Source organism: Anomaloglossus baeobatrachus, chromosome 2 (assembly GCF_048569485.1).
Source record: "Anomaloglossus baeobatrachus isolate aAnoBae1 chromosome 2, aAnoBae1.hap1, whole genome shotgun sequence".
Taxonomy (NCBI): Eukaryota; Metazoa; Chordata; class Amphibia; order Anura; family Aromobatidae; genus Anomaloglossus; species Anomaloglossus baeobatrachus.
In genome coordinates, this window is record NC_134354.1 from 676,314,647 (window position 1) to 676,457,977 (window position 143,331).

General features: G+C 42.7%; 1 protein-coding gene and 1 long non-coding RNA gene across 5 annotated transcripts; one reads left to right on the forward strand and one right to left on the reverse strand.

The window, feature by feature from the left end:
* Positions 1 to 8,571: 8,571 nt before the first annotated feature.
* Positions 8,572 to 97,236, forward strand: COL2A1 (collagen type II alpha 1 chain). Of its 2 annotated transcripts, XM_075337152.1 has the most exons (54): positions 8,572 to 8,904; positions 11,810 to 12,019; positions 13,080 to 13,096; positions 13,425 to 13,457; positions 14,853 to 14,885; positions 14,984 to 15,037; positions 15,582 to 15,683; positions 23,240 to 23,317; positions 27,870 to 27,914; positions 27,996 to 28,049; positions 30,361 to 30,414; positions 30,701 to 30,754; positions 31,710 to 31,763; positions 31,956 to 32,009; positions 32,694 to 32,738; positions 33,213 to 33,266; positions 42,204 to 42,248; positions 42,625 to 42,678; positions 52,968 to 53,066; positions 55,073 to 55,117; positions 55,323 to 55,421; positions 56,278 to 56,331; positions 56,891 to 56,998; positions 58,078 to 58,131; positions 58,436 to 58,534; positions 60,924 to 60,977; positions 61,183 to 61,281; positions 61,700 to 61,753; positions 66,650 to 66,703; positions 67,726 to 67,779; positions 67,881 to 67,934; positions 68,873 to 68,917; positions 69,014 to 69,112; positions 69,218 to 69,325; positions 69,616 to 69,669; positions 70,208 to 70,261; positions 72,988 to 73,041; positions 73,327 to 73,380; positions 73,982 to 74,089; positions 74,450 to 74,503; positions 78,726 to 78,779; positions 78,927 to 79,088; positions 80,033 to 80,140; positions 83,547 to 83,654; positions 85,965 to 86,018; positions 86,387 to 86,494; positions 91,294 to 91,347; positions 92,549 to 92,656; positions 93,289 to 93,342; positions 93,434 to 93,541; positions 93,638 to 93,926; positions 94,739 to 94,926; positions 95,117 to 95,359; positions 95,676 to 97,236. In XM_075337152.1, the coding sequence occupies exons 1-54, from the start codon at positions 8,814 to 8,816 to the stop codon at positions 95,820 to 95,822; spliced, it is 4,473 nt and encodes a 1,490-aa protein (XP_075193267.1). In that variant the 5' UTR covers positions 8,572 to 8,813; the 3' UTR covers positions 95,823 to 97,236. The 2 variants fall into 2 exon arrangements, with proteins under 2 accessions (XP_075193267.1, XP_075193268.1); XM_075337153.1 differs by lacking the exon at positions 11,810 to 12,019.
* On the reverse strand, positions 66,648 to 80,528 carry LOC142292067 (uncharacterized). Of its 3 annotated transcripts, XR_012750573.1 has the most exons (5): positions 80,009 to 80,528; positions 78,918 to 79,050; positions 73,894 to 74,117; positions 73,293 to 73,378; positions 66,648 to 69,311 (listed from the first exon to the last, which is right to left on the reverse strand). It is a non-coding gene; the product is annotated as an uncharacterized LOC142292067 (long non-coding RNA). The 3 variants fall into 3 exon arrangements; XR_012750571.1 differs by lacking the exon at positions 80,009 to 80,528 and having other exon boundaries at positions 78,918 to 79,517; XR_012750572.1 differs by lacking the exons at positions 73,894 to 74,117; positions 80,009 to 80,528 and having other exon boundaries at positions 78,918 to 79,517.
* Positions 97,237 to 143,331: the final 46,095 nt, after the last annotated feature.

A 143,331-nucleotide genomic window follows, 5' to 3' on the forward strand; every position in this document is an offset into this window, starting at 1 on the left:
AACAGTATGTAAAAGCTATTGCTGCTTACCTATACAACTGTACAACCCTTTTCTCATTTTCTCATTTAAAACAGTAATTATATGTGAAATTATGGACCCTATAATTGACAAGGCAGATAAAGTGTAGAATGTGCACACTACAATAGTGAACTCATAGCATGTCCTCATAGTCTCAAGCCGTTAGGGCATGCTGGTAGTTGTAGTTTAACAATAGCTGGAAGATGATATGATCAGAAAACATGGAATTATACTATGTGAGTCATATATTATAAGCCTTTTGCGGCTGTAATAAATATTTTATACATATTACTCTAAATTGTAATAAATAATAATTTTATTTATTTAGCATCAACATATTCCGCAGCACTTTACAATTGAGCGGGGACAAGAAAGACAATACAAAGTCAGGCCCCCTTCACACGTCCGTGAAAAACATGTGCGTGTCTTACGTGCCGTTTTTCGGGTCCGTGTTCCATTGTTTTGTCCGTTTTTCTGGTACGTGTGATATCCGTGTGATTGTGTATGCTAGCCGTGTGTGCATGTGGAATATCCGCGTGTGTGCGTGAGATGCGTAAGTGTAATGTCCGTGTGTTGTCCGTGTGAAATGTTCCGTGTGTTATGCACAATCACGTTGCTATATGCCCGCTGACAGCACACAGACAGCTGTCACACTTGGAGGATCCAGCAGTGGCAGCGAGTAACCTGAGTGACATCATCGCTGATCGCGCTACTCACCTCAGTTGCTGCGTGGAGCTGACAGGAGCGGCGGTGTTCTACTGCAGCTCCTGTCACCTTCATGTAGCAGAGCTGAGAGCGTCGTGGGACCTCCGTGGATTACGCCGGAGCTGGAGGGGTTTTCGAGGCTTAATAAAGTGGTGAACGAGGGTGTTTTTTTTGTTTATTATTTCAAACAAAGGATTTTTCGTTGTGTGTGCTTGTTTTCTTTAACTTACAGGTTAATCATGGAAGGTATCTCGGGGAGACGCCTGTCATGATTAATCTTGGACTTAGTGGCAGCTATGGGCGGCTGCCATTAACTCCTTATTACCCCAATTGCAAACGCACCAGGGCAAATCGGGATGAGCCGGGTACAGTCCCCGGACTGTCGCATCTAATGGATGCGGCAATTCCGGGCGGCTGCTGGCTGATATTGTTAGGCTGGGGGGCTCCCCATAACGTGGAGCTCCCCATCCTGAGAATACCAGCCTTTAGCTGTTTGGCTTTACCCTGGCTGGTATCAAAATTGGGGGGAACCGCATGTCGTTTTTTTTAATTATTTATTTTTTTATTTTTTACTGCTCAATATTGACACGCCCACCGGCAGCTGTGATTGGTTGCAGTGAGACAGCTGTCACTCAGCGTGGGGGCGTGTCTCACTGCAACCAATCATAGGCGCCGATGGGCAGGGAAAGCAGGGAATAAGAGATTGAATAATGAGCGGCCGGCTTTTTCAAAATAGTAAAAGCCGCCGGAGTTTTTTTAACAGCTGTGCAGCGCCGCGGCAGTGATTGGGGAACGGTGAGTATGAGAGAAGGGGAGAGACTGACCGATGAACTGAGAGAGGGACAGACAAGAGAGAGAGACCGACCGACAGACAGGGAGAGACCGACCGACGGACTGAGGGAGATTGACTGACATACACAGAAAGATAAGATTGACCGACATTGCTTCAAAAAAGCACAAAATGTACACGGACCATACAGAGATGCTTCCGTATCACGTACGTGTGCTCACGGACCCATAGAGTTTCATTGGGTGCGTGTGTGCGTGTTCCGTGCAGAAAATGGACATGCATCCGTGTTTTATGGACAAACAAACATATCACGCACACGGACACACGCACCTTATGAAAAAACGCACGTGTAACTCCATACATTGAATAACATTGGAGTACATGTGTCCGTGTCTCCGGTACATATGGAAACGGACCTAACACGTACCGGAGACAAGGACGTGTGAAGGGGGCCTAACACATACTTCAACAGTTATATGAGGAGTGAGGGCCCTGCAGGCAAGCTTACAATGTACAGTACGTGGAAATGGGGAGGCACAAAAAGTAGAACGTGCTTGTCATATATGGTCCAGCCATCATTATAATAAATAGGGATTTTCATATAAAGTATAAAGTGTGAGCTGTTATCAGCCAGAATTTGCCTAACTACAGTTACCAAGTGCTATTAGGTGCAATGGAGTGTGTGGAGACAGATGAGTTAAAAGGACCAGATTCTGAGGAAAAAGTAGTAGGGGGAACAGGGAAGAGTTAGATTAGTCAAATGAAGTGATAAGCTTGTCTAAAGAAATGTGTTTTTAACCCCTTAACGACCAAGGACGTACTGGTACGTCCTAAATCATGAAGGGGTGATCACGGCTGGCAGCTGCAAAGAGCCGGCGGTGATTCCTGCACATGTCTGCTGATTTGAACAGCTGAAATGTGTGCCTCGCAGGCGCAGGTGGAAATTTTGAGCAAAATGCAATACCAGGCAATCAAAATGTAGCATCTGTGCAAGAATGGTACCATTAAAAGTTTCAGCTCAAGACGCAAAAAATAAGCTGTCACTGAGTTATAGATCCCGAAAAATGAGAACGCTATGGGTCTCGGAAAATAGCATAAAAAGTGTGCCACTGTTTTTGGACGAGCTTCTGAATTTTTTGTAACCCCTTAGATAAAAGTAAACCTGTATATGTTTGGTGTCTGCAAACTCGTATCGACCTGAGGCATGACACTGGCACATCAGTTTCACCATTTAGTGAACACAGTGAATGTCCTAAAAATATTCATGCAATCGCACCTTTTTTGCAATTTTTTTGCACTTGGAAATTTTTTTACATTTTCCAGTACACTAAATGGTAAAACTTATGGTTTCATTTAATAGTAAAACTCATCTCACAAAAAACAAGCCCTCATATGGTAAGATTGACAGAAAAATAAAAAAGTTACGACTCTCAGAGGAAGTGGAGCAAAAAAAAACAAACGGAAAATCACCCGGGGTGAATGGGTTAAAGCACATGTGGGGCCTAGGTATTAATTTGATCATCCAGGATACTTCATTCCAGAAAACTGGTGCAGCACAAGAGAAATCTTAGAGATGGAAGTGGAATGTTTGAATTATGGAGGACGTTAGTGTTACATCAGTTGCAGAAAGTTGGTTGGTAGACAGAAATGAGGGGGGATGTATGGTGGTACAGAACTGTGGAGAGCTTTGTGGGTGAGAGAGATAAGTTTATTTTATACTCTGTAGTGGATGGACACCAGTGCAATGACTGGCACAAAGTGGAGGCCTCGGTGAAGCACCTGGACAAAAATACCATCTTGTCGGCCACATTCAGGATGGATTGGAGAGGAGAAGGTTTGGTGAGAAGACCAATATGTAGACATGCATTAGACCAGACGAGAATGAATAAGGGTAAGTTCAAACTTCCATTGTTTTAAATCCATCGCAATCTGTCGCCTTGTAGAATTACGGTATCCTGCAAAATCCCCATAGACTTATATTAGCGACGGATTGAGATGGATGGCCTTGCGTTGCATCCGCCGTATGACGGATCAGTCATTTATTGACTCACCGCCAGGTGGGAGCAACGCTGCATGTAACGGTTTTTGGAGCGGCAAAAAATGGACTCCGCAGGTGTCTGTCGCAATCCGTCAAAAGCTATACAGTAGTGGATGTCTATGGTGCTGAATTCCACCGTAATCCGTCATATGACGGAATCCAGTGCTGGATTCTGTCATGCTCTACTGAGAATGCCCAGCATGTTTGGCACACCCATTGGGCTATCCCAAACACAAACGAATCAGATCCGTCAAACAACAGACGCACAGCGGATGTAACAGACGTGATGGATCAGTTTTTTCACAGGATTCCTGTGAATGGAATTCTGTGAAATAACACATCCGTTGACATCTAAAAAACGATTAAGGCTAGTTTCACACTTGCGTTGAACAGTATCCGTTGCATTGCGTTGTGTAACGGATGCAACGGATGTGTTGCATATAGTGGCACAACGGATGCAACGGATGCTGCAAAACAACGCAATTCGTTTTTATTTTTTTTATTTTTTTTACAGTTTTACCAGCGGCAGACTATTGTGAACGATCGGCTGATCGCTCCCTGCAGCCGGCCGCCGGATCAGCTGATCGCTCCCAGTAGCCGGCCGCCGGGTGATCAGCTGATCGCTCCCTGCAGCCGGCCGCCGGGTGATCAGCTGATCGCTCCCAGTAGCCGGCCGCCGGGTGATCAGCTAATCGCTCTCAGCAGCCGGGTGATCAGCTGATCGCTCCCCGCAGCCGGCCGCCGGGTGATCAGCTGATCGCTCCCCGCAGCCGGCCGCCGGGTGATCAGCTGATCGCTCCCTGCAGCCGGCGGGCGGGCGCTCAGCTGAGCGCTGTCACTTGCCGGCGCCCGGGCATGCCGGCGGGTGATCAGCTGAGCGCTGTCACTTGCCGGCGCCCGGGCATGCCGGCAGGTGATCAGCTGAGCGCTGTCACTTGCCGGCGCCCGGGCATGTCGGCGGCCGAGTCGTTCAGCTGAGCGCTGTCGCTTGCCGATGGCCGGGCGCTCAGCTGAACGTTCGGCCACCGCAAGCCAAAATAAAGTTTGTGATTTAAAAAAAAAAAAAAGAGCATGCGCAGTGAAATCCAGAGGATTCCGCTGCTGAAAACAACGTTACAAGCTGCGTTCCTCCCGCTGGGCGGAAGCAACGGAGCGTCGCCCAGCGGAAGCAACGCAGGTCCTTTTGGTACAATCCGTCACCCATACAAGTCTATGGGAAACAGCGGAATCCGTTAACGGATTCCGCTGTTTTCCAAAAGGGCGGATTGTAACGGAAGGACAAAAACGCAAGTGTGAAAGTACCCTAATCCGTCGTTATGGATTTAAATCAACGGAAGTGTGAACTTACCCTTAGAGCATCAGTAAGAGTTTTTGCAGTTTCAAAAGTGATAAAAGGTCAGATTGTGAAGATGTTTTAAAGATGCAGAAGACATGAGCAAGTGAATGACCGGATTTATGGAATAAAGGAAAGTTATGTACCAAATATGACCCCAAGAAAGCGAGTGTGCAGCTTGGGAGTTATATTTGAACAACCCAAGGAAATTGCAATATCTTGAGTAGGTTAGTAGAGGGAGAAACATGAGAAGTTCAGTTTTGGAGAGGTTCAGTTTCAGATAGTCAATCCCTGCTATTTTGTATAAAGGTGGAAGTGATATCTTTAGAAGACCATTTCCATTTCATAAAAAATTGAGATTAAAGCTGCCCCAGTGTGTCATTTTTAGAATATGGATCAGATGAGAACAGGTTTTCATACTTTTAGTAAAAACACTTAGTACATTGATGTCAATGCTGAATGCTGCTGCTAGTAAGAAGCCTGCAGGAGGTTGGCTCCTGGGATCAGATGTGCACAGTGCCGCATTGTTGGGGCACATTCCTGGAAGAGTGTGCCAGACTGCAACTCGTAGGAAGTGGTATGTGACATCATGCCATCATATTGCATGAATAGCCAAATGGATACTCCCTATTTATACAGACATGACCAGATTGAAATGATGATTATACATTCTTAGGAGAAGCCACCACCCTACTTATATACCAATGCAGAAAACCTTTGGTGTAGAGGTCTTTTGTAAACTGAGGAGCATATAATTCATTCATTCATTCATTCATTCATTCATTCATTCATTCATCAAACTCTATGTCTATGTCAATAACAGCTCTATAATCTTCCCATGCTCTGAATGGTGAATTGTCGTATCATTGGCTTCCCCGTCTTGATGCTAGGCAGATCTGCTATTCCGGAGTGAGGGAAATTTGGATTAGTCAATGGCTTCTCTTTCAAAGTTAAAGGGAACCTGTGACCCTGAAAATGCAGTACAATCTGCAGGCACCATGTTATAGTGTAGGTGGCGCTGAGTAGGTTGATATATAGTTTTGTGAGTAAAGATTCAGTATATGTGCATAGAGAGATCTTAGTCACTGATTGGACCAAAAATCCTACTAAAAATAAAGGTTTAAATGATTAAAACACAGGTCATACTGAATCCTAGATTCTCATAAAATTATCATTCTATGCTATACCCTACTCTATAACATGATATTGCATTTTCGTTGTCCAGCACCGTTCTCCTCCTTATGATGATGATGTCACAACAATTGTGACTATCCGGGTTATTGTATGTTCTATGTGTGTACTGGAGGTCTCTTTCACAGTACAAGTCTATGGAGCCTCGTTCTGAGGCTCCATAGACTTACATAGTAAAAGCTACTTCCACGTCACACAAAGTGCAGTGTGACCCAGAGAATCTGAAGAGGGGTGATGTCACTGAGAAAAGGATCAGAGCAGCACTGGATCCCAGAGAGAGCAGCAATAGATGAGTATATTAATATACTCACACTACAATAGAAGCAATTAATGAATACAAATCTAATGGAAGTACTTCTTTAAAAGTTGCATGACTTAAAAGTACCACTATCTACATAATGAGAGATGTGAAAGATTGGCTGGACAGCTCTTATTGTAATTGGCTCCTCTTGGGCACACCCTTGAGACCTGCTTCATCCAATGAAATGTGTCAAGGAAATAAATTGCTATTGGTTACAATACCACCCAGATGGTATCCGATATGCTAATGTTCATCTTAACTAAAACTCCTCCTAGACATTTAAATTCTGACGCTTTTTTGGGGGAAAAAGATATCTAATCTAGACTTTGTTGGGGATTAGCCAATGCTTATATTTGAAATCATACATATCTTTATTAATAATGTTGAATGATTAAATTACATATTTCTTTAATGACTTGTAATGTAATTTTTAGGAATAAAGCCGTCATCAATTAAAAAGCACAATAAATACAGTAAATGATTTATGTGCACATAGGAACTTAATGAGAAGTGAAGTCTTGTTTGCCCAGGCAAAGAACACTTACTATGGACAGACCACAGAGCTCACAGTCGAGATGTGTAGGATCTCTTAGTTAACTAAATAATATATTGATTAATTATCTAATTGAGGACAGTAAATGCCAAATATATGAACTACAGTATTGTCTCCTGAAACATCCGACTGTAAACTGGAACATAAAGTTCAATTACTGACCCTCCCTTATAACACTTAGAGCCCAAAAGGGAAAATCCAGCAAACATAGATCCCATTCAGCAGGACCACCTGGCCAGCACTAGCATCACACTGAAAACCAGATCCCTGCTTTAGAATGTGTAGGATGTAATAGAAAGATCATTCACGATTCAGTTACACTCCTGTGATCCCATTAAAGGCATTCTGTGGAGCAGTGATACAATGTCATACCCATAGGGATAAGACCAGACGATACAATGCACCATCTATGTGAAGAGGTGAGTGTCAAATGAGGATGACAAGAGTTTTGCAATGCTATATTCATGTCAAGAGTCAAATGAGGGTGAGACAATCCAGGCATACAAAGTATCAATGGGGAGAAAGGGAGAAATGCATCCGATGTAACATAAATCCAAACAGTCAAGTGATCTCTGCAACACTGATACAATGTACTAGTTATGTAAACACAGAATAGTCAAATAAAGATGAAATACATTGATCAGTATTGAACCTCCTGAATTGTAAAGCGCTGCAGAATATGTTGGCGCTAAAGAAATAAACATTAGTACATTGAACAGTATTGAACCTCCTGAATTGTAAAGCGCTGCGGAATATGTTGGCGCTAAAGAAATAAAGATTTATTATTATTATTATTATTATTATTATTATTATTATTATTATTATTATTATTATCAGTAGTGATGGAATGTAACAGCCATGCAAAGAAGTGAAAGAAGAGAATCAAACTCCAACAATGTAACATCCATATAGACAATAAAGGAAACTTTCCATCAGTCCATTCATTCTCCTATAATGTTAGACCTGTAGATAGAACTACAGAAATATTAATAGATAAGCCTCTAGTTAGATCATTAAAAAGTTTGTTTAAAAACAATACTGGTTAATCAGAATGATTAGTTTTAGAGATATATACAACAGACAATACCTGTGGCTATAAATTGTTACATCTCAAAGATTCTAGCAAGCAATCTCAGAAAAAAGAAATGCAATAAAGAAATAGACTCCTAAACCTGTCATCCATTGCCCTAAGCCTGTGAAAAGTGCTGTACCCCAGTGCCACCTGACAAAGCTGGAACCATCCTCATCCTCACAATCTCAAGAACCGTAAGAACCTGGCAGACCTCCCCAGATCACCTCTCACACAACTAAAAGTGTCTCCTGCACCCGGACTCCCCAGCAAACTTTTCAGCAGACTCAGGACAGGAGACCTGTTTTAGCAAACTGGGATTTTTTTTTCTTCACTTCTTTCTAAATAGTGGTACTTTTTTTTTTTTCCTTGACAGAGGAATGAAAGAGTGTAGGTGATGGGGGAGGCAGGACACAGGGAAGGGGAGGCTGAGACACTCAGAGGGGAGGGAGATAGGGGGACAGAGTGTGGCAAGTCTAGAGAAGGGACCCTGCATGAGAAGGAGGGGTCTGGTGGGATTGGGAGAGGGCAGAGAGGAGTGGAGGGGCTCGGATTTCAGCACTGCTGGGGGCAGGGGAGGACTAAGATGTGGGCATATACGTTGTCTTCAAGGCAGTCAGGACTATAATTTCAGTACCTTGGCCCAGAGCAGATAGTACTAAGTTTCTGCTGGGGCCTGGTACTGGATTCTCCTTCTTTTCCCAAGAAATCGGCTGCATGAAGACAAGATAACTTTTGGGGACAGTCAGCCTCCTCTCCTCCCCTTCTCTTCTTCATTTCTTCCCACAAAGCTTTTGCATGTCTAACATTTAGACATGTTTAACTTTGTGGATTCAAGGACACTAGTGCTGTTCGCAGCCATACAAGTGATATTATTAGCAGTTGTAAGATGCCAAGAAGACATCCGTAAGTGACCAACTTTTAATTTTATTATTTTTTTATATTTTTAAATTATTATTTTATTTCCTGTAGACTTGTATTTCCCTTATATTGCACTTGCAAGGCAAGTTCAGTGCAGCTTTGCCATGTATTGACACATTTCATCCAGTAGGTTGAGGGTTAATCTAATCTCACCTGTAAATCTGTGAGTTTGTACATTATAGCTCAAGGCTTCATCAAGTGTAAATGGTTACAGTGTGTAAATGCAATCTCAAGGTTATTGCATCTTTACTAGACAACATCCAGACTTCTTTACTTGGCACATGCAGCGCAGATCATTAATGGTGCTGTATAAATATGCAATCATTTCCCAATACATGGGTCTAAGTAGCAGTTTTGGATTATTGTGGTGCTTTTGATATAAATCACTTAGTTCTTGGAAAAAAACCCCTAAATCCTCAAATATTAAGAGAAGCAGCTGAAATAGCAATAGTTGAGACTTAATGATACCTTGCTGGACAGTGAAATTCTTGTGCTTCCAATGAAGGCTGCTAATATTAACCTTGATTGATAGTAGAAGCCTAAAAAATGAAATGATACCACTTTAAAGACTATGTGGGGGAATTGCTTAACTAGTAATTCCCAAAATAATATTTTAAACCATAGGCGATATCCTATCAACCTGACATAGTTGGTATGCAAGGTGTTAGTACTAAGCACAGAAGACAAAAAAGCTGCCAGCTTTTCAGTAACTGATCTCTCATAGTATTTAAGGATCACAAAAAATGGGAACTTTCCCTTAAGAGGCCGTGTGACCCTTGAAAGGCATTCCTGAGAGACACATTTCATTCCAAAAGATCCTTAAAATAGTTTTACTAAGCCATTGTTTCATGCCAGAGAAACTTCCCACAAAATAGAATTCACACCTTGATACATTGCTTAGTATGTGACATTCTATTGTGTAAACAGAATATTCTAAAGATTTATTATTATTATTATTATTATTATTATTATTATTATTATTATTCTATTATTATTCTATTGTATCAAGACAATGCTGAATTATAATTTGTAGCAAAAATATAAGCGATATTGTTAAAACTGGCAAAAAAATATACGGAATATATGAGAAAACACCTGGCTAATACGCAGACTGGGCAATTCTTCTAGAAAAAAAAGCTTGAAGCTTTATTTCTTAGCAGAAATTTCTTAACTTGCTTGGGCAGGTCCCCAATGGTACAAAAAAAAATCCTTTACGAGCCTTTTAAGTCTTTGCATACTACAGATTGTAAATCCATTGCACTGCTAGTATGGAAAAGGCATGTTCCTTTGACTTTTTGCCATTTTTTCTGTTGGAATCATTCTTCCATTCCTTAAAGAAAGTGTCTTTTTCTGTAACTGACATCTGCAAAAAAAAGGGGAAATATGTGCATGAAATTTTGAAGTAGCCAGATAGAAATATTCAATATTTTCCAGTAAACTGTACATAGATAAAATGTTGTTAGAAGAAATGACTTACTTTGTAGAATTGCATAGAATTGGTATATTGGCCTTCTAGATGGTTGGAGCATTTTTAACCCTTTGGGTTCAAACTTCGCTAAATCAAATAGTTAAATGAAAGAGGTCATGCTAACACTGATTAGGGAAATCTAACTTAGAAAAAAAAATTCTCCATGCTATATTTTATGTGTATGTGGATGAGCCTTTAAGATATGTCAATACAGTGTGGTCTGATTTGAAGACCCCAATAGACTATTGTAATCGTTTATTTGCACTATGAGGATTGGCAGCAATGGTTTCCAGATGGAGTTGAAATGCTGCCCATATTTATTTAAACTGGCCCCTGACAGTGAAATGTGAATTGAAGCCTCTGTGTATTTTACAGAAAGGCCCATTCATACAGGGTCCTGTGGGCTACCCAAGCCTAGGCATGGCACCCAAAGGGAGTGAGCCTGAGCATAATGGTGCACAGATCATAAGCAGCAGTGGGCTCATGATGTGCCCCCATGTCATATTATCCTGTTTATACTTATTTTATTTGCTTTTAATATCAGTTATACAAATACACATCACATTTCCGCAGGATTACAGATTTCCTCACATTTTATTGACCTGATCATCCATCCACACATATGTATATGTGCTATACTGACCTCATGTATACAGAATGTGTTAATTGCAGCTTAAACAAAAAGAAATATATATATATATATATATATATATATATATATATATATATATATATATATATATATATATATTTGAAGGAGAAACAGTTTCTCCTTCAACTATTGCTCCCGAGTTGTGCAATGTGGGGTATATGGCTACCAACCTACACCCACATTTTTTATTGTGTGGTGGTGTGGAGTATCCTTTTTAAATAAATATATATATATTTATATATTTATCTATATATATAATTGACAAAAGATTTCTATGGACACCAATTTGAATCGACTCTAGAGAAACCTGCAGATAATAACAAGCCGCCATAGTTCAGTAACATTATATTACAACTTCCTATATCTCAAGCCAGACACCTTTGCACTAGGGCAATCTCCTCCCTCTTACCCCAAGCAGCCCCTTTATTTTCTGAACTTAGATCACCTTCATCTGTCTGACTCAACACTGCCCCCGTCTGGTAATATTTAATATTGCATCTGCCATTACAATGACTTCTCTACTACTAATATACCAAGAGAAATAGAAAATATTTATACTAAAATAAAGCTATTTTGTCAACAAAAATATAAAAATCTGGCTCCCCATATGTCATATACGTATATATACATAATCAGCCATGTATATATATTTGTGTACCCGACCTCGTTGCAATATATGACATTTGTATATGAATATTGTTTGACGTTTTTGCATTTTTTTTATTTTTGCTTCCTCTTCCTTCGCTTATACTTACTACCTTCCGGCACAGTGGATGCAGGGAGCTGCGTACAGGATGGGCAGAGATATAGTGACAAAGATGTGTGGAAACCAGAACCCTGCCAAATCTGTGTCTGTGACACTGGGACTATTCTGTGCGACGAGATAATCTGCGAGGAAAATAAAGACTGCCCCAATGCTGAAATCCCCTTTGGAGAGTGTTGCCCCATTTGCCCAACCGAGCAGTCCTCCACCACCAGTGGTCGTAATTTATTTATTTGTGTTTCATAAATAAATTACTTGTGCAAACCTATGGCTAACATCCCATTCCCTAACACATTGGGCAACCATAGGTCCCTGCTGGAGTTAGAAAGGGCGCCTCCTGTTCATATTTCTGCCTTTACCATATATGCGCAATATATATATATATATATATATATATATATATATCCCAAGTGAAGAAAGTATATAACATATCCTACTATGTCTTACTATAGACATGAGATCAAAGCCTTGATATAGCTGAATTACAGACATCACAAGAAGGAGCGGCTCTGTGGCCTTTTTCTGCCTTGAGTTGAAGCCACAGGTCTAAGCTCCTGTGGTTTTGTTTGGCAGTCAATTTGGAAGCTCCTGCTGATCAGACCACGTGCGTCTCTAAATATAAGACCCATATTAACCTGTTCATGCTCCAATCATTTTACACTCAAAGAGGCAGAAGTTATAACAGGTTCCCTTTTTAACGACCGGTCCTGCATTATTAGCAATGCAATTGTAAACAGTGTTCCTGCTTGATTGCAAGCTCTTGTGGCCAATGAGGTTCATCCTCAGTGGTATCAGGCGGGCTGCGAGATTTGCAGTGCTATGTGCAGCCATCATTAATGTCTTCTAATCCTTGTCCATAATTACGTTTTCCTGTAACTAATTGTTTATTTTAGCTCCATCTATTTTTACTACTTAAGTAGAACATTCTTTAACATTTGCTAACCATCTTCCCAACCAAGAGCCGATCTCCCAGATATGTAAGATCTTACACCCAGGATGCTGGCGGTAGGATTGTGCCGTCTTGTAATGGATCCGCCTGAGACAAATGAGCCAATCAGATCTAGGGGACGTTCTATATCATGACTTAACACATAACTTCTTCATGGGAAGAAGGCCTTAAAGTGTCTTGTGTTTGCCTGTTCTATGGTCTACGTACATTTATAGTCCGTTTTGTGTATTTTATGTTTTGGTTTTTTTTTATGTCACTAAATCATCCATTGAATTTCTTCCAGCTGACATCTAACCCTTTTTTTCTTTAACTTTCATCCAATAAATAGGGCACAGTGGACGAAAGGTAATACAATTTTTTATGAGAATAACTATATACATCATTGAGTAGGACTACAAAGAATATTAATGTACAAAACCTAACATTTATGACACCTGCTACCAGCAACATAGAAAGTCTATTACTGATTTTCCTCATATCCACTCTAAGTATTATATATGGCTAGTATAATAGTGACATCATAGTAAGTATTCATATATATAGAAGGTCATCAACACATGTATGAATAGTCAGATAGGAACTCAACATATCAATATAAAGCTCACATTACATTGCCACTGCATAACATATAAAGATGGCATCAAGGAACTTTAAAGTATTTTTTTTTCTTTAGGGTCAGAAAGGCGAACCTGGTGATATTTTAGATGTAAGTATATTATTTTATTTTTATCTATTTTTCATTTTTCTATCTATCTATCACATATCTATCTATCACATATCTATCTCTTCCATATCTATCTATCTATCCCTCAATCTATCCATCTATCTATTTATCTATTTATCTACCGTATATATCTAACTATCATCTATCTATTTATCTATCTAACTATCTATCATCTATCTGTGTCTATCTATCCAACTATCTATCTATCCCTTCCCATATCTATCTATCTATCTATCTATTCCATATCTATCTATCTATCTATCTATCTATTCCATATCTATCTATCTATCTATCCAACTATCTATCTATCTATCTATCTATCTATCTATCCCTTCCCATATATATCTATCTATCTACCTACCTACCTTTCTATCTATCTATCTATCCCTCCCTTCCCATATCTATCTATCTAGCCATCCATCTCATATCTATCTATCTATCTATCTATCTATCTATATATCTATCCATCCAACTAATGTCTGTCTATCTTTTTATCCATCTATCGCTCTATCTATCCCATATCTATCTATCTATCTATCTATCTATCTATCTATCTATCCATCTATCCATAAATCTCATATCTATTTATCTATCCATTATCTATCCATTATCTATCCATTATCTATCTATCTATCTATCTATCTATCTATCTATCTATCTATCTATCTATCTATCTATCATCAGTTTAGGTTTTATGCTCATTCTACCAAGGAATACAAGTTAAGGGGTTATTCCCATCTCCATGATCTTATCCCAATATACAGTAGGTGGAATAATAATAATATTAGCAAATACATCCAATTAGAAATGTAGTATAGTTATTACCTCATGTGCAGGGCATTACAAGACCTTACGTATCTATGGTTACAACCACGCAAATAGTGACACTTAGTTGCTAGTGGTCATAACCATGAATGCCTAAAGTCCTGCAATGCCCTGCACAAGAGGCAAGCGACATGGTTATATCAGAAAACCTATACTACATTTCTAACTTATAGCCATGTCTCTTACCTCATGTACCTCATTACTGCTTAGTTATCCATGGTTACGTCCACTCATATAGTGAAAGTTAGTCAGTTAGTTGCTCGTGGTTGTAACCATGGATACCTAAGCTGCAATGCCCTGCACATGAGGTAAGAGACATGATTATATTAGAAAACCTATACTATATTTCTAACTGAAGATATTTGCTAATTTTTTTATTACACGTAATACATAATGAAATTGGAACATGGAAATTGGAAGACCCCTTTAAGCCACTGAGTATTTTATCTCAGAGCTTATGGCAAGATTAGATTTACTATATATGTAGATTTAGAATATTTGCTCAATTTACAAAGCATAATATTGTGTTCTCTACAAATTTGTATTCAATAGCTACTAGGACCAAGAGGACCACCCGGACCACAGGTATAGAATATCTATTACAAATAATCAATTTATTCTTTAAGTGTAATACCAAATACTTGAATCAGAGTGATATTAATCTAGTGACTGGTCTTTATCAGGGACCTTCTGGTGAACAAGGATTAAGAGGTGATCGTGGAGATAATGGCGAGAAAGTAAGTGTGAAATATGGTAAAAAAATGTTTTGCATTGAACTATAGTCATAAAGTTTGTATATTGGGAACCTCACCTGTACACCTTCACCTGAGAAAAATAATATAGTGCGCACGCCTCTTCTCTTCGATTTATTGCATTGAACTATAGTTAGAGTATATATAAATCATAAATGGTGAAAATAAGCAATGAAGTGAGTAAAAAGTAACGCAGGAAACTGCAAGTAGATCCCGGTATATATATGTAGAAGACCAAAAGTGCTGAAACCATCCAACACGTAAAAATGGTCGATCCAATGATAATTTAGTCAATAAAAGTAAATGCCTAATATTTTGTTACTACCCCATCCCAATGAATGCCTCCTACTGTATTCACTATATGACTGGGAAATGTTCCACTTTATATACCTTGAAAGTTTCCATTGTTTGAATCTGGCAGATAATGTGTCCACCTTGTCTATTTAGAGACTATCTTGTATCATTCGAAATCAATGTGTCCATTTTGGAATACTAAGTAAGTAATGTACCCATCATGTCTTCATTTTAGGGTGCACAGGGACCCCGTGGAAGAGATGGCGAACCCGGTACTCCTGGAAACCCAGGACCCCCTGGCCCACCTGGACCTCCCGGACTCCATGGCCTTGGCGGAGTAAGTAGGCTCAGCACTGACGCCCAACCTTTGTCACCGGTCTGTAAAGTTCACATCCCAGGCTCACATCCACTCAGCACATTTGCTCTACATCTCTAAATGAAGCTGACAGCATTGAAAGGCTCCACTGTTACCACGTACCCCGTACACAGTCACTCTTTGTAATCCTTCAGTTTGTTTGCATTCCTCTGACACAAAATATCTTCTCTGCCCAGAAAGTTTTTTTTTCCCCTATTTTTCTGGACACTGTACAAGTAGATGATTGTCCAACATCAGAGACATGCAAACGAGGTGCCCTCACACTATCCCTGGGGTACAACCTGAGCACATCCAGCTATGCTGCAAAGTAAAAACAAGCATCCATATTTAAAGAAACAGATAAGGACTTCTTATTTTTTAGTTTTTGCGCAATATTTGTAACGTGACATTTTTTTCATCATGATGATATTGAAGATATAATAGAAATCTGTCTACAATCTGCAATAAAGAGACAATTACACAGATTCTTAAATAAAATGCCACGCTGTAATCCTACACAAAAACACTTATATCCCCCCCTGTCACAAATGACCTCAAAGACTGATCCTACTTAACCCTTTACCTTAAAATCCCTAACAAACACAATTCCTTTACATATAGAATATACTGTAGATCAATAGTATATAAACATTATAATAAATCCAGTCTATAATAATACGACAAAAGAGTGAAATTCAGCCAACAACCGTCTTTGGATATACTTTACTGGACTAGACCCCCTCACATGTATCTTCTCTATTATACCGCCATTGTGGCCGTCACAACTGATCTCTGTGCTGGGCCGACACAATAATATTAAATGCCATATATCAGCACTTTAGGTTATAAAATCATTTTTTTCTGGATGTTGTATATAAAAAAAGACCAATTAGAATAATTTTTTAAAGCTGATCAAGATCGGTTTAATAACCCTTAATCACAGTTTATATTACACACACAATGATTTATGCTTCTTTATTGTACCGAACACAAGAAAATACCCAAAATCTATGTGGTTTTTATATCCCAATGTTCTTTCCACGATCAGCAGTGACATTACCTCCTCAATATATTACATATTGAACACAGTGTCATTGCATAGGGATAGTTTTATTGGTTTTCAGTATTACATGTACATTGATGATTTTGGATCCTGAAGAAGGAGTAGTATTTACTCCAAAACGCGTAGAATAATGAAATCTCCTGATCTTCAATGATCGCTCTTCTGACTTTTGTTCAGCAGCGCGTTTTTTTAAACTCTTTTCTCCTGACATTTATCAACGTTTAAGTATTACAGATTGAGCCATATATTTTCTACCTTATCATATATGAACAAGGCTGTATATATTCTGGATACCACCAAAACCGTCAAAAAACCTAACTAATATGGAATACTTTATAAATACAGAAACATTACATAGTTACATAGGTTGAAAAAAGACCTAGGTCCATCTAGTTCAACCTTCCTCCACCAATTCTATATTTTGTCATTACCGTATTTTTCGGACTATAAGACGCACCGGACTATAAGACGCACCCTGGTTTTAGAGGAGGAAAATGGGAAAATAAAACTTTAAGCAAAAAATGTGGTCATGACACACTGTTATAGGGCGAGGATCTGCTGCTGACACTGTTATGGGGGTAATGTCCCCAAATTCTCTCCTAAGGTACCCCATCCTGGTAATGATCCTCCTGCCTTGTATATGATCCTGCTATAAACCCCCCCATCCATCCTGTTCACATACCCCCCCCCATCCAGCCTGTTCACATGCCCCCCCCCATCCAGCCTGTTCACATGCCCCCCCCATCCAGCCTGTTCACATGCCCCCCCCCATCCAGCCTGTTCACATGCCCCCCCCATCCAGCCTGTTCACATGCCCCCCCATCCAGCCTGTTCACATGCCCCCCCCATCCAGCCTGTTCACATGCCCCCCCCATCCAGCCTGTTCACATGCCCCCCCATCCAGCCTGTTCACATGCCCCCCCATCCAGCCTGTTCACATGCCCCCCCATCCAGCCTGTTCACATGCCCCCCCATCCAGCCTGTTCACATGCCCCCCCCATCCAGCCTGTTCACATGCCCCCCCATCCAGCCTGTTCACATGCCCCCCCATCCAGCCTGTTCACATGCCCCCCCATCCAGCCTGTTCACATGCCCCCCCATCCAGCCTGTTCACATGCCCCCCCATCCAGCCTGTTCACATGCCCCCCCATCCAGCCTGTTCACATGCCCCCCCATCCAGCCTGTTCACATGCCCCCCCATCCAGCCTGTTCACATGCCCCCCCCATCCAGCCTGTTCACATGCCCCCCCATCCAGCCTGTTCACATGCCCCCCCCATCCAGCCTGTTCACATGCCCCCCCATCCAGCCTGTTCACATGCCCCCCCATCCAGCCTGTTCACATGCCCCCCCATCCAGCCTGTTCACATGCCCCCCCATCCAGCCTGTTCACATGCCCCCCCATCCAGCCTGTTCACATGCCCCCCCATCCAGCCTGTTTACATGCCCCCCCATCCTGCCTGCTCATATACTCCCATCGTGCTCATATACCATCCTGGTATATGGCCTGTATCCTATAGCACAGAGAAAAAAATAAACGTTTATACTCACCTTTTCCTCACTCCCTGCAGCACCGATCACATCTTCCTCTCTGGCACGCTGATCTGTGTGTGTGGAGCCGTTCCCCTGCAACATCGCGATGTCTTCCTGTCTGTGCCGATCAGCTGACCTGACCGGCACAGATCAGCTGACCGGCACAGATCAGCTGACCGGCACAGACAGGAAGTCATCGCGTGCAGCAGGGGGGCGGCTCCACACACGGGGACGGGTGAGTGTACTGATTCACTGCACCCCGCGCTGGTAATGACGCGCGGGGGGCAGTGAATACAGCCGCACATGATCACTCCAGGCTGTAATTGCCAGGGGTGATCATGCGGCCGGCTCTTTACTATGCGCGCGTCCCTGCTCGTCCTCCCGCCCACCTGTCAGTGCCGGCTTCAGCGCTGAGAGATGGGCGGGAGGATGGGCGTGCATATGTAATGAGCGGGCCCACGTGGTCACGAGCAGGCGCTGCTGCTGCCTGCTCGTGCCCCCGATGACCCGCAGCACCCTCATTCCCAGCCGCAGCCCTATAGTCAGACCATAAGACGCACCCCCAACTTTCCCCCAACATTTGGGGGAAAAAAAGTGCGTCTTATGGTCCGAAAAATACGGTAAGTCATTTATTCCCGACAATGTTGTGTATACTGAGGAAACCATTCAGCCCATTTTTAAAAGCTGTTATAGTATCTGCCATTACTACCTCTTGTGGTAGGGCATTCCACAGTCTGACTGCTCTAACTGTAAAGAACCCTTTCCTATTTAGCTGCCGGAATCATTTTTCTTCCACTCGCAGTGAGTGCTCCCTGGTTCTTAGTATTGTCTTTGGAAGGAATAAGTCCGGTGCCAGTCCTTTATATTGACCACACATGTATTTATACATATAAATGAGATCTCCTCTGAAACATCTTTTTCTAAACTAAACAAATCTAACTTTTTCAGCCTCTCATCATATGGAAGGCCTTCCAGTCCTTGTAGTAGTCCAGTTACCCGCCTTTGACTCAAACTTTTGAATGTGCTTTTTAAAATAATATTATATGGGGGTTTACCTGGTTCTTCATCAGTTTTGATTGTACTAGATGCTCATTATAGAAATTTAATGGGAATCTGTCACCAGGTTTTCGCTCCCCCATCTGAGAGCAGCATAATGTAGGGACAGAGACCCTGATTCCAGCAATGTGTCACTTACTGAGCTGTTTGCTATCATTTTGATAAAATCAATGTTTTCTCTGCTCCAGATCTAGCAGTTATACAGAGCTCATGAATATGTTGGACTACCTGCAGCACACCAAGTAGCCCCCTAATGATAATCTACTACTTATAATCAGTGATTTTATCAAAACTACACTAAGCATCCCAGTAAGGCTAGTTTCACACATCCGGCTTTTTGCCGGTTTGACGGATTCGGTGCACTCCAGTACAGTGTATACAGTACAATGGTAGCACGACAAGCGCCGGTCACATGCTGTCATGTGACCGGAGCATGTGACCCGGAAGTTGCGACGCTGCCATTGTACTGTATACACTGTACTGGCGTGCGCCGAATCCAGCAAACCGGTGAAAAGCCAGATGTGTGAAACCGGCCTAAGTGATACATCGCTGGAATCAGCATCTCTGCCCCTACGTTATGCTGCTTTCAGATTAGGTGGCAAAAACCTGGTGACAGATTGCCTTTAATGAGAAATGTGTTCATTAGGCTGAGATTTTAGTGGCCAATTCTATATGGCCAGATTCACATCTGAAAATGGCCGTATATACAGCTTCCTGTATGGACAAGATAGGATATGTGCACATGACCTATTAACATGCTGGTACATGCACCAATGTTTTCCTGGGTGAACCCACTTTAAGGCCTGCGACACACATCCGTGCTGCCGGCACGTGTTTGTCATTTTTTACACGTACCGGCGGCACGGAGACACGTTAACAAATGCTACCCTATTGTAGCAGGCACACACACGTAAAACCACACGGAACGTGTGTCCGTGTGCGTTTGTACGTGTGTGCGTTTTTCAAAGCGCTGACATGTCAGTGATTTCTCCCGCAGCACGGGTGTCACACGGCCCGCACCCATACCACACGGGTGTAGTGTGGATGCGGTCCCGTGTGACACGCGCCGGAGAAAACACACGTCAGTGAAAAAAAAAAAAAACATTAACTCACCTTCTCCAGCCCTCCTGTCTCTGCCGCTGCTGCCTCTTGCTGCCGACCGCTGCTCATTATTCTCATTGAATATTCACTTCACTGCCTGGCAGCAGCAGCAGCGGGGAGACGGGAGGGCTGGAGACCGAGGATCAGCACCACGGACAGCAGCGCAGACAGCAGGAAGGACCAGGTGAGTATAATAATTACCGATTCTACGTGTGCTATCGCGGATAGCACACGTAGGACACACGTGTCACGCACGTACCAGAGACACGTACTTACCTGCACGCAACACGCAGGGAAAATACGTGTCTCTCGGCACGTGCGTGAATTTCACGTGAGTGTGGCAGAGGCCTAAGAAAAAGCTTGCAGTCCCTTTCTTGAGATGGACTTGCTGACGACTTTGCCGTTGTCTTCGAGGCGGCTCTGCCACTGGCGTTGTTTTTCCATAATTTATATTAGAATTAATGACTGGCTTCCTAATAGAAGCCACCGGATGGATGACCTTTTTTGCTACTTTTAAAAGAAAACCCTAAAGTAGTAAAAGACTGAACAAGTGCACAGTAATGTCATTTTAACATTGCTGTGCATTATGCTCCCTTTTTGTTATTGTTTTGTGGCGCTTTTTCAGGCGATCTCTAGGTGGAATCCATCTTAAAAAGATGTCATGTGGACATACCCCTAGGCCGCAATCGCATGTTGAGTATTTGGTGAGTTTTTTACCTCAGGATTTGTAAGCCAAAACCCGGACTATGTAATCAATACAGAAGTGGTGCCTGTGTTTCTATTTTCCACTAATTGCTCCACTCCTGGTTTTGTCTTACAAATACTGAGGTAAAAACCGACCAAATACTGAATATGTGCATGCGGCCTAACGTTCATTGCCCTCTGAGCATGCAGCTAGTACTGTATGTAGTGTGCACAGTTTTCAGCTTCTCTAGACAGTAAGTTATGTGGGAAAGCATGTATATGACAAAACAGGGGGGGAGTCAAGATCTCAACTTGAAGAGCAGATTTTTTTTTACTAAATTGCAATGTGATTTAACATTTACATTGCAGAGCAAACATTGTTATTATAGATAACTAGAGATGGGCGAATAGTGAAATATTCGGGTTCAGATTACGCTATCTGAATACCAAGTACTTTTCCAGTATTCGTCACAAATAACCAACCTAGTGCAAGTCATTGGGGAACCCCAGAATTTTTCTGGGAAATCTTCAAGAAAAATGCACGGATTCCCCAGTGACTTGCATTAGATTTGTTATTCGTGGCGAATACTGGAAAAGTACTCAGTATTCAGATAGCGTAATCCATAGGGCTCTTTTCCACTTGCGATTTTCATGTGCGAGTGCGATCCGATAAAACTTTGGATCGCATTTGCACCAGTGTTAATCAATGAGGCAGTGTCCTCTTTCCTTTTTGTTTCTCGACACGAATCGTGCTCTTGGTGCACGATTGTATATGTAGACGCAAAAATCACACAAAATACACAGAGTGCCATAAAAACACACAATAGAAAAACAGGACAGTGGGATCACAATGAAGTCACAAGATCATGAAAGGAGAAAAAATACATCAAAAACAGTGAGATTTTCACCCAAATTTGCATAATATAATATACTCAGAGAAATTCATACATACTAAATATTGCACAGATGTCCCATATAAGTAAATAAATATATGGCCCAATATGCAAGGATGCAAATCATATATAATATATTAAGAAAACATCTATGGACCATTATCAATAAAGAAACAGTTAGTATTAGAGCAAAACAACTACATGGGAGCCTCAAATAGAGAACTCACTATAAGGATGATGTAGGTAAATATATGAAGTCATTGGTGGACAATGAAAATATGAGGAACAATGTCTTTATAACCCACCAGTAGCAGCCATAAAACCCCCCGAGACTGCACTGCCCTACACCTCGACGCACGTTTCGCCTCAGCTTCGTTGGTAGCTCATCCAAGCCAGCATTGTGGCTCAGTGGTTAGCACTATTGCTTTGCAACTTTTGGGGTCCTGGAATTCATTTTCAGCAAGGACAACATCTGCAAGGATTTTGTATGTCCTCCTTGTGTTTGCTGGGTTTCCTCCAGTTTCCTCCCACACTCTAATGACATACTAAATTTAGTATTGTGTGCTCAAAAAGGGGATAGTGATGACGTCCGTAAAACGCTGTGGAATTAATGGTGTTGTGTAAGTGAGTAAAAGAAATAAAGCTCCCAAATATTGCCTATCAATGGTCCATTTTCTCACTTTAGTAATGGTCGTGAGAGAATTTGTGATCAGTTGGTTCTGCCTAATATTACAGCCATCAATCCAATATACATAACAATAACCAATAAGCAAGTATTCTAATAATGATCCCATGTTGTATATAATTAATAAATGTTATATAGTATTACATTATGCAATAATATATAAAGAGTCGCATGTGAAGCACAGATTTTAGTTTTGTAAGAAACATTTTCCATCCAATTTCTAGTTAGTTTTCAGTATCTCAATTTAGAAAGTTTTGCTAAACAACAAGAAAAATATGGAAACAAGTTTACAATCTTTTGGATAATAAAACTAGAATAATAAAAAATATATGTCAGCTTTCCATAGTAAAGTGAATTGTGAAATATGTGCGTAATTAACTGGAAGACATTAATTTATGGACAAAACTTGACCTTAAGATTATCTTATTGAAAATATAGGTTAAATACTTTAGATTTTATAATGATACATTGCTTTTCGTATCTCAATATGTAATGATATTCTACTAACATTCTCTGTTTCCACAGAGCTTTTCTGCTCAGATGACAGGAGGATTTGATGAGAAAGCCGGAGGTGCACAGATGGGTGTTATGCAAGGACCAATGGTAAGAAAGACTCCTCTTCTCTAGTACTTGTAGTAACTTGCATTGCCACCTAGAGGGCAGTATATGCAAGATGCACAACTCACAACGGAAGCAGGACCGGATCAGGACCATGGACATTTGAACATGAGTGTCACCAATCTCATTTGTCTACAGTCATCTGCCACACAGTATGATAATGAATCATTACACCTCACATACTATATATGATACGATACGATACAATACACTTTATTGATCCCATTATGGTATCACAGCAGCATATATATACACTACAGTTCAAAAGTTTGGGGTCACCCAGACAATTTTGTCTTTTCCATGAAAAATCGTACTTTTATTTATCAAGTGAGTTGCATGATGAATAGAAAATATAGGCCAGACATTGACTAGGTTGCGAATGACGATTTTTACTTGAAATAAAAATTTTCTCCTTCAAACTTTGCTTTCGTCAAAGAATGCTCCCTTTGCAGCAATTCCAGCTTTGCAGACCTTTGGCATTCTAGCTGTTAATTTGATGAGGTAACCTGGAGATATTTCACCCCATGCTTACAGAAGCGCCTCACACAAGTTGGATTGGCTTGATGGGCACTTTTTGCATACCATACGGTCAAGCTGCTCCCACAACAGCTCAATAGGGTTGAGATCTGGTGACTGGGCTGGCCACTCCATTACAGATAGAATACCAGCTGCCTTCTTCTTCCCTAAATAGTTCATGCATAATTTGGAGGTGTGCTTTGGGTCATTGTCCTGTTGTAGGATGAAATAGGCTCCAATCAAGCGCTGTCCACAGTGTATGGCATAGCATTGCAAAATGGAGTGAAAGCCTTCCTTATTCAAAATCCCTTTTACCTTATATAAATCTCCCACTTTACCAGAACCAAAGCAACCCCAGACCATCACATTACCTCCACCATGCTTGACAGATGGCATCAGGCACTCTTCCAGAATCTTTTCAGTTGTTCTGCATCTCACAAATGTTCTTCTGTGTGATCCAAACAACTCAAACTTCGATTCGTCTATCCATAACACTTTTTTCCAATCTTTCTCTGCCCAATGTCTGTGTTCTTTTGCTCATATTAATCTTTTCCTTTTATTAGTCAGTCTCAGATATGGCTTTTTCTTTGCCACTTTTCCCTGAAGGCCAGCATCCCGCAGTCGCCTCTTCACTGTAGAAGTTGACACTGGCATTTTGTTGGTACTATTTAATGAAGCTGCCAGATGAGGACCTGTGAGGCGTCGATTTCTCAAACTAGAGACTAATGTACTTGTCTTGTTGCTCAATTGTGCAGTGGGGACTCTCACTTCTCTTTTTACTCTGGTTAGAGCCTGTTTGTGCTCTCCTCTGAAGGGAGTAGTACACACCGTTGTAGGAAATCTTCAGTTTCTTGTCAATCTCTCACATGGAATATCCTTTATTTCTAAGAACAAGAATAGACTGTAGAGTTTCACATGAAAGTTTTCTCTTTTTCTGGCCATTTTGAGAGTTTAATGAAACCAACAAATGTAATGTCCCATATCCTCAACTAGCTCAAAGGAACGTCAGTTTTATAGCTTCTCTAATCAGCAAAAGTGTTTTCAGCTGTGCTAACACACTTGCACAAATGTTTTCAAGGGATTTCTAAACATCTATTAGCATTCTAACACAGTTAGTAAACACAATGTACCATTAAAACAAAGGAGTAGTGGTTGTTGGAAATGAGCCTCTATACACCTATGTAGATTTTGCATTCAAAACCAGTCATTTGAAGCTAGAATAGTCATTTACCACATTAACAATGTATAGAGTGTATTTCTGTTTAATTTAATTAAATGTTAGCTTCATTGAAAAAAAATGTGCTTTCCTTTAAAAAATAAGGAAATATCTAAGTGATCCTAAACTTTTGAACTGTAGTGTGTATGTATATATATATATATATATATATATATATACATAGTATCACATCAAATATCTAATTTCATACATAATGCATAATAATATAAAGTGAAACTGTGTATAAATAATCCATAACGATACACATGTACAGCAGAAATTGGTCTGATGGCTCACCAGATAGGAAATTATAAAGATCCATTATAGACATAGGAGTGTCTGACAAATGGTGTTCTCAATTAAATCATGCGCCTATCAGTAAATTTCCCGATCATTGAATTATAGTTACTGATTGGCGCATGAACATGACAGCTGTAAATGCGCACTCGCCATCTTACATCAGGGAAAGATTCCCTGTATAGCATGACTTCGCACACATATCATTAAGACCAAACGCGCCATATTCCTTGTGGGCTTTTCAAAGAGAATGCCCTTCTTGCAATACTTATATATACTGTATACCATGGGCTCAAATATAGAAAGTAAAAGATCAAACATCCACATTGTCAGTGCGATTAGATTAACCATTGGCTTTGAAATTTTAATTGGGTTATCAACCCACAATTGTGTAGAGCTAAAAAGAACCATATACTTTAAATACCCCCCAATCATCCTAACTCATTGCCTTGACATAAAATAACCCATTTCTCAGCAAAAAAAAACCCATCAGTGAATGGAATCGATGGGAGCCATGAACTTGTTCAGATCAAGTCTCCCCCTTGAATCCTAATGGGCTTCTTTAGTAGTAGATTATACATTAAAGGAAAGGGACCCGCCTCAGTAGTTTTCAAAAGCTGTCAATAGTATAAATAAATTAGAACAAATTTTTATAGGATATCAACTTGCAGGAGAAAAACTTTCAATATAATGTACCATTCAAGAATTTTTTATAGATATATAGACATATACATATATATATATATATATATATATATATATTATATTGTATGTTACATATTAAATATATAACATATCAGATAATATATTAAATACGTTACATTATATATTGAACATATTACATTTTTAATATGCATGCATATATGTGTACATATATATATACTGTATAAAAATGTATGTATACAGTGTATATATATATATATATATATATATATATATATATATATATATATATATATATGTAGGGAGTAGTTTCAAAGTTATGCTGCATAAATTGTAGGTGCCTACAGACTGTAACCAAAAATGATTGCCTGCAAGTATGGAGCCACCTAGTGGACAAATTTAAGGGAAATTCTTACAGTCTGAATCGTTATGCACCTCAGAATGATTATTATTATTATTTATTATTATAGCGCCATTTATTCCATGGCGCTTTACAAGTGAGAGAGGGTATACGTACAACAATCATTAACAGTACAAGACAGACTGGTATAGGAGGAGAGAGGACCCTGCCCGCGAGGGCTCACAGTCTACAGGGAATGGGTGATGGTACAATAGGTGAGGACAGAGCTGGTTGCGCAGTGATCTACTGGACTGAGGGCTAGTGTAGGTTGTAGGCTTGTTGGAAGAGGTGGGTCTTGAGGTTCCTCTTGAAGCTTTCCACGGTAGGGGAGAGTCTGATGTGATGAGGTAGAGCGTTCCAGAGTATGGGGGATGCACGGGAGAAATCTTGTACGCGATTGTGGGAAGAGGAGATAAGAGAGGAGCAGAGAAGGAAATCTTGTGAGGATCTGAGGTTGCGTGCAGGTAGGTACCGGGAGACTAGGTCACAGATGTAGGGAGGAGACAGGTTGTGCATGGCTTTGTATGTCATGGTTAATGTTTTGAACTGGAGTCGTTGGGCGATGGGAAGCCAGTGAAGGGATTGGCAGAGTGGCGAGGCTGGGGAGTAGCGAGGGGAGAGGTGGATTAAGCGGGCCGCAGAGTTTAGGATAGATTGGAGGGGTGCAAGAGTGTTGGAAGGGAGGCCAGAGAGCAGGAGGTTGCAGTAGTCGAGGCGGGAGATGATGAGGGCATGCACTAATGTTTTTGCAGATTCTTGGTTAAGGAAAGCACGGATCCGGGAGATATTTTTGAGTTGTAATCGGCATGAGTTGAAGTGGGCTTGGATGTGTGGCTTGAAGGATAAAGCAGAGTCGAGGGTTACTCCAAGGCAACGAGCTTGTGAGACTGGGGTGAGTGAGCAACCATCAAGTTTGATGGAAAGGCTTGTTGGAGGAGATGAGTGAGGAGGAAAGACAATGAACTCTGTTTTGTCCATGTTAGCATTAGAATGCTCTGTATAAATTAATACAGCTGTCACAGGAGATGTTGCATAGAATTGCTGGGACTTCCTAACTGCAGTTTGCAAAAAATATATATATAATGAATCCCATACACATAGCAGCATGATTGTTTAGACTTTACTTAGTCGTGGACTGGAAGTCTTAACCATGCAGACAACAGCTACTGCTTTATAAAATCCCCAATGAATTCCTGCAGGAAACGTCTGCTCTCCAGCCCCTCTTGGCAGGCAATAAATGAAATCTAGAGCTGGTAAACATGGCTGCCTTCCAGCTCAAAGCCTCTGAGAAGCCGCTTTAAATAAATATCGATGTGTTACTTAGTACACACAAGAAGCGCACAGTTCCATACTCTCCTGCTCTACAGAAGGCCATTGATTGCCTCTACAGGGGTATTTCACTATCTAATTTAGATCTTACTGATGTTTATTCTTTCATATTATAGGGCCCTATGGGACCTAGAGGACCTCCTGGACCAACTGGCTCTCCTGTAAGTATCTGTTATTATGTGTCTCATTGGTTAAAATCTCATTAACTTCTTTTCATTAACTGTAATTGATTTTAATTTTAGGGACCTCAAGGTTTCCAAGGAAATCCTGGTGAACCTGGTGAACCCGGTGCTGCTGTAAGTAGAGTGCCTATATCTCGGCAGGAGATCCTCATTCATTTTATGTGGATGTAATGATGTTATGTCTATGGCCATAGAAGTGAAATGGTGCATACACCGACACTGGGGGAGTTATGTCTTCTAGGTTTGTGATTATAGTAGGCGTCCCCTTTACTTCATGGCACATTTCAATTGCCAACAGAGGATGATTCTGTCCATAATCAGACATCTTAGTTACTTACAAGAATGTCAGTGTCTATTAATTAAGGCTGTGGGTGTACAGACTTAACCAACAATAAAGCTATATACAGTATCATTGTCTACTCTAGTCTTTATGTGTATCCCTGAGAGAAAGAGGGTCAGCTCAAGCTTAGTTAGTCCTTTAAGGTCTTTCCACTATATTTAGCAAAATTGTCCAAAAGATAAAAGTTAAATAATTTGACAGAAGTCAGTACTGGAATGAGTCAACTTCCTTATTTTTTAAATAGGGGGTCAAAATTAACTACTGTATGCAAAAACTTTGGGTTTAAGAGGACATTTTGTGATTTACATGTAGGTTGGACTTGATGGATCAAAGCCTTTTTCCCACCATATCAACACTATACTTGGCGGTACGGTGGCTCAGTGATTAGCATTGTAGCACTGGGGTCCTGGATTCAAATCCCCCCAAAGACATCATCTATAAGTAGCATGTATGTCCTCCCCGTGTTTGCGTGGGTTTCCTCCAGTCTAAAACTACTGTGAACATAATAACTAGAAATCTCGACCCCTCAAAAATTTGGAAACCCCCCCAAATTTAGGCTCTATAGAAATTTAGGAGAGAATGGGTGTCAGTGTATTCCATGCACAACCACGTTTTTGCCCAAAGAGTCCTAAAAAATCTTAAAGGGATGGCACCCAAGAGTTGCTCTTAAAGGGGCAGCAACCGTACAGTTGCTAAGGTGGGGCAACCTGATAACTCGCTTTAGTATTTAACTATAGCAATGGCTGTCAACAACCAGTGCACAAGTAACTGGGGCCTCATTTATGAGAATTACCTCACAGTAAGATCGTTCTGGTTGATTATAGCCACTGCAGAAGTAACTGGGGCCTCATTTATGAAGATTACTTCACAGTATGATCATTCTAGTTTCCTATAGCAACTAGGGTGCAGCCTCCAGCATTGAAGCTGTAGACACAGTTTTTGCCCAATGGGTCTTAAAGAATTAAAGCCATGGCGCCCAAAGAGTCGCTCATAAAGGGTTAGTAACTGTATAGTCGCTAAAGTGGGGCAACCTGATAACACACTCTAAAGTCTTTAACTATAGCAATGGCTATCAACAATCAGTGTACAAGTAGCTGGGGTCTCATTTATGAGAATTGCCTACAGCAAGATTGTTCTGGTTGCTTATAGTCACTGCAGAAGTAACTGAGGCCTCATTTATGAAAATGACCACACAGTAAGATTGCTCTGGTTGCTTATAGCCACTGCAGAAGTGACTGAGGCCTCATTATGAGAATAGCCTCACAGATTAGATCACTGGTTGCCTATAGTCACCGCAGAAGTAACTGGTGCCTCATTTATTAGAATTGCCTCACAGTAAGATCACTATGGTTGCCTATAGCAACCAGAGTGCAGCTTTCAGTATTGAAGCTGCTGAGGTAAAGTGAAAGCTGAGCTCTGATTGGTTGTTATAGAGAATTAGAACAGTCTGACTGTGAGGCAGTTTTTATAACTGAGATTTGGGGTGCTTCAGGACACACAGTTTTTGCTTTAAATATAGATTCACCTATTAGATCTCTGATCAGTGGGGGGTGATTACTAAGGATCATAATACTGAAGACTGTTTTTTAAAATACCGCCGAAAACGACCAACTATTGGGCAGGTTAATCCAAAAGTTAATAAAGCAAAACTGTCTCAAATAGCTGAGACAAGTGAACAATGTGAATCCGGGCTTCAAAGGAAACAGTAAATTTTAATATTTAATACAAATTAGTTCAAAAAGTACTTGTTATTCGGGTAAGTGTTACAACAAATAAAAATAAACAACTGTTAATGCCAAACGAACAAAAAGAGTTGAAAAAAACAATTTGTAAACGCTGAAGATGTAAACTTCAGGGTGAAACTAACCTCAGCAAGTGTAACCAACAATCTAACATATCATTTTCCATGAGCGAAGCAATGGGTATTTTGCTAGTGGTGCTATATAAATTACAATAATAATACATTCATTAGAATATGAAGCATTACTCAACCACTGAGGGGCATATTAGCTTTAAAAAAGTTTTGTTTTTGTGTTCAAATTTGTTTAAGAGCATCATTAATTGCAATTCTGTTTTCTTTTCTAGGGCCCTATGGGTCCCCGTGGCCCTCCTGGCCCCTCTGGAAAGCCTGGTGATGATGTAAGCAACAGATATATATATATATATATATATATATATATATATCAGTAGGAAATAAATATTATATTCTTAAATGTTAGAAATAGAATTGTCAATTTGAGATTATGCCATATAACTAATGTAACAATATATACTTATATAAAGTATAGTACTAATACAAATATATAAGCATATATAATATATTTTTAACAAGTATGGTATAACATACAGTACTACCACTTATTGATAGGGTGAAAATTGAGTAGATTGTTCTTTACAGTCTTTAACTAAGGTTTTCTCTCATTAGGGTGAAGCTGGAAAACCTGGTAAATCTGGTGAACGTGGACCCCCAGGACCACAGGTAAGAGCTTTTTGACAATTATCACCTTAAATTACAAAATACCACATACAGATAATGGGCTGGTAATGACAAAGACCATGTAGTCATCAGAAAACATGAAACCTATGGTGTCATTATAACTCAAGAAATAAATGGTATACACACAATCTATACAGTCAGATCACTCTTACAGTCTATAACCTAATGTGCTCCATTTCTCCTGACACTGAGGTCATTGGTGGTGCAGTTGGAACATTGGCTTCATAATACATTACACTATTAGCAGAAGATTCCTAATCCCACACCGAATTCTAGTTATGGAATACATCATGATGCACTGCTTGGACCGTGGATATTACTCTTATAAACCTTCACACTATAATAATGGAAGTTCTGGAATACTGATACGGTTAATGGAAACCCTACAATCCTACTGGATGAACAATAACATGTTTCATTAAAAGCAACACCTACAACTAGTGGAATATTCCTACAAATATTGGAAACCATCATATACCATGTTGGGAACACTGACACCATTATTGGAGAACATCAGGTATGAAATTACTATTTGGAGTCGAGACATTTTAATGGAAGATCCATACAATGATTATTGGATACCACGTCACATCCTGCTGGTGGCACAATGGCTGTATTTATGGGACTCATCATGACCTACTTGTGAGATACTGAATGAAGGACACCATGTTTTGCGGTTGGAATGAAAAGTGTTCATGTGATGTGCAACTTCTGGAACACAGATGTTACTGTTGGAGGATATCATGCTCTATTGGGATGGAGATATTATTATCGTGCCCCAAGACCTTTATTACAAACATCATACCCATGAGGGACAATAAATACCTTAGTCCTAAATACACTTATCACATCCAATTATATCAAATTGTTTACACTTATCTTATTGTTGCTCTCTTGACTTTGAAAATTGTTGTAATCACAATCTTATTTTTTTTAGGGTGCTCGTGGATTCCCCGGAACCCCAGGACTTCCAGGAGTAAAAGGACACAGAGTACGTACTACTATAGTATAGTTTACAGTAAAGGATAAACCATAGCCATTGTTTAATATGTAAAATACTAAAGTATATATAAAATACTAAATAACCCATAATACATGGACGCACTACTTGTAAGACTACAGTAGTTACTCAATGTATTTGTGTTTATCAAACATTAATAATATCCTTTATTTCTTCTTAAAGGGTTACCCTGGTCTGGATGGCACAAAGGGAGAGTCTGGTGCTGCTGGTGCCAAGGTAATTATTATTATTATTATTTATTATTATAGCGCCATTTATTCCATGGCGCTTTACAAGTGAAAGAGGGTATACGTACAACAATCATTAACAGTACAAAACAGACTGGTATAGGAGGAGAGGACCCTGCCCGCGAGGGCTCAGTCTACAGGGAATGGGTGATGGTACAATAGGTGAGGACAGAGCTGGTTGCGCAGTGGTCTACTGGACTGAGGGCTATTGTAGGTTGTAGGCTTGTTGGAAGAGGTGGGTCTTGAGGTTCCTCTTGAAGCTTTCCACGGTAGGTGAGAGTCTGATGTGCTGAGGTAGAGCGTAATGTCCTCCTGAGTATAATAGGATGCGACTGGCCACCTTATATAGATGGGATAGACTTTAGTTTCTATTGCACAGTATATGACTACAACCCATATAATATGTTGACAGTTGCTTTCTATAGAACATAGGGAATTTGTAGAAGGTGTATTCCCATTACAGGCGTCTTTGGCATAACCAGAGTATATGCCAAAAATGCAGGTCTCACTTCTGGGACTGCCACCTGTCTCAAGAACAGGTGCTATGGAGAGCTGACGGTGTGGGTAACGCACTGCTCATTTTTATAGAAAGTATACTGAAACTATTATAAGAAGCTTAAAAAGTCACTGATATTTAATGATTCACCTTAACATTTGCTTTGTACTCCTATAGGGTGAAGGTGGTGCTCCTGGTGAGGCTGGTGCTCCTGGCCCTATGGTAAGTAGCCTCTTTCGGAAGAGAATGTTGTAGATTGTTCCTTCGCCATCAGAAAGATTCACTACAGGACAATATTTAAAGTCAGTGTATCTTTTCATTATTAAGACAGGACATATATTTCATCTTAAATAGACCCTCCATTAAATAGTAATCCAGTGATCTTATCCTCCATGAGAGCAGTAGGATTAGTCCAAACTATACTTCCCCTGACGGTGCGAGAATTGTTAGACAATTCTAGAAGAATGTAAATGGCTTTTATATGATAACTGCCATTATATTGTTTCTAACCCCTTAGTATATATGATTATAATGGAAGGGTATAATAATATATACTTCTCCTGCCATATTAGATCATAGGAGCTTTGGTACAACAGTTTTTTTTACTTAAAAAGAAGGACATAGGTCTCCATGATTCCCTATAGGCAAAGTTATTCATATTGGCACATGCTTAACTCCTATCTTCATTTATTTTAGGGTCCACGTGGTCTCCCTGGTGAGAGAGGACGTCCTGGAGCTTCTGGTGCTGCTGTGAGTATTAAAACAACTAAATCTAGAAAATTATTTTATTTTTAAAGATATTCCTATATATTGTTGCTTTCTAAGAGTGAAAAACAATTGTTAAAGTCACTTATTGTAGCCATCACCATAGACTACACACACATCAGTGACAGAAGTTATAGAGATCCACATAATGGATTAAAGTGGTTGTTTCTGATTTTTAAAAACTTAGGTAATAGTAAGAAATAAAAAGTAAAAAATAAGTAATATTCACCAATAGCCTCTAGTTCCAACCCCCGACATTTGGGTGATTTCCCCGTTCTTCTTACATTATTATTACCACCGCAGACCATGGCTGACCTCAGTATGATGCGGGAATGTGTTGCAAGTGACTGAGGCAAGTGATTGGCTGCAGTGGTCATATGAATTTCCGTGACATCATCACTACAGGGAAGTAAATAAAGCCTGTGGGGACAACTGAAGCGCCAGCACTGGAGCGTCAGGGGATTAAACTGGTGATTATTGGTTCTTTTTAGGTTTTAGCAATAGGGATGATCGAATACCTCAAATATTCAGTTTCGCAAATATTCGACGAATAACTCGCCACTATGCTAATATTCAATGCGCAATGTAAGTCTATGGGAAGCCCAAATAGTTCCAAATAGTTGTTATTCAGATTTCCCATAGACTTACATTGCGCATCGAATATTCGCGAATAGTTGAATAACAGCAACCTATTCGAAAATATTCGCGAAGCCGAATATTTGAGGTATTTGAACATCCCTATTTAGCAACTTTTCTTCTATTCGTCAATTTTCTTTTTTAAATTTCATACAACCGCATTAAGGATCGTCTGTAGCTTACACAAAATTGACTTCCTATATGCCCCCTTACCAAGATTATCTTTAGACCATGTATCCCGGCAGCTGTAATTGTGTATTCGATATCTTTCTGGCATCTCGCCTTAGATTACAAGTGCTTGTATGTTTGAAGTCATGTCTGTCAGAGGAACCTGACATGACTTGCATAGTGAAAACAATTAGGAGTGTGAATAAGGATTATGTTTTCATCGAGTCGACAGCTTACATGTACGGACTGGCAGCTGATCATTCACAGGAGAACATGAATTAAAAAAAAAATCTATGTAAACTTCCGATCTGAATGCGGGATTGATACAACTCATTGTAGAAGCTTAACGATATTCCCAATAAAACCGCATTTGTGTGATGAGGTTTCATCATACACATGGATGAAAGCAGTTATAGGAAACAGAAGTGATCAGTGTCTATCCCTAATCCCCTGCAGTAACAGCAGACCATGCCTGCATATCTATGGATGGTCTGTGTTTGGGCTTGTTTCCAACATTCCTCCTCCATCGCTTACCGTGGCTCACATCTACCCTGTTATAGTCAAAGAGCTTTATCGAAACGTTCCCTTTCTCTACCTAAATACACTCCGATCACACAATTTAGAATGAATCCATGAGGATCAATCAGGTCTGATTAGACCCAATCATCATAATGTAGACCTGATCATCATAATCTGATCAAACAAAGAAAGAAATGCAGGGCTTTAAAGCTTTGTCCGATTAGGCTGTGTTCACATGCAGTGGATATGCTCACTGCCGCATACTCAGACTCACTAGATACATGTATTCCAACAATATATTTAATCCACAATGCATAGGTCCCTTAATTGGGACACTGCATTGTGGAACTGAGCTACTCAGAAAGTAAATCAAAAACAGGAGGAGATGAGTAAAGATGCTTCAAACAATATGTATTTTCCATGCGTATTTATTAATAAATTTCCTATATCAGAAACATGATGAAAAAATACATATACAAATATATACAAAATGTAGGCAAGGTAAGGCTAAGAGGAGAGATCTTAAAAGGTACATGCATAACCTGCAAGAACTCATGCAGAGAGTCCTAAAAATCTACTGGGGAGTGATATCTAAATATCATGTCACATAGTTCCAAATATGCACAAAAATATACACCGTGTGTCAACTGCTAACATGGATGCCCGACAGTTGCACAATGAATGATTATACCCAGGGTCTACTTACGCCTGCTGTATGGAACCACAGGGCTTATCTTAATCCAGAGAGCCATAGTTTGTTTGGTTAGTATAGAAATACCAGACAACCACAATTGTGTACAAATGCCCAAAAATTACACAATGAATGATTAAGCCCGAGGTCTGCTTAAACCTGCTATAGAAAGCCAAAACCGTATATTAAATGACTATTAATTTTTGTATCCAATTAGCCTCAGCAGGATCCCAGACACCAGGGCACAATAATTTGTTTAGTTAGTCTCAAGACAACCACAATTGTGTGCATCTAGACGAGATCCATGACCACAGAGCTTACATTAATCATTATGCATCCCTAGCAGGCACATTAAGTATCTTATGGCGATTATAAAGGGGCCCTGTCCCTGCACAGCCAGATATTGCCAGGCACTATAAATTGTACTCAAAAATCCACCTTACAAAAGGAATTATATCAAGGCAATAAAGGCATATGCACAGCAGGAGCCCCGTACACACTACACTCAACAGGAGAGTCGCGCTAGCAGATAAGAGGAAAAATAGGCCAGAGATATGTATATCTGGGCACTATCTGCGCGCAAAGAGCCCATGTGAATGATTGTGTGTACCTCACAAACACTGATCACATAAAGAGGAACTATATGAGTCCCAGTATTTATGATGGCTGCAAGGAGGTCCTGTCCCCACACTGCACAATACCGCTGAACACCTATGTATTACACTTTACATCAATTACATGAAAGTTAAATGACAGCAGTAAGGGCATATGCGCACAGGAACCCCGTACATACCATCCTCTGCAGGAAAAATACTGGCAGGTTAGTCAGATGAGAAGGGGTTAATCCCCAAGAGAACCTCCAACGTACGTTTCACAAAACCACTTGTGTATTGTTGCTTCGTCAGGGAGTGCAACGTACGTTTCACAAAACCACTTGTGTATTGTTGCTTCGTCAGGGAGTGGTGCACTCCCTGACGAAGCAACAATACACAAGTGGTTTTGTGAAACGTACGTTGGAGGTTCTCTTGGGGATTAACCCCTTCTCATCTGACTAACCTGCCAGTATTTTTCCTGCAGAGGATGGTATGTACGGGGTTCCTGTGCGCATATGCCCTTACTGCTGTGATTTAACTTTCATGTAATTGATGTAAAGTGTAATACATAGGTGTTCAGCGGTATTGTGCAGTGTGGGGACAGGACCTCCTTGCAGCCATCATAAATACTGGGACTCATATAGTTCCTCTTTATGTGATCAGTGTTTGTGAGGTACACACAATCATTCACATGGGCTCTTTGCGCGCAGATAGTGCCCAGATATACATATCTCTGGCCTATTTTTCCTCTTATCTGCTAGCGCGACTCTCCTGTTGAGTGTAGTGTGTACGGGGCTCCTGCTGTGCATATGCCTTTATTGCCTTGATATAATTCCTTTTGTAAGGTGGATTTTTGAGTACAATTTATAGTGCCTGGCAATATCTGGCTGTGCAGGGACAGGGCCCCTTTATAATCGCCATAAGATACTTAATGTGCCTGCTAGGGATGCATAATGATTAATGTAAGCTCTGTGGTCATGGATCTCGTCTAGATGCACACAATTGTGGTTGTCTTGAGACTAACTAAACAAATTATTGTGCCCTGGTGTCTGGGATCCTGCTGAGGCTAATTGGATACAAAAATTAATAGTCATTTAATATACGGTTTTGGCTTTCTATAGCAGGTTTAAGCAGACCTCGGGCTTAATCATTCATTGTGTAATTTTTGGGCATTTGTACACAATTGTGGTTGTCTGGTATTTCTATACTAACCAAACAAACTATGGCTCTCTGGATTAAGATAAGCCCTGTGGTTCCATACAGCAGGCGTAAGTAGACCCTGGGTATAATCATTCATTGTGCAACTGTCGGGCATCCATGTTAGCAGTTGACACACGGTGTATATTTTTGTGCATATTTGGAACTATGTGACATGATATTTAGATATCACTCCCCAGTAGATTTTTAGGACTCTCTGCATGAGTTCTTGCAGGTTATGCATGTACCTTTTAAGATCTCTCCTCTTAGCCTTACCTTGCCTACATTTTGTATATATTTGTATATGTATTTTTTCATCATGTTTCTGATATAGGAAATTTATTAATAAATACGCATGGAAAATACATATTGTTTGAAGCATCTTTACTCATATACTCAGACTCACTGTTGTAGTGGAAATCTTCCTTCAAAAATCAATTAAAGAGGTTGGCCACTACTTTTACATTGATGACCTATCCTTAAGGCCGCTCTACACGCAACGACATCGCTAACGAGATGTCGTTGGGGTCACGGAATTCATGATGCACATCCGACCTCGTTAGCGACGTTGTTGCGTGTGAAACGCACGAACGACCGTTAACGATCAAAATTACTTACCTAATTATTGATCGTTGACGCGTTGTTCCTTTCCCAATTATCGTTGCTGTTGCAGGATGCAGGTTGTTCGTCGTTCCTGCAGCAGCACACATCGCTATGTGTGACACCCCGGGAACGAGGAACATCACCTTACCTGCTGCCGCCCACAATGAGGAAGGAAGAAGGTGGGCGGGATGTTCGGCCCGCTCATCTCCGCCCCTCCGCTGCTATTGGGCGGCCTCTAGTGACGCTGCTGTGACGCCGAATGAACCGCCCCCTTAGAAAGGCAGGTAAGTATGTGTGACGGGGACTAACGATATTGTGCGCCACGGGCAGCGATTTGCCCGTGATGCACAAACGACGGGGGCGGGTGCGATCGGCAGCGACATCACTAGCGATGTCGCTGTGTGTAAAGTGGCCTTTAGGATAGGTCATCAATGTCTGATCGGCCCGGTCCAACACCCTGCACTCCTGTTGATCAGCTGTTCTCAGTGCCGGTGGCAGCAGCAGGTAGCCGGAGCTGTACCGTCTGCTGATATCAGCTGCGGTTGGGTACTGCATATCTACCTCCTATTGATTTGAATAGTGAGTGCAGTCTTAGAGAAACTTGGCTATTTTTTTCCCCCAGAAACAACAGCACACCTGTACATGGGATGTAATTGTTAAATAAGCCCCCCACTAAAAGTTTTTTATTGATTAAATAAGTGTATATATGCATGGATTGTAGTATGAATGTATTAATATACTCATATATTACCACTCTTCTTTCTGGGATCCAGCACCATTCTGCTCCTTTTCTCAGGGACATCACCACTCTTCAGATTCTCTGAGTCACGCTGCGCTCTGTATAACCCGAAAGTGGCTTTTATAGTGTAAGTCTATGGAGCGTTAGAGCAAGGCTTCATAAGATTTCATTGTAAAAGAGACTTCTGGTGCATACATAGAGCATAAAGTGACCCGGATAGTCACAATTGCGGTGACGTCACGGAGAAGCAGAGAAGACCAGCGCTGGATCCTGGAGAGAGCAGCAGTAGTATATATTAATACACTCATACTACATTACATGCATATATACAGTTATTTATTAAATAAAAAATTTAGTGAAGGGAATCTCTGAGCAGGTTTTTGTTAGGTAATCTGAAGACAGCATGCTGTATGGGTTAACACAGACATTTCAGCCATGCGATTCTTATGCACTGTGATGTTGTTTACCTGCTATGTTTGTTTTAACACCAGTAGCCTATCATTGCTTTGACACAGCAGCAAGTTCAAGATGCCCCTCTCTGTGATTACCAGCTCACTGTCCATAGACAGAGTACATAGAAAGCCTGGTGTGGGTGGGGGCAGCTCTTTGAGCTATGCTGCATGGCTAAATCTAAAAACTTTGATTGTGTGATAATGGCTCCACCCAGTAGTCTAATTAATACATCATTGGATTCAGGATCTCTTTGCCTACATCATGCTCTCAGATGCGAAAGCAAAAACCTGCTGACGATTCCCTTTAGCGGCAATGAGCTGTAATACCTCACACAACCTGTGGGTGGGATGACACTGTAGCTACCATGTTTACTAACCCTAGACACCCAGACAAGCCCTTTAAAGCTTCTACATTCATTACAATAATGTTAGTCCAACTTAGTGGTTTCAAGGCTAGTCAACTATCAAATCTATACGAGGGGTTACAATAGATGATGTCAGGGATCAGAACAATCAATATGTGTGTTGAATTTGTCCTGAAGATTCTCCTTATTGAAAATACATGCACACTCAACCAAGCCAAGCACGTATATATGGGGTTCAGGAGGAATACCTGATAGCCAGTTGATTTTTTGGCCAACTGATATTGAGGCACCTTTTATTTAGGTGTGAGATTTCCATTCTTACAATTACTTGGAGATACTTAATTTTGCAAGCAGATGAGTAATTATGTTTGTAATGGTAAAGTCTCTATGGCTGCGTTGACACATTGCAATCACAATGTATTTTTTTGTTCCAATAATTGCCACGATTTGCCTTGATTTTCCAAATTCCTTGAATGTTATAATTGGATGTGAAATTGGATTTGCCATCCCTATGGCAGTTATTTCCAATGCAAATCTCTATGATCTATATGACCTTCACATTCTTTCCGCTCCTTAAATGCCCATGTAAATGCAGGTGTTCAGAAACATGTGCAATGTCACATTTTATCCACCTGGTGGCGATATAGAGGCTTTAGTTCTACTGTATTGAGACAAGGCAAATGGATGAAGTTCAAGACTTAAACCACTAAGTGGCAGCATTGAGTCAGTTTAGACGTAGCTATTGATAATACTATTGATTTCATTATTGATTAATTATCCATCTTAATATATCCCAACCTTTTATTACAAAAAAACTGTCTTGTTTTGTTAGTCCTTTTTATGTTCAATGGAAGTCATCAATCAATGTATGTTGCAGCATGTTTTAAAGGATTGTATTGCCCAAGCTATGGAAAAAAAATACTTTCTCCACTGCAAAATTGCCCATGTCAGCAAAAATTGCAAAATGTGCAGTATAGCATATTATCCCCTAGGTGTCACTGTAGTTGATTTATGAATAGGTACAATCTATTAGTCCAAAACGTAGTCTAGTATTATGTCATTTGATTATACATGATTTATTATGGTGGAGGTATGAGTTTCTTTAAGACTCTTTAGACCACAGGAATGAAGTTGTCCATATTAAATTTTGGAATAAAAGTATAGAGTATGTTGCATTGTGGAAACTGCATATTACTGCCTTTATAATGCGTTTCCCAAGTGATTTGTTTCGTCAACATCATATAGGTTTGGAATATAGATGTTGTTCTGTTTTCCATAATATGTCCTTTTTCATGTAGTTCTTACATTAAAGCAAGTGGTTTCAACTGTTGCCCATTTGATTCTACGCAGAACAGATTTCAGTTCTTTGACTTCCTAAGAAATTGGCCCTAGTGAGTGACCTCCATCAGAAACAGGGGCTGCTAAAAGCTACATCATCAACATTTCTACAGAATATGTTAGAGCTATACCCATTAAAGAGTTGGTGTGATGCTCTATCTTCAGGAGCGCCGCACTCCCCCCATCACGGCTTCCTGCTTTGCCATGGTCTATGGTATTCTAAAGATTGACAGCTCTGACCAGCGGCAAGGTCACCTTGCTGCACTGTGCTATTCCCTAGGATTCCTGCAGAGATAGCATTGTCTCTGTAACATGGGTGAAGTAGTCAGATCCAATGATCCGACCAGCTTCAAAGCATAGAGTCTGCAGGCAGCGCACCCTTCATAAAGGGCATTTTTCGCCCTATGAGCCCATAAACTAAGAGATAAGTATTTGATAGCTTCCTGTTCTACCTGGTGCTGGCTGAGAGCAGACCGCTCCTGCCGGTGACTTAGCTGCATGACATTAAGGCTAAGGCCACACGAGCGTATGGCTTCCGATGCGACTCTCAACTCCCGCTGTACTGCGAATGTAAGCCGAGTGTCATGCCACTGAGATCCGATCCTGCACTTGGATCACATCTGCAGAGGAGAGGGCGGGCGCTGCGGAGGAGAGGGAGGGGATTAATCTCCCTGTCTCTTCCATTGCCAGCTGATGCGATTATCGCATGCACTCCAGTGTCATCCGAGTGCAATGCAATGTTTCTCTTGCACCCATAGACTTTTATGGGTGCGAGTGAAAACAGATCGGATTCCACCCGCAGCATGCTGCGACTCTTTTCTCGGTAGAATTAGGGCTGAGAAAATAATCACAGATGGGAACAATCCCATAGAGTAACATGGGTCCGAGTGGAATGCGATTTTTTATTTGCCGTGTGTCCTAGCCCTAACAGGGCAGCTCTTTCACTTCTGGGCTGCTGTGTTGATGGGCCATGACCTCCAACATCATACAGTTAGGCATTGGGGAGCCGGTTGTCAATAAGCATGACGTTGGCAGTTATGCCCCATCAACAGGACATAGCGGGAGAGAAGACACAGCTCTGTCAAAGTCACGTCAGCGGAAGACACTGAATCGCCGCCAGGAGCGGTCTGTGAACACTCTATGCCAGCAGAGATCTGTGCCGGGCAGAACAGGCAGGTAGTTAGCAGCTACCAACCTGTTCGTTCATAGTCACATTGTAAAATATATTGTATAGTCTCAGATAACCCCTTTAAGTAGGTAACCAGACTCCGCAGGGTGGCCGGTAACCTAGGCAATGATTTGTAAACAGTCAATTACTAATTTTCTTGTTTTTACTACAGTTAAAATATATTTTTGTACTGTGTTAGGCAGTAGATGGAAAAATATTAGAATTTGAGAATCCTCATCGAAAAGACGGTAACAAATAACAGGTCTCTCCATCAGGCGGAGTGTAACACAGAATCTGAAGAGTCACATATTTATACACATGAAGGCACAATATTTTACTAGCGCTTTACAGATTCAACTATTTAAGAATTTAAGACTACTTCTTTAAGACTTATGAAAAACAACAGCGCAATCTATTATTGTTACTTACTATGTCATTCTATCTCTCTTTCAGGGTGCTCGTGGTAATGACGGTCTGCCCGGTCCCGCCGGCCCACCTGTAAGTTATCTCATCAGCTTTCTTATTGTATATACGTTACATTTGATTTTCACCTGCTTTGACTAAATGATACAATGTAAACTCCTGAGATATACGGTAATTCAGAAATAGTTGGAGTCAGGAGTATTTTCCATTTCATGAGTAAATCCCTTCATTGTGAAGAGTAAGCTGATATTATACTTTATAATATTCATCGGTTACAATAGGTGGATTGTGTTTATTCTTAGAGTAAAGTCGCCCCTTGTAATTGTCTGTTTAGATACAGTGTATACCGTGCTCGCCGGCTCTCATTTCCTCCGCAGCTGTCAAAATACTTAGGGCTAAACTGAGATATTTCACTGCCTTTAAATCACTCACAGTCTCATTTTGTTTGCAGGGTCCTGTTGGCCCAGCTGGAGCTCCTGGTTTCCCCGGTGCCCCTGGCTCTAAGGTATGTGTCAACTTACAGCAATTTGTCAAAAGGTCGAGTCAATCAGGCTTGTTATAAAGCAGGTCTGACAGGCAACTGAGCTGCCGACAGGATCAGGGAAGTCTTTAGAAATGTGGAAATCCTCAGCTACATTTTGGTTATTTTGTAGATTATCAAATATGGAATACAATAATGAAAGAACAGACATAGCACTGAAGACCCAGTGTATCAGACTCAGTCAGGAAATAAACCGGAAGATAGTGTTTGTAGTGTTGGTGAGAACCAAACTATCAGCGGTTCCACCTAGCGCTCCACAACAGTGGTGGTGCTCAGCACAAAGATCCATAAGCCTAGAGAGGAAGGTAGCAGCACTTGCTGTATGAAACATCCACTGCTTTATTAATATACAGTGTGTCCACCCATATCCTGTCCAATGACATTAACATGAGAACGGCGTCAGCTATAGGCATAGAAGTGGTGTCTAGGTATAGTAAAGTAGCCATGCGCTACGCAATGAAACCATCTATAGCGCCACCTGATGGAAAACAACGGAGTTAGCATTTTTATCTCGAAAACGGAACGAGAGAGAAAAAAAGGGAATTACAAAGTTGTAGGGCTTCATCAATTTAATACAAATCAACACCTTGAATACAGAAATGCTATGATTAGAACGTGTAAAACTCAAGGCTGCGGACGTGAAGCGATACCTCATGGAGACCTTCTTACAAGTCATTGGGTATGGTGGCTGTGTGGAGTGGCCTCCACGCTCACCTGACCTAACCCCATTGGACTTCTTTCTGTGAGGTCACATCAAACAGCAGGTATATGCGACCCCTCCACCAACATTACAGGACCTACGACGACGTATTACAGATGTTTGTGCAAACGTGTCACCTACCATATTGCACAATGTGCAGCAAGACACAGTATGCTGTCCAGATGTGCATTGCAGCTGACGGGGGCCACTTTGAGAATCAAAGTTAAATGAGCGCCATATGCGTGACCAGCATTCAATGTTTTGGGGGGTCATGGGTTTCATATCATAGCATTTCTGTATGCAAGGTGTCGATTCGTATTGAATTGCTAATGCCCTACAATTTTTTAATTCACTTTTTTTCTCTATCTCATTTAATTTTCAAGATAAAAGTGCTAACTCCGTTGTTTTCCACTAGGTGGCACAATAGGTGGTTTCATTGCGTAGCGCATGGATACTTTACTATACCTAGACACCACTTCTATGCCTATAGCTGCTGCCTTTCTCAAGTTAATGGCGGTGGACAGGATGTATAAACAGCACCCCTATCAGCCAATGCTGTTTCGCATGAATACATGCTTCCTCAAGGGGTAGCAATAAAAAAGTGCATGTTTCAAGGAAAGAGAGAATCCCAATATCTTCTTCTCTAGGTTTATGGATATTGATTTATCCTTATCAGAAAATGCCACCAAAATGTCAGAAAATTTGTCAGACGTCCGTTTTTATTTTTTGCGTATGTGAAAATGCCCAAATTTCCATTAGTGTGCTTAGATATACGGCTCATTCAGGTATCATTGATTTTTCTCGTACACATAAAGTGAACTCATTTCCTTCAGTGTTTAATCACTGTGTCAGTTTTTACCAGTAATGTTTAATCAGATTTTATTTTTTTTGTGTATGAGAAGATTTTTCCAGCTTCTATCAAACAAACGTGAAAATCGGTCAGCACATGAATGACAAATAATTGGCATCGAAATGCTGTTCTTTTTTTTTAAGGACCCATAGGATTGCATTGGCAAGTTTGATCTGTGACTCAAATCAAAATCAGACACATCTCTGTGTTTTGGTGCTGACCACTAAATCCACAAAATAACACTGCCATGTGAACCGCCAATATGAACCATCCCATAGACTATACACACGTTCTATCTGTGAAAAATGAATGACTATCGGCGGTTTTTGCTATGCTACTAATCTTACTCCAGCAGTGATTGGAGTAGGATTTGTGGCCAGGCGCACGGAGGTGTACGACACTCATCTCGGTCTCCTGATTCATTAAGAAGCATTCATCATTTGATGAATCAGGAGCGTCTAACTTCATCCAGATTAGCATGAATAACATCATTCTTGGTGGATTAGGGCCACAGTCCACAAAACAACAGCTACATGGGAACAGCACTATAATAGGTGATCGAAAAACACAGATAGAACATGTGTGTGAAACATAATGCCTGAATGTTACCTTATAATAATTTTTGCTTTTTTCTACTCCTTAAAAAAATGGAGGAGCATAGATTATGCTGTATATTTGTGGAAAATAATGGCATACACATACAACAAGACAGGCCAGATACATGTGCCGCAATAGTGTTGTCCTATAAGTGATTGCTACTCTATTCACATTTTACACATTTAGGCTATGTGCACACGCTGCAGATTTGGTGCAGAAATATTCTGCACCAAATCTGCACGTTGTGGCAAAAAAGGCATCAAAAACCGGATGCGGTTTTGGTGTGGTGTTTGATGTCTTTGAAGTCAATGTGTGAAAAAGTGGAAAAACACCACCAATAATTGATATGCTGCAGATTTTTTTCTGCATAAAAATAGTCACCAAAACCGGATGGAAAAAAAAACGCACTGTGTGCACAGCAAACACAAAATCCCATAGATGTTGCTGGCTTTAGGAGAGTCATGCAGATATTGATGCAAATTTTAAAAAAAAAAATGCGTAAAAAACCACATCGTATGCACAGGGCCTTACTATAATGAAATATTTACTTTTATTCTATTGGTTATTGATATAATAAAGACCAATCAAGATACAGAAAAAATATAAAAAAGTGCACCTTAGACACGGAACACATTAGCATGTAATGCACGTTTTCACCACCAGGGGTCCCAATGATTTCCATTCCAATATCAGCAGGTTTTGGACTGTAGCCTTTTAGCTTTACCTCTTTGTAGTTTATAGTATCATTTGAGTAACCTAAAATAATAAATGATTAGGAAGTTTGATTCACGGGATTCTAAGGTGGGTGGTGGTGCCCAAATACATTGCGGACGCTACTCACTTTACACTAGAAGAGCACAAAATGATAACAGCTGATAATACAACAGGTATCTGACTCTTAAAAGGGTAAGATGTTGTCACAGCAATAATAATTGTTGATTCAACATGACTTTGTCATGCAATTTATAATGCCCCTTCATCTAAGGAATCTTTTTGCCCTTGGATATATAATGCTCATAATGCAAAGATAGAACACTTTCACTAATAAATGTGCCCTGACCCTACATCTAGGTGGTTTTATGGCATATTTCTAACCACTTAAATAAATTAGAGCAGAGAAGTTCAACCTAAGAACAAGAAAAGAAAAGAAAAGTATGAGGAGGCTGAGTGCACTTTTATACAACCCCCCCACAAAAAGGTTTAGAGGAAAACTCAATAAGAAGCTGTGTCATTCTATTCCCAGGAGTTCTAATTGCTACAGTTGCCTTGGTAACTGGAACGCACAGGGGTCCGGCCCGGAATTTGGAGATACAAGGCCCTTTTGTGAAAAAGAGACAGAAAAGAATGCATCCGAGCATGAATAACAGAATGACCTTACATGCTGGATAGTGAAATAGGCAGATAGACACAATACTGCAGCTACGATGCTCTCTGCTTCATTCTGACTGCCTGCATTTAGTTCAGGTTTTATTCCCATAAGCTAATCGCCTTCATCTAATATACTGCTTTGTATCTCACTGGCCTTGGAAAAAGTATATAGATTTGTTCTGAAAGTTTTTGTTTTAACTTTTAAATAAAATTGGACCTAAGAACCCCTTCCCATTAGAAAAAAAACTGCTATATTGCCAAACTAAGTGGATGTGTTTGCTATTATTATTATTATTATTATTATTATTTTACCTACTACACATTGGGATAGGATCTTGTAGATGGGAAGACCCCTTAACTTGTATCCTTTGGTAGAATGAGCATAAAACCTAAACTGATGGTAGATAGATAGATATAGATAGATAGATAGATAAATAGATAGATAGATAATAGATGATAGATAGATGATAGATAATAAATAGATAGATAGATAATAAATGATAGATAGATGATAGATAATAGATGATAGATAGATAGATAATAAATAGATAGATGATAGATAATAGATGGATAGATAGATAGATAATAAATAGATAGATAGATAGATAGCTATGGCAACAAATGGGATTAGGCTATCTGAATAAAGAACCTAATTTGAAGGATTATTCCCATCTTCAAGATCCTATCCCATTCCCAATATGTAGTAGGTGTAATAATAATAATATTAGCAAATACCTCCAATTAGAAATGTATAGTTCTCATGATATAGCCATGTCTCTTACCTCATGTGCAGGGCATTGCAGCTTAGGTATCCATGGTTACGACCACAAATAACTTACTATATAAGAGTGATCGTAACCATGGATATTTGGTAATATTATTATTATTACACCCACTACATATTAGTATAGGAAATTGGAGATGGGAATAATCCTTTAAATTAGGCTCTTTATGCAGATAGCATAAGGCCATTTGTTGCCATATCTATCTATTTATCCCTCTATCTATCATCTATTATCTATCTATCTATCTATCTATCTATCTATCTATCTATCTATCTATCTATCATCAGTTTAGGTTTTATGCTCATTCTACCAAAGGATACAAGTTAAAGGGTTATTCCCATCTCCAAGATTCTATCCCAATATGTAGTAGGAATAATAATGATAATAATAATAATAATAATAATAATAATAATAATAATAATAATAATATTAGCAAATACCTCCAATTAGAAATGTAGTATAGTTCTCCTGATTCACTATGTCACTTATCTCATGTGCAGGGCATTGCAGCTTAGGTATCTATGGTTACGTCCACTCATATAGTGACAGTTAATCAGTTGGTTGCTCGTGGTTATAACCATGGATACCTAAACTGCAATGCCCTGAATAAGAAATTAGAAACATAGCTATCAGGAGAACTATACTACATTTCTAATTGGAGGTATTTACTACTACTAATATTATTATGTCTACTACATATTGGAATGGGATTTTGGAGATGGGAATAACCCTTTAAATTAGGCTCTCTACACCTACGTATAGCGTAAGACAATGTGTTGCGCTAGGTTAGTAGGATGGCGCCAGCTGTATGATAGCGGCTGCAACATCTCTATGTCATACTAGACATGACAAAAAAAGGTGCGAAGCAATACAATCACAATATCATGCAAACACCCCACAACACCACTATAATAAGAGGATCAGCCATATGGAACATGATATCTGATCCGAGGGACGGATGTTATAGAGCAGGAGGAGCGGAGCACATTGATATCAAGCTTTGTGAGAAAAGATTTAATGTAGGAGTCCAGTAGGAGGTCCCAATAACAGACAGTCTTCCCTGTATGACTGTATTACTGGACTCCTAAAACTGGACTACTGCTTATAGAAAGTGGAGGGATATAAATGATAAAATACAGATTATACTGAATCTGTTCCCTCAACACTATATATCAATGTACACAGCTCTTCCTGGACTACAAAGCCTCGTGCACACATTGAGTATTTGGTGAATTTTTTACCTCAGTATTTGTGGCCAAAACCAGGAGTGGAACAGTCAGAGGAAAAGTATAATAGACACACGGGCACCACTTCTGGATTTTTCACCCACTCCTGGTTTTAGCTACAAACACTCAGGTAAAAAAACACACCAAATACTCACTGTGCACGTGGCCCTAACATGCTGCCCACAGATAGGACTGTATATGACGTGACCTGTTCACTTTAACAATACATTTTTTAAGTGCAAAACAACACTCCTGCCACTAGGTGGCATACGTGGTATAATACACAGACGTTCCAAACAGCTCATTTGTTTCCTAGATACCATACAGATAATGTTGTGACTTGGCCATATCCCATAGGACCACCTATGTTATAATGGAAGAGAACAAAATACCAAAATTAATATTAACATTATATTTTATAATATTATATAACATCATTAATAATTATCTTTAACACTACTAAAGATAATAATAATGTAGTGTTATAGATAATATTATTATTATTATCAGTAAACCTACATGTAAAACCTCATTCACATATCAGTATTTTGCATCAGTGTTTGTATGCGAAAGCCAGGTTTGGAGCTTACAGAGAAAAACTATAATTGTAAGGCCGGAGCCACACTTGCAAGTGACTCGGTGAGTCTCGCATCGCATCACCCGGCACGGCCACACACTCTCCTGACAGGAATGTCTCAGCTGCCTAGAGATACAGAAATGCAGCTTACCCGCTCCTTTCATGAGAGCATGTGGCCGTGCCGGGTGATGCGATCCGAGACTCACATGAGTCACTCGCAAGTGTGACTCCAGCCTAAGATTGACTCCCTGTCCTGTGTTTTGGAGACACTCCTGGTTTTGGCAAATACTGATGAAATACTGATCAAAAATACTGATGAAAAGAGACCTAAAAAGCATTGCACATATTTTTTTTCACTTTCATAATCTATGTAAATGTATTTCCAAGATATCAAAAGCATAAAAGAAAGAATAAATACAGTAGTATATATTAGATATTATATAATCCTAATAAAGAACAATTATACCATTAATAAAATGTATTTCCAAGATATCAAAAGCATAAAAGAAAGAATAAATACAGTAGTATATATTAGATATTGTCAGGACCGGGAGGACGGATGGGCCCAGGAGGTGGATCCACTGGACCGAGTATCCCACCGGGGGGCAGGGTACACGGCAGCCGGAGCACTAGCGTGGCAGGGACAGGTATAACCAGGTCAGCAGAGTCACAGAGTTCTTCAGGACGGTAAGGAAACAGGCACAGGTACCAGGGAGCAAAGACAAGAAGTCTACAGGACACGGCACCAGGGGGCCTGAGCACCTAGCTCAAAAGACAAAGCTTCCAGACACGTTGATCAGGCAACGCCCCTATGGAAGGGCCAGTCTTATATATCCAGCACAGCCGTATGTCACATCCTGCTTCAGGTGTGCTGGGTCCATAAAACCAGGAGAGTGGGCGCGGCCTGGTCCTATACAGAGGCCTGAGGCTAATACTCAGAGTCAGACTCATGAGACCAGGAGCAGGACACAGGAGAGCACGAGCGGGAGCGGCAGCCATGACCGGTGGACACGTGGAGTGGATCAGTGGGTAAGGAGCAGTGCAATGACGGTGAGGCCGGATCAGTGGGTATGGAGCGGTGGTGTGATGCAGGAACCGGCTCAGTGGGTAAGGAGGGCTGCTGGGACACCGGGAGCGTGACAGTACCCCCCCCTTGAAGCCCCCCTCCCCGCGGCCGGGACATGTAGGCGCGCCGAAGAGGGGCAGCAACGTACTTCCGGGACAACCAGGACCGAGCCTCGGGACCGCAATCCACCCAATCAACCAGGAAGGACTGCCTACCCCGGACAGTTTTCATGGCCACTATGTCCCGTATCGGAGAACCCAAGTCAGCGGCAACGGAGGCAACGGATAGGGGAAGACAGTCAGAAGCAGGACTGGAGTCGTGGGCGACCGGTTCGGGCGTCTCGGACCGGGTACAGGATAGTGTGTCATCCTCAGTAGCAGGGGGCACCAAAGTCTCAAGTGCCAGGGATGGTGGAACGACGCTGGACTGCGTCGACTCTGCTTCTGGGTCCGGTGGCACCACAGGCACAAGTGCCAGGAGCTGTGGTACACCGCTGGACTGAGTCGTCGCCTCTTCTTCTTCCTGCGGCATAGCAGGCTCAGGTGACAGGGGCCGAGGAACGGGCTGTAGGCAGTGGTCATGACACAAGGACCCCCAGCGAGTAATAGCGCCAGAGTGCCAACTAATGGCAGGGTCATGGAGTTGAAGCCAGGGTAGGCCCAACAGGAGCTCAGGAGCCATCCTCGGGATCACATAGAAGGTGATGGTCTCAGTATGCAAAGGGCCAACCTGGAGTCTCACTGGTTCAGTGGTATATCGGACAGGTTCGTATAGCAGTTTGCCGTCCACGGAGGCGAACCAGAGGGGCTTGGCAAGCGGGATCACAGGTATCTTGTATCGGTCCACTGCAGACTGGTGTATGAAATTAGCCGCTGCCCCAGAATCGATGTGGGCCTCTGCTGTGAACCTGGTCTTCTTCGTCGTCACCTGGACAGTCTGTGTAAGTGGAACGGAGGGGATTCCGGTGCCAAGGGTAGCGGTTCCCACCATCCCTTGGGCCTGGGGTCTACCAGGTTTCTCAGGGCATGTCCGAAGCATGTGTGACCCGTCTCCACAATAGAAGCACAGGCCCAGGGCGAGCCGTTCTGCACGGCGTTGCTTGGCTTGGTTCAGTCGGTCAATTTGCATGGGTTCCGGAAACATGTCACAGGAAGGCAGGGGCAAAGGAGCGGTAGGCCTCTGCGGGGACAAGGCGTGACGGGGTGGTCGCTTCTCCCGGAATACCTCTTTGGTTCGCTCCTGGAAACGGAGGTCAATCCGGGTGGCTAAGGATATTAAAGCGTCCAAGGTGCGTGGAACGTCACGGCCAGCAAGCTCGTCTTTGACGCGGCCAGAGAGTCCTTCCCAAAAGGCCGCCGTCAAGGCCTCATTGTTCCAGCCCAGCTCAGAGGCGAGCGTGCGGAACTGGATGGCGTATTGGCCGACGGTCAGGGTCCCTTGGCGTAGCCGGAGGAGCGAAGAGGTCACTGTGGTGGTACGTCCGGGTTCATCGAATGTACTTCGGAAAGCGTGCAAGAATTCCCGGATGTTAGTGGTCATTGGATCCTCATTCTCCCACAGGGGGTTAATCCAGGCTAGAGCTTCGCCTTCCAAGTGTGACATCAGGAATGCCACTTTAGCCTGGTCTGAGACAAACAAATGAGGAAGCAACTTGAAATGCAGGGAGCACTGGTTCAAGAAGCCGCGGCAGGACTTGGGATCCCCTGCATAGCGAGGCGGAGCAGCGAGGCGAAGTTGCGAGGCCGTGGCGGAAACTGGTTCGGAGCCGGAGACTGGTTGCTGCGTGGACTCAGACGAGGCAGCGGTCTGCAGTGTATATAACCGGTGGTCCATGGACGCCAGGAATTTCAGCATCCGGTGTAAGGTGTCACGCTGTTGCACCAGTTCCTGGCGTAGTTCGGCCAGCTCAGATGTTTGTGCTCCAGCGGGATCCATGGCCTGATCAAACTGTCAGGACCGGGAGGACGGATGGGCCCAGGAGGTGGATCCACTGGACCGAGTATCCCACCGGGGGGCAGGGTACACGGCAGCCGGAGCACTAGCGTGGCAGGGACAGGTATAACCAGGTCAGCAGAGTCACAGAGTTCTTCAGGACGGTAAGGAAACAGGCACAGGTACCAGGGAGCAAAGACAAGAAGTCTACAGGACACGGCACCAGGGGGCCTGAGCACCTAGCTCAAAAGACAAAGCTTCCAGACACGTTGATCAGGCAACGCCCCTATGGAAGGGCCAGTCTTATATATCCAGCACAGCCGTATGTCACATCCTGCTTCAGGTGTGCTGGGTCCATAAAACCAGGAGAGTGGGCGCGGCCTGGTCCTATACAGAGGCCTGAGGCTAATACTCAGAGTCAGACTCATGAGACCAGGAGCAGGACACAGGAGAGCACGAGCGGGAGCGGCAGCCATGACCGGTGGACACGTGGAGTGGATCAGTGGGTAAGGAGCAGTGCAATGACGGTGAGGCCGGATCAGTGGGTATGGAGCGGTGGTGTGATGCAGGAACCGGCTCAGTGGGTAAGGAGGGCTGCTGGGACACCGGGAGCGTGACAGATATTATATAATCCTAATAAAGAACAATTATACCATTAATAAAAATATTATTAAAATAAATACTATCAAAACAAAAAAAGCAAATACTATCTAGAGTAAAGGAAATTTGTGATTCCAGTTGGCACAATCAATGTATAAAAAAATGAAATTCTTTATTTCTTCATGAATAAAAAAGCAAAAAAAAGCAAATAAAACAATTAATTTGTTACTGGGGAAAAAGGGGGGGAGGGGATTGGCATTACTTAATAATATATAAATACAATATCCAAAAAAAGGTTCCGTTCTATTCATGCATGTCTTTTGTTTTGCATCCTCACTGACGCGTTTCTGGCACCATGTCATACTATCCACTCTTATTGGTTTAGGGACACTTTTCATTTAGATAAAAGTGGTCTTCCTATTGGGTTTTTCCACATTTTATTATAATAGGGGTATGATGATTATCATCATCATCTTCATTATCATCACCTCCATCATTGTCATCGCATAATGTATATATGTATGATTTTAACCACTTATCTCTTTTTATCAGGGTGAAGCTGGTCCCACTGGTGCCCGTGGTCCTGAGGGTGCCCAAGGTCCCCGGGGAGAGTCTGGAACACCTGGATCACCTGGACCCTCTGGCTCTCCTGTAAGTTTCTTTAAGGACCCTTGTTAATTGAGAAATTGCTAAATCAATATAGATCAGTAGATTTAAGGGTACTTTACACTCTGCGATATCAGTATCGATATCGCTAGCGAGCGTACCCACCCCTGTCGGTTGTGCGTCATGGGCAAATCGCTGCCCGTGGCGCACAACATTGCTAACACCCGTCACACGGACTTACCTTCCCTGCGACGTCTCTGTTGCCGGCGAACCGCCTCCTTTCTAAGGGGGCGGTTTGTGCAGCGTCACAGCGACGTCACACAGCAGCCATCCAATAGCAGTGGAGTGGCGGACATGAGCGGCCGGAACATGCCGCCCACCTCCTTCCTTCCGCATTGCCGGTGGACAGAGGTAAGGAGATGTTCCTCGCTCTTGCAGTGTCACACATAGCGATATAGATATAGGAACGAGGAACAACATCGCTACTGACCAGACAACGATATTTGGTGTTTGGACAACCTCTCCAAAACCAACGATATTTACCACTTTTGCAATCGTTGAAGGTCGCTCGTACGTGTCCCACGCTGCGATGTCACTAGCGACGCCGGATGTGCGTCACAAACACCGTGACCCCGACGATAAATCGTTAGCGATGTCGCAGCGTGTAAAGTACCCTTTAGAATGATTCTGATTGTTGCTGTCTAAGTTACCAACAATTATGGTGGAAACACTGCAAAGGAGCGTATGTGGGATATTATCTTACCAATCTTAAGACATGGAAAAGTCAGTGGGAACATGTAGACAACTGCAGTTTAAAATCCTCTAATCTTAGGCCAGGATCACATTTATACTGTGCATTTCACAATATAGGCCTGAATTGCAAAAAAGTCTACTCAGACCTATATGAAAGAATGCTTATGAATAAAAATGGACAAAACAGTAAAAAAAAAGTTCAGATTTACATTGTATTTTTTTTTTTGAGGGGGGGGGCATACAGAAAAATCATGATGACCACATTTTTTTGTCCCCCCCAAAAAAACAATTAATTCCATAGCGCTTTACATACATCAACATATAAAAGAGATATGGCTTTTTTTTCTTCATCATGCTCCACTTTTCTATATGTCAAAAATGAACCATTTTAATTATTTTGGTAAGAAAAAGAGACTTAAGGCCGCTTTACACGTTGCGACATCGCTAGCACCCGCCCCCGTTGTGCGTGCGTCCCAGGCAAATCGCTGCCTGTGGCGAACAATATCGCTAGTACGCGTCACATGAACTTACTTTCCTAACGATGTCGCTGTGTCGGCGAACAAACTCTTTTTTAAGGGGGAGGTTCGTGCAGCGTCACAGCGACATCACACAGCAGGCCACCAATAGAAGCGGAGGGGCGGAGAGCAGCCGCGTTCACGTCACTCCCACCTCGTTGCCGGAGGACGCAGGAACGCTGTTGTTCGTCGTTCCCGGAGTGTCACACGTAGTGATGTGTGCTGCCTCAGGAACAACAAACAACCTGCGTCCAAAATGAGCAACGATATTTTGGAAAGGAACGACGTGTCAACAATCAACGATTTTTGACGTTTTTCGGATCGTTAGCGGTCGCTCGGAGGTGTCACACGCAACGACGTCGCTAACGACGCCTGATGTGCGTCACGAATTCTGTGACCTCAGAGATATCTCGTTAGCGATGTCGTTGCATGTAACGGGGCCTTTACTCTTTTAGATACATCCTGTGCACCACAAATTGGATGCCGAAATCCAGGGAGGTGGGCGTTTGTATATCGGTAAAAACTAGTAGACAAAATGGATATATACTTTGTTTTCCCCAAAAAACGTATTCAGACATAGATGTACTACATGCATTAAGTTTATACGTCTGAATCTAGGCAGTTGTAGATTGATCACCCCAAGTCATCAATATGATGGCAGCATATAAACTGAATAACAAATAACGCTGTGTCCATAAAGGTGAAGACCTCTAGAAGTGCAGATTATATCCATACCTACTACTATATAACGTATTAACTCATTGTTTTCCTCTTATATTATAGGGTAACCCCGGTACTGATGGTATTCCTGGAGCCAAAGGTTCAACTGTAAGTAACTCAGTCATGATAATAATAATATATAATATTCTTATAATAACATGTCAGATCCTTCACTACTGATACAGTAAATACTTCTTCTTAGAAATACACACTAATATAGTAATTAAAAAAACATTTCTGTAAGTTAAGTGTTAGCAATTATGTATCAATTACATTCAGATAACACAATTGTTTTGCTTGCGTTATCCTGCAGGGTGGCCCTGGTATTGCTGGTGCTCCTGGTTTCCCTGGCCCACGTGGTCCACCCGGGCCACAGGGTGCCACTGGCCCTCTTGGTCCCAAAGGTCAAACGGTAAGTGACTACCTTATTCTTTCCCTGAACTAATTAATATCTCTGTAATAGACTTTTGATAAATAGCTCAAGAATACTAAATGGACAGAGAGAAAAGCTGTGAATGAGTGGAGATGATGTTTAATAAGTGACATAGTAAATAGGCTAGTTGTGCTAGTAAATTGTGAGAATCCATGTTCTATATGGTTTTGGTCTCTCTAGATTAATAGCACTCTACAAATAATATGTGGGATACTTTAAGCTATCTTTGAAGAGACTACAGGCTTCGATACATCAAGCAGTTTATACAAATTGTCTGGTGTAAAACTGTTTGAAATTTTACAAATTTTTTTACACAATTGGTAATTGACCAAAACTTGTGTTTCTTACGGCATTGTTAAGTCAATTATTGCCAACTTTTCGAAAAGTGCGTGGGGATAGCATAGTTTCATCGAGAAGGCCTGACAAATTCATCACAATTTACACTTAAAAAGTGGCGTAAATTCTGACAGAAATGTATTGCAGTCTCAGATTGGAATACATTTCTTGATGCCCCCAAATTAATTTAGATGTTTAGGCCGCTTAATCAGTTTGATGTATCTTACCCCAGAGCACTTTCTATCAACACTATATACAGACAGTGCTCTGTGGGAATACATTGTAGATTATCTCAAATTAGGCATATCTGTAGACAACACTGTTTCGAGGTTCTTGCACATCATCAGTGCAAAGTACTGGTTGTCGAAACATAAGAAATAAGGGAAGGTTAGATGTTCATTTGGTTCTTTAGCTGGAATTGTGCATCTTTACCACTTGCAGAGCACTAAACAGTAAGTTAAGACCATTGATGATAATATGTTTCTTGTCTTTACTGTAGGGTGACCCTGGTATTGCAGGATTCAAGGGTGAACAAGGTCCCAAGGGTGAACTTGTAAGTACTGAACTGCCTTCCTAATACACCTATAGCCCCATACTGTGAACACAATAATGGCCATCATACATGTAAGATGTAACTTCCTCAATAATACTATTTATAACCAAGTATTGGGATTCTACAAAGAAGTTGTATTAAATTATATCTTATATTGGGTTTACAATAGTTATTATATACTGTATTCGAAATTACCTTTGTAAGGGATAAGTAGCAAATTGAGCCACTTTGATAGGTCAACTGTAAATACGTAGAAAAATGATACATTATCTGCGATTAGATTACTGGCAATATATATAACGCCAGTCCATATTACAAATGCTACTCCTAATAGCTCAATCATAACATTTCCACAGATTGTTATCTGTTTGTTAGTGGCAAAGACATTTCTTCTAAAATTGTAGATAAAATGTTACTCGTATAATCTTGTATCTATTGTTCTATTAGCTACTACTTACATAGCTCTGGAAATTCAAGGAACATGACTAAGAAATGGGATTTATATTGTGACTAAGCTTCCATGCTCAATACTAATGCAGATTTGATCTTTGTTTTATAGGGACCATCAGGTCCTCAGGGTGCTCCTGGTCCAGCTGGTGAAGAAGGCAAAAGAGGTGCCCGTGGTGAGCCTGGCGCTGCTGGTCCACTTGGTCCACCTGGTGAAAGAGTACGTGTCATACTTCAAATTTTGAAATCAGCAACACTATACAACATTTCTATAAGCATTACACTACTGCAATTCTTTACTGCTCCATCCTAGCATACTTTCTCCTCTTTAATTTGTCCCAAACACATCAGCCAGAATCATATTTCTGTCCAGCCACTACACCGATGACTCCACCTTGTGCCAGTCATTCCAATGGTTACCCATCTGCCACAGAGTACAATATAAATTTATCGCTCTCACCCACAAAGCTCTTCACAATTCTGCATCACCATACATCTCCTCTCTTATCTCTGTCTGATACCACACCCATGCTCTCCATCCTGCAACTGATCTAAGACTACCATCCTTCCACTTCCATTTCCAAGACTTCTCTCATGCTGCGTCACTTTTCTGGAATGCACTACCCCAGAACATCTGATTAATATCTAGGCCCCACATTTTTAAGCTTAGTTTATAAACACATTTAGACAGGGTTATCCCTTCACTAATCTAACTCTTCTCTGTTCCCCCTTCTAATTTTTTCCTCAGAATCTGCTTAGTCTTTCTCATCTGTCTGCACATCCTCCATGTACTCAATAGCACTTGGTAACTGTACTTAGATATTGGCTGCTCATGCAGCTTTATATGAAAAGCCCTATTGATTATACTGATGGCTGGACAGTACATGATGAGCAGGTTCTACATATTGCATCCCCCCTATTTCCTTATAGATTGAAGGCTTGTGAGCAGGGCCCTCACTCCTCCTATTATGGTTGAGCTATATGTTGCTTTGTATTCTTTATTGTCTGTTCATGTCCCCGCTTAATTGTAAAGTGTCATAATAGCATACTCATGAGTATCATACACCTTGATGCACATGATGACATATGGACCATTGTAGAGGTTTGCACTTTACACCCAAACGTTACATACACAGACTTCTTACTTGGTCATCACCCTCGAAACTTGGCTCATGTATACCGCCACATGTCCAGATTTGCAGATGCAGTTTCCTATAATGACCCTTGCGCATGTCTGCAGCACTGAACTGTAACATGAAAGTTGGAGTAATAAAAATTAATGTTTATTTCTCTTATCAGGGTGCTCCTGGCAATCGTGGTTTCCCTGGTCAAGATGGTCTTGCTGGTCCAAAGGTGTGTGGAAATGTGGTCAAGTACAGATAGTATTATTATGTAATATCTCACTACCCCATATGTAAATTATAGTTCTGTTAGTATTATTATTTAATATTTGATTACGCGTATGTAAATTATAATATCATTTTGGCTATCAAAATAAAAACTTTTTAATTGAAAATTATGTATTGAATTAACTGGTAATGTTCTCAAGAGTATATAAATATATAAAATGATAGCACAATAGCTAATATATAAAAAAAAATACTTAAATTATTTATTTTTTATCTACATCTTAATAGTATGTAATTTTTTCCTTTAGGGTGCTCCTGGTGATCGTGGTGTCCCTGGTCTTGGTGGTCCAAAAGGAGGTAATGGAGACCCTGGTCGTCCTGGTGAACCTGGTCTACCTGGAGCTAGAGTAAGTGGCTGTTGGTTTTGTCTTTTGTCTGTTGTCTTTTTAAGGCTCTGTGCGCACGTTGCAGATTTGGTGCAGAAATTTTCGGCATCAAATTTTCACCTTCTGGCAGAAAAAAATGCATGCGTTTTGTGCCATACGTTTTTTTAATGCTGTTAATGAGTGGAAGGCGAAAAATTACCAATTGACATGCTGTAGATTATTTTCTGCACCAAATCCGCATGGAAAAAATAAGCAACGTGTGCACAGCACTTCAGAATTTTCTTTGACTTTGCTGTCATAAAGATAAATATGCAGATTTGGGTCACAATCTGCACCATATCTGCATCAAAAAAATGCACTGTTCGCACACAGCCTAAGGGCTCATGCGCACGTACATGCTGAAATTTCTGCAGCGATTTGACAGCACATGTACGATTCAAATCGCTGCAGAAACACTGCATAATGGATGCAGTGTTTCAGCATAATAGATGCCGATTTCATGCGCTCGGGATGCTGGCTCTCCCATATACAGAGTGTGAGCTGCATCCAAAGCGCACAAAAGAATTGACATGCTGCATTTTTGAACGCACGGATTTGGGTCAAAATTTTTGCATCCAAATCGCTGCGTTCAAAAAATCAACGTGCGCAAGGATTATGCACAATCTACAAAGACATACAGATAGGGACCTTAGATTGTGAGCCCCAATGGGGACAGCATTGCCAATGTATGTAAAGCACTGTGGAATTAACAGCGCTATATAAATGAATAAATATTATTATTATTAAATATTATTATTACATAGATTGTGCTGGGGACGCAGGACGCATGCATTTATGCTGCAGTGCTAAACGCAGCGTAAATGCATGAAAAACGTGCGCACATGCCCTAATAGAGCTTGGACTTTACATATAGTAGATATAGGTCCAATGGTGGACATATCATTGGTACAACCTGTGCGGCCGCACAGGGGCCCGAGATAAGGGGTCCTATTTATACCTACAAAGCCAGTGGAATTGTGCAATATGATGAACTATTGGGCTGCAAAAGGCCCATATACTGTTCTTGCACAGGGGCCTTTTTCTGTCTGTGTCTACCAGTGTATAGGTTGATAAACTAAATACCCTATAAGAACTACATAACTTATAAATGCTCTATACCCTATAAATGCTACATACCCTAGAAATACTGCATACCTTATAAATACTACATTCCCTATAAATACTAAATGCTCTATACATACTACATACCCTATAAATACTTCATTCTCTAATAATACTTCATCATTGTCTATAAATACTACATACCCTATTAATTCTACATACCCTATAAATACTAGATAAACTATAAATACTGCATACCTTATAGATACTAAAAACCCTATGTATTCTGCATACCTTACAAATGCTACATAACCTAGAAATATTACTTAACTTATAGATACTACATTCCCTATAAATACACCATACTGTATACAAACTACATACCCTATAAATACTTAATTCCCTATCAATACTTCATCATTACCTATAACTACTACATAACCTATAAATACTGCATACCCTATAAATACCCTATGTATTCTGCATATCATATAAATACTACATAACATAAAAGTATCACATACTCTATAAATTCTAAAAAAACCTATAAATATTAGATACCATATTTAAAATAGGTTTTTGAGGCCATGGATAGAACTGAATAAGGGAATTTAGTTGACATAATATTGTTCAGTTTCTATGTCATATACGTGGCAAATGACCTACAACCTGATCTTTACCTTGTCCTAAAATTGATATGAAGAATATTGGTACTCTTCTAACCACAGCTGATATGATTTAGATGTAGCCATAAGAGTTGGTGCCATTTAAGCTTTTGCTTTGAGAAAACTAGCCTACGCCACCGACCTTTCTACAAATATGTAGTTAAATTATGGAAACAAAACACCTAAATCATAAAAAGAAAAACAAATTCCTAAATTGTCATTGCAACTAATACACTTTGGCCCACATTTAATAATTGTGTCTCATAATTAGTCATCAATCAACCCAGGAACATGCCCCAAATAAATCCCAGTGCCACACCCTGTGATAGATTTTTTTCATTTTGCCATTTAGCTTACATTATTATTAGTTTCAAAACTAAAAATCAACACATTCCAATAATAAATCTGCCACATTTTAGCCTCACCAAATCACTTCTCTTCTTCTATAACCCAGTGGTGAGGCAGTACATATTTGGGGGTGGGTTTTAGAGGGTGGTGAAAAATCATTATTACATGTGCCAAAAATAAGGTGCAGCTAATAGTAGATGTCGGCCGTTGTCTGCATGGGGCTTTTACCAGTTGAATATACATTTGAATATGAGGTTTTTCTTCAATTTCACCAAAAAATATCCTTTTTCCCGCAGGGTCTCACTGGTCGCCCTGGTGATGCCGGTCCTCAAGGAAAAGTTGGTGCTACTGTAAGTTTATTTATTACTCCTATTTGATGTTATGATTTATTTGCACTTGTGTAATCCATTGTGGATGTGTTAAAAATAACTTAATATTGGGAGAATCGATTTGATCCCATTGGTTCCTGATGAAGATAAAGCTTAAAGGAGTAAAAAAACTAAACAGTATTTATATTATGCTACAAGACTAAAGACTTGTTTTTATCACTTTTAGGGTGCTTCTGGTGAAGATGGCCGTCCCGGACCTCCTGGCCCTCAGGGTGCCCGTGGTCAGCCTGGCGTTATGGGTTTCCCAGGACCTAAGGGAGCCAATGTAAGGACTTTATTTACCTACTAATTTTGCATCCTGAAATATTCACAAAGTGTAAATCTCACTCGTCCTTAGAAGATTGTCGTAAAAATTCTTTCTACCTAGTAGAATTGCTAGTGATGATTCTTTCTGAATCTATACAATAGTTTTACAAGGAAAGACATGGAAAAATAGTAAAAAAAACCTCTAATATAGGCCTCATGAGAAAAATCAGGCCCTAATGCCCTTACCTGTAGGCTATTTGAAATCCTATCCACTATTACAGCAAGTAAAAGGAAATTGGTGGCTGTAGTGGCATGAACCAATACCGTAGATAGTGCCCTTTAAACTCTTCAGAAAGAATATATTAGGCGACCCAGTGTACTTGTTTTCAAAATATACAATTATCCATTATCTATAACACATTTTTCATTCATTTTAGGGTGAAGGTGGCAAGCCTGGTGAGAAAGGATTGGTCGGTGCTCCTGGTCTAAGAGTAAGTATTTTACTTTGCATGTAATAATCAAAAAATATTTTCTTTAATAATTCCTAGTATTATATTCATTTACATACATGAAGAAAACTGGATATAGAACTATGGATTATTTTCCTATATTATATAAGGTGTAAACAAGTTATCCTCTAATTTAAAATTGCGTCGCCTTTAAGAAAAAAAAAATATAAACAAAAATATTTTAAGCATTGCTTAAAGGGAGTATGTCATCTCTGAAATCCTTATCAAGATAATTCTTGTGGTGAAGAATGCATAACTTTTGTATCAAAATCCTCTGGATGCTTTTCGAGTAAATTTTCTTTATGGTAATATGCAAATGAGATGCTCACCGGATTGTGGGCGGGGCCACACTGCCCAGAGCACTTCCACAGGCCCCTCCCATAGTGCTCTGAGTATTTCATTTGTAGCTTTCTCTAAAAATCATCCAGCGAATTTTGATATTTGAAGGCATTGCTCTTTCTAGAACAAGATCCACTACAAGGTCCTGTAATTACCTTGATACAGACTTCTTAGCTGAAAGACTCCCTTTAAATTAAACACTCCTATCGGGTGTGTGTGTAAATATATATTAGCCATGAATAAATCACACCAGATATATACCAGATCTGAATAAATTGCACACAAATATAATCTAATAGTTTATGAACCACAATAAAGCTTTTAAAAAACACAATCATGTCATCAAATAGTAGTGGTGTGCATATTAATGGTGTATAAGCTCAGACTCACAGCATACAAACATTGTTCTGAACACATAGACTACTATTGTTCTTGGCAGCACGTGTTCTGTCTGCACTGAACAATGTGCTGCCGAGAACTATGGTTTTTAAGCAAGATTATAAATCTGACGAATTTGATTTTTGCTTGTTCATCGAGTGATCAACAGTCTGTTTAAAATGCCCTCTTATTAGGAAATTAGTGATCCTAGGAAAGCTCTATCTTGATATTTGTGCAATGTAAATTAAATCTAAAGGGTTAGTCCCATCTCCAAGATCCTATCCCAATGTGAAGTAAGTGTGATAAGAATAATATTAGCAAATACCTCCACTTAGAAATGTAGCATAGTTGTCCTGATATAGCCATGTCTCTTACCTCATGTGCAGTGCATTGCAGGACCTTAGGTATCCATGGTTACGACCATGCATATAGTGACAGTTAGTTAGTTGCTAGTGGTCGTATCATGGATACCTAAGATCCTGCGATGCCCTGCACATGAGAAAAGCGACATAGTGAATCAGAAGAGCTATACTACACTTCTAATTGGCGGTATTTGCTAATATTATTATTATTATTACACCTACTACATATTGGGATAGTTTCTTGGAATGGGAATGCCCCTTTAACTTTAATTCTGTCTTGGCACACAGGAGCAGCACAAGCCCCGCATTCTTACCAAACAGACACACACTGGCGTAAAATATGTGATTAAGTTAAGGATGAATCATAAAAATGAAGTACATAACTTCATACATTATACATGCTGTATACAGTATATAATAATTGGCTGCAGCCTTTACAGATTATCCAAAAAGTTTCTCCCTGTTGGACAAAATGTTCGTACACTGGCCAATGGTAACTGTTAAATGTTTAAGCTGATTGATGGTCATTTAATAGTCTATTTAGAAAGGTAAACCGCACTTTCCATGGGGACAAAATGACCAGTAGATCGCTCTTTGTACATAAATCATCATGTGTTACACAGAGCGATGTGCTGCTGAGAACAATGATTTATAACTTACCTTAAATAGTACCTAAACTTTCTTTGTGATTCTTCATATCTATCAGGCACTTGAGTCTTCTGCATATCTGTGGCAGTCCAGGTCCTGAGACCCCCACCGCTCAATACACTTCTGGCTAAGCAGAAGCTAGGCATTTCTGTCCGTTTAGCTGCACACTTCTTAGGAGTCTATTGTCAGATTGGTGAGGCTCTCCGGATCTGGACCGCCACCAATCTGTAACAAACTCAAGTGGCTGCTAAGTATAGTTACTCTTTAAATATCTTCTAACCTGATGAACGAGCGTAATGGATGGAGGTTACATTTGTGGCTGACATTAACATGTGGCTAATGTTGTGCAAATCCATGGTACTATGACACTAACACTGCCACAAAAATATTCTCCTACCTATTAAATAGTGTCAGCTCATGCAGTAGTATACTCCTGAATCTTCACCTCCTTCTGTTCCTTTTCCCTTATTCTTTTCTCACATCTTTTTCTTGCTTTCTTTCCACCAGCTTGTTTTCTTCACTCACTGCACACTTTCTCTCTTTGGTTCTCCCCCCTCCGCCCCTTTATCTGTACTCTATCTCTCTCCCTTTCTTCTCCCTCTCCACCCCTTTATCTGTACTCTATTTCTCTCCTTTTCTTCTCCCCCTGCACCCCTTTATCTGTACTCTATTTCTGTCCTTTTCTCCTCCCCCCTGCACCCCTTTTTTCTGTACTCCATTTCTCTCCCTTTCTTCTCCCTCTCCACCCCTTTATCGGTAATCTATTTTTCTCCTTTTCTCCTCCCCCTGCACCCCTTATTCTGTACTCTATTTCTCTCCTTTTCTCCTCCCCCTCCACCCCTTTATCTGTAGTCTATTTCTTTAATTTTCTCCTTCCCCTCCACCCCTTTATCTGTACTCTATTTCTCTCCTTTTCTCACCCCCCTCCACCCCTTTATCTGTACTTTATTTCTCTCCTTTTCTCCTCCCCACTTTATCTGTACTCTATTTCTCTACTTTTCTCCTCCCCCTCCACCCTTTTATCTGTACTCTATTTCTCTCCTTTTCTCCTCCCCCTTTATCTGTACTATATTTCTCTACTTTTCTCCTCCCCCTCCCCCTTTATCTGTACTCCATTTCTCTCCTTTTCTCCTCCCCTCCACCTCTTTATCTGTATTCTATTTTTCTCCTTTTCTCCTCCCCCTCCACCCCTTTATCTGTACTCTATTTCTCTCCTTTTCTCCTCCCCTTTATCTGTATTCTATTTCTCTCCTTTTCTCCTCCCCCTCCATCTCTTTATCTGTACTCTATTTCTCTCCTTTTCTCCTCCCCCTGCACCCCTTATTCTGTACTCTATTTCTCTCCTTTTCTCCTCCCCCTCCACCCCTTTATCTGTAGTCTATTTCTTTAATTTTCTCCTCCCCCTCCACCCCTTTATCTGTACTCTATTTCTCTCCTTTTCTCATCCCCCTCCACCCCTTTATCTGTACTTTATTTCTCTCCTTTTCTCCTCCCCACTTTATCTGTACTCTATTTCTCTCCTTTTCTCCTCCCCCTCCACCCCTTTATCTGTACTCTATTTCTCTCCTTTTCTCCTCCCCCTTTATCTGTACTATATTTCTCTACTTTTCTCCTCCCCCTCCCCCTTTATCTGTACTCCATTTCTCTCCTTTTCTCCTCCCCTCCACCTCTTTATCTGTATTCTATTTTTCTCCTTTTCTCCTCCCCCTCCACCCCTTTATCTGTACTCTATTTCTCTCCTTTTCTCCTCCCCTTTATCTGTATTCTATTTCTCTCCTTTTCCCCTCCCCCTCCATCTCTTTATCTGTACTCTATTTCTCTCCCTTTCTTCTCCCTCTCCACCCCTTTATCGGTAATCTATTTTTCTCCTTTTCTCCTCCCCCTCCACCCCTTTATCTGTAGTCTATTTCTTTAATTTTCTCCTCCCCCTCCACCCCTTTATCTGTACTCTATTTCTCTCCTTTTCTCACCCCCCTCCACCCCTTTATCTGTACTTTATTTCTCTCCTTTTCTCCTCCCCACTTTATCTGTACTCTATTTTTCTACTTTTCTCCTCCCCCTCCACCCTTTTATCTGTACTCTATTTCTCTCCTTTTCTCCTCCCCCTTTATCTGTACTATATTTCTCTACTTTTCTCCTCCCCCTCCCCCTTTATCTGTACTCCATTTCTCTCCTTTTCTCCTCCCCTCCACCTCTTTATCTGTATTCTATTTTTCTCCTTTTCTCCTCCCCCTCCACCCCTTTATCTGTACTCTATTTCTCTCCTTTTCTCCTCCCCTTTATCTGTATTCTATTTCTCTCCTTTTCTCCTCCCCCTCCATCTCTTTATCTGTACTCTATTTCTCTCCTTTTCTCCTCCCCCTGCACCCCTTATTCTGTACTCTATTTCTCTCCTTTTCTCCTCCCCCTCCACCCCTTTATCTGTAGTCTATTTCTTTAATTTTCTCCTCCCCCTCCACCCCTTTATCTGTACTCTATTTCTCTCCTTTTCTCATCCCCCTCCACCCCTTTATCTGTACTTTATTTCTCTCCTTTTCTCCTCCCCACTTTATCTGTACTCTATTTCTCTCCTTTTCTCCTCCCCCTCCACCCCTTTATCTGTACTCTATTTCTCTCCTTTTCTCCTCCCCCTTTATCTGTACTATATTTCTCTACTTTTCTCCTCCCCCTCCCCCTTTATCTGTACTCCATTTCTCTCCTTTTCTCCTCCCCTCCACCTCTTTATCTGTATTCTATTTTTCTCCTTTTCTCCTCCCCCTCCACCCCTTTATCTGTACTCTATTTCTCTCCTTTTCTCCTCCCCTTTATCTGTATTCTATTTCTCTCCTTTTCCCCTCCCCCTCCATCTCTTTATCTGTACTCTATTTCTCTTCTTTTCTTCTCCCCCTCCACCCCTTTATCTGTACTCTATTTTTCTCATTTTCTCCTCCCCCTGCACCCCTTATTCTGTACTCTATTTCTCTCCTTTTCTCCTCCCCTTCACCTCTTTATCTGTACTCTATTTCTCTCCTTTTCCCCTCCCCCTTCACCCCTTTATCTGTACTCTATTTCATAAACACAAACAGATTGGAGAATGTTTTAATAATTACTTGTTATATTTAAAAACAGATTAAAAAATAAAACTGTTAAAACAATATCTCTTTGTTTTTAGGGTCTGCCCGGAAAAGATGGTGAAACTGGTTCTCAAGGTCCAAATGGTCCAGCTGTAAGTAAATATTTACGTCTGGTTTGTTTTAATACACATATAATTTGCTGTAGACCCTAGGGCCTCAGCCTGTGGTACATGTACCGCAGTTGGTACATGGCATGTCTCTAGGGTGTGGATACAACACTCATGCTGTTTGTTTACTTTGGAGGACAGTCTAAATTATAGCCTTGAGGAAATATTGGTGTAAATATTTGTAAAAAGGGGAGACTTGTCTTAGAAACATTTAGAAACACTGAGGCATGGATAGAAAATGTAAACATAAGGGTAGACGGAATGAAAATGTGCCAGATTTATTACAGCGGCTCAGGGTAGATGATAAATGTAGCCCATCTTTAGATACCCCTTGATGTCACTGTTTTGAGTCTACATTTTTATCTAAATTTGACCCTCACCTTTCCAGTTAATCTTCTTCATGAAGCCACATCACATTTCAATTTTTATATTTTTTTTTTTTTAAACACATAAATAGGTCTAAATCATTTACTCGTAGATGTAATCAACCAAATTTACTGTTTTAAACAATGAGACATATGGCATTAAGACGTCTACTGAAGGGAAGCAGCATGTGTTAAATTTGCACATGCTCAATGCTAAGTATCAATTACTTGATCCATTGGTCAAAATAGCTTCATATCATTATTGTTCAGTTATGTTTTTGTGAACACTGGAATACCATTTGTGTCCATCATTCTTATAGCTTCATAACTATAGGCTACAATTATAAGACATAAAAGCAAAATATTTATGCTTAAAATATAGGGATCAATATGCCTTTATACCAAAATGCAAGTTCTGGTCAACAGGTACTATAATATTAAGTCAATCTACAGATAATATACCTGTAACCAGTTGTACCTAAGAATCTGAGTCTTTTGGTCTATGACCAGATTATTGCTAGTAATAGGATATACTATCAAAACTTTCGACAAGTCAATTACTATCTATATTTCTTGCATATTACTGACTTACTGGGTGTTTTTGATTTATTACTCATGATACTAATATTGTTTATGTTACAGGGGCCTGCTGGTGAGAGAGGCGAACAAGGTCCTCCTGGCCCATCTGGCTTCCAGGTATGATAGTACAATATGGCATTGTCTGTGCTGGAATGTCCACAATAGACATTTTCATTGTAGTAAATGCTTAAATAATATTTATGTCTCTTGTTTACCAGGGTCTTCCAGGTCCCCCAGGTCCTCCTGGTGAGGGTGGTAAACCAGGTGATCAGGTGAGCAAAATATGTATTTCTGAAGCCAACTGTTTCTCTTCATTGTTTTATGAAAGTCAATTAGAGTTGCAAACTGTTGGCGTAATAGATAAAGCAAATTATAAAATAACAAAATAAAGCCAATAAAGTTAAAAAAAAACTTTTAGAATGGGACCACATCAACTAAACCTTTTGATATTATATAAGCAAGTCAAAGTGAGTAGAATTACCGTGTAGTGCAGAATTCCATTTGTTGATCCTTTCCTACAATATTGAAACTTCTGTATCATTATTTTTGTACTGTTTGGCTTTGATTACGTCCATGTATACAGTGTAGTGTATATAGTCTGTTTCATATGCTACCAATGTAAGACAATAGCAAGTGCAATACCATAACAATATTCATCAATATGGGTCAAAAGGATTTTGACGTGTTATAGAAAACATAACTGAGGCAGAAACAGTCACATCATTACATGGTTTGGTCAAAATGATAGACTTCTCCCAGCTATAATAAAGGGAGTTGTTCAATTTTTACCAATATATGCAGCTTCCATTTATGTCCCCTGTCACTATTCCCACTGTGCTGAATTATTACACAATCTTATTATACAAAAAAGCCTTTCTATAAAGGAAAAGACAGGGAATTCTAGTGCCCCCTATTGGAAGTAGCAGTTCTAAAAGTCAATGTTGACTCTTTAAAGATTTTTGCCACAAAACTTAATATAAGAAGTCAACACATAACCACCAGAGAAGTGTTTCAGGGTTCTTTCTTCTTATCAGTGCAAAGTGGGAGGATGGGTTGGCTGGGTGAGAAGCCTCTGGTAAAAGGGGTAATTTGTGTCTTTGTGGAGAGTGCCAAGTTGGACTAAGGGGATTTATAGACCATGTAGTGCTCCCCTAGGTAATTATATCTTAAAGTTAAAAATCTTATTAATGGTTTGTTTCTCCTTTTCCAGGGTGTTCCAGGAGAAGGTGGTGCCCCAGGTCTTGTTGGTCCCAGAGTAAGTAATGACACTAATCCTAAACTTCATTCTACTTCAGAACATTATTTTTAAAATATTGTCAACCAATTGATCATTGTTACCCCTTTACTTTAGGGTGAACGTGGTTTCCCCGGAGAGCGTGGCTCCTCAGGTCCTCAAGGTCTCCAAGGTCCTCGTGGTATCCCTGGTACTCCTGGTACTGATGGTCCTAAGGTAGGATGAGTTTAAAATACACATCTTTCTTTCTAGAGATGGCAGTAACATGGCCTAACAACATGTTTGAACTTTTTAGTTATGTGTCATGTGTATGCCTTGTAGGGTGCTGGTGGCCCATCTGGTCCAAATGGTGCTCAAGGTCCACCTGGTCTTCAAGGTATGCCTGGTGAAAGAGGAACATCTGGTATTTCAGGACCTAAAGGTGACAGAGTAAGTGAAGAAGTTATTTTGTTTTCTACTCTCCATATAAACTCTTTAGATTATATTTAACTGACGTAAATTACCACTATAAACATTTATGATTTTGAAATATGCGGAATAGTTTTCGGAACCTATCATAAACCAGTAGATTTATTATATGCTCATTCACCTGCATTACATCATCAGGCCATCCTATTTGTGATATACTCTATTTCTAGATCTAACATTGATTACCATATCTGATAAGATCACAGATCAAATATTGTTAACGTATTCATAATTATGTTTTCTTCAAATAGGGTGACACTGGTGAGAAGGGTCCAGAAGGTGCTCCCGGAAAAGATGGCTCTAGAGTATGTATAAAGTATCACTACAATCTGTTTATGATAAAAACATGCCTAAGCCAACACTGTCTTATGTGCATGGCAATGGGACTATATCAGGCTCATGTGCTGTGGTTGGGTTATGTTTAGCCAGAGAACAATCTACATTTATAAACTGTAGAAGCAAACATAATTAGGACTTACTTGTCCAATGGTAAGGCCATATTTCGTAAGTGTAGGGTTCGATGGTTAGATAACTGAGTGGAAGAGGTTAGTGGTCTACAGCCATGTATGCTGGAGGTCGGCTGAACTTTTTGGACTCATTTCACAATACTTGTAGACTGTTATGTCTATATTGTGAAATAATGATAACATTACCACAAAAACAGTAGTTGGATATCATTGTATCTCCTGTCTGGATGTCCTTTTATGTATCCAGAATATACTGACTCTTTTATGATTAGAATCAATAGTCTTATACACATTGGGAGGTTCATCATTTGTGTTGATGTAGGAAGAAAAACTAGAACTTTTCACTTCAACAATTCTAATTTTCATTTCTTTTCAGGGTTTGACTGGTCCAATTGGCCCACATGGTCCTTCTGGTCCAAATGGTGAGAAGGTATGTGTCCTGCTCCATATCTGCACAGTTACTATACTATATTTATGCATTTCCAGGCTGTTCCACCAACAACTGAAAAATATTGATTAACCCACAATAGGAAAATATATGGATATACTGCTTAGTATGGAGTCTTATTGGTAATGCATCAAAGATTATTGGCACACAAGTAGACTCCTTCTGCAACTCATTGAATGTATGTAAAACAGCAAAATGCTATCACTAGGCTCTGTGGACTCTATTACTAGCCAGGCCTATTCACAAAGACCATAGAGTTGAAAATCCATGTTATTTAGTTCAGAATATGCCCCAAATATATATGTAACACTTATATATAGATAACACACAATCTACCATTCACTATAGGTGATGTCCACCGCTCAGCTCCCTGTATAATGATCTCTGCACAGATCACTGAGCATGCCTAGAAACCTTTCCCATAGAAATCAAGAAATCTTCCTAGACTTTTGCTGTCTATGGTCCATGTAGGTGCTATAAAGCATCTCTAAATGATGGTAACAGAGTCTCAAGCAAGATTGCTGTCACATAATCTTGCAAATAAAAAAATAGAAACAAATAAAAAGCAATCAAAAAATAAAAATATATTAGTGATGGGCAAATAGTATCTATTCCTGTTCGGATTATTTGTAACGAATCCCAAAGTACTATTCCGGTATTTATCACGAATAATGAACCTAATGCAAGTCAATGGGGAACCCGAGAATTTTTCTTGTTGTGATGAATACTGGAATAGTAGTTAGTATTCGGTAAGCATTTTCCGAACACGAATAGTCACTATTCCCCATCTCTATTAATTTCTCATTTTTTTTAGGATGTGCTCACATTATCGTGCAGCATCTGATGCGAGAAAATCGGATCTGATATGCTAATGACACTTGGCTCAAACTCTGTTGTGAGCATTAGCCAAGTGTTATCTACTGTGATCTGATTCTCTCGCATGCGAGAATTAGAGCACAGGTGATGAGAAGATGGAGAGATTAATTTCTCCATCTTCTCCAGTACTTGTCTCTGCATATATTGGACTGCACTTGGATGAATCAGTGCAGTTCGATGTTTTACACGCTCCCATAGACTTGTGATCTGATATATGCCACCAATTGCTGCATGCTGAGATTTTTTTCTCATGACGAATCAGCATGAGAAAAAAAAATCGCAGATCTGACCTATAGAGATTTTCTTTATTTGTATTATCCGCCAATGTGAACGTACTTTTAAACATATTGTTTTGTAACTTATATTAAAGCCAATGCATTCCTCTAAGGCCTCTGTCACATGTATGTGAAATTCACACACGTGCCGCGAGACACGTATTTTCCCTGCGTTATGCGTTTGGTAAGTACGTGTCTCCGGTACGTGCGGCCCACGTGTGTTCTACGTGTGCTATCCGCGATAACACACGGAGAATTGGTAATTTGTATACTCACGTGGTCCTTGCTGCTGTCCAGGGTACTGATCTTCGGCTCCAGCCCCGCCCACTCCCCGCTGATGCTGCTTCCGGCCGCGCGGAGGGGCGGAGATTAGCGCCCGTGACATCACGCCCACCTCCTTAACACGCTCATAATGTGCGGCGGTCGGTAGCATCTGTTTTCAGCGGAAGATTCTGCTGGGCTTATGGAGGTGAATATGTGTTTTTTTCATTTTTAAATAATGACACGTGTTTCTCCGGCATGTGTCACACGGGACCTCATCCACACTACATCCTTGTGGTACGGGTGCGGGCCGTGTGACAGCCGTGATGCCGGAGAAAAACGGACATGTCGGCGTGAGAAAAACACGGGCACACGTAAGTACGGAACGAACACACGTTCCGTTCCAAAATACTTACATGTGTCCAAACCATTAGGACTACATAGGTCCACGTGTGTACATGTCTCCGGTACGTGAGAAAACTGTCAAACACGTACCGGAGGCACAAACGTGTGACAGAGGCCTAAAGCTGTGTACCCCAACTTGTCTTACCATGAAAGCCATAATCAGCTAAAAGTGAGGGACACACACCACACCCAAAGCCTTCCAAGTAGTGACCTCCAGACCCTGATCCTCCCCCAAAGTAGTGACACATGGACCCCCATTACCAGTATAATAGTATAATAACAATAACCAAAACGTCCCCACAGGAATCACAATGAGGCGGCATACTTACATACAGGGGTTCCCACCTTACCCTCATTTGGTATTCTTGCATCAATCACTCCCACCACAGTATAATATCCAGCTTCAAGCAACCCTTTAACTGCCAGTATCATCTTAGCTCCAGTTTGCCATACTTCATTTATTACTCTAACTCTTAATATAGTATATGTGCATCTATATCAGCTCTTCTCTGGAGGTCTACTCACAAATTCGCCATCTATAGACCCGCTCTTCATAGCTGTTCATTAGCCATGTTGCTGGAATCTCTGGCAGACAACCGCGAGCCACACATCACCGGTCTGCAAGCCGCATATGGCTCCCGCACCACAGGTTGCGGACAACTGCTCTAAACTATATGACGCTTATCACAAAATCCATTTATAAATTTAACCTTGTTTATTTTTCTAACATAGTTATAAATATTCTATGAACCAGAAATATAGGTATATTAAAAAAATCAAGGCACCAAAAACAAATGAAAAACACTCTCGTTAACACAATACTGAACGTATCATTATTTTTGTTGTAGATTTGATGGACTGAGGAAATGAATTGCTGTTTTTCTCTTTTAGGGAGAATCTGGTCCTCCAGGCCCAGTTGGCATTGTTGGCACCCGTGGTGCTCCTGTAAGTACACTCTGCATTTACAATATTATATCATTAGTATTCTGGTACTTTCTTCACAGAAAGAGTTGTAAAACCAGTTGATAGACTAAACAAAGCATCAACTTCTACTTATTCCAACATGTTAACCTTTAATACTAGATTAGGGCCAGATAGGATTTATATTTTTAACAATTAACATTCAGCCAATTATTTTGTTATTATTGGAATTAGAACACAGGTTAACCATAAAATAGATTATTTTTGAGACTTACTTTATGAATTATATCATGATTTTCTCTTCTCTAGGGTGATCGTGGTGAAACTGGTCCACCTGGTCCTGCTGGTTTTGCTGGCCCACCTGTAAGTATAATACTATTTAATAAATTAAATACTATAGGGAATAAATGATAGTTTCATCTGATAATTGGAAATTGTATACAAATAAACAGAAAGGGGCATCAAGTCAATATCCTTACTTACAGGGAGTCGGTCATCATGTTTTTGATACCTAATCTGAGAGCAACATGATGTAGGCAAAGAGACTCTGAATCCAATGATGTATCACTTAGTTTATTGGGTTCAGTGTTTCTGACACAATCAGATTTTTAGAGCTTATAGATTTAGCAATACAGCAGAGCTGAGAGAGCTGCTCCGGCCCACACCAGGCTGTGTATGTAAAAGGTCTATAGACAGCTGCTAATCACAGCAGGGGGCGTTTCAGACTAGCTGACATCTAACTGATCTACATACATACTTACAGCATGCTGTCTTCAGAATACATTGCAAAAACCTGCTGACAGATTCCCTTTAGGTAGATTAAGTAGACTTTGCTTGGGATCCAACATGGGATTCATATTTGTAAGGATGACTTACTGATTTTAAGAGATTAGAAGGTATTTTATTTCCATAATCTTTTGTCTTCCTAGCATCTGTTCTGAGATATTTTCCCTTTGTGTTTTAGGGTGCTGATGGTCAACCTGGTGTTAAGGGTGAGCTGGGAGAATCTGGTCAGAAGGGTGACGCTGGTGCTCCTGGTCCACAAGGTCCATCTGGCGCTCCAGGTCCACAGGTTTGTACTTTACTTCGAAAATCACTAACTAGTATAATATGAAATCCAAATTTAGTAAGAGAAACTACACAATGAGCTTTTTAAGGACATATCGTACTTGCTCACATTTATCTAAAAGATTTTTGGGAAAAATTTGCTGTATCCTGACCCAAACTCGGCAGTCTCTTAGGCAATTACAATATGAGGGTGCCGAGTGAGAATTAGAAGACCCACTACTAATCTGTACAAAATGGATGTGTGAAACCGGGTTAAATTGTATTCTCCCACACAAATTCTCTGATCTAGCAAGCATGGAAGATTAATGTGGGCATCAAAACGTCACATCAAATAAGTAACATGTACAATTTTTTGTCATTATAGGGTCCAACTGGTGTTAATGGTCCTAAAGGAGCTCGTGGTGCCCAAGGTCCAGCTGTAAGTACATCAATCTTTTTATTTGCAATATTAAACTACTAGCTCAAGAACACATTCCCTCTAGCATCTACAATAAGAACAGTACTGTACAGACCTAAGTTTAGCTCAGATGTTGATACTTTGATTCGGATAAATCACTATTGTATATAATTACATGGACAGTGCAGTCGGCTCTTCTGATTGTTTCATAAGAGAAATGTAACTTTAAAGGGTTATTCCCATCTCCAAGATCCTATCTCAATATGTAGTAGGTGTAATAACAATAATATTAGCAAATACCTCTAATTAGAAATGTAGTATAGTTGTTCTGACAAGCTATGTCACTTACCTCATGTGCAGGGCATTGCAGGACCTTAAAGGGAAGGTGTAAAAAAAAAAAAATTTCAATAACTGAAAAAATGTAAAGTAGTAATGTTTTAATGTTTTGTTTAAATATTATTATTTGTTTTTAATTGAGCAAAATATAAAAAAAAATTAAAAGGTTTGATATTTTCCACTGTTAAACACTAGGGGGAGCAGCTGCTCAAATCCTTCAGAAATCCCACTGTAGAAATAGCTCACATTACAACTGCAGCAAAAATGGGCAGAATCTGCTCTCCTGTGTGTGATGTCACAGCTCCCCCTCCCAACCTGGGTGTTTACAACAGATAAGAGAAAATGACATGTAGGGACAGAGTGCAGAGCCATTTTGTTGGTGACCACAAATGTCTAAAGGGTCACCAAGGACAGCAGGAGTATCACACAGGACAGGATTATATACACAGCTCAGCAGACAGTATCACACAGGATATGATTAGATACAAAGCCCTGCATACAGTATCACACAGGACAGGATTAGATACACAACTCAGCAGACAGTATCACACAGGATAGGACTAGATACACGGCTCAGCAAACAGTATCACACAGGAGAGGATTAGATACACAGCTGTGCAGAAAGTATCACACAGGAGGGGATTGGATGCACAGCTCAGCAGACAGTATCACACAGGAGAGGATTAGATACACAGCCCTGCATACAGTATCACCGGTTCACGCACAGGCCGAAAGGAGGGGGTGGTGAGCGGGGGGGGTGTTTTTGGAGACGGTAGCAGCAGCAGTACTCACATGAGTCACATCACACATACATGGCGCAGCGGCGGCGGGCAGAGCGGGTGCTGGGTAGAGCAGAGGGAGTGTCATTGGAGACGGTAACAGCGGGGGGAGGGGCGGCGGTGGTAGCAGTAGCGGTGGCAGAGCTGGGGCTGGGGAGAGCGGAGGGAGGGGGTGTCATCGCAGACGGTAACACCGGAGGGCTGGGGCGGTGGCGGCGGCAACAGTAACGGGGGCTGGGTAGAGCGGAGGGAGGGGGTGTCATTGGAGACAGTAACGGCGGGGGGAGGGGAGGGGAGGGTAGGCGGCCCGTACTCACACATCCCGGCGGTTGACAGGGGTAAACTGGAGCAAATAGCATAACTGTGAGCTCCGCAATGATGGCGCTGATCTCCTCCCTCTATTGTGATCTGGACAGCCCAGGGGGCATGTCCAGGTCACAGCAGACACCTACTGTAACGTTACTGAATGGGGTCGGATCCCGAACACTGTTCTCTATGCACAGGGGCTGCCATAAAGGAATGAGTTACTGTCGTTACACACACAGCAAATCCAGCATGGCAGCCCCCAGTGTCTCCAGTAAAATGAGAATTAAATAAAAACTAAGTAAGTGGTGATTTTAATTTTGTATTAAAAATACTTGATTTCATAATCACTATTTTTAATACAAAAATAAAAAACCGCGACACCTTCCCTTTAAGTATCCATGGTTATAAGCACTAGCAACTAACAGTCACTTTATGCCTGATTGTAACCATGGATACCTAAGGTTCTGCAAGGCCCCGCACATGAGGTAATAACTATACCACATTTCTAATTGGAGGTATTTGCTAATATTATTATTATTATTATTATTATTATTACACCTACTACATATTAGGATAGCATCTTGAAGATGGGAATAACCCTTTAACGTCGTCTTTAGTGTAAAAAAATTTTATGGGTCAATGTTTCAACTAAAAGCCTGTGGATGAGATCTATTGAAATCTCATACATTTTGTTACTAAGGTATTCTGCTGTAGACTTTTTGTCTGAAATTCCAAAAACTCCAGTTCGTGTGAGCGATCGCACCTTATTTTTTTACTAAGCAGAACACAGAAACTATCCTGCAGGGTAATGTTTATCCAGTAGGTGCACTGTATCTTTAAGAAGAAAACTGTCACCAGATTTTTGCAACTTAATGTAAGAGCAGCATAGTATAGGAAAACAGACCCTGATTCCAGGGATGTGTCACTTACTAGGCTGGTTACTGTAGTTGTGATAAAATCACTGTTTTAACAGCAGGAGGATGTCACTAGAGGACTAGTAAACCTGCTGCCATGTAGTCCGCCATATTCATGGGCTCTGTATAACCCATCCAACACCATTGATTGTCAGCTTTCTGCCTATGCATAGTGTACTAAGAAAGTTGTTAATTAGTGGAGTTATACAGTATTCAGAGCACTCAAAAATTTACAATACGTAAAACAGTGATTTTATTAAAAATACAATAAGCAGTCTAGTGAGTGACACATCGCTGGAATAAGGGTCTCACATACGTGGTAACAGAAACCTGGTGACAGATTGCCTTTTAAGCCTTTTTCACATGGCTGAATGATTGTTCATACAAATGATAGTTGTTCGTATCATTTGTCCTGATCAACAATAGAAACCTGTTCAGCAATCAAATGACAAGCGAGAAAAAGTCATTGATTGCTTCTTTTATGATTGCAAAGAATATCCTTGGTCTACTGCACCTCCTGTGCTTTATGCAGGAAATGTGCTGCTGACAAAAGTGACAAAGAAAAGACAATTGCATGAATGCTGATTCCTGTGAACCCTCTCATGTTCATTGTTCAATGAATATAAACGTATACGTGCGCCAATGAATTATAGCATTGATTGGCGCTTAATGAGCAATTTATCTGCCTTTTTACAAGACCTTTATACAGTTTGGGATAAAGGCAGATATCTCTGCAAACCAAGTATTTTTATATTACAGTGGAACCTCGGTTTACGAGTAACTTGGTGTGCGAGTATTTCGCTATACGAGCAAAGCTTGCTGGAAATTTGTAACTCAGTTTATGAGCAAGCTTTACTGTACGAGCAAAATACTCACCGCACACACTTCCGGTTCCGTACTTTCACCGCGCTCTGACCCACTCTTGCAGTCCACACAAAACACACACATATTATGCTCACCTTACCCTCCGTTCCCTCGCCGGCCTCCTCGTTCTTGTAGTCCGCAGGTACAGTATGTTATCCGGTAACCATCACAACGATGGAGGAACATCCGCTGTCAGCGGCTTCTCAAAGGCAGCTGACCAATCAGAGGCAAGCGGCTTCTGCCTTTGATGTCAGCGCCCTGGCAGCGGAAATTCCAGCATCGGTCGCGATGATTACCCAGTACACATCCTGTACCGGCGAACTACAAGAACCAGGAGGTCGGCGATGGAACGGAAGGTAAGGTGAGCATAATATGTGTGTTTGTGTGTGTTTGTGTGTGTGTGTGGAATGGCACTATAGAGGACCAGGATGGGACATTGAACAAGTTGTGGAACGAATTGTCTGAGCTTGCATTACTTCCCATGGGAAATTTTGCTTTGCTAGACGAGTAACTTGGTTTACAAGCACACTCCCAGAATGGATTGTTCTCGTAAACCAAGGTTCCACTGTAATGGTGTGTATATCACTTTATAGCACAGAACTAAGTATATAAACATTGCAAACAGAACACATTCTAATAAAGCAACTACATATTTTTAGAAAAGAATACATTTTGATCCTATCCAATTTTTTAAGCCTATGTATCGAGGAGATGAAGAGACGTTTACAGGGGGGCAAAATAGATAAAAAATGACTCATAATAATGAGTTACATATTCAGGTGCTTAGCAAAATAATATGGTGCCCCTTTATGAAAATTGGCATATACCAAATAAACCATTAATAGACTCTTGATAATGAGCCTCCATTTTATTAGCAAATAGAAAAAACAGGTCATGTGGATTTAGACTATCATAGTTATATAATGATAATGGTGATACAAGACTTTAATATAGTAACTAATTATATATACTGTATATATTCTATATATAATGATAAGTAATGTATAGAATGGTTGTGATTATATAATATGTTCTTCTTCTTAGGGTGCTACTGGATTCCCAGGTGCTGCAGGCAGAGTTGGTGTCCCTGGTCCTAATGTAAGAAATTTGATTTTATTTATGCATCTTAAATAATGTACATATTAATATCATGAGACATATATTCTTATCATTTACCCTCTCACAAATTATTTGCTTTCTGCCATATTTCTTAACAACTAAATTTAAAACACTTACATTTCACAGGGAAATCCCGGTCCCCCTGGTCCACCTGGTGGTTCTGGAAAAGATGGGCCTAAGGGTGCTCGTGGTGATGGTGGTCCTCCTGGTCGTGCTGGTGATCCAGGTCTTCAAGGTCCTGCTGGAGCTCCTGGTGAGAAGGGAGAGCCTGGTGAAGATGGTCCTTCTGTGAGTACACACGCACTCATTGCGAAAATCATCCAATTTTGTGGTAGAGGCAATTAGCGCTTGACTGTATGTCTGAAAGGCTTAAGGTGGCCATAAACCACAGCTATCGGCCAAACACAAGTTTGGCCAAGAGCTATTTTCCTTTCGATATGGATATATTGTTGGTTTTGAGAATGAATGTGTTTACAATGGAAAAAGAGTGAAGTAAACCACAAGCCACTACCAAACACTTTGACAGAGGCTTATCTCTCACAATAAGAATAAAGAAGATTGGGCATTGAAGTTCAACATGCCTGACATTTCTTACGTCTACCATATTCTGTTGGCCAAAAAGTAAGGAGGCCCCAGACTCATTATATGGTTGGCCAAAAAGTTGGTAGGCTGACATTAGATGGTCAGTCAAAGCGGGTAGGTTTGGCCACATTTCCAATCTGTGTGAAGTCCTTTGATAATATATATATATATATATATATATATATATATATATATACTCATGTTCTGGTATATATTACTTTTAGAATAGGTTGTCAGGAAAACTTTCTAAACAGAATTCTGTCTATCGTTATTATCATTATGTTATAAAAATGCTCTTATAGATGCCTCTGACATATCCCACTGTTTAGGGATAGTTTGCCCATAGGCAGCCATGTTGAAATAAAGCTGATGGAGTCCTAAATGACATATATATTTGGCCTCCTTTGGATGAATAGAAGCCTATGTATATGTATACCATATGTGCCTGAAGCTTTCACAGAGCAGTTGACAAATTGCAAAGACAGTATAAATTCAGCCTTATTTTGCTGTTTGTAGCATAAACCATATATAATTAACAGCTTTTTTTAGAATAATTAACAGTATTGGTTATTATTTTCCCACCATTAATAAGCTGGTAATTGCTAGTGAACAAGAGATATTGTAACTTTAAACATGTTTCTTGTTTTTAGGGTCCTGATGGTCCTTCTGGTCCTCAAGGTTTGGCTGGACAGCGTGGTATTGTTGGTTTGCCTGGTCAGCGTGGAGAGAGAGGTTTCCCTGGTCTTCCTGGACCATCTGTAAGTATAATTTGTACCAAATAGAATTGTTTTTATAGAACTATCTTGTAAATACTCTTCTATGACAGTAATAATATAAATTTCCTCCATATTCCAAGAGTCTATTTTATCATGCAATAAATAAACTGTATACTTGAGCATTATAGATCTATGTAATAGTACACCGTGTGCAGAATTATTAGGCAAGTTGAATTTTAGAGGATTTTTTTATTATTGATCAACAACAATGTTCTCAATCAACCCAAAATACTCATAAATATCAAAGCCTAATATTTTTGGAAATTGGAGTGGGGTTTTTTTTAGATTTGGCTATCTTAGGAGGATATCTGTTTGTGCAGGTAACTATTACTGTGCAGAATTATTAGGCAACTTAATAAAAGCCAAATATATTCCCATCTCACTTGTTTATTTTCACCAGGTAAACCAATATAACTGCACAAAATTTAGAAATAAACATTTCTGACATGCAAAAACAAAACCCACAAAAATTAGCGACCAATATAGCAACTTTTCTTTATGATGACACTCAACAGCCTACCATCCATAGATTCTGTCAGTTGCTTGAACTGTTTACGATCAACATTGCGTGCAGCAGCCACCACAGCCTCCAGACACTGTTCCGAGAGGTGTACTGTTTTCCCTCCCTGTAGATCTCACATTTTATGAGGGACCACAGGTTCTTTATGAGGTTCAGATCAGGTGAACAAGGGGGCCATGTCATTATTTTTTCATCTTTTAGACCTTTACTGGGCAGCCACGCTGTGGAGTAGTTGGATGCATGTGATGGAGCATTGTCCTGCATGAAAATCATGTTTTTCTTGCACGATACCGACTTCTTTCTGTACCACTGCTTGAAGAAGTTGTCTTCCAGAAACTGGCAGTAGGTCTGGGAGTTGAGCTTCACTCCATCCTCAACCCGAAAAGGTCCCACAAGTTCATCTTTGGTGATACCAGCCCATGCCAGTATCCCACCTCCACCCTGCTGGTGTCTGAGTCAGAAGTGCAGCTCTCTGCCGTTTACTGATCCAGCCTCTGGCCCACCCACTCTGGTCCATCAAGAGTCACTCTCATTTCATCAGTCCATAAAACCTGAAAAATCAGTCTTAAGATATTTCTTGACCCAGTCTTGACGTTTTTTCTTATGTTTCTTGTTCAAAAGTGGTCGTTTTTCAGCCTTCCTTACCTTGGCCATGTCCCTGAGTATGGCACACCTTGTGCTTTTTGATACTCCAGTAACATTGCAGCTCTGAAATATGACCAAACTGGTGGCAAATGGCATCTTGGCAGCTTCACGCTTGATTTTCCTCAATTCATGGGCAGTTATTTTGCGCTTTTTTTGCCCAACACGCTTCTTGCAACCCTGTTGGCCATTTGCCATGAAATGCTTGATTGTTCGGTGATCACGCTTCAAAAGTTTGGCAACTTCAAGACTGCTGCATCCCTCTGCAAGACATCTCACAATTTTGGACTTTTCAGAGCCCATCAAAACACTTTTCTGACCCATTTTGCCAAAGGAAAGGAAGTTGCCTAATAATTAAGCACACCTTATATAGGGTGTTGATGTCATTACACCACACCCCTCCTCATTACAGAGATGCACATCCCCTGATTTACTTAATTGGTAGTTGTCTCTCAAGCCTATAAAGCTTGGAGTAGGATAACATGTATAAAAAGTATCATGTGATCAAAATACTCATTTGCCTAATAATTCTGCACACGGTGTATATACATGTAGATCAAGACTTAGGATGACTTCTACAATAGATGTGTAATGAGCTCATTCCACATATGTATGTACTTGTACAAGCAGGGCTAAAAAAATATTAGCAAAAACATGTAGAAAATAAATAAATCCTAAGAGCAATGTACCATACTTAATACAAAAGCCCTTTTTTGTTGGAAACATCTACAAAAACGTTTTCCAGAAATATGGGAATTGAAAAAATACAGCATACATTTATAGTCAGCAAAATTAGAGGCTTAATCTTTCAAGATGAATACACATAAATAAATTGTATAAGTCTGCCATAAAGTATTTCATATGTCATGTATAGGAACTAACACATTTTGCATAAATAGATAATGATAGTGTATAAAACTTCAATATTTCAGTTCCTTATTCAAAAAATATTTAGCTACTAAAGCAATATAAAATAATTACCCAACCTCTAGATAGATGGATGCACCCCAACGCACGTTTTTCCTTATAGTTTGTCATGGGGATCATGTAGACACATATATAGATAGTTTACAAATCCAACTAATAATCAAAATTTATAGATCATTATTCTCTACCGTATTAAAGGGAATCTACCACCAGATTTTTGCTACCTCATCTGAGATGAGAATAATGTAGGAGAAGATACCCTAATTCCAACAATGTATCACTTACTTTACTGGGTGCAGCAGTTGTCAAACAATCAGAGTTCCTAAATATAGCATGTGGCAGAGCTCAGAAAGCTAACCCCGCCCATAATACATCTCTCGGTGTACAGTATTGACAGTAAGCAGTTTATCAGAGCAGGGGGCGTCATCAGACAACTGTTTATATGAGCACCAGTCCTGGCAATGATAATGTCCTGGTGATAAAACCTTCATTAATGTAAACAACAGCACACATCCTAATAAATGACACATCGCTGAAATCTGTGTCTAAGCTGCTACATTCTACTATCCTCAAATTACACAGCAAAAACCTGATGCCAGATTCCCTTTAAAGATTTATCTTTTAAGTATAGACTTGTAAATACTAATGTGTATTTCAAACTGCACAGAAGATCACTACCGACTTATTTTAAGCTTTTTAATAACCAAGCCTCTGGATCGATTGGAGTCAGGACAATAGTCAGATAAAACTCCATTCCCAATCTTAACTGATAAAGCCAGCTCTAGAATTGTAGAGGTTTAGCCATGTTGTGGCATTATTGCATTTTTTTTCTTTCCAGCTTTGCATACAGAAAATTCACACCAGATTAAAGTAGCAACAGAGAATAAAAATCTCATCCACATAATGCGGATAATTTCCTAATGGAAATGTTACTGTGCTACACATTTTAAAAATGCATCCTGTCAATTCTTTCTGTGGATTTTAACCACGGATTTAACTACTGTAATATTTGTGGATTTTGTTGCAGAATCTGCAATGTATTTCTTTTTTCTGTCATAGCTGAACATACTGTAGTAAATGACATATTAGTATCCATGTCAATGATACCTACAATGGGCAGGTATTGCACCCTCATAGGTTTTTGTTAATCCTTTTTGGGTTTTTTTTCCACTTCTTAGTTTCATCCAACAAAATAAAACAAGTTTGTAAAATTGTGACCCTGTTAAGATGTTAATTTGTTGTTTATGCCTGTATTTGATTATATTCTGAATGATCTGATATGTATCAAATATTTTTTAGGGTGATCCTGGAAAACAAGGAGGCCCAGGAGGTGCTGGAGATCGTGGACCCCCTGGCCCTGTTGGCCCACCTGGTTTGACTGGACCTTCTGGAGAGCCTGGACGTGAAGTAAGACCTCAATTTTGATACATATTGTAGTTTTTGAAGTAAAAGTCGCACCAAACCATAAGACACACCTAGGTTTTAGAAGAGAAAAATAGGGGAAAAAATTGAAGCAAAAAATGTAATTATGATTTTTATGGGGGGATCTGCTGTTGACACTTTTATATGACGATCTGCTGCTGAAACTGTTATGGGGGTAATGTCCCCCTTCCTGGTATATATGTGGCCCATCCTGATATTTTATGTAACTTATCCTGGTATATGTTTTCCATCCTGGTATAAATGTTCCTCATCCTGATATATATTTAGCCTTCATCCTGGTATATATGTTAACCATCCTAGGCCCCTTCTTGGTATCTATGTTTATCATCGTGGTATCTACCGTATGTCCCTCATCCTGGGCCCATCCTGGTATATATGCCTCCCATTATGCTGCACACATAAAAAAATAAATGATTCTACTTACCTTCCATCCTCTCCCCTGGTGCGTGGTGTCCTCTCCTGATGCCAGCAACTGACTTTGAGGTGTAAGTGACAGGCAGCACATGAAGTCATTGCCATGCGCCTCCAGTCACTCGGAAGGCAGGAGAAGGGTCGTCACTGCAGGAAGCCGGTGGCAGCATAAGCAGTGAATATTCATTACTCCAGTAAAGGAAAATTAATATTCACTGCTCCCCACACCCATAATTGTGCCCACCTCTCAACACCGGCATCAGAAATAGTAAAAATCTTTACAGTCGTTTACTATCACTAACCTCGGTGCTGAGAGGTGGGCAGGATTATGGGTATGGGAAGCAGTGAATATTCATTTTTCTTTACTTATGACATGAATATTCACTGCTCCTGCTGCTGCTTGCTTCCTGCAGCGAGCCAGGCACATCCGAACTATAAGAAATCCCCAAAATGTCGGGGAAAAAATGTGTCTTAAAGCCCAAAAAATATGGTAATATTAGGTATTAACCAAATAATAGAAATTGAACATGTTATGCTAGGAATTCCATCGGTACTGACCACTCAACAAATGTCTGACTCAGTATTTTTTGGTTAAAGTTGTGCAGAAATATTTAGAACCATTATTTTCACAAATTGCTGATTTAGACTGGAGTCACATGATAATCGGGCCAAATATACTAATGACATTCAGCTCAATCTCTGATCAGAGTTTAAGCAATGTTTCATTCTACTGTGCTACGATTCTGTGATGCAACAATCAGAGTACAGGTGCGGAGAAGACTGAGAACTTAATTTCTCCATCTTCTCCAATGACTGTGTCAGCGTAACTCAAACTGCATTCCGATGTCATCCAACTGCAGTTCGATGTTTTGCACGCACCCATAGACTTGAAGGGGTGTGTGCTGTCCAATAAACACTGCCACTTACAGGATGCTGCGATTTTTTTTTCTCATGCCGAATTGGCATGAGAAAAATATTGCTGGGTGACCCTGCACCATAGTATAAAGGCCGCTTTACATGCAGCGACATCGCTAAAGCGATGTCGTTGGGGTCATGGAATTCGTGACTCACATCCTGCCTCGTTAGCGACGTCGTTGCGTGTGAAATGTACGAGCGACCGCTAACGAGCAAAAATACTCTTCTTATCGTTGCTCGTTGACACTGTGCTCCATTCCCAAATATCGCTGTTGCAGGATGCAGGTTGTTCGTCGTTCCTGCGGCAGCACACATCACTATGTGTGACACCGCAGGAACGAGGAACCTCACCTTACCTGCGGCCGCCCGCAATGAGGAAGGAAGGAGGTTGGCGGGATGTTCGTCCCGCTCATCTCCGCCCCTCCGCTTCTATTGGGCGGTCGCTTAGTGACGTTGCGGTGACGCCGAACGAACCACCCCCTTAGAAAGGAGGCGGTTCACTGGTCACAGCGACGTCGCTAGGCAGGTAAGCAGCGATTTGCCCGTGACGCACAACCGACGGGTTCGGGTACGCATGCTAGCTATCTCGCTAGCGAGATCGCAGCGTGTAAAGCGGCCTTAACATTGGTCCGAGGGCTTTCCAATAAGACATCCGATAGCCCTTGTCCATGTGATATGCTCGTGTGAGCGAGCCCTTAAAATGAGTGTTATACTGACTTACCCAGACTACTTAAGTTCTATTCTGAAAATAACTTATCCACATGTTCTTCACATCTAATTAAATCTAGAGATTTACTAGAGACACCACTTAATAACACTGTGGTATAAATATTCAGTAACTTAGAGCAAGTGATGGTAAATGTAAAAGGTTACATAATTGTATAGAAACATCAAAGTGATATAAACTAAAAGGATTAACAATTAAATAAAACTATTTTTTTTCTTTAGGGTAACCCTGGATCTGATGGTCCTCCTGGCCGTGATGGTTCTGTTGGTGTGAAGGTAAGATTGATTAGTACATGATCTCTTTTAGACTGCATCATAGTGATATCACAACCATTTTAATTTGCAGTTTCATTAAGTAATTATTTAGTTGTACTATATAATATTCATGAAAATATACTATACTATACTATATGATACAAACATATATCATATATATCATATCCATAATAGACCTCAATTTTTTCTCACTATTTTTCACATTGATTGTGTTCCTCAATCTCGTGTTAAATAATGATAATTCAAACCTACTTCAGTCACATTAATGATTGTATGCAATACCACAGTAGATAATATTACACAGTAATATCCATTACATCATGTTCACCATTTCTAATGACACCACACCATTTTCTTTAACCTTATAGGGTGACCGTGGTGAGACTGGACCTCTTGGCGCTCCCGGTGCACCTGGTGCCCCTGGTGCTCCTGGCCCCGTTGGCCCAACTGGAAAACAAGGAGACAGAGGAGAAAATGTAAGTATCATCTTCATTTAATAAGACTTGATATAGCTTTTCAGTCTAAAAATTACAGAAAAATATATTGTCGTAATTGTTGTCAGTGGCTATGATGTATTAGGCAGCGAAAGATAAGATAATATGTTAGAAGCAGGAAAAATGGCCCAACATAAGGATCTGAGCCAATGAGAATCTATATCTCTGGTATTACTATCCTACAATAGTGCTACTGAAGCACAAATTGATTGAAAAGTGTCAGCACATGGAGCATTGCGACTTGCTGAACAAGGGGCTGTTTTGCCGCAGATCGTGAGAGTGCTCATGCTATTCCTGGCTATTGAGCAAAGTGTCCAGCAATGGACAGGTGAACATTAGAACTGCACATGGAGCAGGTTGCACAGGTCAGATGCATCATGTCTTCTTTTACATCATCTGGTTGACCTAATGTGTGTTCCTCACTTGTCTGGAGAAGAGATCGCTCCAGAATGCACTAAAACAAGAAGAATGTGTAGCTGGAAAGCCTTTGAACTCTGCATTTTTGTGGTTGTTACTATGACATCATCCACCTAAACATCGAATAGACCAAATAACACCCCTTTTATGGGAACAGTATTCCCTATTGGCTATGTCTTCTCCCAATAAGATAGCTCACCCTGTTACAATGCAAAAAATGTTCAACAATGGATTAAGAAAAATGACTTTCCCTCCAGGGCCACTGTTTGTATTTGGCCTTTACATTTCCCAAATGTCAGTCAGACCCAGCATTTGTGAAAAGTGTTGGAAATATAAGTCCGATCCAGGGAGACTTCACCTCTTAAGCCAGCTTTACACCTTACAATTAGGGATGCGATCTCGTATGCGATGTGACACGCCCAGGTCGCATATGCGATCTAATGAGATTGCACGTAGGTCGTTCATTTGCTGTCACACGTGCGTTAGTAGTCTATGTTAAATTGATCAATATTGTGTGCGATCCTTTAGATCATGTGTTCTGTGACGTATGCATTGGGCACCCTTTTTTTTTTTTATTTATTGACTTGCCAAGCGTGTGTAATGTGTAGGGATGCGTTTTTACTATGTCATCTGCCATTCAGCTCTGCTACATGGCCGCTAACAGCAGCCACAGACAGCCATGTAGCAGAGCTGAATGGCAGATGACAGCAGACACAGACAGAGCCGCACTGTCAGAATGAACTCGGGTGAACCTCACCCGACTTCATGGTCATGCTGCGGCTCTGTCTGTGTCGCGTCCTGATTAGCGGTCACCTGTGAAGGACTCACCGGTGACCGCTAATCTCCTGAGTAACTGAAGTGACCAGCCCTCTCTCATATACTCACCGATCCCCGATCCCCGGCGCTGCACGGCGTTCACACTGCTCCGGCGGCTTTTACTGTTTTGAAAAAGCCGGCCGCCCATTAAACAATCTCCTATTCCCTGCTTACCCCGCCCACCGGCGCCTATGATTGGTTACAGTGAGACACGCCCCCCACGCTGAGTGACAGGTGTCACACTGCACCCAATCACAGCAGCCGGTGGGCGTGTCTATACTGTGCAGTGAAATAAATAATTAAATAATTAAAAAAAACGGCGTGCGGTCCCCCCCAATTTTAAAACCAGCCAGATAAAGCCATACGGCTGAAGGCTGGTATTCTCAGGATGGGGAGCTCCACGTTATGGGGAGCCCCCCAGCCTAACAATATCAGCCAACAGCCGCCCAGAATTGCCGCATACATTATATGCGACAGTTCTGGGACTGTACCCGGCTCTTCCCGATTTACCCTGGTGCGTTGGCAAATCGGGGTAATAAGGAGTTATTGGCAGCCCATAGCTGCCAATAAGTCCTAGATTAATCATGTCAGGCGTCTATGAGACACCTTCCATGATTAATCTGTAATTTACAGTAAATAAACACACACGCCCGAAAAAATCCTTTATTGGAAATAAAAAACACACACACATTCCCTGGTTCACCACTTTAATCAGCCCCAAAAAGCCCTCCTTGTCCGGCGTAATCCAGGATGATGCAGCGTCGCATCCAGCGCTGCTGCATGGAGGTGACCGGAGCTGCAGCACACACAGCCGCTCCGGTCACCTCCACGCAGGTAATGAAGACAGCCGCGCGATCAGCTGAGCTGTCACTGAGGATACCCGCTGTCACTGGATGCAGCGGTGGCCGCGGATAACCTCAGTGACAGATCAGCTGATCGCGCTACTCACCGCTGCTCCGGTCAGCTCCAGTCAGCAACTGAGGTGAGTAGCGCGATCAGCTGAGCTGTCACTGAGGTTACCCACGGCCACCGCTGGATCCAGTGACAGCGGGTAACCTCAGTGACAGCTCAGCTGATCGCGCGGCTGTCTTCATTACCTGCGTGGAGGTGACCGGAGCGGCTGTGTGTGCTGCAGCTCCGGTCACCTCCATGCAGCAGCGCTGGAAGCGACGCTGGAACATCCTGGATTACGCCGGACAAGGAGGGCTTTTTGGGGCTGATTAAAGTGGTGAACCAGGGAATGTGTGTGTGTTTTTTATTTACAATAAAGGATTTTTTCGGGCGTGTGTTTATTTACTGTAAATTACAGATTAATCATGGAGGGTGTCTCATAGACGCCTGACATGATTAATCTAGGACTTATTGGCAGCTATGGGCTGCCAATAACTCCTTATTACCCCGATTTGCCAACGCACCAGGGCAAATCGGGAAGAGCCGGGTACAGTCCCAGAACTGTTGCATCTAATGTATGCGGCAATTCTGGGCGGCTGTTGGCTGATATTGTTAGGCTGGGGGGCTCCCCATAACGTGGAGCTCCCCATCCTGAGAATACCAGCCTTCAGCCGTATGGCTTTATCTGGCTGGTTTTAAAATTGGGGGGAACCGCACGCCGTTTTTTTTAATTATTTAATTATTTATTTCACTACACAGTATAGACACGCCCACCGGCTGCTGTGATTGGGTGCAGTGTGACACCTGTCACTCAGCGTGGGGGGCGTGTCTCACTGTAACCAATCATAGGCGCCGGTGGGCGGGGAAAGCAGGGAATACCAGATTGTTTAATGGGCGGCCGGCTTTTTCAAAACAGTAAAAGCCGCCGGAGCAGTGTGAATGCCGTGCAGCGCCGGGGATCGGGGATCGGTGAGTATATGAGAGAGGGGGATAGACTGACATGGACAGAGAGAGAGGGACAGAGATAGTGACGGACTGACAGAGATTAGTGAATGACAGACATTGTGAGGCGCTTCAAAACGCAGCTTTTCAGCTGCGCTCTGAAGCGGACCTTTTTTAAGCTGCGGTGCAGAGCGCACACCTGCGCACATAGCATCAGACAACAAAATCGTATGAGGGATGTCACACGTTTCAATTGACTAGTTTCGTACTACTAAACGTCCAATGTATGAGGAATAAACGACGTGTATGCGATCACCGTATTTTCGTTCAATATCAATCGCATGTAGGTTTCACACGCAAATACCTCACGAACGATGCCGGATGTGCGTCACTTACAACTTGACCCCGACGACGGATTGAAAGATTTATTGAAGTGTGTAAAGCAGGCTTTAAATTGTGATATCTAAAAGATCTGCTATTAACGTCTTTGCTTCAGATACCCCATGACACCTTCAGAGGTCTTCTTTCACATATTTCTCTATGGACCGCAACTAAATTGGCCATTCAAGAGTAAAGGGGGCTTTACACGCTGTGACATCACTAACTATATATCGTCGGGGTCACGGTATTTGTAACACACATCCGGCGTCGTTAGCGACGTCGCAGCGTGTGACAGGCTGGAGCGACCTAAAACGATCGCAAAAAAGACAAAAATCGTTTGTTTTGGAGAGGTCGTTTAATTACAAAAAATCATTATCAGGTAAGTAGCGATGTTGTTCCTCGTTCCTGCGGCATCACCAATCGCTATGTGTGACACTGCAGGAGCGACGATTATCTCCTTACCTCCATCCTGCCGGCAATGAGGAAGGAAGGAGGTGGGCGGGATGTTCGGCCCGCTCATCTCCGCCCCTCCGCTTTTATTGGTCAGCCACTTAGTGACGTCGCAGTGACGTCGCTATGACGCCGAACGCACCTCCCCCTTGAAGGAGGGATTGTTCAGCGGTCACAGCAACGTCGCTGACAAGGTATGTGCGTGCGACGCTGCCGTAGCGATAATGTTCGCTATGGCAGCGATCACCACATATCGCACGTACGACGGGGGCGGGTGCTATCGCGCACGACATCGCTAGCTATAGCTAGCGATGTCATAGCGTGTAAAGCGGTCTTAAGATTTATTGTTATGGTTGATCAGTGTATTACAGTATATGCTGTACATTACACATAAGAAGGGATAACATCTGACGTCCAGTATAGGGTGCTATTAATTTATACATAGACGGAATTAAGTCATGAGATATGTATAAATTATTTTAAGATATATATGATTCTTGTGAGAGTCTATTTAGATAAATGAACATTTCATTTAGTGCATCTTAATCTTATACTTTTGTTAATCTGGTGATGTCTTTGACCCTAAATTAATAATTATACCTACTACTACTATTATGGCCATTATCCCACACTACCCACTTCAGATATTTTGTGTAAAATTCAATTAATGACTAGTAGCAATAATGAATAACATAAAAAATATAAATTACTATTTTGTCCCTTTTTATGTTTCCCCCAGTTGTCTGCAACCATCAGTATAGTACTTGTTTGCAAAATTATCCATATGCTTCTTAACAAATTACTTTAAGAAAAGCATAACTGCATTTAATGATATCATTGAAGACTGCATTAGTCACCTTCTAAAAATATTTATTGTTTTTTAGGGTCCTCAAGGTCCTTTGGGTCCATCTGGTCCTGCTGGAGCTCGTGGTCTACCTGTAAGTACAGTTTGTTTCTGTATTATTAAATACTGACTTGCAAAGTTACATGTATTAATGCCAGAATAATTCTTTAAAAAATTGATTCTTTATTGTGAAAGCTGAATTAAGCTGCGTTCATGAATTTAGGTTTTTGATACAGTTTTTCAAGCCAAAAGCTAGAAGTGGATTAAAGAGAAGAGGTCTCAGTGTTTTCTTTACTGGAGTCTCCATCCATGATATATTCCTGGATTTTACTACAAAAAGTGCATCATAAAACCTAAACATGTAGACCCAGCATTATAGTATTGTTGGGTGTTTTCCAGACTATTCTATTATGCTCACTTATATTGCGCCTTCAAATTGAGGAAGATTTCACTGGTGATGAAGATACGGCTCTTTAATAGTATGGTCTTTTTTGTGGTAACATATGGATGCGAAACCGGGACGATAAAGGACCAAGACAGAAGAAGAATCAAAGCCTTCAAATGGTGGTGCTGTAGAAAGATGTTATCAATACCATGGATGGCAAAAAGAACAAACAAATCAAATTTGGAACAAATCAAGCCAGACATGTCACTCAAGGCAAGGATGACCAAGCTATGACTTGCCTACTTTGAACACATCATACGAAGAGAGCAATCACTTGAGAAGAACATCATGGTCGGCAGGATAGAAGGAACAAGTTGAAGAGGAAGACCAACATGGCTTGATACAATCAAGATAACGGTGGTTGCCCTATCTAGGCTGCACAAGATCAATCTTCCTACAGAGCGTTCATCCATCAAGTAGCCATGGCTCGAGATTGAGCTGAAGGCCGTTAACAAAATAAATAAATATTGCGCCATCATATTCTACAGAGTTTTACAGACATCATAACTGTCCCCTTTGTGAGTCATAGTCTAAATTCCCTATCAGTATGTATTTGGGGTGTAAGAGGGAACTGTAGTATCAGGAGGAAACCCCCACAAACACTCGAAGAACATACAAACTCCATGCAAATGTGGACTTCATCAGTTTAGAAAATTTTCATGGAATAAATATTTTATTTCAAATATGTTAACATTTAAAAGTTTCAGTTTAATGGAAATATATCCGATAAGGATAAGGCATCAAATGGAAGATCTTTAGTGTGAAAGTAAAAACATAGCAAGTCATAAAATACATAAGGAAACTGTACAATCTTTAATTACAATTTTGTTAATATTGTTTTCAATTTTAGGGTCCTCAAGGTCCACGTGGTGACAAGGGTGAGTCTGGTGAATCTGGAGAGAGAGGACAAAAGGGACACAGAGGATTCACTGGTCTTCAGGGTCTTCCCGGACCTCCAGTAAGTAGAACTGAGAAAAGAGTATTTACTTATCAGGAGTATCTTCATGCATGTGTCAGTATGGACTAGAATATCAATCCAGTATGTGTTGATACTGCTAGAGAAATATGGTTTGCCCACATTAGTATGTAGTATCATAAGTGAAGACTCTGCGAAACTGCTATAATAAACCTAGTGCTGTTATATAGGAGATATCACAGTTCTATAGGTTAGATTCACTGATGCTTGCCTTGTGGTACATAAAATTCTGTGAAATACTCTATGGCAATAAACTACAAACATCCTTTTATGAAAGTTCACCTTTTCCTAGTTGATAAGTATCAAAATTCTAGATATCACTATTTTAAAAATGGTATTAAAAGGTGAAATACATTTTTGGGATTGGAAACCTAAAACACCAAGGAACCACAGTCAATAGGATTATTGAGCCACTGTCTTTATACATATGTAGCTTATATATATATATATATATATATATATATATATATATATATATATATATATGTATATATATATATATATACATATAGACAATGAATGTCATTTAGTTCATTGCTATTCCTTGAATGAAATCACATGCATTAACTTCATTCTTACAATGTAAGTGACATATTATTTTTCTTTACGTTTAGGGTACTGCTGGTGATCAGGGTGCTACTGGTCCTGCTGGTCCTAGTGGTCCAAGAGTAAGTTTTGAATCTATCTGAAAACAAAATAATATCTGAGGAAAAGTCCAATTGAACAAATCAATAAAATATTTTATTTCAACCTATTTAGGGAACTCCTGGCCCTGTTGGTCCTTCTGGAAAAGATGGCTCTAATGGTCTGCCTGGTCCAATTGGTCCACCTGGTCCCCGTGGTCGTGGTGGTGAAACTGGTCCTGCTGTAAGTATAGACATTGGGATGTTTTTGTGAATCATTTACAATACTTATCTATAGTTTGATAATGATAACATTTCTTTTTTGTGGTTGTGTTAATAGGGTCCACCTGGTCAACCTGGTCCCCCTGGTCCCCCTGGTCCTCCCGGCCCTGGCATTGACATGTCTGCATTTGCTGGCCTATCTCAACCTGAGAAAGGACCTGATCCTCTCCGTTACATGCGTGCTGACCAGGCCTCTAGTAATCTTCGCCAGCATGATGTTGAGGTCGATGCCACTCTTAAATCACTGAACAACCAAATCGAGAGCATTCGTAGCCCAGATGGTAGCAAAAAGAACCCAGCTCGTACTTGCCGTGACCTGAAACTCTGCCATCCTGACTGGAAGAGCGGTATGTATAAAACAATAATTAAAATGGATCACTGTCTCCTTGAACTCAATATTGTCGGTTAAGAATGATTTAGTGACAAAATATATAACTGGTGGAGGAAGGTTGAACTAGATGGACCTAGGTCTTTTATCAACCCATGTAACTATGTAAGTTACATATAACCATTCCATTCCCCCAAAAAAATACTTTTTGAAAGACTTAAAAGGGTTGTCGACGACTGTTATATTAATAACCCATTCCTAGGATAGGTCATCAGTATCAGATGGATTGGCATTCTACACCCAGCACCCCCTCAAATCAGCAGCTCCTACTGCGGCCAGATGTACAGAGTGTACAGAGCCGGAACAGCACTGCATTTCAGGCTCAGGTTCAGGACTCGGGTACTGCAGCTCAGCTCCCATTCACTTCATTATGAACTGAGCTGCAGTACCCAGGAATGGCTACTGCACAGTACTCATATTTGTACACTGTGGAATTGCGAAACGCTGATAAGTGGGGTTGCCCCCAAACTGAAGTGATGATCAATATTTATATCCAAAGGAGAAGTCAACTCCTTTAGGTTACGATATTAATATTCTAGAGGCTATTTCATTTAGTTTATGGCAAGATATAAAGTGCTCCTTTTACCACAGTGACAGATGGTATGTGTTGCCTTGAGAAGACACCCAATATGCCCATATGGTAAATTTAGACTGTGTTTAAATATTCGTTTTTAGATTAGGATTGTAGAATTTGGTATAAAAAATAATATCAAAATATTGGGATATTTAAAGCACAAAATTGAAGCCTCTCTTAAATATCATTCTTTGCAGGTGACTACTGGATTGATCCCAACCAGGGTTGCACTGTGGATGCCATTAAAGTCTTCTGTAACATGGAAACTGGAGAATCATGTGTATACCCCAACCCAACAAGGATACCCAAGAAGAACTGGTGGACAAGCAAGACCAAGGACAAGAAGCACATCTGGTTTGGAGAGACCATCAATGGTGGCTTCCAAGTAAGTCCTTTTCTATCTTCCCTTTTTTGTATAATCTATAGCTGTTAATGTCATAAATTAATAAAATTATGGAACTTTCCTTACTGTATATTAACTTACTGATAATCATATCTTTACCAATGTTAATGATACATTTCTTATTTCTTGATTGATCACAAACTTATATATATATTTGTTTCTGCAACTGCAGTTCAGCTATGGTGAAGACAGCTCTGCACCCAATACTGCCAGTATCCAGATGACCTTCCTACGCCTGCTGTCTACTGACGCATCACAGAACATCACCTACCACTGCAAGAACAGCATAGCTTTCCTGGAAGAGGCCTCAGGCAACCTTAAAAAGGCTCTCCTACTCCAAGGATCCAATGATGTCGAGATTAGAGCTGAGGGCAACAGCAGATTTACATACACCGCATTGGAAGATGGCTGCAAGGTGAATAAAGATCTAGAAATACCCCAAAAAATATATTAAATATAGTATAAATCGTGAGGCTCAAATAAATGTATATTAAGCAAAAGCAAAAATGTTCCAGCAAATAAAAAGTGCACCATAGTGAATAGAAGTTATCTTGCACCAGAATTGACCCGTTTTGGAAGAGAAAGGGTACGGGATGTAAATGTAAGACTAAATTGCAATACTGGTTGCAGAATCGCAGGAGTACCTTTGATTAGATTAAGTCTATTATCTAAGATATTGAGTTAATATGTATCTGATTTTTCAACTAACTATTGTTTCTTATTTATTTCAGAAACACACTGGCAAATGGGGCAAGACAGTTATAGAATACAGGACACAGAAAACTTCCCGCCTGCCCATTGTAGACATTGCACCTATGGATATTGGTGGAGCTGATCAGGAATTTGGCGTTGACATTGGCCCAGTTTGCTTCTTGTAAAAACCAAAAAAAAAGTAAATAAAAATAAATAAAAACCCTAAGGACCTGAGTACTTTCCAATCACTTTTAGGACTTCTGCACTGAATGGCTGAACTGACCCCAAATTTCCATTCATCCACGCGCTTACATTTTGGACATTTTATTTTGTATTGCAAGGCCAGAACTGGGCAGACTACGGAATAAAATCATGGTATTATTTATTTATTGTCTTCCTGTACGACCTATGGGTCAGGTGAAGGTGTGACACTAACTGGCATGATTGAAGGCCCCCTCCTAACTGATGTACGAAGTGCAGTTTAAAGCAACCCTCCCCCCCTCACAGTGTATTCCAGCAGAAGTACTGTGTGTCATTGAATGAAATGGTGCTATTGTTGTAAAAAAGTTTGTATTTTGTAACATCAACTGATATAAAAATAACTTTTTTGGAAAGTACAAGTTGATCTGAGCTTTGTTCTTTTTACTTTTTTTTATTATACTGTAGATAGCAAATCAAAAAAATTCCAGGATTTCAACTTCACCTGCCCTTTGTTGTTTTTTTTTTTTAATTTCCAATATGAGATGAAGGAAGTTTAGGGCAAAATCTAAAACTTCCCAGGTTTAAGCTACCTCACACTAACTAAACAACTATAAAGACACAAGTTTAATTTTGAAGCTGAACTAAACACACAGTAGATGCTCCAGACACGGATGGAGAGATCATGGCTTGTTTCATCAAGATAAGGCGCCTCCCTTATGCTTCTGGGTTTAGTTGAAGACTAAGAGATGGATCAAAGATCAAGGACCATGAGGAATCAGTGGAATAGAAAATGGTGACTTATGTTGCTGTTTTATGGTGGAACGTGGACAATGCCAAAGTTTAGCAGCTAGAGTCAATAAAATCAGTATTGTAGTGGGCAAGTGGATGATTATTTATATCATTTAGGTCAAAGCCATTCAAAATTATATCTTTGATGTTTTCCCAATTATGTATGTAAATTGTTGATCCCTAAATTTTTATCCTAAAATTATAAATATTTCTGACTTTAAGGGACAAACAGGTAGACATTTCCGTCCACAGGGGGTTGGGGGGGAAGCAAGACCGTAACGGATTAAATAAGAATATGTACTATTTTGTATATGTAAAATAGATTTTTTTTTTTTATTTTGCAATACTGATTTTCAGCATGGTAGGCTAGTAAACATGTCCAACACCAACACTAATTTTTCTTGTGAAATAATTGTCTTACTGTACTTTTTTTTCCCTTCTCATTTTCTCATCCCTTCTATTCCTCCGCAATAAAGATAGAAAGCTTTTTCTATAAAAAAAATAAAACCCGTTTTGTTTGATTTTTTTATTTGTATTAAATTCCATCCTATGATGTAATCTTTGTTGAATGATGTTAATCTTATCTGGGATATTTCATGACAGAACGAAACAACACAAATAAAAATTTTAATTAAAAAAATAATTTACAAGGCTTTTTATTTTTGATCTGTTTTTTTGTTCTGCCACTATGTTTAGAAATGTGGAATATATAATAGTAACATAAGAGAATACTAAATCTCTTGAATATGTTTACTACAAGAAAGTGTTCCGTGTCTTATAGTCTTCATATGATATAATGCAGCTAAATGAACCCCCAAATTACAGTTGTAGTCCGACAATCAGCTGATCACCGTGGATCCAGCATTGCTAAGCCCTGGTGATCAACTGCCATTGTTGGCAATACTCTTTCCCATACCAGCTGCAAATGCATGGCCATGTAATGCACGGGCAGTCTATGCGGCAAAGAGCTGGAGATGCTCGAAGAAGCATTCCAATGTGGATTATAAGATAGGGGGAAAGGATGTCATCAATATAATTTTGCTCCAGATGTTTAAAAAGGAAGTCAGTAGAAAAAAAATATAATTTCATTAATGTGGTTTATAAAATGATTATTAAGACATGAGTATCATCCTTGTTTATTATGTTTCACAATCTGATCATATCCTTAATTGAAGAAGGAACGTAGAAATAAATAGACATCAACATGTAGAATCAGTAAATATCAGAAAAGAGTGATCCTAGGGCTTAATTCCTTGATTTTTATATTTGATTAAAATTTTCTTTTTCAAAAATATGACCATTTCTTATAACTTTTTGTTTTTACATCAAGGTGGATAGAGTGGCGTACCGCCAATTGCTATGGGGCCCATAAGTTGGGGGGCCCGGTATCACGCTTTCAACTGTATTGACATCATTGTTGCCATACAGGTGAAAGCAGTGATGGAATATGGAGTGCTCCACTCCATCATTCTCACTCGATGCCTGAGATCTGATATCTCAGTGCAGCGAGCGCGGTGACAACACTACTGTGAAGGAAGGTGCCAGCCCCAGGACACACGGTTGCCACACTCCTTCGCCAAGGAGACTCTGTGTGTGGATGTGACTTCGGTTGGGGTGCACGACACTGGTTTCTTCATGCTAGTGTCCATCACTCCGCTGGCAGTCACCATTGTGGACAGTAAGTAACTCACACAACACCAGAATTTGCTTAGCTAACCAATACAGTTAACTTTTATACTTCACACCATTTTGGCAGACATGGCCTTTCTTTCCTTCCTCACCATCTTAGGTACTGCTCCTCGACCTGTTCCCTCCTACCCCTACTATCTTAGATCTCATTCTCAAGCCCTGTGGTCTGTGTCTTCTTCCCCTTAACTCCATTCACCTTCATCTGATTCTGGGCCCCAACAGCTCTCTAAGCTCGTTGGGGTGAGCCATAGGCTCCAGACATCTCGAGGTTACCTCAGGGTTCCGTGACTGGCCCAAGCACTGAGTCTTCTCACACTTGAACCCTATTTTCTACTGGTCCCCACTGAAGCCTTCCCTCCTGTTCTGTTTCCTGCCATCTGCCACTCCTCCCTTCCACTACTTTAACTCTATCTTATCTAATATCTCATCTAAAATCGACTTGTCACTAGAAGGCAGCCATTGGTACAAATATATACATCCTATAATATTCAACAGTCTATAAAACATGGTATGTACACGGTGAGATGCAGCCCCCTAAAATACATCTCTTTCCACCTAAACATGGTTGTCCCCAACCATATACTTTACTATGTGCATATACATATATATATATATATATCTATATATATATCTCTCTCTCTCTATATATATATCTATCTATTTATATATATATATATATATATATATATCTCCCTCTCCCTCTCTCTCTCTCTCTCTCTCTCTCTATATATATATATATATATATATAAACAATAACTGAAGTGTTATGCTAAAAGTCCACATGTATTACAGCCAGAGGCCAGAGTTCATTTAACTCATCTGGTTGCCGGATGAAGGTGCACCCTTAAAACATGCAGTCCCCGCTAGGCAAAAGTCCTTCTCTGTCATCGGCAGCACTGTTCACACACCTGCCCATTTTTGGCGAGATGCGCAACAGTCCTGGACCCACACTTCAGGGTCTATTGTTTCCTTCCTCTTTCTACCCTCTCTGTGGATGTCAATCCATGGTTGTGTAACATAGCCTAGGAGCTCTGGGTGGGGATAAGGTCCACGGGGAAAAGGGCAAGATCCATGAGGAAAGGGCAGCATTCATGGGGCAAGGACAGTGTCCAAAGGGCAAGGGCTGAGTTAATAGGGCAAGAGGCACAGCAAAGGACAGGCAGCTCTCTCACTTCTCCAAGTTCCACACTCCAGCAGAGAGGGGCGCAACGTACGCAAAACAACTTGGAGATGGGGAAAGAAACAAAAATTTCTGCAGCTTGAGGCTAACTTCAGGAGGCTGGATCTCCTGACCCATCGCAACCCCACGAAACACAGAACAGTCCCGTGTCCTTCAGTGCAACAAGCTCAACTGGGAGTTAACTCCATATTTATATCCACATAAATTGTGGCCAATTTCACATCCAAGTGACCTTAAACTCGGCCACCTTAACAAATGCAGCCAAATTGGCCACCTGGGCGATGTTCACTAGAGCCAAGGGACCCGCCGCTTCCATGGCCCCAGCCCGGGACTACAGCATGGTGGTAGGAAAGCTGGCCTCCGTTTCCCTGCTAGGATAGCAGGTTCGTAGAGTCAGCACCATCGGGGTACAGTCCTTCAGTAAGGACTCTTTGGGTCGTAAGTCCTCCGGAAAGCTCCCTCAGCTGTCGCGTGCATGATCGCAACCGCACACAACCCTCAGGGCCCAGCCTTCTTGATGAAGCAGACCCAATCTCCCCAGGTAAAAGCGGGACCCTTAAACACTTACCCAGCATTGACATACACGGTCTCCTTCTCCTGAGTGAGACCATAGCCCCAGTCATGGTGAAGGTGACATGGCCACCGACTGTGCCACCACTAGGTAGCACGAGCTGAGTCCGGATTAAAGACTCCTGTTTCTTCTTCACCTCAAAAACCTGGGCAACCCACTTAACTTTTGTGGTATGCAAGGTTGGGGGCTTTTCTGACACATAGTGTCAGGGTAGGGGCCTTTTTGAGAGGAGCTCACTCAAGGTCGGTGCGGTCAGGGGTGACCATGGTTTCACGGGCACCTCCTGGTCAGCTGTTTCTCATCTGGGTCTTAGTTCTTTCGACTGGCCACAATGCCTGCAGCTGTCGAATCCTCAGAGGCCATAACCGTGACCGTCACCTGGAATGGTGGGGTTTGGTCCTTACCAACTGCCAATTGGAGTCATGTGTCTCGTTCTCGGAGGGCTTCCTGCCACAACTGCAGACCTCCAAGCCATCCTTCCTTTGCTTTGCCTCTGCGATCATTTGGGTGATGCAGTGTGCCCAGTTATGGCAGCCACTACAGGCATGCAGCCCATACCAATGGCTATACCTGGCTCATAATGGCTCCATACTCCTGTCTCGATTCATCTCACTCTCCGCTGCCCATGAAAATGGTACAAATCTATATTGATGGGGGACTCTCCATCTTCCGCCGCCCGTTCCCCAGCAGTTTCCTGAGGAGAATGGGCTATCTCTCTTCCGTACACAAACTGGAGGCAGGTACCACTTATCACAGGGTGTTTCAAAATCTCCAGCCTTTGAGCACACAGTGCTCAGCTTCTTCTCTTTGTGGGTGGAGCTTGTTTCCTGTCCCAGGCCATGTCCTACAATCTTTGTTTCTGCGGCCAGTACTCCTTTTCCCTTAGGCATCTTAACAGCAGCCTTCTTTGTCAAGTTGTGTGGGTAACGATCCTGCTCGCAGCACCACTTGAAGGAAGATGCTGTCCCCAGGCCGCATGAGCCCCACATTCCTATGTCAAGGAGACACTGTGTGTGGATGTGAGGGGTACTGCTCCTCCATCTGTTCCCTCCCGCTATTTTGGATCTCATCCTCAAGCTACCGGGTCTGTCTCCCTCCCCCTAACTCTGCTCACGTTCATTCGAGTCTCTATTGTCCCATTTTGAACCTTCCCTCCTGTTTTCTTTCCTGTCAACTGTCACTCCTCACTTCCTCTACTTTACCCCTATCTTATCTAGCATCTAATCTAAAATAGACTTCCTGATGTATTGTTCCTTTGATGTCCCGAGGAAGGAGACTGATGTCTCTGAAACGCGTAGGCCTGTATGAACAATAAAGGAATCATATTAATATACTATTGAGTATCAGCGCGGTATATACCCGATTTCCACCTACGTTATACTACATACCCTATACCTCGGAGCTAAGGCTGATACCACTACTGAATATGCTACATAGAGGAGGTGACTTTCACAACCTGAAAAGGTGAGTGTACCATGATCCCTTTTGTGTCTGATATCCCTACCGGGTAAGACCCTATTGCGCTCTCTCTTCCACAGTACTATCTAAAATAGACTTCCTGCTAGATGTCAGCCAGTGGTACAAACGTATGCATCTTACAATATTCAACAGTCTCTAAAACATGGTACATGTACACTGTGGGGCACAGCCCCCCACTACAACTGCACAACCACTGTTCCGAGATGTATATCGCTACAGAACACACACTGCTGAGGAGACAGAAGCAGCAGGGGAAAGAGGAGATGTGATTAAAAAATAAATAAAATCATTGAGTACATTGGTCGTCAGTGGCCATAATAATATTATATGGAGGACTGCGTCAGTGCATATATTATATGGATTATGGGGTGCATAATACTATATAGAGGACTATGGGGTACATTATACTATATAGAATAATATATATAATAATAATAATAATAATAATAATAATAATAATAATAATAGATGACTATAGGGTGCCTTATAATATATGGAGGACTATGGTGATGCATTATATTAGGGAAGGAGGAAAAAAATTCAGTTTAAGGTGCACTGCTAATCAAAAGCTAATGACAAGAGCTGATTAAAAAAGTAGATTTATTAATAAAAGGTAGCAAAAAAGTAGCAAAAACGGACACTATGCGTTTCTGGGACAACCTGTCCCCTTCCTCAGGTGTCTATCTATGTGGGCGCATTATAATACTGTATATGGATGACTGTATGCATGCATTATAATATATAAACAACTATGGGGGGTGCATTATAAAAAAAATACAAGCCTATGTGGGTGAATTATAATAATTGGAGGACTATGGGTGTGCAAATACTATATGGAGGACAATGTGTAGCCCATTATATTATATGGAGAACTATGGGGTGGTGAATTATAAAATATGGAGGTGCACTATATGGAGGACTCTGGAAGGTGCATTTTAATATATGGAGGACTACGGGGTGCATTATAATATATGGACAACTATGGGGGTGCATTATAAAAAAATAGAAGCCTATGGGGGTGCATTATACACTGTGTGCAGAATTATTAGGCAAATGAGTATTTTGATCACATGATACTTTTTATACCTGTTGTCCTACGCCAAGCTGAATAGGCTTGAGAGCCAACTACCAATTAAGTAAATCAGGTAATGTGCATCTCTGTAATGAGGAGGGGTGTGGTGTAATGACATCAACACCCTATATAAGGTGTGCTTAATTATTAGGCAACTTCCTTTCCTTTGGCAAAATGGGCTAGAAGAAAGATTTGATGGGCTCTGAAAAGTCCAAAATTGTGAAATGTCTTGCAGAGGGATGCAGCAGTCTTGAAATTGCCAAACTTTTGAAGCGTGATCAACGAACAATCAAGTGTTTCATGGCAAATAGCCAACAGGGTCGCAAGAGGCATGTTGGGCAAAAAAAGGCGCAAAATAACTGCCCATGAATTGAGGAAATTCAAGCGTGAAGCTGCCATTTACCACCAGATTGGCCATATTTCAGAGCTGCAACATTAATGGAGTATCCAAAATAACAAGGTATGCCATACTCAGGGACATGGCCAAGGTAAGGAAGGCTGAAAACGACCACCTTTGAACAAGAAACATAAGATAAAACGTCAAGACTGGGCCAAGAAATATCTTAAGACTGATTTTTCAAACGTTTTATGGACTGATGAAATGAGAGTAACTCTTGATGGGCCAGATGGATGGGCCAGAGGCTGAATCAATAAAGGGCAGAGAGCTCCACTCCAACTCAGACACCAGCAAGGTGGAGGTGGGGTACTGGTATAGGCTGGTATCATCAAAGATGAAATTTTGGGACCTTTTCGGGTTGAGGATGGAGTGAAGCTCAACTGCCAGTTTCTGGAAGACAACTTCTTCAAGCAGTGGTACAGGAAGAAGTCGGTATTGTTCAAGAAAAACATGATTTTCATGCAGGACAATGCTCCATCACATGCATCCAACTACTCCACAGCGTGGCTGGCCAGTAAAGGTCTAAAAGATGAAAAAATAATGACATGGCCCCCTTGCTCACCTGATCTGAACATCATAGAGAACCTGTGGTCCCTCATAAAATGTGAGATCTACAGGGAGGGAAAACAGTACACCTCTCGGAACAGTGTCTGGAGGCTGTGGTGGCTGCTGCACGCAATGTTGATCGTAAACAGATCAAGCAACTGACAGAATCTATGGATGGTAGGTTGTTGAGTGTCATCATAAAGAAAGGTGGCTATATTGGTCACAAATTTTTTTTGGGTTTTGTTTTTGCATGTCAGAAATGTTTATTTCTAAATTTTGTGCAGTTATATTGGTTTACCTGGTGAAAATAAACAAGTGAGATGGGAATATATTTGTTTGGGTTTTTTTTTTATAAATTCTTTATTTAAATTTTTTAAGTCATAACAAGGTATAGGACAAAAAAAGGGGGGAATGGCATCTTAACAAATCTTTTACAGGACATGACATAATATACATACACGGAGTGTAATACACATTGCGACATATATGATCCTATATCAATAGAGTACAAAAGAGGGAAGCTTTGATGCCTGAGAAGATATGGGAGAAAAGGAGGGAGGAGGAGTATTAAGTTTAGGATAAGGCAGAATGCGGGGAGAAGATGGATTAATGATATATAGAGGAGAGAGGGTGTTAGGCTGGGTTCACACATAGCGACAGCGATAACGACGTCGCTGTTACGTCACCATTTTCTGTGACGTAACAGTGACCTAGTAAGTCGCTGTTATGATCGCTGCTTAGCTGTCAAACACAGCGACGCAGCAGCGATCATAACGTCGCTACATGTGCAGAGAGCAGGGAGCTGCGCACACTGCTTAGCGCTGGCTCCCTGCTCTCCTAGCTACAGTACACATCGGGTTAATTACCCGATGTGTACTGCAGCTACATGTGCAGAGAGCAGAGAGCCGCGCACACCGCTTAGCGCTGGCTCCCTGCTCTCCTAGCTACAGTACACATCGGGTTAATTACACGATGTGTACTGCAGCTACATGTGCAGGGAGCAGCGCACACTGCTTAGCGCTGGCTCCCTGCTCTCCTAGCTACAGTACACATCGGGTTAATTAACCCGATGTGTACTGCAGCTACATGTGCAGAGAGCAGGAGCCGGCACTGGCAGCGTGAGAGCAGCGAAGGCTGGTAACGAAGGTAAATATCGGGTAACCACCTTGGTTACCCGATGTTTACCCTGGTTACAGCTTACCGCAGCTGCCAGATGCCGGCTCCTGCTCTCTGCTCGCTTCATTTCGTCGCTCTCTCACTGTCACACACAGCGATGTGTGCGTCACAGCGGGAGAGCGAAAATAAAAAAACGAACCAGGGCTGTGTGTAACGAGCAGCGATCTCACAGCAGGGGCCAGATCACTGCTCAGTGTCACACACAGAGAGATCGCTAATGCGGTCACTGTTGCGTCACCAAAACCGTGACGTAGCAGCGATTTCGGTAGCGATCTCGCTATGTGTGAAGCACCCCTTATGGTGAACAGAGTAAACAAACTGAAGTCCTGCTAAGATTATCACGTTCTTTTTAGAGCAAGGAGTAATAAAAAAAAACATGAAACATATGAAGAGAATTGTTTTGTCAATATTGACGGAGGCTAAGCTACTATCATCATGTAAGAGCATTTAGCCAAACGATATACTTGGTTTTTATTAAGTTGGCTACTAATTCTGCACAGTAATAGTTACCTGCACAAACAGGTATCCTCCTAAGATAGCCAAATCTAAAAAAAAAAACACTTCAACTTCCAAAAATATTAGGCTTTGATATTTATGAGTCTTTTGGGTTGATTGAGAACATAGTTGTTGATCAATAATAAACAAAATCCTCTAAAATACAACTTGCCTAATAATTCTGCACACGGTGTAGTAAGTGGAGGACTAAGTGGGTGCATTATACTATATGGAGGACTTTGTGGGGCCATTTTACTATATGGAGGACTATGGGGTGCATTATAATACTATATGGAAGGCAATGTGGGGCCCTTTATACCATATGGATTACTATGGGGGAGCACAATATTATATTTAGGCGTATGTAGGGCCAATTATACTGTATGGAAGGCTATGTGGGTGCCATTATACTATTTGGAGGGCTATGTGGGGGCGATTATATTTGTGTGAGTTCCATCATACTGTGCAGAGGGTTGTTTATAGGCCATTATACTGTTTGGAGGGCTAATGGGGGCCACTAAACAGTGTGAAGAGGTGTGGGAGCCATTATACTGTCACAGTTGGGAATCATGATGTGTTGAAGTCCCCATACTTTTCCAGGGTAAAGGAGGGTACAATAAGGTCATTATACTGTGCATGTAGAGGTTACTATGCAGGAATGCTCTGTGCGGTATCATGCAATCGCTATGATTCACTTTTGTTGGCATTCTACTTTATGCGTGCAATAAAAGGGGCTTCAATAGGAGGAAAATTACTTTATAACGGCTATTAAGCTGTGAGATATGTTCTTATGTGACCCACTGAAATGTTTATTAATATTTTTATTATTTTTTTGGCGAGAGGGGAATCCAATTGGAACTTCTGGGCCCTACAATTTCTATGTACGCCCTTGGGTACATAGAAATGATGAACAAAAGGGTAACAATCTTTCAAACTTTTGAATTTCAGGCTACATAACTCACCATCCACTACAGCTTTAAGCCTGAGACTACCTTCATTTTATAGACAATCATCTTGGTTATCTCATACATAAATTTAACTTGCAACTATTTAGCATATGATTAGTCATGCAGATTCTTGTCATGTGACTACATTGTTACTGTTTTGCTCCTGGTGTTTGAAAAATCTTTTTCTTCCAGTATACTACAATTTACAACCTGTTCTCACATCCTCTAATAGCTCAGTGTGTTATTAGGTCGATTTCCAAGCAAAAGGTCACTGGTTTGAATCAAGAAGCAGCCATAACGATTTTCCAAGAAAAGAGAAACAGCCTCACCCAGCTCATCGACAGCGGTCTCTTGGCCAATAAAATTGCCAAACTGCATCATGTGAGTGCCATGTCAGTTAGAAGAATATGAAATGAAGTCCGTCAATAAATTCAAAAGTAAAGAAAAGAAAAATATCAGGAGATGGCAAATGATGGCAGAACGTGTCTCGTATGCTTTGTAATAGTGAGATCACAGTGGTCTATGCAATCACCGTATGATACACGTTACACAAGTCTGGAATAGTGTCCAGAAAAAAAAGTGAAGAAGTCTCGACTTCAATATCGTCATAAGAAGCGTCAGCTCAAGTTTCCAAAAATGTACGAAAAGTGAACAGTAGAAAAGTGGAAATTGGTGATTTGGAGCGAAGAGACAAAAGTCAATAGACTAGGGTCTGATGGGTGCAAATGGGTCTGGAGTAAACAAAAGAGAAAGGGGCTAACAAATCAAGAAATTGAAGGAACTTATAAGTTCGGTAGAAGTGTTGGATACTTGACCAAGATTAATAGTGGTCTCAATGCTAAGCTATATGTAAGCATCTTACAAAGCGAGTTACTTTGTACCCTTGCATACTATGGGTATGAAATGGATGACAGTGTTCCAGCAGGACAACAACCCAAAGTATACATAAAGGTTGGCTATGAAATGGTTCAATGACAATGAAGTAGAGGTGATGGATGGGCACCACCAGTCCCCAGACTTCAACCCAATTGAACACTTGTGGGTAAAGTTGAAGAAAAAGCTGTATAGATAAACAAGTTGACCAAGTATGCACCAAGATTGGGAACATGTTGAAGAGACCTGGGATCAGATTTCGGTGGAGAAAAGCTTAGATCTGATCGAGAGCATGCCCAGAAGGATTGAGGCAGTGTTGAAAGCCAGGGCTGGTTTTCCAAAATACTAACAAAAAATAAATAAATTTACAGTGCTGGCCAAAAGTATTGGCACCCCTGCAATTCTGTCAGATAATACTCAGATTCTTCTTGAAAATGATTGCAATCACAAATTCTTTGGTATTATTATCTTCATTTAATTTGTCTTCAATGAAGAAAAAAAAAATGTTGTCATAAAGCCAAATTGGATATAATTCCACACCAAACATAAAAAAGGGGGTGGACACAAGTATTGGCACTGTTTGAAAAATCATGTGATGCTTCTCTAATTTGTGTAATTAACAGCACCTGTAACTTACCTGTGGCACCTAACAGGTGTTGGCAATAACTAAATCACACTTGCAGCCAGTTTACATGATGGATTAAAGTTGACTCAACCTCTGTCCTGTGTCCTTGTGTGTACCACATTGAGCACGGAGAAAAGAAAGAAGACCAAATAACTGTCTGAGGACTTGATAGTCCAAATTGTGAGGAAGCATGAGCAATCTCAAGGCTACAAGTCCATCTCCAAATACCTGAAAGTTCCTATGTCTATGGTGCGCAGTGTCATCAAGAAGTTTAAAACCCATGGCACTGTGGCTAACCTCCCTAGATATGGAAGGAAAAGAAAAATTGACGAGAGATTTCAACGCAAGATTGTGCGGATGGTGGATAAAGAACCTCGACTAACATCCAAACAGGTTCAAGCTGCCCTGCAGTCTGAGGGTACAACAGTGTAAACCCGCACTATCCGTCGGCGTCTGAATGAAAAGGGACTGTATGGTAGGATACCCAGCAAGACCCCACTTCTTACCCCGAGACATAAAAAAGCCAGGCTGGAGTTTACCAAAACTTACCTGAGAAAGCCTAAAACGTTTTGGAAGAATGTTCTCTGGTTAGATGAGACAAAAGTAGAGCTTTTTGGGAAAAGCCATCAACATAGAGTTTACAGGAAAAAAAGAGGCATTCAAAGAAAAAAACACGGTCCCTACAGTCAAACATGGTGGAGGATCCCTGATGTTGTGGGGTTGCTTTGCTGCCTCTGGCACTGGACTGCTTGACCGTGTGCATGGCATTATGAAGTCTGAAGACTACCAACAAATTTTGCAGCATAATGTAGGGCCCAGTATGAGAAAGCTGGGTCTTTCTCAGAGGTCATGGGTCTTCCAGCAGGACAATGACTCAAAACACACTTCAAAAAGCACTAGAAAATGGTTTGATAGAAAGCACTGGAGACTACTAAAGTGGCCAGCAATGAGTCCAGACCTGAATCCCATAGAACACCTGTGGAGAGATCTCAAAATGGCAGTTTGGAGAAGGCACCCTTCAAATCTCAGGGACCTGGAGCAGTTTGCCAAAGAAGAATGGTCTAAAATTCCAGCAGAGTATTGTAAGAAACTCATTGATGGTTACCAGAAGCGGTTGTTTGCAGTTATTTTGGCTAAAGGTTGTGCAACCAAGTATTAGGCTAAGGGTGCCAATACTTTTGTCTGGCCCATTTTTGGAGTTTTGTGTGAAATGATCAATGATTTGATTTTTGTTTCACTCTTTTGTGTTTTTTCATTGCAAGCAAAATAAATGAAGATAATAATACCAAAGAATTTGTGATTGCAATCATTTTCAAGAAGAAACTGAGTATTATTTGACAGAATTGCAGGGGTGCCAATACTTTTGGCCAGCACTGTAGATTTTTAGGAGCAAAACAGTAAAAATGCAGTGACATGACAAGAATCTGCATAACTAATCGTATGCCAAATAGTTGCAAGTCAAATTTATGTATGAGATAGCCAAGATGATTGTCTATAAAATGAAGGTAGTCTCAAAGCTGTAGTAGACAGTGAGATATGGAGCCTGAAAGTCAACTGTTCAAAACATTGTTACTGTCATGATCCAGAACCGGTATTCTCCACTCCAGAGTTTCCCAGACCCGGCCTGGTCATGTCAAGGGTTAATTCTCATCAGCCTCATTCTGGTTTCAGGAGACCCTATATCTGGTCTCTGAACCTGCAATCCTGTGCTGGTTATAGTTTTGTTCTGCAACCTGTGACTTGTTCTGGTAAGATTTCCTGTTTGATCCGACTCCTTGTTCCCGTGCCCTGACCTGTACCCTCCCCCGTTCGTCTCTCTATTCCAGTCCCTGACTTCCCGCTCCTGTCTGTATTTCTCTCTGCATACCTGATCTCCTGGCTTCTGACTCGGTTCTGTTTTCTGGTTTGATTTTGATCCTCCCTTTGCTGTGATTTGACTCTCCTGGCTAGACCCTTACTGTTTGACTACTCTATTGCCCCCCTGGTGGTGTGCCTGTTAACTGCCTGCTGAAGTTACTCTGCTGTACTTCAGCTGCCTTTCTGTTACAGTGTTACTTTGACTCTCCTGCAATACTCTGCTGCCACCTAGTGGGGAATACGCTGTATTACGTCTTACCAGCCCTTTGTACAGCGTGACAGTTACCCTTATGCTTATCAGTGTATACATATATCTAGTCCCAATTTTTAAGTTATGTTTCCTGTTATCCTAATTTAACCCCTTCAGCCCCCGGGCACTTTCTGTTTTTGCGTTTTTGTTTTTTGCTCCCCTTCTTCCGAGAGCCGTAACTTTTTTATTATTCCGTCAATCTTGCCATATGAGGGCTTGTTTTTTGCGGGACGAGTTGTACTTTTAAATGAAACCATAGGTTTTACCATATAGTATACTGGAAAACAGCAAAAAAATTCCAAGTGTGGAAAAACTGCAAAAAAAGTGTGATCGCAGAATAGTTTTTGGGATGTTTTATTCACCGTGTTCACTTTATGGTAAAACTGATGTATCTATGTGATGCCTCAGGTCGGTGCAAGTTTGTAGACACCAAACATGTATAGGTTTACTTGTATCTAAGGGGTTAAAAAAAATTCACAAGCTTGTCCAATAAAAGTGGCGTACGTTTTGCGCCATTTTCCGAAACACGTAGCGTTCTCATTTTTCGGGATCTATGGCTCAGTGACGGCTTATTTTTTGCATCTCAAGCTAACATTTTTAATGGTACCATTTTTGCGCAGATGCTACGTTTTGATCGCCTGTTATTGCATTTTGCGTAAAACATGCGGCGACCAAAAAACGTAATTTTTTGCGTTTGGAATTTTTTTGCCACTACGCCGTTTACCAATCAGATTAATTGATTTTAAATTTTGATAGATCGGGCATTTCTGAACGCAGCGATACCAAATATGTGTATATTTATATATTTTTTAACCCTGTAATTTTAAATGGGGTGAAAGGGGGGTGATTTGAACTTTTAGGTATTATTTTTTTTTTTAAAACTTTTTCTTTATTTTACTAGTCCCCCTAGGGGGCTATAGCGATCAGCAATCCGATCGCTGATCGCTATCTGCTGATCACAGCTATACAGCTGTAAACAGCAGAAATAGTCACTTTCTTTTTCCCTCTGCTCCCGGCCTAGGAAAAAAGAGAATTTTGTTACTTACCGTAAATTCTTTTTCTTATAGTTCCGACATGGGAGACCCAGACCATGGGTGTATAGCTTCTGCCTCCGGAGGACACACAAAGTACTACACTCAAACGTGTAGCTCCTCCCTCCGAGCATATACACCCCCTGGTAGCCAGTCCTAGCCAGTTTAGTGCAAAAGCTGAAGGAGGACATCCACCCACAAGTAGAGACAGAGCAAAACCCGGAACAACCGGAACCTCTGTCTACAACAACAGCCGGTGATAACACGCGGAACAAGAAACCTGCCAACAGGCAACAGGGAGGGTGCTGGGTCTCCCATGTCGGAACTATAAGAAAAAGAATTTACGGTAAGTAACAAAATTCTCTTTTTCTTCATCGTTCCTTATGGGAGACCCAGACCATGGGACGTTCTAAAGCAGTCCATGGGTGGGAATAAACAGGAAAACTGAGAAGTAGGCGAAACCTAACTTCACAAATGGGCAACAGCCGCCTGAAGGATGCGTCTGCCCAAGCTCGCATCTGCCGAAGCAAGAGCATGCACTTGGTAGTGCTTCGAAAAGGTATGCAGACTAGTCCAAGTGGCAGTCTGACAGACCTGCTGAGCCGTAGCCTGGGCCTGAAAGCCTAAGAGGGACCGACAGCTCTGGTCAAGTGTGCCTTGATCCCCGGCGGGAGAGGCACTTGAGTACACTGGTAGGTATCGGAAATGGCCGACCTAAACCAACGAGCCAGGGTCGGCTTAAATGCCGAGAGGCCCTTACGCTGACCAGCGGTCAGCACAAAAGAGAGGTGCACCGCCTAAGAACAGCGGTGCGAGATACATAGATCCGGAGCGCCCGCACCAGATCCAGAGTATGCAACGCCCTTTCAAAGCGATGAACAGGAGCCGGACAAAAAGAAGGCAGGGAAAATGCCCCGGTTAAGGTGGAAGCAGTAACCACCTTAGGGAGAAAGTCCGGAGTCGGACGGAGAACCACCTTGTCTTGATGAAGGGAGGACTCCGAAGAGAGTGCAGCCAAAACAGAGACTCTCTTGAGGGAAGTTATGGCCACTAGAAAGACGACCTTCTGTGAAAAACTAAACAAAGAAACCTCCCTAAGAGGCTCAAAGGGGGGTTTCCGGAAGCCGTGAGGACCGAATTAAGGTCCCAGGACTCCAAAGGCCGCCGGTAAGGCGGAATGTGAGATGCGCCCTGCATGAAGGAGCGCACCTGGACCAGTCGGGCGATACGCCGCTGGCACAACACTGACAGAGCCGAGAACTGTCCCTCAAGGGAATTGATGCGTCTGCCCAAGGGATAGTCCTAGCTGCAGACCGGACTGTAGAAGGGACAGGAGGGCCGGCAAGGCCAAAAAGGCCAAAGGATACTTCCGAGCTCGAGTCATAGTGGAGATGACTTCAGGAGGGATACCAGAAGTCATCAAGATCCATGACTCAAATGCCACGCCGTCAATCTGAGAGCCGCAGGTTCTGGCGGAAAGACGAACCTCGTGAGAGAAGGTCTGGACAGTCCGGGAGATGCTATGGCATCTCTACGGACAGACGGAGCAGGTCAGGGTACCAAGCTTGCCTGGGTCAGTCTGGAGTAATGAGAATGAGCCGACGGCCCTCCTTTCTGATCTTGCGCAGGACTCTGGGCAAGAACTAGAGAGTGAAACACGTAAGACAGACGAAGCTGGGACCGAACTTGAACCAGTGCGTCCGCCGCAAAAACCTGAGGATCGTGGAGCCACGGTTTGACGGCTGAGACAATCTGCCTCCCAGTTTTCCACGTCTGGGATGTGGGCTGCGGATATGGTGGACTAGGAGTCCCCCGTCCACTGAAGAATGCGATGAAACTCCAACATTGCCAGGCGGCTGAGTGTCCCGCCCTGGAGGTTGATGTAGGCAAACGCTGTAGCGTTGTCTGACTGGACTCGAATGTGCCTGGCCGCCAACAGATGGCGAAAGGCTTAGAGAGCTAGAAACACAGCTCTGATTTCCAGCACGTTGATCCAGAGGGCTAATTCGGACAGAGTCCAAGTGCCCTGCGCTCCATGGTGGAGATATACTGCTCCCCAGCCGGATAGACTAGCATCTTGGTGAGGATCACCCGGGACGGAGCCAGGAAGGAGCGTCCCTGAGTCAGAGTGGCCGAAGCCACCACTGAAAACGAGCCCCTCCACCCCGTGGAAGGAGGAAGTCTGCTTGTTCCAACAGCGGAAAATATCCAGCCGCAGAGGACGCAGATGGAGCTGGGCAAGGGAATCGCTTCCATTGACACCACCATCTGATCCAGCACCTGTATTAGGTGCCTGATGGAACGACGTCGACCGCCAGCGGAGGGACTGCTGTTTGACTAAGGGCAGCTTCACAAGTGCCGACAGAGTCTCGAATTGCGTCTCTGGGAATATGAACTTCTGGGTCGAAGTCAGAGTGGGCTTGGACAGAATGACAAACCACCCGAATTGGTTAGAGTGGCGAGAGTGAGCGAGGCACTCCGCTAACAGTTTGCACTGGATGAAGCCCAGACTAGAAGGCTGTCCAGGACAAAAGGATCACTGCCGACCCCTAGAGGTGCAGGACCGCAATCACAGCTGCCCCGACCTTGAGAATACTCGAGGGGTCGTGGCTAACCCCAAGGGAAGAGCCACGAATTGGACCACTTTGATTGCAAAACGTAGCCAACGCTGGTGTGAAACTGCGATTGGCACATGCAGATAGGCATCTCTGATGTCGATGGATGCTAGGGAATCTCCTTGGGTCATTGATTGATCGCAGAGACTCCACGCGAAAATGCCGCACCTGAACATGCTTGAGAAGCTTGAGATCCAGGTCGGAAGGCATCGCCCTCTTCGGGTACTAGGAAAAGATTTAAGCAGAAATCTCAGAACCGTTCCCAGTCGGGAACCGGTACAATTACTCCAGTGGCCTGCAAGAATGCCACAGCCTGTGAGAAGGCGGCGGCCTTGGAGCAGGGGGGAGTTGCAGAAAAAATCTGTTTGGCGGGCTGGATAGAATTCTATCCTGTAGCCGTGGGAGATGGTATCTCGCACCCACTGATCGGAGACGTGACCATACGTCGCCAAAGTGGGAGAGCCTGCCACCGACCAAGGACGTTGCTGGCGTGGCCAGATAGCCAGGAGGAGGCTGACTTAGTGGCAGCATCTCCTGCGGTCTTCTCGTGCGCCATTTGTTTACGATCCTTGGCTGAGCCAGTGGACGAGGCCGAGGGCTTAGAGAACGATCAGATGGAGGAACGAAAGAACGAAACCTCGACTGATTCCTGCCCTGGACAGGTTTCCTGGTTCAGGTTTGTTGCATGGAAGAACTCTTCCCGCCAAGAGCTTCCTTAATAATTTCATCCAGTTGTTCCCGAATAGTCTGGTCCCAGCAAAAGGGAGCCCAGCAAGGAACTTCTTTAGAAGCATCCGCCCTCCACTTCCGAAGCCACAGGAGCTTGCGGATAGCGAGGAAATTAGCCGATGCCACCGCAGTGCGATGAGAGCCTCCAGCATGGCAGACATGGCATAGGATGAAAAGACTGAAGTCTGGAAGTTAAGGCAACCATTTCGGGCAAAGAGTCCCTGTGAGGGAATGCATCTCCTCTAGAGAAGCAGAGATGGCTTTGAAAGCCGCGCTGCTGCAAGAGCTGGGGAGAACGAGGCCCCTGCCGCCTCCAGACAGATTTGGCCAGAAGGACAACCTGGCGGACAGCAAAGCCGTAAGTGAGGAGCCATCAGCCACTGATACAACGGTCCGGGCTGAGAGTCTAAACACCGGAGGGACCACCTCTGGTGAATGAGCCCACACCTTGACCACCTCTGGTGGAAAGGGAAAACTGCCATCAGAACCACGCCTTGGGATGCCAGAGCAGACCCTGGGCTTGGTCACAGTGGCCTGAAAACTGGAGTGGTTAAGGAACACACTCCTTGTTCTCTTGGGCAAGGTAAACTGGTGCCTTTTTGCCAGAGAGGGTTGCTCCTCTGATACTGGCGGATTGAGGTCCAGTACAGAATTAATGTACAGTGGGATCCTTAGAGAGGTGCCCTCAGCCACTGATACAACTATCCGGGCTGAAATACTAGACACCGAAGGGACCACCCTTGGTGAATGAGCCCACTCCTTGACCACCTGTGGTGGAAGGGGGAAACAGTCATCAGAACCACGCTTTGGGAGCGTCTGTCAGGACAGGCTCTGGGCTTGGTCCAGTGGGCTGAAAACTGGAGTGGTTAAGGAACACACTCCTTGTTCTCTTTAAGGTATACTGATGCCTTTCTGCCAGAGGGGAATACTCCCCTGATACAGGCGGATTGAGGTCCAGTACAAATATAATGGATGCAATCAAATCATTAGCATCTGCATCACCTTTGGACAGATCAATGGTACATTAAGTAGCGTCCGAGCCCCCAGTAAAGACATCCTCCTCGTCCAGTGAGTCAGCTCGTGAATCAGAGCTGCGAGACGGGAAGGGACAGGGGACCCTCGTCTCCATTTTAGGAGGACGGGGACTGAGACCAGATGAAGAGTCCTCTGAGAGCTTGCTGAGCGAGCCGTAGCAGCAGAAGCGCCCTGAGAAGGGGGCTAATGCATGCTCAGCACCACCGGAGCAGCTGGAGGGACCACTGATGAGCCTCCAGGCTGAGGGACCACTGTGTTTATGTGCTCAGTACAGGCAGTACGAGTCTACATGCAGTGCATTTAAGAACAGCCTTGCTCTGATGTGAGACATGCTGCAGAAGTGGGGGCTCTGTGAGGGAATGCATCTCCAGAATGACCCCCAACAGAGTAAATAAACAGAGAATATAAGCAGCCGCACAACCGGAGGTTGTGGCTTGCCAGACCGTTTAACATACATTTCTGTGCCCTCCAGTCCCCCAGCCCAGGCCCCCATTTGTCACAATGTGGTATCTCTGTGCCAATGCAGACATTGAGAACGCTGAGAAAATGGCGACCGGAGCGAGGAGAGGGGGCGGGGCCTACTCTGAGAGCGGGCAAATGAGGTATACAGGGGAGGGAATCCTTCATCAGTGAGGAGTGTCCGTTCCCTGTGCTGCACAGCCGCTGGGCGGAGCCACACTGTCCCTCTGCATAACTAATATGCAGGGGCAGTGAAACCGAAACTAGGCCTCAGGCGAAGCCGGGGCCTAGATTTAAACATGCGGCCAGCGTGCAGGCACCATCGGCGCGGTTCTCCAGTGAAAACTGGAGAACCGGCCGAAAATGTTACCACAGTCATATAACACACTCCCCCCAATAAATAAAGTACAAGGGACCCCTGAAAGACCACTTGCTGTGGTAAAAACGTCTCAATACTTAGCTTTTGAGACGCAGGGCCATGTCCCTGGGGGGGGGTTAAACGCTCCGTCCGGCAGAATCCTGAACAGGGCTGCGGATGGAGACCGGTCTCCTGCAAAGCAGTGAGAACCGTGTTGGCTCCCACTTCAAGCCAGAGCCCCAGGGGATGGTGAAGGAGCGTGGCATGTGAAGGCTCCAGCCTTGTAAAATCAACCTTAACAGCACCGCCGACACAGTGGGGTGAGAAGGGACATGCCGGGAGTCCAGATTGGACCCGCTTTTCTTCCAAATCTTGAAATCCAAAAAAATCAAAAATCAAAAATCAGAGAATGCATGTGTGTGTGTGACCTCCTGAACACAAAGCATTGAAACTGGCTAGGACTGGCTACCAGGGGGTGTATATGCTCGGAGGGAGGAGCTACACGTTTGAGTGTAGTACTTTGTGTGTCCTCCGGAGGCAGAAGCTATACACCCATGGTTTGGGTCTCCCATAAGGAACGATGAAGAAAACGAAAGTGAAACTTCGTAGCTGCAGGCGTCATCACATGACCCTGTGCTACGATGGCAACCACCGATAGTCACGTGATCACGCACGTGACTTCCGGAGGGGGCGGCGGTAAGTAAAAAACATGGCCGCGCGCATTTAGATCTTGCTGCCAGACTTTGGCAGCAAGATTTAAGGGGTTAATGGCCGCGGGTGGAAGCGATTCCACCCGCGGCCAGCAGGCAAACATGTCAGCTGTTGAAAACAGGGGGCGGGGCTTAACGGGACACGATCCATGACGGATAGATCCGTCCAAGGTCTTGAAGGGGTTAAGCACACAAAATATCCTAAAAAAAAGTCTTTCTCCATGTTTACCCACCAAGGAGCTCATTGAACACACACATTTTAATGAATTAGTTTTTACTTTATTTACACACTTCTTTTGAAAAACTAAATAAAGTTCATCTCAACAGAAATGTTTTTCTTTGTCTGTTTTGGGGGGAAAGAGTGGGGCTCTTTTTTTAAAATAGTGTACTTTTAAATTGCAAACTATTTTCCCAGATACAGGTGCATCTCAACAAATTAGAATATCATCAAAAAGTTAATTTATTTCAGTAATTCAATACAAAAAGTGAAACACATATATTATACAGAGTCATTACACACAGAGGGATCTATTTCAAGTGTTTATTTCTGTTAACCACGGCCAGTTCTGGGTTCATACTCCTAATATCTGCCTAAACATCCCTGTATCTAGTAGCATAGATAAAGGGATCTTTAGAAAAAGTATTTGTAAAGATCTTTTATCATATGCTAATGAGGCAAGCGACTAGTCACAAGGGCGTTACTTCACCTGGCTAGTCGACCCTCTTAGCATGTTAGCATGGCCCTGTGGATGTAATAACATGCTAATGAATGTGCAGCGTCAGAGGCATGGTCACTCTCACCTCAGTCGCCACCGCTGGTTTTCGGCTCAGTATGCAAGATCAGAACAACCCCGGACTTTTGGTCATGCGCACTACACCAGTTTGATGCAGGGATGCGCACTGAGCCGAAAACCAGCGGTGGCAGCCAAGAGGGGAGTGCAACCATGCCTCTGACGCTGCGCATTCATTAGCATGTTAGTACGCCCACAGGGGCGTGCCAATATGCTAAGGGGGCCGACTAGCCAGGGGAATTAACACCCTTCCGACTAGTCTCTGGCCTCATTAGCATATGATAAAATATCTTTAGAAATACTCTTTCTAAAGATCTATGTATGCTACTAGATACAGGGATGGTTAGGCAGGGATTAGCAATATACACCCAGAACTGAGTGCAACAAAATGATGGCTTCTGTTACACTATTTTTATTTACATTTGCCTTTTTATTCGTGTTTTAGGCCCCCTTCACACGTCAGTGACTCCAGAACGTATGACACCGTATTTATACATACCGGAATCACGGACATACGCAGACCCATTAAAATCAACGGGTCTGTGAACACATCAATGTTTTCACAAGGACAGTGTGTCCGTATGGAGCACACGCATGTCTGTGTGTTCTGCATGGAGATAAGTCTGTATTTCATTGGTAGCACTGATGTCACGTGGACCACACAGTGGAGTGATCCGCACGAGACGTAGCGGAGAAAAAATGTCTTTGAAATAAAATTATTTTCTATACTCACCTGTCTCCAACGCTATTGTCTTCGGCGCTGTTCTCACTTTCTTCAGGGCCTGCTCATTATACTCACTGCATATTCACTGCCCAGCAGACCCGGAAGCAGCAGCACCATGGACAGCAGCGACGGGGACAGGTGAGTAAAAAGTTCTTGATCTCTGTGTTCTATCATGGATAGCACACAAAGAACACACGTGTGCCAAAATCACGGCACACAAAGGGCCATATGCACCTTCAACACATCGATGAAAAAGGGGACTTGTCTTCATGGACATGTGAAAGAGGCCTTAAATAGTATGACAGTTTTATAGATCGGGTCGTTCTGGGCGGGGCAGTTTCAAATATGTGTAATTTTTCATTTTTGTTTTTGCATACAGTAGGTACGGAAAGTATTCAGACCCCCTTTAAATTTTTCACTGTTTCATTGCAGCTATTTGGTAAATTCAAAAAAGTTCTTTTATTTCTCATTAATGTACTCTGCTCCCCATCTTGACAGAAAAAAAACAGAAATGTAGAAATGTTTGCAAATTTATTAAACAAGAAAAACTGAAATATCACATGGTCATAAGTATTCAGACCCTTTTCTCAGTGTTAAGTAGACACACCCTTTTGAGCTAGTCCAGCCATGAGTCTTCTTGGGAATGATGCAACAAGTTTTTCACACCTAGATTTTGGTATCTTCTGCCATTCTTCCTTGCAGATCCTCTCCAGTTCCGTCAGGTTGGATGGTGAATGTTGGTGGACAGCCATTTTCAGGTCTCTCCAGAGATGCTCATTTTGGTTTAGGTCAGGGCTCTGGCTTGGCCAGTCAAGAATGGTCACAGAGTTGTTCTGAAGCTACTCCTTTGTTATTTTAGCTGTGTGCTTAGGGTCATAGACTTGGCCAAAGGTTCACCTTCCAACAAGACAGAGGTCTAGAGCACTCTGGAAGAAGTTTTCTTCCAGAATATCTCTGTACTTAGCTGCATTCATCTTTCCTTCAATTGCAACTAGTGGTCCTGTCCTTGCAGCTGCAAAACACCCCCATAGCATGATGCTGCCACCACCATGTTTCACTGTTGGGATTGTATTGGGCAGGTGATGAGCAGTGCCTGGTTTTCTCCACACATACCATTTAGAATTATCACCAAAAAGTTCTATGTTCGTCTCATCAGACCAGAAAATCTGATTTCTCATAGTCTGGGAGTCCTTCATGTGTTTTTTTTGCAAACTTTATGCAGGCTTTCATATGTTTTGCACTGACAGGCTTCCATCGGGCCACTCTGCCATAAAGGCCTGACTGGTGGAGGGCTGCAGTAATAGTTAACTTTGTGGAACTTTCTCCCATATCCCTACTGCATCTCTGGAGCTCAGCCAAAGTGATCTCAGGGTTCATCTTTACCTCTCTCACCAAAGCTCTTCTCCCATGATTGCTTAGTTTGGCTGAACAGACAGTTCTAGGAAGAGTTTTGGGGTCCCAAACTTCTTCCATTTAAGGATTATGGAGTCCACTGTGCTCTTAGGAACCTTGCGTACTGCAGAAATTCTTTTGCAACCTTGGCCAGATCTGTGCCTTGCCACAATTCTGTCTCTGAGCTCCTTAGGCAGTTCCTTTGACCTCGTGATTCTCATTTGGTGTGACATGCACTGTGAGCTATGAGGTCTTATATAGACAGGTGTGTGCCTTTCCAAATCAAGTCATATCCATTTAATTAAACACAGCTGGACTCCAATGAAGGAGTAGAACCATCTCAAGGAGGATCACAAGGAAATGGACAGCATGTGACTTACCGTATTTTTCACTTTATAAGACGCACTTTTCCTCCCAAAAATTTGGGAGGAAAATGGGGGGTGCGTCTTATATAGCGGTACCTGGGGGGTGGGTCCTGTCTGAGGCGATCGGGCGGCCCGGTGCCTGTGGCTGCATGCAAGCGGCCGGGTACCTGTGGCTGTGTGTGGGCGGCAGCCGGGTGCTGTGTGGGGTCGGCAGCCGGGTACCTGTGCTTGCGTGCAGTGGCAGCCGGGTACCCGTGGCTGTGTGCGGGCGGCAACCGGGTGCTGTGTGCGGGCGGCAGCCGGCTGCCGCCCTCACACAGGCACCCGGCTGCCGCCCTCACACAGGCACCCAGGTGCCGCCCGCACACAGCCACAGGTACCCGGCTGCCACCACACGCAAGCACAGGTACCCGGCGGCTTGCACGCAGGGTGGGCGGGCAGCCTGCTGGCTGCCACTCTATGCGTGCGGGGCGGGCGGCTGTGCAGCAAGTTACCAGTTGTCCACGGTCCCACTTTCAAATGATGGCGCCGGTGGAGCTCTTGGATGAGAGCTCCATCTACGCACGCGCTGCTCCGGGAGTCAGCGCGTGCGCAGATGGAGCCCTTGGATGAGAGCTCCATCTGCGCATGCGCCGCTCCGGGCGCCATTACTTGAAACGGGACCGCGGACATACTGGTAAAACACCGCATCCATCTGCTCTACCACTGAGCAGTCCCCGCCGCTGCCACCACTGAACCGGGACCACGGACACTCACTGCACCGGCCTGCTGCACGGCTCACCCGCCGCCGCTGCTGCCGCCACCACGGACCCCACGGCTCCTGCCACCACGGACGCCACCGCACCTGCCACCACGGACGCCACGGCACCTGCCACCACGGACCCCACTGCGCCTGCCAGCACAACCTGTGCCTCCTGTGACCCCGCTTCACCACCACTGCTGCCCCCCTCCGGTAAGAGAACACCGGAGTATAAGACGGACCCCATTTTTCTTTTTTTATGTCTAAATTTGGGGTGCGTCTTATAATCTGGTGCGTCTTATAAAGCGAAAAATACGGTAAATATGAGTGTCTGAGCAAAGGGTCTGAATAATTATGACCATGTGATATCAGTTTTTCTTGTTTAATAAATTTGCAAAAATTTCTACATTCCTGTTTTTTCTGTCAAGATGGGGTGCAGAGTGTACATTAATGAGGAAGAAAATGAACTTTTTTGAATTTACCAAATGGCTGCAATGAACCATGAAAAATGTTTGGTGAAAAATTTAAAGGGGTCTGAATACTTTCCGTATCCACTGTAAATATACGTATTTCTATAAAAAAATTTCTTTTTTTGTTCATTATTTTCCGACTTTTTTTACATTTCTACTTTTTTTTCTACTTTTTTACTTAGTTTATCTGAGACTTTAATCTTTTATTAGTCAGACTACTGTTATAATGCATTGCCATGCACAAGCAAGGCAATGCATTACACCTGTTAGTGTTAGACCTAGCCAAGCAATCTGTCAGTGTAACAGGCCACAGTACATGGCAAACCTTGAGGTCATCGTTTGACCTCTGGCTTCAAACCCTTGGCTCCCCTGTGATAATGATGTGGGGGTGCTGGATGGGGTGAAAGACTCCCCTTCCCTCTCATAAACCTTTATATGCGTCAATTGCTATTGATTGCAGAATATAGAAGATAACATCATCAGGAACTAAGAAAATGAGATCCTAATGATATCGCTGGTCGCAACTAGCACTCTGCAGGGGAATGCAGGCACTCTGCAGGGGAATGCAGGCACTCTGAAGGTCCTGATTCCAGCAAGACCACCAACCGTAAACAAGTGTCGACACTGTACAAAGCTCAGCAAGCGCCGACATTTATTTACCATCTGTGATTGGGAAGAGGTTAATTCTAAATTAATATTTTATAATAAAATTAATTGTATCACTTAATAATGAGCAGAATTATACAACATGACAAATTTCCTTTGCATTTTCCTGCCTCGAACCAATAATTTTAATCTTTAACATTTGAAAATTACAAAAAGGAAAATTTGCCAGTGCAAAGGTTTGGGCACCCTTGGAGATTTGTGTCTTCAGATAACTTTGACCAAGGTTTCAAATCTTAATTAGCCTGTTAGGGTTATGGCTTGTTCACAGTCATCGTTAAAAAGGCCAGGTGATGCAAATTTCACAACTTGATAAACATCCAGCCTCCTTTAACCTTGTTCCAAAAAACAGCAGCCATAGGTTTGTCTAAGCAGCTGTCAAGCACTCTGAAAATAAAAATGGTGAAGGCCCACAAAGCAGGAGAAGGCTATATGAAGATAGCAAAGCATTGTCAAGTTGTCTTCCTTCTCCTCAGTTCAAAATGTAATTAAGAAATGGCAGTTAACAGGAACAGTGGATCGGGGGAGTGATCCCCAGTATCCTTCCGTGCTGGTTGCTGAACAACTCCCGGAAGGGGTGGAGGGTGGCCCACATCATGAGCTGGTTGCCAACCTCCACATCCTCGATGGATCTACCCGGGCTAAACTGGGCGAGCATGTTCAGGAGAGTCTCCGCCTTTTCCTCTTCGGGCAGAATGCACACAGGGAGGGCACAAGCCTCCCACTCATGATGTGCCTTCATCATGTTCACGTGGGAGGCCTTCCACGGGAGCGGTCCAGGGTTAAGCAGCTGGTGCATGAGGTATGGGCCTTTCCAGGCTGTCTGAAGCTTGTCCTGTGGTACAGGGATCAGTACCCACACTTTTTGACCCACCTGTTAGTTCCTCTCACAAGCATTCTTGTCGTACTAACGTTTCTGGTCGGCCCAGGCTTATGCCATATTGTTGTGCACCAGCTACGTCAGCGCTTGCATTTTGTCCCAGAACCGCACGACATACTCAATGACTGACCTCCAGGGATGGCTAAGTCTCCTTCCCAAGCCACTTTCACCAGTGCCAGGGGGTCCTGCACATGTCTTCTGTACAGGAGCTCAAACGATGAGAGCCCTGTTGAGGCCTGGGGAAATTCCAGGAAGGCAAATAGCAGGTGTGGGAGATACAGATCCCAGGCACGCCCATGGGAGTCGACCAACATCTTAAGCATCTGCTTCAGGGTGCCATTTAATCGTTCACACAGGCCATTAGTCTGTGGATGGTACAAGCTGGTCACCAGATGTTGCACCTGTATTAGCTTACAGAGGGACTCCATCAGCTGTGCATGAATTGGGCCCCCCAGTCAGTGAGCATTTCCTGGGAAAAACCCACTTGGGAGAAAATCTCCAGCAAGGCGGTAGCCACTTTGTCAGCCTGAATGGATGACAAGGCTACTGCTTCTGGGTACAGAATGGCATAATCTATTACCGTCAGTACGAAGTGTTTTCCGGAGCTGCTGGAGATAAATAGTGGTCTACCCAGATCCACAGCCACCCTCCTGAAAGGCTCTGCAATGATGGACACATTTACCAGGGGACTTTGCGGCGCGGACCTGCCTTCCCCACTCTCTGACAGGTATCACATGAAAGGCAGTAGGAAGCCACATCGGCCCCCATTTTTAGCTAGTAGAAATGCTGGGCTGACCTGGCCTTGGTCTTAAGGATCCCTAGGTGTCTGGCCATCGGAATCTCATGTGCAATCTGCAACAACTCCGCCCAGAATGCATAGGGTACTATCTGTCAGTCCCTGGACGACACTTCTGGATAACCCGATCCTTGGTCCCAGACCACCCGCTTGCGGTCTGAGTTCGAGGGAGGCTGTGCTACCTGCTCCTTAAGAGCTTTCAGGCTGTTGTCAGCTTCTAACTCTGCCTGAAACTAGAAGTGGCCAGAATAGACGAGACTGCCACGTCTTCTGACAGTTCCCCAGGACCTGTCTCCTGGCCTTCGTCTGATTCAGCTGCCACTTGGTTGGAATGGGGGAAGGTGTTGGACCTCCGTAAGGCGCCTTGGACTCCGGGATCACAGCTGCCCCGACCTTGAGAATACTCGAGGGGCCGTGGCTAACCCCAAGGGAAGAGCCACGAATTGGACCACTCTGATTGCAAAACGTAGCCAACGCTGGTGTGAAACTGCGATTGGCACATGCAGATAGGCATCTCTGATGTCGATGGATGCTAGGGAATCTCCTTGGGTCATTGATTGATCGCAGAGACTCCACGCGAAAATGCCGCACCTGAACATGCTTGAGAAGCTTGAGATCCAGGTCGGAAGGCATCGCCCTCTTCGGGTACTAGGAAAAGATTTAAGCAGAAATCTCAGAACCGTTCCCAGTCGGGAACCGGTACAATTACTCCAGTGGCCTGCAAGAATGCCACAGCCTGTGAGAAGGCGGCGGCCTTGGAGCAGGGGGGAGTTGCAGAAAAAATCTGTTTGGCGGGCTGGATAGAATTCTATCCTGTAGCCGTGGGAGATGGTATCTCGCACCCACTGATCGGAGACGTGACCATACGTCGCCAAAGTGGGAGAGCCTGCCACCGACCAAGGACGTTGCTGGCGTGGCCAGATAGCCAGGAGGAGGCTGACTTAGTGGCAGCATCTCCTGCGGTCTTCTCGTGCGCCATTTGTTTACGATCCTTGGCTGAGCCAGTGGACGAGGCCGAGGGCTTAGAGAACGATCAGATGGAGGAACGAAAGAACGAAACCTCGACTGATTCCTGCCCTGGACAGGTTTCCTGGTTCAGGTTTGTTGCATGGAAGAACTCTTCCCGCCAAGAGCTTCCTTAATAATTTCATCCAGTTGTTCCCGAATAGTCTGGTCCCAGCAAAAGGGAGCCCAGCAAGGAACTTCTTTAGAAGCATCCGCCCTCCACTTCCGAAGCCACAGGAGCTTGCGGATAGCGAGGAAATTAGCCGATGCCACCGCAGTGCGATGAGAGCCTCCAGCATGGCAGACATGGCATAGGATGAAAAGACTGAAGTCTGGAAGTTAAGGCAACCATTTCGGGCAAAGAGTCCCTGTGAGGGAATGCATCTCCTCTAGAGAAGCAGAGATGGCTTTGAAAGCCGCGCTGCTGCAAGAGCTGGGGAGAACGAGGCCCCTGCCGCCTCCAGACAGATTTGGCCAGAAGGACAACCTGGCGGACAGCAAAGCCGTAAGTGAGGAGCCATCAGCCACTGATACAACGGTCCGGGCTGAGAGTCTAAACACCGGAGGGACCACCTCTGGTGAATGAGCCCACACCTTGACCACCTCTGGTGGAAAGGGAAAACTGCCATCAGAACCACGCCTTGGGATGCCAGAGCAGACCCTGGGCTTGGTCACAGTGGCCTGAAAACTGGAGTGGTTAAGGAACACACTCCTTGTTCTCTTGGGCAAGGTAAACTGGTGCCTTTTTGCCAGAGAGGGTTGCTCCTCTGATACTGGCGGATTGAGGTCCAGTACAGAATTAACGTACAGTGGGATCCTTAGAGAGGTGCCCTCAGCCACTGATACAACTATCCGGGCTGAAATACTAGACACCGAAGGGACCACCCTTGGTGAATGAGCCCACTCCTTGACCACCTGTGGTGGAAGGGGGAAACAGTCATCAGAACCACGCTTTGGGAGCGTCTGTCAGGACAGGCTCTGGGCTTGGTCCAGTGGGCTGAAAACTGGAGTGGTTAAGGAACACACTCCTTGTTCTCTTTAAGGTATACTGATGCCTTTCTGCCAGAGGGGAATACTCCCCTGATACAGGCGGATTGAGGTCCAGTACAAATATAATGGACGCAATCAAATCATTAGCATCTGCATCACCTTTGGACAGATCAATGGTACATTAAGTAGCGTCCGAGCCCCCAGTAAAGACATCCTCCTCGTCCAGTGAGTCAGCTCGTGAATCAGAGCTGCGAGACGGGAAGGGACAGGGGACCCTCGTCTCCATTTTAGGAGGACGGGGACTGAGACCAGATGAAGAGTCCTCTGAGAGCTTGCTGAGCGAGCCGTAGCAGCAGAAGCGCCCTGAGAAGGGGGCTAATGCATGCTCAGCACCACCGGAGCAGCTGGAGGGACCACTGATGAGCCTCCAGGCTGAGGGACCACTGTGTTTATGTGCTCAGTACAGGCAGTACGAGTCTACATGCAGTGCATTTAAGAACAGCCTTGCTCTGATGTGAGACATGCTGCAGAAGTGGGGGCTCTGTGAGGGAATGCATCTCCAGAATGACCCCCAACAGAGTAAATAAACAGAGAATATAAGCAGCCGCACAACCGGAGGTTGTGGCTTGCCAGACCGTTTAACATACATTTCTGTGCCCTCCAGTCCCCCAGCCCAGGCCCCCATTTGTCACAATGTGGTATCTCTGTGCCAATGCAGACATTGAGAACGCTGAGAAATTGGCGACCGGAGCGAGGAGAGGGGGCGGGGCCTACTCTGAGAGCGGGCAAATGAGGTATACAGGGGAGGGAATCCTTCCTCAGTGAGGAGTGTCCGTTCCCTGTGCTGCACAGCCGCTGGGCGGAGCCACACTGTCCCTCTGCATAACTAATATGCAGGGGCAGTGAAACCGAAACTAGGCCTCAGGCGAAGCCGGGGCCTAGATTTAAACATGCGGCCAGCGTGCAGGCACCATCGGCGCGGTTCTCCAGTGAAAACTGGAGAACCGGCCGAAAATGTTACCACAGTCATATAACACACTCCCCCCAATAAATAAAGTACAAGGGACCCCTGAAAGACCACTTGCTGTGGTAAAAACGTCTCAATACTTAGCTTTTGAGACGCAGGGCCATGTCCCTGGGGGGGGGTTAAACGCTCCGTCCGGCAGAATCCTGAACAGGGCTGCGGATGGAGACCGGTCTCCTGCAAAGCAGTGAGAACCGTGTTGGCTCCCACTTCAAGCCAGAGCCCCAGGGGATGGTGAAGGAGCGTGGCATGTGAAGGCTCCAGCCTTGTAAAATCAACCTTAACAGCACCGCCGACACAGTGGGGTGAGAAGGGACATGCCGGGAGTCCAGATTGGACCCGCTTTTCTTCCAAATCTTGAAATCCAAAAAAATCAAAAATCAAAAATCAGAGAATGCATGTGTGTGTGTGACCTCCTGAACACAAAGCATTGAAACTGGCTAGGACTGGCTACCAGGGGGTGTATATGCTCGGAGGGAGGAGCTACACGTTTGAGTGTAGTACTTTGTGTGTCCTCCGGAGGCAGAAGCTATACACCCATGGTTTGGGTCTCCCATAAGGAACGATGAAGAAAACGAAAGTGAAACTTCGTAGCTGCAGGCGTCATCACATGACCCTGTGCTACGATGGCAACCACCGATAGTCACGTGATCACGCACGTGACTTCCGGAGGGGGCGGCGGTAAGTAAAAAACATGGCCGCGCGCATTTAGATCTTGCTGCCAGACTTTGGCAGCAAGATTTAAGGGGTTAATGGCCGCGGGTGGAAGCGATTCCACCCGCGGCCAGCAGGCAAACATGTCAGCTGTTGAAAACAGGGGGCGGGGCTTAACGGGACACGATCCATGACGGATAGATCCGTCCAAGGTCTTGAAGGGGTTAAGCACACAAAATATCCTAAAAAAAAGTCTTTCTCCATGTTTACCCACCAAGGAGCTCATTGAACACACACATTTTAATGAATTAGTTTTTACTTTATTTACACACTTCTTTTGAAAAACTAAATAAAGTTCATCTCAACAGAAATGTTTTTCTTTGTCTGTTTTGGGGGGAAAGAGTGGGGCTCTTTTTTTAAAATAGTGTACTTTTAAATTGCAAACTATTTTCCCAGATACAGGTGCATCTCAACAAATTAGAATATCATCAAAAAGTTAATTTATTTCAGTAATTCAATACAAAAAGTGAAACACATATATTATACAGAGTCATTACACACAGAGGGATCTATTTCAAGTGTTTATTTCTGTTAACCACGGCCAGTTCTGGGTTCATACTCCTAATATCTGCCTAAACATCCCTGTATCTAGTAGCATAGATAAAGGGATCTTTAGAAAAAGTATTTGTAAAGATCTTTTATCATATGCTAATGAGGCAAGCGACTAGTCACAAGGGCGTTACTTCACCTGGCTAGTCGACCATCTTAGCATGTTAGCATGGCCCTGTGGATGTAATAACATGCTAATGAATGTGCAGCGTCAGAGGCATGGTCACTCTCACCTCAGTCGCCACCGCTGGTTTTCGGCTCAGTATGCAAGATCAGAACAACCCCGGACTTTTGGTCATGCGCACTACACCAGTTTGATGCAGGGATGCGCACTGAGCCGAAAACCAGCGGTGGCAGCCAAGAGGGGAGTGCAACCATGCCTCTGACGCTGCGCATTCATTAGCATGTTAGTACGCCCACAGGGGCGTGCCAATATGCTAAGGGGGCCGACTAGCCAGGGGAATTAACACCCTTCCGACTAGTCTCTGGCCTCATTAGCATATGATAAAATATCTTTAGAAATACTCTTTCTAAAGATCTATGTATGCTACTAGATACAGGGATGGTTAGGCAGGGATTAGCAATATACACCCAGAACTGAGTGCAACAAAATGATGGCTTCTGTTACACTATTTTTATTTACATTTGCCTTTTTATTCGTGTTTTAGGCCCCCTTCACACGTCAGTGACTCCAGAACGTATGACACCGTATTTATACATACCGGAATCACGGACATACGCAGACCCATTAAAATCAACGGGTCTGTGAACACATCAATGTTTTCACAAGGACAGTGTGTCCGTATGGAGCACACGCATGTCTGTGTGTTCTGCATGGAGATAAGTCTGTATTTCATTGGTAGCACTGATGTCACGTGGACCACACAGTGGAGTGATCCGCACGAGACGTAGCGGAGAAAAAATGTCTTTGAAATAAAATTATTTTCTATACTCACCTGTCTCCAACGCTACTGTCTTCGGCGCTGCTCTCACTTTCTTCAGGGCCTGCTCATTATACTCACTGCATATTCACTGCCCAGCAGACCCGGAAGCAGCAGCACCATGGACAGCAGCGACGGAGACAGGTGAGTAAAAAGTTCTTGATCTCTGTGTTCTATCATGGATAGCACACAAAGAACACACGTGTGCCAAAATCACGGCACACAAAGGGCCATATGCACCTTCAACACATCGATGAAAAAGGGGACTTGTCTTCATGGACATGTGAAAGAGGCCTTAAATAGTATGACAGTTTTATAGATCGGGTCGTTCTGGGCGGGGCAGTTTCAAATATGTGTAATTTTTCATTTTTGTTTTTGCATACAGTAGGTACGGAAAGTATTCAGACCCCCTTTAAATTTTTCACTGTTTCATTGCAGCTATTTGGTAAATTCAAAAAAGTTCTTTTATTTCTCATTAATGTACTCTGCTCCCCATCTTGACAGAAAAAAAACAGAAATGTAGAAATGTTTGCAAATTTATTAAACAAGAAAAACTGAAATATCACATGGTCATAAGTATTCAGACCCTTTTCTCAGTATTAAGTAGACACACCCTTTTGAGCTAGTCCAGCCATGAGTCTTCTTGGGAATGATGCAACAAGTTTTTCACACCTAGATTTTGGTATCTTCTGCCATTCTTCCTTGCAGATCCTCTCCAGTTCCGTCAGGTTGGATGGTGAATGTTGGTGGACAGCCATTTTCAGGTCTCTCCAGAGATGCTCATTTTGGTTTAGGTCAGGGCTCTGGCTTGGCCAGTCAAGAATGGTCACAGAGTTGTTCTGAAGCTACTCCTTTGTTATTTTAGCTGTGTGCTTAGGGTCATAGACTTGGCCAAAGGTTCACCTTCCAACAAGACAGAGGTCTAGAGCACTCTGGAAGAAGTTTTCTTCCAGAATATCTCTGTACTTAGCTGCATTCATCTTTCCTTCAATTGCAACTAGTGGTCCTGTCCTTGCAGCTGCAAAACACCCCCATAGCATGATGCTGCCACCACCATGTTTCACTGTTGGGATTGTATTGGGCAGGTGATGAGCAGTGCCTGGTTTTCTCCACACATACCATTTAGAATTATCACCAAAAAGTTCTATGTTCGTCTCATCAGACCAGAAAATCTGATTTCTCATAGTCTGGGAGTCCTTCATGTGTTTTTTTTGCAAACTTTATGCAGGCTTTCATATGTTTTGCACTGACAGGCTTCCATCGGGCCACTCTGCCATAAAGGCCTGACTGGTGGAGGGCTGCAGTAATAGTTAACTTTGTGGAACTTTCTCCCATATCCCTACTGCATCTCTGGAGCTCAGCCAAAGTGATCTCAGGGTTCATCTTTACCTCTCTCACCAAAGCTCTTCTCCCATGATTGCTTAGTTTGGCTGAACAGACAGTTCTAGGAAGAGTTTTGGGGTCCCAAACTTCTTCCATTTAAGGATTATGGAGTCCACTGTGCTCTTAGGAACCTTGCGTACTGCAGAAATTCTTTTGCAACCTTGGCCAGATCTGTGCCTTGCCACAATTCTGTCTCTGAGCTCCTTAGGCAGTTCCTTTGACCTCGTGATTCTCATTTGGTGTGACATGCACTGTGAGCTATGAGGTCTTATATAGACAGGTGTGTGCCTTTCCAAATCAAGTCATATCCATTTAATTAAACACAGCTGGACTCCAATGAAGGAGTAGAACCATCTCAAGGAGGATCACAAGGAAATGGACAGCATGTGACTTACCGTATTTTTCACTTTATAAGACGCACTTTTCCTCCCAAAAATTTGGGAGGAAAATGGGGGGTGCGTCTTATATAGCGGTACCTGGGGGGTGGGTCCTGTCTGAGGCGATCGGGCGGCCCGGTGCCTGTGGCTGCATGCAAGCGGCCGGGTACCTGTGGCTGTGTGTGGGCCGCAGCCGGGTGCTGTGTGGGGTCGGCAGCCGGGTACCTGTGCTTGCGTGCAGTGGCAGCCGGGTACCCGTGGCTGTGTGCGGGCGGCAACCGGGTGCTGTGTGCGGGCGGCAGCCGGCTGCCGCCCTCACACAGGCACCCGGCTGCCGCCCTCACACAGGCACCCAGGTGCCGCCCGCACACAGCCACAGGTACCCGGCTGCCACCGCACGCAAGCACAGGTACCCGGCGGCTTGCACGCAGGGTGGGCGGGCAGCCTGCTGGCTGCCACTCTATGCGTGCGGGGCGGGCGGCTGTGCAGCAAGTTACCAGTTGTCCACGGTCCCACTTTCAAATGATGGCGCCGGTGGAGCTCTTGGATGAGAGCTCCATCTACGCACGCGCTGCTCCGGGAGTCAGCGCGTGCGCAGATGGAGCCCTTGGATGAGAGCTCCATCTGCGCATGCGCCGCTCCGGGCGCCATTACTTGAAACGGGACCGCGGACATACTGGTAAAACACCGCATCCATCTGCTCTACCACTGAGCAGTCCCCGCCGCTGCCACCACTGAACCGGGACCACGGACACTCACTGCACCGGCCTGCTGCACGGCTCACCCGCCGCCGCTGCTGCCGCCACCACGGACCCCACGGCTCCTGCCACCACGGACGCCACCGCACCTGCCACCACGGACCCCACTGCGCCTGCCAGCACAACCTGTGCCTCCTGTGACCCCGCTTCACCACCACTGCTGCCCCCCTCCGGTAAGAGAACACCGGAGTATAAGACGGACCCCATTTTTCTTTTTTTATGTCTAAATTTGGGGTGCGTCTTATAATCTGGTGCGTCTTATAAAGCGAAAAATACGGTAAATATGAGTGTCTGAGCAAAGGGTCTGAATAATTATGACCATGTGATATCAGTTTTTCTTGTTTAATAAATTTGCAAAAATTTCTACATTCCTGTTTTTTCTGTCAAGATGGGGTGCAGAGTGTACATTAATGAGGAAGAAAATGAACTTTTTTGAATTTACCAAATGGCTGCAATGAACCATGAAAAATGTTTGGTGAAAAATTTAAAGGGGTCTGAATACTTTCCGTATCCACTGTAAATATACGTATTTCTATAAAAAAATTTCTTTTTTTGTTCATTATTTTCCGACTTTTTTTACATTTCTACTTTTTTTTCTACTTTTTTACTTAGTTTATCTGAGACTTTAATCTTTTATTAGTCAGACTACTGTTATAATGCATTGCCATGCACAAGCAAGGCAATGCATTACACCTGTTAGTGTTAGACCTAGCCAAGCAATCTGTCAGTGTAACAGGCCACAGTACATGGCAAACCTTGAGGTCATCGTTTGACCTCTGGCTTCAAACCCTTGGCTCCCCTGTGATAATGATGTGGGGGTGCTGGATGGGGTGAAAGACTCCCCTTCCCTCTCATAAACCTTTATATGCGTCAATTGCTATTGATTGCAGAATATAGAAGATAACATCATCAGGAACTAAGAAAATGAGATCCTAATGATATCGCTGGTCGCAACTAGCACTCTGCAGGGGAATGCAGGCACTCTGAAGGTCCTGATTCCAGCAAGACCACCAACCGTAAACAAGTGTCGACACTGTACAAAGCTCAGCAAGCGCCGACATTTATTTACCATCTGTGATTGGGAAGAGGTTAATTCTAAATTAATATTTTATAATAAAATTAATTGTATCACTTAATAATGAGCAGAATTATACAACATGACAAATTTCCTTTGCATTTTCCTGCCTCGAACCAATAATTTTAATCTTTAACATTTGAAAATTACAAAAAGGAAAATTTGCCAGTGCAAAGGTTTGGGCACCCTTGGAGATTTGTGTCTTCAGATAACTTTGACCAAGGTTTCAAATCTTAATTAGCCTGTTAGGGTTATGGCTTGTTCACAGTCATCGTTAAAAAGGCCAGGTGATGCAAATTTCACAACTTGATAAACATCCAGCCTCCTTTAACCTTGTTCCAAAAAACAGCAGCCATAGGTTTGTCTAAGCAGCTGTCAAGCACTCTGAAAATAAAAATGGTGAAGGCCCACAAAGCAGGAGAAGGCTATATGAAGATAGCAAAGCATTGTCAAGTTGTCTTCCTTCTCCTCAGTTCAAAATGTAATTAAGAAATGGCAGTTAACAGGAACAGTGGATCGGGGGAGTGATCCCCAGTATCCTTCCGTGCTGGTTGCTGAACAACTCCCGGAAGGGGTGGAGGGTGGCCCACATCATGAGCTGGTTGCCAACCTCCACATCCTCGATGGATCTACCCGGGCTAAACTGGGTGAGCATGTTCAGGAGAGTCTCCGCCTTTTCCTCTTCGGGCAGAATGCACACAGGGAGGGCACAAGCCTCCCACTCATGATGTGCCTTCATCATGTTCACGTGGGAGGCCTTCCACGGGAGCGGTCCAGGGTTAAGCAGCTGGTGCATGAGGTATGGGCCTTTCCAGGCTGTCTGAAGCTTGTCCTGTGGTACAGGGATCAGTACCCACACTTTTTGACCCACCTGTTAGTTCCTCTCACAAGCATTCTTGTCGTACTAACGTTTCTGGTCGGCCCAGGCTTATGCCATATTGTTGTGCACCAGCTACGTCAGCGCTTGCATTTTGTCCCAGAACCGCACGACATACTCAATGACTGACCTCCAGGGATGGCTAAGTCTCCTTCCCAAGCCACTTTCACCAGTGCCAGGGGGTCCTGCACATGTCTTCTGTACAGGAGCTCAAACGATGAGAGCCCTGTTGAGGCCTGGGGAAATTCCAGGAAGGCAAATAGCAGGTGTGGGAGATACAGATCCCAGGCACGCCCATGGGAGTCGACCAACATCTTAAGCATCTGCTTCAGGGTGCCATTTAATCGTTCACACAGGCCATTAGTCTGTGGATGGTACAAGCTGGTCACCAGATGTTGCACCTGTATTAGCTTACAGAGGGACTCCATCAGCTGTGCATGAATTGGGCCCCCCAGTCAGTGAGCATTTCCTGGGAAAAACCCACTTGGGAGAAAATCTCCAGCAAGGCGGTAGCCACTTTGTCAGCCTGAATGGATGACAAGGCTACTGCTTCTGGGTACAGAATGGCATAATCTACTACCGTCAGTACGAAGTGTTTTCCGGAGCTGCTGGAGATAAATAGTGGTCTACCCAGATCCACAGCCACCCTCCTGAAAGGCTCTGCAATGATGGACACATTTACCAGGGGACTTTGCGGCGCGGACCTGCCTTCCCCACTCTCTGACAGGTATCACATGAAAGGCAGTAGGAAGCCACATCGGCCCCCATTTTTAGCTAGTAGAAATACTGGGCTGACCTGGCCTTGGTCTTAAGGATCCCTAGGTGTCTGGCCATCGGAATCTCATGTGCAATCTGCAACAACTCCGCCCAGAATGCATAGGGTACTATCTGTCAGTCCCTGGACGACACTTCTGGATAACCCGATCCTTGGTCCCAGACCACCCGCTTGCGGTCTGAGTTCGAGGGAGGCTGTGCTACCTGCTCCTTAAGAGCTTTCAGGCTGTTGTCAGCTTCTAACTCTGCCTGAAACTAGAAGTGGCCAGAATAGACGAGACTGCCACGTCTTCTGACAGTTCCCCAGGACCTGTCTCCTGGCCTTCGTCTGATTCAGCTGCCACTTGGTTGGAATGGGGGAAGGTGTTGGACCTCCGTAAGGCGCCTTGGACTCCGGGATTCCCACTGCGGGTGACAGCGGCAACGGCCACTGTAACCGTGGGTCATGCCTGCTTCACCTCCAGTCCTGACCAAGGCTCCAGTTCAGGCGGACAGACTTACCTGGCCTTCTGCCACCCCGGTTGTGGAGGAATGCTGCAGAGATCTTATCTGTGAGCCTTACCACTACTGGGATAGTATCAATCTCAACTGCTTGTTTCCCCCCTGCAGTGGTAGCCGAACTATGCTGTGAGGCCTCCCCTAGGGGTCGTACAATCCCGGTGACAGCCCTCACCTCAAGCACTGGTTCTCTCCCTGCAGCATCCTGCTCTCTGCTAATCCCTGCAGATGACAAAAGGGCCCAGCACACTAGCTGATTACATGTAAAGGCATGTTCACACCTTTCTGACTTCGTCCCATCACAGCTGAGAGCCTTGTCTGTGTAAGTGCAAATGAAAGTCTCAGAGGTCCCTCCCATCTCCCTTGCAGCAGGCACATTTATCACACTGACAACATCAGCAGAGGACATTTCAAAACTGTCTGGAGGATCAGAACTTGGGGTTTCAGTGGCCACATACTGGGACACTAGCCGCCTCAAATCTGTCCCAAGAAACACATTTGCAGGAAGATTAGCAGATACCCATACCTCCCTCACCCCTTTCCCAGCACCCTACTACAAATAAACTTTTGTCAATGGGCAGCGACAGTTCGACACCTCCAATCCCGGAGACAGTGAGGGTTTTCTTGCGTACAAAATCCTGGGGGAACACCATCTCAGGCTGTACCAGAGTCATCTCAGCGGCAATGTTCCGCAGTCCCATGGACTCAGCATGGTCAATAGTGACGCGTTGGAAATGGTCAAGGGACCTATCACCACACCCTCCCACACACAAAACTATGGACGGTTTCTGGGACGGGGTCTTATGGTGCAGGGGACACATGGCCTTGAAGTGTCCTACTTGATTGCAGAGGTGGCACCTTCTGGGTTCTACCATGGGCCTGGAGAGGGGGGGCACTCATTGCATTTTAGGGGCAGCGGAAACAGATGCATGATTCATCTTACCATGTGCTGCTGGCAGCCTTCTTGGCCTCAGGTGCCCGATTGTGTAGTTATCCACCATGGCGGCCGTAGCAGAGTACCCCTTTGGTTTCTGGTCAAGGATGAATTGGCGCAGGTCGTCGGGGAAGTTCCACAGGAATTGTTCCGTGATTACTCCAGAATCACCTTGCCGGTGGTAAGCTCTAAGCCCTTGGTCCAGCGCTTGGCAGCTCTCGCGAGGGCCTGCATGTGGTCGCTCATGGTGTTCTTTGGTTCCCTCTGCAGGCTCCGGAACGTCTTGGAGCAAGAAGACTCCGGGATGAGGTTGAACTGCTGGATCAGGGCCCATTTAATGACATTATAGCCCTGATCCTCCCTGCCAGGTAAATCCCTAGGGATATTTTTACCCCTCAAACTTGGGGTGGTTAGATACTTTGCCCACTAATCCTTACGCAGATAGTGCTGCAGGCAGCTCCACTTAAAAGGTCAGCAAAAATTAGTCCAAGTCTTCATCTTAGTCCAGCACTGGGAAGTTCTCAATACGGAACTTTGGAGTCTTGGTCTCTCGAATTTCTAGGGTGGGCAGTGAGGTCATGAGCTGAGCTAGTTGCAGCTGGTAGTTACGCTCTGCCTGTCATTCTGCAGCCACACGCTCTGCCCGGCGCTTTGCGGCCTCACACTCTGCAGCCTCTCGCTCTGCTAGATGCTCTGCCAGATGCTCCTGCTATACCATGAGGAACTGGTAGGTATCCCAGTCTCGCAATGGGCCAGAGCAGTTTGAAGAAGGGCACCCGAGCCTTTTAGCTGGTAGGATGGGCAGGTGGTGAGCTGCCCACTGCAGGGCTGACGACTGACTTCTTGAGGACCCTAGGCTCCTCCTTGCCGCACACATTACAGTTTTACACATCTGCTGCTTCATCCATAGGATTTAGTTTTGCTCCTGGTGCCTTCGGCCATTCTTGCAACATTTGGTCACTGACACAGAGCTGCAACCTGATGCACTCACACACCTTTCAATATCTTCAGTATGACACTGGCGCTGAGCTGATCTTAAGAACCCACCAGCAACAGCTGCTGCTGGTAGTCTATAGTGTCTGGAAGTATGGGTCTCACACACTCACTTATCTCAATCCCACCACTGCCATCAATATGTCACTAAAACACCTGAAGAGTTCAAGCAGACATCCCACCGCAGTCACCAATATGTGATGAAACAGCCGGAGGGGGGGGGGGGGGGTTAATGCAGACATCCCACCACTGTTTATCAATCTGTGATCAAACCGCACCTTGGAGCCCCACCCTGACGTCTCTAATACGTTGAAGCCATACAATATGACCTCATCACTTCAACCAACACGTGAAGTTCCACAACCCCAAGGGGTGTGCAAGGTCAGCTTGGTGCAGTGTTACATTGACACCTCCTATCCATGTGGGCCCAGGTAGGGAGACAGAGTGGGCCGCACAACCTTCGGCGCGACACCTCACTCAAAACCCTCACAGGCCAACAAACCCTTTTCATTGGTCCCAGTTCCTGGTTAGCTATAAGCCTGGTCCATTAGCAGGATTACATTGGGCAAGAAACCAGACCAGGTAGCATGTAATACCAAACTGAGCACACGGACATGGGATTTGTGGATCGAGATGAAAGAACAACCCAGGGTTAAATTATATATTTAATCGCCTTAGGGGCACACTAGACAAAACAATATATACATGAGAAATTTGCAGATATTATGGTCAGAATGCAGATACAAGTAAGATATAGGTGCAAGCAGATGTACATATGAATCAGTTATCCATTCCTTGAGACTAGGCTTAGTGCTGGCTAGGCACAGGGGAGGCGCTGTGGAGCCAATGGTTTCCTTGATACTCCCCACGTTTACTGGACGTGACTTCTCTGAAGAACACCTCCAAAATGTCCGCTTTGTTTTTTAATAACCCATTTACCTCCACCTACCGCCCACCTGGTGACCTATGACAGGGCTGGACATGGGATATACCTTCAGGTTCCAGCGAATTATGAATTAGCAGCTTTCCGCATATCTCCGACTCCAAGCGTACCACACGAAAAAAAATGAACATTATATTTCCTAATATGACTATCTATCCATAGCTAGGAAACATGATGGGTTTATTGTCTCCCAGTGGCTAGTTAATTATGGGACAATACGCACAGCCCGCAGCGAATGAGAAATGTGTTAAGTGCATCCTGCAGTCCTGATGCTAAAACTATGCCTGTCAAATTTGTGGGATGGGAGCTACGCACAATTTATTTTTTTTTTTTTCTTTACACAAGTGATTTTTGAAGCTTCCCTGGAACTAGCAATCACCCACCCACTTCCCTAGCTGAATTACTTTTGCCACCAGGGGGTCTTGCTCTAGTCAGGCTTCTATCTCACTATGAGTAACTTTCACCCCTGAGCAATTGTTCCAGGATGGAGATAATGGATTTCTATCCAGAATACAGTAACCTCGGGATTTTGGATGGAGGTCAGGAGGTATGTAAATATGTATAATTGACAGTTGCCTGGCATGTATGGATATGCCATATTCCTCACAGTGTATAAAATATATTATATATATATATATATATATATATATATATATATATATATATATATTAGTATTTATTAGTGATGGGCAAGCACACTACCATGCTCAGGTGCTTAGTACTCCTAATGAGCAGTTTGACACTGGTACAGGCTCAACTCATGTATAGAGTATAATGGAAGTCTTCAGGGAACTCGAGAATTTTTCATCACAGCTTGCGAGTGCACACTCCTTGCCTAGGTAACCAGCGAATTCGGAAACTTGTAACTTAGGTAATGAGCTGTAAAGAATTGAATTAAAAATCCCTTCATTCTTGAGAATAGAGAAGAGTTTTAATGAGCGATGAATTGCAAAGTGTTGTTTTTTTTTGTTTTTTTTTACACACTTTTACAGTAAAGAATTCCAGTATGGTACAGAAGAACATAACTAGTAGGTGAATGAGTCAAATTCACTTTCTCTTGTCCTCACAGCAATCCCATTTTAGCACCATGTGGTGATATTAACAGAGAATAAACCCATAAAATGAATAAAAAAAAAACCATGAGTTCTCCAACATAAACATCACAGTGGACAGACACAAAGGTTATTGTAGGAGTTTATTTGTGTTATTGAATGAGATCATCTAATGGACCCAGCCTTATTATTGCACTGGAACATTTAATGAACACACATTGAGGTCAAAAACATTGGAAAAACATTTTTGTTAATTTAATGTTTTTGAATTCCATTTGTACCACTCAAAATAAACTAATAAATCTAAAACTATGCGCAGTAATAAAGAGGTTTAGCTTAGTGGTGATGCCAGAGCAACAATTAAATATAAATGTGTCCTACTTGCTGTTAGAGGATACGGTAAAACCAAAAAACTAAGACCACAATATATGAATAAAGGCTGGAGAACATTGTGCAAGTGACAGAAATGAGAAAACTATAGATCCCCAAGACACAACAATCTTATATTATGGATGAAAACAATCGCTATGGTTTTCTAATTGTACAGTAAAGAGCTTTCCAGAACTAGAATAAATGGACTGACAATCCAAAGGACTCCTTTCCATGGATTATGTTTAGTCGTGAAGGATATTCACATTTAAGTAAATTAGGCAGAGCTGAAATACCAAACACAACCTATGGATAAGAGTATCAGGGGGACAAAGAAAAGCAGACCATTTATTCCAACTCTGCAAACTTTTTAAAAGGGGCTGTCCACAAGATCAATGACCGATTAATGAATGTTAAAAGCTCAAGGGACTGGAGCACCACAGAAGCAGTGCACCGTCTAGTGGCCGTTCTTAAGTACTGCAGCTCAGCTCTGATTGAAGAGAATAAAGCCTGCTTTACACGTTGCAATTTCGCATACGATATCGTATGCGATTTGCAACGCCCCCATCGTATGTGTGGCATGTTCAATTTGTTGAACGTGCCGCACAAACTATTAACCCCCGTCACACGTACTTACTCGTCCATACGACCTCGATGTGGGCGGCGAACGTCCACTTCCTGGAGTGGGAGGGACGTTCGGCGTCACATCGACGTCGCGTGGCAGCCGGCCAATAGAAGCGGAGGGGCGGAGATGAGCGGGACGTAAACATCCCGCCCACCTCCTTCCTTCCGCATTGTCGGCGGGAGCTGCTGACGGAGGTAAACTGTCGTTCAATATTCCCGGGGTGTCACACACTGCAATGTGTGCTGCCTCGGGAACATTGCACAACCGCACTTTCAATCTTTGAGGAATGAACGACGTGCATGCGATGAACGGATTTTCGTTCAATCGCAATTGCACAGAGGTTTTACACGCTACAATCATACTTACGATGCCGGATGTGCGTCACTTACGATGTGTCCCCGCCGACACATCGTAAGATTTATTGTAGCATGTAAAAGCGGCCTTAAGGCTCCTTTCAGATTGCGTTTTTCCCTACGTCCACAGATCCCATCGGAGCATTCGTCCAAACCTCCCCTCCCCCACTCTGCAAAGCATGTTCCGGACGCATGCGCCCGGCAGGGCCATTCACTGTAATGGAGCACACTGCGTTAGCGTGTGCTCTGTTTTGTGCCATTTTTTCATATATACACGTTTTCTGCAGACGGACACCCGAACGTAGTGGACTACATTTGGGCGTCCGTTTGCAGAAAACGTATATGTGCAAAAGTGGCACAAAACAGAGCACATGCTAACGCAGTGTGCTCCATTACAGTGAATGGCCCTGCTGGGCGCATGCGTCCGGAACACGCTTTGCAGAATGGGGGAGGGGCGGTTCGGACGGATGCTCCGACGGGATCTGTGGAAATAGGGAAAAATGCAATCTGAAAGGAGCCTAAGAGGAATTGAGCTCTGGGGCCCCAACTATGCAAACTGTTTGGTTCCATCTGTAAGCAACTGATGGGTGTAGGTGCCAGGTGTACAAGTTCCATTGATCTGACATTGATGATCTATACTTCCAAAGCATAGGTCATCAATAGTCAATGCCTGTACATTCCCTTTATCATTTAAATGTAGTAAAAATCTGACAGGTCACTAACATCCATAATTAAAGACACAAATGCAATACACTTCAACTTTGGAAAGTTTAACTGTTTACAGATGAAGTCTATAGTACACCAAGTATTGCTAACACATGAATATTAATAACACCAACATGTAACACAAGTGACGGCAAAACTAAAAAGGAGGTAAAACCAAACAGACAGCGAGGTACGATATGTAATGCTCTATGGAACGTAAAGGGGAGTCTGTCAGCACAAAGGGACTCTGCAAACCAAGGTGTGTGTGTGTATATATTATATATATATGTATATGTAGGTGTGTGTGTGTGTGTGTGTGTGTGTGTGTGTGTGTGTGTGTGTGTGTGTGTGTGTGTGTGTGTGTGTGTGTGTGTGTGTGTCAGTGGCTCTAAGACTCCATTTAAAGGGAACCAACCAGGATTTTCGTATATGGGGGTGACAGGTGTCGGATCTCCACTAATAGGATATAGATGACCAAACCTACAGATTTGTCCAACCTTTGCATGGTGAGGGCCTCTCTAATTATTTGTAAGAGACTGGTCACCCTGCACTTAACCTTTCTCTGAGACCCTTAGGGTATGTGCCCACGATCAGGACTCACTGCGTCCTGGATGCAGCGGGTCCTGACCTGCGGGTCTGCGAGTCTCCTCCGCAGGAGACCGCAGCTGCCTGTGCCCACGATCAAGGTTCAGGGAGCTGCAGTCTCTCGCTTGTGTTCTCCCTACAGAGGACGCATGCAAATCTGCAGCAAACAATTGACATGCTGCGGTCTGGAAAGACACACCACAGGTCAGTGTTGGCTGTGGAAAAAACAAGCACAGTGGGCACGGGATTTCTAGAAATCCATCCACTATGCTTGTACTGTACAACGCAGCGTTTTGGAAGCAGCTGAAGATTGCTGCAAGCAATATGCTGTAAATGCTGATCGTGGGCACGCACCTTTAGGCTGTGCTCACAGTTTTTTGAGTCATTCAAAAAACAAGAAGAAACAGCTTCAGGAAATGCTACTTTTTTTTTTTTTACGGTGAGATGGACTTTTAGGGGTACTTTGCACGTTGCGACATCGCTAGCATCGGCTAGCGATGCCGAGCGCGATAGTACCCACCCCCGTCGCACATGCGATATCTTGTGATAGCTGCCGTAGCGAACATTATCGCTACGGCAGCTTCACACGCACTTCCCTGCCCTGCGACGTCACTCTGGCCGGCTACCCGCCTACGTCCTAAGGGGGCGGGTCGTGCGGCATCACAGCGATGTCACACGGCAGGCGGCCAATAGAAGCGAAGGGGCGGAGATGAGCGGGACGTAAACATTCCGCCCACCTCCTTCCTTCCGCATAGCTGGTGGAGGCAGGTAAGGAGATGTTCCTCGCTTCTGCGGCTTCATACACAGCGATGTGTGCTGCCGCAGGAACGAGGAACAACATCGTATCTCCTATTGGTGCGACATTATGAAAATGACCAACACTACACAGATCACCGATTTTCGATGCTTTTGCGATAGTTTATCGGCGCATCTAGGCTTTACACGTTGCAACGTCGTTACCGGCGCCGGATGTGCGTCACTTTCGATTTGACCCAGACGATATCGCAGTAGCGATGTCGCAGCGTGCAAAGTACCCCTTAGTGTTGGAGAAGATTTCCATTATTTCCTGTAGCATGGATTGCAGCTTCTTGTTTACACAGCACCTAGTTTAGAGAGATTTACTTCAGGATTTGTTTCAAAAGCTGGGTTTACACACTGCAACATCGCAAAGGACATCGCTGTAACGTCACCGGTTTTGTGACGTAACAGCGACCTCCCTAAGTCTCTGCTAAGTCTCTGGTGAGCTGTCAAACAGGCAAACCTGGCCAACAACTCAACAGCGATCCGGACCTGCAGAGCGACCTAGCTGGTTGTTGGGGACGTTGATAAGCAGCTTTTTGAAAGGGAAGTTGCTAACAAAGTCTCTGCAAAGTCTTTCACACACTGAAACTTTCCAGCGATGCATGCTGCACAGCTGGAAACAAAGGACCTAGGAATGGTCCTGAACGATTTGTAACGATTACAACTTCACAGCAGGGGCCGGGTCGCTGATAGGTTTCACACACTGCAACATCGCAAAGAACATCGCTATTGCGTCACAAAACCGGTGTCGTTACAGCGATGTCGTTTGAGATGTTGCAGTGTGTAAACCCAGCTAAAGAGCATGACAGGTACTTTCTTTTGTTTACCCCAGGCAAAACTGCTAGAAAACGGGAAAAAATGCTTATTTAAATAAAAAAAACAAACCTAAAATTTATAGCAAAGTGGATTTCCCATAGACATTAATTAGAAAAGATTTCTTAGCATTTCTGAAGCTGTTATTTGAGAATAATCAACTCCAAAATCCTCTTAAAAAAATCTTCATGTAAACATAGCCTCAGAGTATTTTCATGCAAAACCCTTTTGAATCTGTCAGGGTGCAGAACACATGGTATCACGTAACTTCAGCCATTTGTACATCTAAGTAACTCCCCTTTTGTGTATACTATTCCAATTAATTTGGTTTATTGCTTTAATGCATCTAAAATAAAGGGGGGGGGGGAAGCTATTTTATAAATAACTTATCTTTAAAGGGATTGGCCAGCCTTGGGGCTCAAGTCTGCAGTCACTAAGTGACTGTACTATATGGAGAGAAGGTTTGCACACCAGTGACTATGCAAGGGGAATACATGTAATAGCAGTAAGGCTATGTCCGCACGTTGCTTTTTACCTGCTTTTTACCTGCTTTTTTGCTGCTTTTTCAACTGCAGCGTTTAATGCCAAAATAGTTGTGTTCTGCTTTTCAAGCAAAGTCTATGGGAATTTGGGTTTCTTGTCCGCACTATGC

Excerpts from the sequence above, each read along its gene's own strand:
- COL2A1 (XM_075337152.1), top strand. The coding sequence starts at position 8,814 with ATGTTTAACTTTGTGGATTCAAGGACACTAGTGCTGTTCGCAGCCATA. Across the intron at positions 15,684-23,239 it reads GACTCCATGGCCTTGGCGGA|AGCTTTTCTGCTCAGATGAC; the intron begins GTAAGTAGGCTC and ends CTGTTTCCACAG. Across the intron at positions 94,927-95,116 it reads CCATCAATGGTGGCTTCCAA|TTCAGCTATGGTGAAGACAG; the intron begins GTAAGTCCTTTT and ends CTGCAACTGCAG.